At 47.0% G+C, this 130,228-nt stretch overlaps 8 protein-coding genes and 2 pseudogenes across 18 annotated transcripts in view; 6 read left to right on the top strand and 4 right to left on the bottom strand.

Annotated features, from left to right (window-relative positions):
• PYM1 (PYM1 exon junction complex associated factor) overlaps positions 1-90 on the bottom strand; it is an 18,495-nt gene extending 18,405 nt beyond the window's left edge. Inside the window, exon 1 of the mRNA XM_036086629.2 lies at positions 1-90. This exon is cut by the window's left edge and continues 27 nt beyond it. The gene's annotated coding sequence lies outside the window, so the exon portion shown is untranslated.
• An 8,561-nt stretch (positions 91-8,651) lies between these two features.
• On the top strand, positions 8,652-25,883 carry DGKA (diacylglycerol kinase alpha). The gene is made up of 24 exons (XM_036086616.2): positions 8,652-8,804; positions 9,172-9,316; positions 9,724-9,797; positions 10,129-10,258; positions 10,506-10,580; positions 11,023-11,072; positions 11,429-11,503; positions 11,693-11,812; positions 11,926-12,040; positions 12,681-12,769; positions 12,894-13,013; positions 13,210-13,308; positions 13,524-13,607; positions 13,825-13,898; positions 14,060-14,134; positions 14,546-14,631; positions 14,723-14,812; positions 23,505-23,665; positions 23,914-23,978; positions 24,220-24,310; positions 24,593-24,791; positions 24,897-25,017; positions 25,213-25,273; positions 25,547-25,883. The coding sequence occupies exons 1-24, from the start codon at positions 8,664-8,666 to the stop codon at positions 25,628-25,630; spliced, it is 2,424 nt and encodes an 807-aa protein (XP_035942509.2). The 5' UTR covers positions 8,652-8,663; the 3' UTR covers positions 25,631-25,883.
• Positions 25,884-25,981: 98 nt separating this feature from the next.
• Positions 25,982-33,769, bottom strand: PMEL (premelanosome protein). Of its 2 annotated transcripts, none has more exons than XM_036086625.2 (11): positions 33,678-33,769; positions 31,367-31,477; positions 31,073-31,219; positions 30,009-30,143; positions 29,483-29,644; positions 28,505-29,203; positions 27,643-27,759; positions 27,323-27,407; positions 27,008-27,213; positions 26,813-26,900; positions 25,982-26,235 (listed from the first exon to the last, which is right to left on the bottom strand). In XM_036086625.2, the coding sequence occupies exons 1-11, from the start codon at positions 33,751-33,753 to the stop codon at positions 26,091-26,093; spliced, it is 1,971 nt and encodes a 656-aa protein (XP_035942518.1). In that variant the 5' UTR covers positions 33,754-33,769; the 3' UTR covers positions 25,982-26,090. The 2 variants fall into 2 exon arrangements, with proteins under 2 accessions (XP_035942518.1, XP_077932240.1); XM_078076114.1 differs by having other exon boundaries at positions 26,813-26,924.
• A 756-nt stretch (positions 33,770-34,525) lies between these two features.
• CDK2 (cyclin dependent kinase 2) lies at positions 34,526-40,182 on the top strand. Of its 2 annotated transcripts, XM_036086626.2 has the most exons (8): positions 34,526-34,862; positions 35,589-35,666; positions 35,770-35,890; positions 36,579-36,749; positions 37,227-37,328; positions 38,014-38,157; positions 38,461-38,664; positions 38,946-40,182. In XM_036086626.2, the coding sequence occupies exons 1-8, from the start codon at positions 34,747-34,749 to the stop codon at positions 39,048-39,050; spliced, it is 1,041 nt and encodes a 346-aa protein (XP_035942519.1). In that variant the 5' UTR covers positions 34,526-34,746; the 3' UTR covers positions 39,051-40,182. The 2 variants fall into 2 exon arrangements, with proteins under 2 accessions (XP_035942519.1, XP_035942520.1); XM_036086627.2 differs by lacking the exon at positions 38,014-38,157.
• Positions 40,183-41,398: 1,216 nt separating this feature from the next.
• Positions 41,399-60,398, top strand: RAB5B (RAB5B, member RAS oncogene family). Its single transcript, XM_036086614.2, has 6 exons — positions 41,399-41,504; positions 54,860-55,122; positions 56,238-56,389; positions 56,655-56,777; positions 57,324-57,417; positions 57,747-60,398. Exons 2-6 carry the CDS (start codon positions 54,960-54,962, stop codon positions 57,860-57,862), a joined length of 648 nt encoding a protein of 215 aa, XP_035942507.1. The 5' UTR covers positions 41,399-41,504; positions 54,860-54,959; the 3' UTR covers positions 57,863-60,398.
• Positions 60,399-61,183: 785 nt separating this feature from the next.
• On the top strand, positions 61,184-66,591 carry SUOX (sulfite oxidase). 2 transcript variants are annotated; one of them, XM_036086612.2, is made up of 4 exons: positions 61,184-62,469; positions 63,938-63,994; positions 64,262-64,439; positions 64,678-66,591. In XM_036086612.2, the coding sequence occupies exons 1-4, from the start codon at positions 62,228-62,230 to the stop codon at positions 66,085-66,087; spliced, it is 1,887 nt and encodes a 628-aa protein (XP_035942505.1). In that variant the 5' UTR covers positions 61,184-62,227; the 3' UTR covers positions 66,088-66,591. The 2 variants fall into 2 exon arrangements, with proteins under 2 accessions (XP_035942505.1, XP_035942506.1); XM_036086613.2 differs by lacking the exon at positions 61,184-62,469 and adding an exon at positions 62,534-63,183.
• A 648-nt stretch (positions 66,592-67,239) lies between these two features.
• IKZF4 (IKAROS family zinc finger 4) lies at positions 67,240-92,002 on the top strand. 8 transcript variants are annotated; one of them, XM_078076115.1, is made up of 9 exons: positions 67,240-67,464; positions 74,176-74,531; positions 74,688-74,738; positions 81,318-81,422; positions 82,448-82,708; positions 83,392-83,559; positions 86,783-86,932; positions 87,428-87,559; positions 88,171-92,002. In XM_078076115.1, exons 3-9 carry the CDS (start codon positions 74,699-74,701, stop codon positions 88,929-88,931), a joined length of 1,617 nt encoding a protein of 538 aa, XP_077932241.1. In that variant the 5' UTR covers positions 67,240-67,464; positions 74,176-74,531; positions 74,688-74,698; the 3' UTR covers positions 88,932-92,002. The 8 variants fall into 8 exon arrangements, with proteins under 8 accessions (XP_077932241.1, XP_035942502.1, XP_035942501.1 ...); XM_078076117.1 differs by lacking the exons at positions 67,240-67,464; positions 74,176-74,531 and adding exons at positions 75,864-75,958; positions 78,025-78,174 and having other exon boundaries at positions 74,691-74,738; XM_036086609.2 differs by lacking the exon at positions 74,176-74,531.
• A 2,376-nt stretch (positions 92,003-94,378) lies between these two features.
• Positions 94,379-96,827, top strand: RPS26 (ribosomal protein S26). Its single transcript, XM_036086611.2, has 4 exons — positions 94,379-94,528; positions 94,793-94,970; positions 95,923-96,053; positions 96,716-96,827. The coding sequence occupies exons 1-4, from the start codon at positions 94,526-94,528 to the stop codon at positions 96,749-96,751; spliced, it is 348 nt and encodes a 115-aa protein (XP_035942504.1). The 5' UTR covers positions 94,379-94,525; the 3' UTR covers positions 96,752-96,827.
• A 15,098-nt stretch (positions 96,828-111,925) lies between these two features.
• On the bottom strand, positions 111,926-113,064 carry LOC144382438 (28S ribosomal RNA; annotated as a pseudogene).
• Positions 113,065-113,987: 923 nt separating this feature from the next.
• On the bottom strand, positions 113,988-114,548 carry LOC118554941 (INO80 complex subunit C pseudogene; annotated as a pseudogene).
• Positions 114,549-130,228: the final 15,680 nt, after the last annotated feature.

A 130,228-nucleotide genomic window follows, 5' to 3' on the forward strand; every position in this document is an offset into this window, starting at 1 on the left:
ATCGCGTGTCGATTGCCCTCGGCTACCCAGCTCAACCCTCCGGACTGAGATCCGCGAGAGAGGCGTGCAAGGCAGAGGGTGCTGCCGGTCGGTCACCTGTCCCCGCAGCCTCAGGGCGGCTGGCGAATTCCACGACCAAGGAGGCGGCGGGGCGGGTTGGGCGGGCAGCCCTGGCTGGCCCTGCCCCTGGGGCGGCCCCGGGGATTCGGGCGGCGTAGTGAGGACGGCCCAAGTTTGCTGGCCTTCGACCCCGGGAGCCTCCTCAGGCTGGGCCCCAGGGTCAGAGGGCAAGGTGAAGGCTTCTGGGCGGAGCCAGTTAATATTCTAATGAACCTCGTCCAGGTCTGGGCGCTGGGGATCCAAAGCGGGGCAACTCGCCAGTAGTCGAGACTTACACGGTCACTCCCTTTGCAGTCCTGCCCTGCCCCGTGCCTCCCTATTCTTTAGAGGAACCCAAATGTTTTCCCTCCCCCTGTCTTTTCAGCAGCTGTTGTTCCTTAAGGGCTAAGTCCTGCTGAACTCGTTTCCCCTACAGCGTGGGAGTGGCCGGCTTCAGGTTCCTCTCCTCAGGTGTTGGCTCGGCCCTCCCCTACTACATTGTTTTTTCCTTATTGATTGTTTTACCTTCCTCCAAATCCCCCACTTTGGCTTAGGTTAATGTCCAACTGTACCGCTGGAACCCGGAGAGAGGGGCAAGTATTAGTAACTACCTCTAACACTAGGCTGTATGTCCACTTAAAAAATAAAAAAGGTGAGGGCGCCTGGGTGGCTCAGTTGGTTAAGCGACTGCCTTCGGCTCAGGTCATGATCCTGGAGTCCTGGGATCGAGTCCCACATCAGGCTCCCTGCTTGGTAGGGAGTCTGCTTCTCCCTCTGACCCTCTCATGCTCTATCTCATTCTCTCTCTCAAATAAATAAATAAAATCTTTAAAAAAAATAAAAATAAAAATAAAAAAATAAAAAAGGTGAGAGTAATGACTGACGAGGAACTTCCTAAAAGCTTTGACATGAAGCTTTTGAAGTTTTCTCAGGTCACAGCTTGTCTTCCAGACCATGCTCTACCTTCTTGACTTCCACCAGAGGCCCAACTCAGAAGGTCTCAAAAAGACTCATTTAAAAACTGATTTGCGGGGCGTCTGCCTTCGGCTCAGGTCATGGTCCCAGGGTCCTGGGATCGAGCCCCACATCGGGCTCCCTGCTCAGCGGGAAGCCTGCTTTCTCCCTCTCCCACTCCCCCTGATTGTGTTCCCTCTCTCGCTGTGTCTCTGTCAAATAAATAAATAAAATCTTAAAAAGGGGCGCCTGGGTGGCTCAGTTGTTAAGTGTCTGCCTTCGGCTCAGGTCATGATCCCAGGGTCCTGGGATCGAGCCCCGCATCGGGCTCACTGCTCGGCGGGAAGCCTGCTTCTCCCTCTCCCACTCCCCCTGCTTGTGTTCCCTCTCTTGCTGTGTCTGTCTCTGTCAAATAAATAAAATCTTAAAAAAAAAAAAACTTACAAAAAAAACTGATTTGCATTCAATACACAGTTATTGCAAGTGTTCTAGCACTGCCATCCTTCACCCCTGCTCTCTTTCAACAATTGTGCTTCAGCGTCACTGAGTCAGCATCCTGTCCTTAGCCTTGTTACTAATGATTATTACAGGTGAGAGTGTGGGATGAAGCCTTTAACTAGAGGGATGCATTGGACCTTTCTGTAAGAGGGAATCCTAAAGTGGCCCCTGTTGACCACCAACCCTAGGCCCTCCCCACTGTGCCCCCAGACATCTTGCCTCAGCTCTGGGTTTGACAGGAAGAGAAACTCAATTGTCTGCCCAGCAGACTTGCTGGGACCCAGCCCTGGGCCCCGGATGTGCCACCCCGCCCCCCCCCACACACACACCCTGAGAAGGAAGAGGAGAAAGAGGCTGGGGAGACAAGGCTGTTGTTTTTTCCTTTCCCTTTGTTCATTGCGGTTTCTTTCTTTCTGATTTTTACGATGTGGTTGATTAAAGAAATGAGCACCTGGAACAGTAGGCATTATACGCCTCCTCCTTCGATGTTTCTTGGCCTTTCTTCTCCTCCCACCCCCACCAATAACTGACGAGATATGATGGAGCACAGATCCTAAAGAAGACACAAAGAAGCCTAGAGTATGACTGATTTCATCCTATTCCTTAGAGAGATCACCCTGTGCCCCACTTTGAAGTCTCAAAAAAAAAAAAAAGTCTTAACAGGAGCAATTTAACTTCAATTAGAGACATATCCGAGGATGATGGAGTGAAAAACACAGGTCATAGGTAGGGTGGTATCACTGCTAGCATTGTTTGCAAGCAAAGCTGAGTGCCTTAGGCTTAGTATCATTCTAGATGAGAGGTCCAGGGGCAGAAAACTGGAAGAGCTGCTAGGAGACTTGTTCTTTCTTATATTGTATGTTTAGGATGGCTTAGAGTGGGGAGGCTTTACACACACACACACACCAAGCCACTCTTTGGTACAGTCCTTAAGCGGGGCTATGTCTTTGGCTGTCCACAGAACTAAGCACAGGACCTGGTGCATAATGGGCCTTCAAAAGTGCTTATGGTTCCTTATGACTAAAGAGGTTATATAGGAAGGGGAAATAGGGGTGCCTGACTGGCTCAATCAGTGGGTGGAGCATGCGACTCGATCTCATGTTGTGAGTTCAAGTCCCATATTGGGTGTGGAGATTACTTTAAAATTATAATAAATAAAAAAAAAAGGATGGGGAGTAGCAGAGCCCTTGTCTTTTTAAGACCGGGAGACAGGAGCAGAGAGACAGACCTTCTCCAACCCCTGCCTCCCTCAGATCTCCAGTTCAGGTGCAACAATACTCCCAAGCCCTATTACTCAGCAGCTACATTTCTGATAAAAATGGGAGAGTTTGGGGGCACCTGGCTGGCTCAGTCGTTTAGCATCTGCCTTCGGCTCAGGTCATGATCCCAGGGTCCTGGAATCGAGCCCCACATCGGGCTCCCCGCTCTGCAGGAAGCCTGCTTCTCCCTCTCCCACTCCCCCTACTTGTGTTCCCTCTCTTGCGGTGTCTCTCTCTGTCAAATAAATAAATAAAATCTTAAAAAAAAAAAAAAGGGAGAGTTTTTCCAATAAGCCTGTATGGAAACATTCAAGAACTGCTTAGATCCCTCTATTTCCACTAGAGGGCCTCATGTATTCATTCCTTCTCCTCTCCAACCCCCATCAAAAGTATGTATATATTATGTGTGTGAGTATGCATATACACAACATACACACATCACACAGTACTCCCCTCCCCCTCTCTTCTACCACCAGGTATAAGAGGGAAGATTCCAGGAACTCAAGCCCTGTTACTGTGCCCTACTTCAATGAGAGGTAGGAGGGGGTTAGCCTGGGTTGGGGCGGGGCCAGGGAGCAGGATGCCCCAGTCCCCAGTTCCTACCAGTAAGTCCTAGGTCTCTGTCTATCTCCCTTGTACTCACTGCCAGCCTCACCGCCATCCATGCTGCCCCAAGAGCCTTAACAACTTCAGAACAGATTCCAGACAGGAGGAGCTGAAAGGATCTTCTCTCACCCCTACTTTTGGCCAGGGCCTTTTACAGCACCTGCCAAGGCCAGCAGGTAAAGTGGGAGGGTTAGGGCATGGAGAAAGAGTGGACACAGACCAGAGTGCTCTTTGCACCTAAACAACCCCAGAATTAAGGGAAGGCCCCGAGTCTTGAGAGAACGAGGTGTACTTACATTGGGGAAAACAGGTCTGAGCCGTCTGGGGTTTGGGTTTTAGGGAGGTGAGAAACCTAGAGGTAAAGGTGGGCCTCAGATAGTGTTAAGCACTGCGGAGCCCATGGGAGGAGGGAGGCATTTGTATCCCAGGATACAGAGTCTGGGACTCCGGGCTTGCTGCTGTGGAATCTTCTGAGTATGAATTTGGTCAATGGTGGATGGAAAGGAGTTGGGAAGGGAAGTCCCTGGATGGCAGCAATTAGGAGAGGGTTAGACGTTGCCTGGGTGGGCCCCTGCCAAGCTGTGCCACCAGCGGCCCCGCCCTCTATCATGACCTCCCACGGTTGGGATGAGGAGAGAGGCTGTGAGTGATTAGAAAGAAGGGAAGATGGATAGAAACCGAGCTATCCCGAGGCGGGAAGAAGATGAGAAGCGCAGAACGTGGAGAAAGTGGCGCAGACCAGAACCCTGGAGACATTGGGGAGGTTGGGGGCTCAGGCTTGGTGAACTGGAAACAGGGGCCTCTCCAGACTGGAGTTCCCGGAGTCGGGGGCGCGGGCGCTGGGCGCGGGCGGGCAGGCCGGGCCGGGGGGCGGGCAGCTGTGTCGTCAGGAACGGGGCGGCCTCGCGGCGGCCGCGCCTGCCTGGTCCGTCCCCTCCAGGCCAGTTCGGGCTCCAGCTCCCGCGCCGGCGCTTCAGCTCCCACCGCGCGCCCTCCGCAGGCAAGGTAGAGACCCCGCGAGCCCCCCGCCCCCCGCGCCCCCCGCTCTCCACCCCCGGAGCAGGAGGGGGCGGGGGCCACGGGAAGGGCCGCCGCCGGGCTGGGGTAGGGCTGCCGGGCCGAGAAGGAGGAAGCCCGACAGCTGGAGCGGGTAACTTGAAGGGTTTGCGCCAGGACGCGGGGGGCAGCGGGAGAGCTGGGCCAGAACTCCGTAGGCAGCGACTCCCCCTGCCTTCCCCTCCATTGCCCCCTGTCACTCGGAGGGATGGTGAAGCTCGGCTCCTAGGGGCCCGAGTCAAGCAAAGTCCGTTTTGGAACCTCCACCGCGCTGCACGGGTGCAGAAGGTTCTTCTTTGGCCTCCTGGTCCCCAACTTCCCACCCCTACCCTTTCCACACCTGTCACCAGGAAGTTTCTGAAACTACCTGGGTCTGAATCCCACTTTTCACCTCTAAATGGGAGAAATGAGCTTTATTGAGGAAGAAATAGGATTACTACTGGGCATCTCCTCAGCCTCAGATCGTATGAGCCCACATCCCCCAACCATGCCAACGTCGTAACTTCTTCCTGTACTACACTCACTCTCTCTCTCTCTCTCTCTCACACACACACACACACACACACCACACACACCCTTAATCAGGCAACATTACTACCTGCAATGTTTGTGGAGGCTTAGTGAATTTTGAGACTTCAAGGCAAATGATTCCCTCTGTGGGATCGGGGGCCACTGACTAGCAGCAGGCATATGGGCAGGAAAGAATAGACCCTCCCTCAGTCCTGGGAAAGGGGAGGAGGATGCAGGCCCTGCTGTGATTAAGGGATTCAGAAGTCCTGGTAATCAGGCCTGGGCTTGCTTCTTGGGTTTCTTGCTGGGTCAGCCTGAATGTTCTGGGGGCATAGCAGATTCTTGAGTAATGGTAAATTTATATGACTTGGAATGGGAGTGGCGAATGTTGAAGTGAAAAAGGACACTTTAAATGTTTGCACTGGCCTTGGAAATCGTATTTATCTCTTGGTTACCAGCAATTTTAGTATTTATTGTTTAAAATAAGATCTAGAAAACAGAGGCACTACGATTTAATGGAATGGACTAAAGACAGGATGTCTAGAGTCTGGGTGTGATCCTGAGATTGTGGCTCTCTGTCTGGGCCTCGGTTTTCTCCTCTGTAAAGTATGAGAGTTGGTACTTCCCAGCTCTGAGGATGTTCTAGGATTCTCTGCCCCCAAGTCAACTTCTTACTTTCTCACCTCAAGTTGGTAGGGGCGGGCAGGGAAGCCAGAGGAGGGAAAGGAAGGGTGAGTCACAGATAGCTGGCAGGCGGGCAGCAGACCCCACCCTCCCAACCCTGGCATTCGCCTGGACTAGCCCAGGTTATAGCCTCAGGGCTGGGATGGAGCAAGGAGGACAAAATTGGACTTGTTACAGTTCGTTAAGGTCCAGGATCCTAAGAGTTTATATGCCTTTCAGCAACAGGGGCAGCCAGACTTTCGGTGAGACAAGTCAGGAGGACAACTGAAAAGATACCAGGAGCCCTTATGTCCAAGGTCCCAGCCTAGAGGTGTCCTTGGACCTTGACAGTCTAGTTTCTAGCCACCTCCTCACCCTCCCAAAGGCAAAGTGCAGTATCCCAATACTACCTGTCTGTGCCTGAGATGACACAATGGGGGAAAGTGTACGACTGGGCTTCACTGCTGTTGGGAGTTCCTAGAACTGATGCCTTCCTGGCACCGTTTTTCTTCATCTCCAGATGCGTTTCTCTGTGTACCACCCTTGTATAACAGCAACAACAACAATAGCTAACATTTACTGAGTTCTTCCTCTGTGCCTTACAGTTGCTAAGTCTATTGCATGTATTAGCTTACTTAATCTCCATGCTGTGACTGATTTCTCTAGGTACCCATTTTACCAATGAGGAAACAGGTTCAGGAAGATGAAATAACTCACCCAAGAGCTAGGATTCCAATCCATGCCTGTCTAATTCAAAAGCCCATTATCTTAACCTCTACTATAAATTACATGCAAGATCTGGGGGGCTAGGAGGGGTTGTTGTGAAAAGAGAGATGTGTCCTCTTTCCTGTTCATCGTCCCTCCTTTGCTCTTTCCTTGTCACTTTCTCTCTCAGATTTCATTTCCTAGAACCTTGGAGCCATCTAAGAATCCCCAGGGGTAATCAGAGAGGCTAATTAAGCCATACGGGCCCAATTATCCCTAAGGCTATTATGTATTCATTAGATCTGTTGGCAGTAGAAGTTGGATTATAGTCATTGAAAAGAGCCAGATGGGTGGAGTCCTTTCTCCAGAATATCAGTGTCCCAGGATCCCCTTCTTAGTATTCCTAGAGAGCCCCCAGAAGAGGAATGGTATACTACATAGATGTGGACAGCAGAGATGTCCCAAGGGCAGAGGCTGCAAAGAAGATTCTTGCACCATCAGAAAGGAAATTCTTGTAGGCCCTAACTGACTCCGTGAGCCTTACCCAACAAACCCTAAATAAGTGGGCAAAGGGGAGGCAGAAGCCCCAGATGGAGTGCGATAATAAGGGCAGTTTAGCAAAATTCATTCATTCAACAAATATCTATTTAGCACCTCCTGTGTGTGTTCCAAATTGTTTCCTCTTCCCCTGTCAGGACTGATACTATGGCATCCCATTTAACCATATTTGGACTAATATTTTCCAACCTATGGCTCCTCCCTAACTTTGCACAACGATTTGTTTTGTTTTGTTTTTTTTAAAGATTTATTTATTTATTTATTTATTTGAGAGAGACAGAATGAGAGAGAGCAAGCACATGAGAGGGGGGAGGGTCAGAGGGAGAAGCAGACTCCCTGCCGAGCAGGGAGCCCGATGCGGGACTCGATCCAGGGACTCCAGGATCATGACCTGAGCCGAAGGCAGTCGCTTAACCAACTGAGCCACCCAGGCGCCCTGCACAACGATTTGTACAAACAATATGGAGCACCTACGACACACTAGGCACTGTTTTAGGTATTGGGGATATAGTGGTGAGCAATACTGACAAGTTCCTGCCCTTGTGGAACTTACATTTGGGTAGGAGAAGACAAACAGTAAACAAAGAAGCAAATAAATTAGCAAGGTAATTTCCACTCACCGTAAGTTCTATGAAGGAAACGAAGGAGGGTGCTGTGCAAAAAAGGGGGGCTGCTTTAGGAGGGAAGGATCAGGGAAGGTCTCTTGAAGGAACTGACACTTCAGCTGAAGCAAGAAGGCAGCTCTGCGAAGAGTGGGGAAGGGTGTTCTAGGCAGAGAGAACAGTAAGTCTCATGGCCTTGAGCAGGGGAGCACTTGGCTTGAAGAACAGAAAGGAGGGCAGTGAGATTAGAAGGCAGTGTGTGGAGGGGAGAGTGGAACGAGAGGAGGACAGAGCCAGGCAGGGGCCCCATCACATGGTTCTTGGAGTAGAGCTTTGACTCCTCCACTTATCACCTGCCTTGGGAAGTCCCAACCTCTTCGAACTCCAGTTTCTTCATGTGAAGAATGGCTCTACCAGGAATTTCTTATCTCCTAAGTTCTAACTGTAATTGTTAGTACAATAATAACTACCATTTCTTGTAGGCCTTCTACATGCAGGTGTCATACTGGGTATTTTTCATACACGATTTGACTTAATCTTCACAACTGTGGCAGACAGGTATCATTCTTCCCATTTCACAGATGTAATTTGTCCCAGTCACACAGCGCTATCAGGGCTAAGAATGGAACCCATCTATGACTAACTCTAGTTTTGCTGGACTCCTAAACGCTGCTGTACTATACTAATGTGAAATATTACCGCTATTGCTGTTATTGAATCTTCAAGTCAAGTTGCCCTCTGCGACGTGGCCCCAGGGCCAGTGGGCACCATGATCCCCATGATGGCTCCTCCTTGGTCCCTGGGTCCCATAGCTGCAAGTTAGGACTCCCTGAACACGGCTAACCTAGCAGGGTGCAAGGAAAACCCCGCATCTGAGACTCCTGCACTCAGCTCAATCCGCCTACAACTGGGAAGCCAGGCAGATGCTCAGAGCCTTCTTCCCCTACCTCCTCCCAATCTCGCGCGCCTGGGTCCCCGCCCTTCCCCAGTGGAGCTGTGAAGGGCGCAGGCGAGGCGGGGCCGGGGCTGGGGACCTGGCCAGAGCTGGTTCTGTGTCGCGCGTCAGAAGCGCTAGAGGTCGTTGAGGGGCGTGGGTGGTTCGGGAAGTGGGTGGCTGAGCGGGGCTGGGGACCGAGGCTGGAGGCGGAGCAAGATGGGATCGTGGCCGGGGAGGCGTGCCGCAACCGCGGTGAGAACTACCCGAAGGGCCGAAGGGCCAGGACTGCGGGATCCGAGATGGGAGAGAGCGCGGGCTCAGGAGAGACTGCAGAGACTGGAGGTGGCGAGAGAAAAGGTAGAAACAGGCGAGGGACACACCCACAGAGACACATATAGACTTGTAAACCGGGGGGGGGGGGGGGGAGATTCAGAAATGAATCAAGACAGATTGGGGGAGAAATCAGAGAGCTGAAGAAGGATCCAGAAATGGAGGGGAGAGAGTCAGAGATGAGTCAGAGAAACAGAGACAGAGGATAGACTCGGTTAGGGAGAGACAAACATAAGGGAGAGGTACAGGGGGAAAGGAAGAGACTTGGGAGGGACTCAGAGACAAGGAACGAACAGAAATAATAGTGGGAGTGGAGAATTAATGGAGCGGACAGAAGCAAAGACAGGCAGACAGCTGGCTCTTCCTGCCACATACTCTTCTCATCTCCCTCCAGACCTACCCTTGGAAGCATAGATCCAGGCGTGAGAAGTACTACCAAGCTGCCTTTGTGGCCTTCCTTAAGAAAAAAAGAAAGATGGCCAAGGAGAAGGGCCTAATAAGCCCCAATGATTTTGCCCAGCTGCAAAAGTACATGGAATGTGAGTCTTCCTCTCTGTCCTGAAGAATCCCTGCTCCTCATCCCCCCCTTCCCCTAGTTTCCCCAGTGGCCTTAAGCCAGTCAGCTCCTGAGATATGCCTATGGCTGGGAAAGGGAGGAGAGGGAGATGGGAGATGTCTTGTGGTCTCAGCTTTCCCCCTACCTTCTCTGAACCTCAGCTGCCTGCTCCAAGTCTCAGAGAAGAGATGTAAACAGAGGTACCACTCTGGAGCATCTGAAATGTTATTCTCTCGATATTTCTCTCTGCATTTCTGGGTTTCTTCCTGGAATTTCTTCTTCATCTCACTTGAATCTTTTTTCCTGTTGGATGTCTGGGTGGGACTCCGGCAGAGGGCAGGGAGAACCAAACCAGACTAATGCTCTTCCTTCATCCTCTTCATACCCTAGACTCTACCAACAAGGTCAGCGATGTCCTAAAGCTCTTTGAGGATGGTGAAATGGCTGAATATCTCCAAGGAGATGTGAGTGGCAGCTGGGAAATCCTCTCCTTGACCAACTCTTCCCATCTTTGATTTTGCTACTCTGCTGGGATCCCCAACTTCCAGGGATTATTCTGGGCCCACCCCTTTCTGTTCTCCCTCTCGATACCCCAGTGTCCTTTGTTACCACAGCTATTGCTATAGGACAAAGCAAGAGATTGTAATTGAGGACTCAGCCTTGAGAAGAAACCATAGTCTGCCTTGGATGCTTCTTAGCTCTACACTTGTTGTCTCTGTCCTTACTACTCCTAATTCTTCAGTCCCCACCTCCCATCCTGTACACTCCCTAGGGTAATGCTTGCTCTCATCATAGGCCATTGGGTACGAGGGATTCCAGCAATTTTTGAAAATCTATCTGGAAGCAGATAACATTCCCAATCACCTAAGCCTGGCACTGTTTCAATCCTTCAAGATGGGTCACTTAGAAGACACTGTGGAAAATGGTATGGTCATGAAGGTGGGACTGAGCTGGACTTCCGGAAGAAAAGTCAAAGTAGTATGGGTTTTGGGGTGAGAGTTGAATCGAGTCACATGTTGGAGGCAGGGTTGGGGAAGAGAGGTGGAGGATGGCCATGCTGGCCTAGGAGCTGGAGGGAGGAAAGTTAAAGGGAAGAGTTGGAACAAAGGAAAAGAGAAGAGCCAGAGTAGAGAGACCCCCAACCTCAGATCTGCTGTCCTTTCTGTAACCAGATGTGGTGTGTCTCAGTGATGTCTCCTGCTACTTTTCCCTTCTGGAGGGTGGCCGGCCAGAAGACAAGCTAGAATGTGAGTTGCCATCCTGGACTGGGAGAGGGGAGGGAATGTGAGCCTTCCTGCCCTCATTTTTTCAGGATTCCTAAAGGCTGACAGGGCCAGACAAAGGTGGGGCCAGAGAATGGGCCCATTTCCTCTGTTCCCCTAGACTCCTTATACCTAATGCCATTCACCATAGTCACCCCAGTTCCCATGTCCTGTACGTTTTCATGTAGGTGGCCTGGGTTTTTCTTGGGTTGTGGGAGGTGTGTTCTGTCTCCCCTATTAGATTCACCAAGGGTGGAATCCAGGCCTGTTTCCCCTCCCTTTTTGTCTCCTCTCTCAGTCCCAGCACCAGGCTCTGGGCTCTTCATCTAAAAGATGTCTCCCATCTCTTTATTTCCCCTGTATTCTGTTATGAATTTGGGGGGTATCCCTCACAAACTGACACTGGCCCCCCTAAAACACCCCACAGTCACCTTCAAGCTGTACGACACGGACAGAAATGGGATCCTGGACAGCTCAGTGAGTTGGGGGACCTGTATGCTGGCCAAGGGAGTATGTGTCCATTTGTCTGTGCCCTCCTGTCCCAACTCTTCCAGGGTCTTAAGAAGCAGAGGAAGCTAGAGGGAGAAGCCAAGTCCTCCAGGACTAAATTTGGGAGTGGGTCCCCAGCTCTTGGTTCCTAGAAGAGGAGACTAGAGACATGAATTGGGGGCTACCTTGCAAACATACCAACACACATAGACATTCATTTACTTGGCAGAGACACCTGAGAATGAGAGGTGGCTCTCGGGGTGGAACCCAGGATTTCTAGGGAAGAGTTTGAATGGTGGTAGTGAGGTGGGATATGGCTGTGGCTCTTAATTCTTGGTCTCCAGGAAGTGGACAGACTCATCATACAGATGATGCGAGTGGCTGAATACCTGGATTGGGATGTGTCTGAGCTGAGGCCGGTAAGGCAGTCTTTCCTTCATGTCCCTCCTTGTGCCTTCTCCCTGGTGAGTCCTGCATCTACCCTACCCCATTTCTGACAGGCAGCCGCGTTCCCTTGGTGAGGGTGGCTGGGCCAGATGTCCTAGGGGGCAGAGGTGTCAGATGTGAGGGGCCACTCACACCAGAAGTCCCCTCCATTCCCTGCTCAGATTCTTCAGGAGATGATGAAAGAGATTGACTATGACGGCAGCGGTTCTGTCTCCCTCGCCGAGTGGCTCCGGGCTGGGGCCACCACTGTGCCCCTGCTCGTGCTGCTGGGTTTGGAGATGGTGAGTAGGAGAGGCTTGTGGAGATGGGTAAGATAGCTGCCTTGGGTTGTGTGTGCCAGAGGCTGGTGCTCTAAGGGCTTAGGCCCTCCCTAGCATCTGCTGTGTCCTCCCAGACTCTGAAGGACAATGGGCAGCACCTGTGGAGACCCAAGAGGTTCCCCCGACCGGTCTACTGCAACCTGTGCGAGTCGAGCATTGGTCTTGGCAAACAGGGGCTGAGCTGTAACCGTGAGTGGTGGGGCCTGGGAGTGTGGGGGCAGAGGGGCAGCCCAGCTATCTGCAGGAGCATGCTGCTTTGACCTTCGAGAGACCTGGGTTTGAGTCCTGGGCTCTGCCATTGGCTAGTTAGGTGGGAAAGCCACACAGCTTTCTCTTCCTTTCTTTCTTTCTTGAAGCATAGTTGACGCATAATGTTACATTAGTTTCAGGTGTACCACATGGCCACCTAACTTCTTGAAGCCTCAATTTAAAATGAGGTTTCCTCGACTGAAAATGAGGTAACTGTGAGCATCAAATAAGTGGATGCAAGAAAAGTACTTCACATGGTACATGTACATATTATTAAGTCTGCAATAAAAATTAGCTGCTATTATTGTCATTGCTATTGTTAAATCTAGGCCTTTGCATCTTCCAGCTGAGTTCCTGGCATTTAGGAGGAGTGGGGGTAGGCATGTGGTTGGTAGCAATTGCTCTTTCACGGGGAAGAGTGAGCAAAAGGCACAGGTCTTGGAGTTGAGCCCCCACCTCAAACTTTAATTCTCTACCACACTCTCATAGTTTAAGTGAATGATCCCACCTTACACCCAGGTAAGGAGGAGATGGCAGAGGGGCTGTAACTAAGGCTCTGACCCTCTTCCTTCTCGCCCAGTCTGTAAGTACGTCGTTCATGACCAGTGTGCCATGAAGGCCTTGCCTTGTGAAGTCAGCACCTATGCCAAGTCTCGGAAGGACATTGGTGTGAGTGACTGCAGGCCCACCCCAATACCACCCGCATCCTGGCCCTTGGCCCGTTGCTGCCCTCAGCCCTTCCCCTCGTCCCTGCTCAGACCCTCTCAGACTAGGAATTGCCTTTCTCCCCAAGATCCAATCACATGTGTGGGTGAGAGGAGGCTGTGAGTCTGGCCGATGCGACCGCTGTCAGAAGAAGATCCGCATTTACCACAGTCTAGTCGGACTGCATTGTGTGTGGTGCCACCTAGAGGTCAGTTTGGGAGCTCTCCAGCCTCTGCCTTGGGGCTCCTCCCTAAACTGCCCTCTGCACTGGTCTCCCTGACTACATCTCCCTCATAGCCACAGTTGCCCTTGCTCCCAAGGGCTCTCTTTCCAGTACTAGACCCTCAGAGTTGAGAGGTGATGGGTTCCCTCCATGATGTCTGTATGCCCACCTTGTCTTTCAGATTCATGATGACTGCCTGCAAGCCATGGGTCATGAGTGTGACTGTGGGCTGCTCCGGGATCACATCCTGCCTCCATCTTCCATCTATCCCAGTGTCCTGGTAAGACCCTTGGGCAGTGGCTAGGAGGGGACAGGAGGAGTGCTTCCCCTGATGTAAACACACACACACACACACACACACACACACACACACACACACGCCATGTCCCTTTATAGCAGAGAACCTATACTTTTAGGATTCAGGTCAGACCGTTATCTGTTTAGGGATTCACATACAATCCAGTTTTCCTTCCGTTTGCTTCCCTCCCTTTCTAGGCCTCTGGACAGGAGCGTAAAGTTAGCAAAACAAGCCAGAAGACCATGGATGACTTAAATTTGAGCACCTTTGAGGCTCTGCGGGTACATGAAGGGGGTGGGTTTTTCTTGGCTGGAGCCCTCATAGGAGGGAATGAAGTGGGAAACATGGGGAATGATGCTTGTTCTCCAGAAGCCCCACTGTGGTAGGGGAAGGGGAAAGCATCTTTGGGGGCAGGCCAGCCTTCTGTCACTGTCTCCAGGGCCCATCTTAACTGGCAAAATCCTGTTTTCCTTATCCTTGTTTTTTCCCCAAATGCAGATTGACCCTGTTTCTAACACCCACCCACTTCTGGTCTTTGTCAACCCTAAGAGTGGCGGGAAGCAGGGGGAGAGGTAAGAAAAGATATACTGGGTCTCCTAAGATGGAGAAGGAGGACCAATAGAGGTTGGGGAATCTGTGTGTATGGAGGGGACATACCTTGAGGAGGACATCAAGAGGATGGAGTACAGACTGTCCATCTCCTACCATAAACTTTCCTTTTTCCCTCATACAGGGTGCTTTGGAAATTCCAGTATCTACTAAATCCTCGACAGGTATTCAACCTCCTAAAGGATGGTCCTGAGGCAGGGTGAGTATAGGTTGGGGACTGTATCACAGTGTTTGTATGTGTCTGCCTGTGTATGTTGGGGGAGAGCAGAAAAGAATACATGTTGGGAGGACAGGGCTAGGGGACCCCAAGAAAGCAGAATTCAGAATGCTGCTTTTAGTAATGTCGCTGGGTATCCCCATGCCCCTGAGTTCTCTGGTTCATCTTTGTTCTGCTCTCAAAACATAAAGATACCAGTTTCTCCCTAACCACTGAGGAGTGGCTATAACTTTCCCCATTGTATTTTTTCTCTGACCTTAACAAAAACAAGTCTTTTGACAAAGGGAAGGGGGGTCATACGGAATGAGAGATAAGAAGTAATCTGCCTGTCCAGGAGTTGGTAGACTCAATCCTACTGTCCTTCCTCATCTTCTCTCTTCCCTTCTATCTCAGGCTCAGATTCTTCAGGGATGTTCCTGGTTGCCGGATTTTGGTGTGTGGTGGAGATGGCACAGTAGGCTGGATTCTGGAGACCATAGGTCAGTACAGGGAGAGGCTCTGGGAAGGGCACGGGGGCATTGGCCTTCTAGCGCTAACTCCCTCCATCCATCCCCTGACCTGCTTCCCTAGACAAAGCCAACTTGCCTGTTGTCCCTCCTGTTGCTGTGTTGCCCCTGGGCACTGGAAATGATCTGGCTCGGTGCCTAAGATGGGGAGGAGGTAAGTGGTTAGAAATTGTTTTCCTGGGAGACGGGGAGTTGGGTAGGAAGGGAAAGGCACATAGAGAAGGTGTCTAGGCATTGTTATAGAAAGAAGGTTGGGGAAGAAGAGAGGCACGGATAGGTGGTTACCAAAGTGGATTGTCCCCAAGGAAGAAAGCTTGGGATGAAGCAAAGACCACAGTCTGAACCTAGAAGGGTCAGGGTGACAGTCCTCTTCCCTATATACCGAAAAATATCCTTCTATTTCTCCCAACCAATTCTTCGGGCTCAGAGAATCAAGGAATACGGAGGACAATGTGGGAATAAGAAAGGTTGTATAAGAGCTAAACCAGATGTTCAGTGATGGAGCTAGCAGGGAGCTTGACCGTGATTCATTCAACCACTCAGCCAGTTAATCGGGGGTCATTCATTCATTTATAATCATTTCTTCCCAAGTCAGTCGCAACAGTCTCTTTTTTTTTTTTAGATTTTTTTTTTAGATTTTTTTTTTTTTTTTTTTATTTGAGAGAGAGAGAATGAGAGAGAGCAAGCACATGAGAGGGGGGAGGGTCAGAGGGAGAAGCAGACTCCCTGCCGAGCAGGGAGCCCGATGCGGGACTCAATCCAGGGACTCCAGGATCATGACCTGAGCCGAAGGCAGTCGCCCAACCAACTGAGCCACCCAGGCGCCCCTCAGTCGCAACAGTCTCTTAAATGTACTCTGATTTCTAGACTCTTTCTAGTCTCCTTACAAACAGAAAGAGTTCAAGGGATGGTATTGGTAGATAAAGAGGTCAGGGTGGGGCAGGTTGAGTTTGAAGTGTCTTTGTTTGAGGCTGTTGGACTCAGAGTCCAGCTCCGAGATCTTGCAGAAGTTATGGAAGGAGAGTGAAAGGCATTCTAGGTAGAAGTTGTGTAAGGCCAAAGAGCATAGTAGTGCATGCATTAGGGAGAGTGAGTCATTCATTATGACTGGGACATGCAGTGCAAGGTGGGGAATGGGGAGAGGAAGGACTGAGTTGAACCGGGTCCAGATTATGGAGGGTCATGAATGCTGTGCTGAGGAGTTTTTTACTTTATCCTGCCAGAGATTGAAAGCAGACAGCCCACAGAAATGATTTGTATTGTTTTGCATTGTTTGCCTTGCAGTGTTTTAAATTTTTTAAACCTTGCTTATTTCTAAGAAGTGGGTCATATATTCTGCAGTTCACCACAATCTTCTCAGCTCCCTGCTATTCACTCATTCATTTCACCTTTCTAGCCACTGAGGCATTTGAATTTGCAAACCCTGAACCATAGGGAACTCCTGAACTCATGAAAAATGTAATTCAAAGAAAAAATAGGTATATATATATGCCTATTTATATATACTTATATATATAAATTATGTTCTCTCTATATATATATATGTAATAAAAATTGTTGTGTAAATAAAATACTATTCCAGAATGTAGAAATATCTCTGAGTACATATTATAATCTAAATCTTGTATATAGGGCACCTGGGTGTCTCAGTTGGTTAAGCATCTGCCTTTGGCTCAGGTCATGATCCCAGGGTCCTAGGATCCAGCCCCGCTTCAGGCTCCCTGCTCAGCGGGGAGTCTGCTTCTCCCTCTCCCTCTGCCCCTTCCCCCTGCTCGTGCTCTCTCACGCATTCTCTTTCTCAAATAAATAAATAAAATCTTTTAAAAAAAATAAATCTTGTATATAAACATAGGACCATTTTTTTTTTTTTTTTAGATTTATTTAGTTGAGAGAGAGAGCGGGGGAGAGCAAGCAGGGGGAAGGACAGAGGGAGAGGGAGAGAAGCAGACTCCCTGCTGAGCATGGAGCCCGGAGCCCATCTCCAGGCTCGATCTCAGATCCCACGACCCTGAGATCATGACCTGAACCGAAATCAAGAGTCAGACGCTTAACGGACTGAGCCACCCAGGTGCCCCTGGCCAGCTTTTAAATCTTCAACATCGACCTTTGTGTTTACTTAAAATATTAGACACTTTGAAATTATGTATTCACTGTGTGTTCTGCAAATGAGACTCTCATAGCAGTTTCTGCCAATTCAACCTGAATCATGAAATAATCATATAAATACAACACTAAATTTGTGTTTGAAAATTTGTGTTGATATTGAAAAAAATCGTAAGATTTGAAGAAGAAGAAGAGATGAGAGGAGTACCACAATGGGAGCTCTGTGGAGGATGGATTGGAGGAAGGAGACAGGATAGGAAATTACCTGTATGGCAGTAGTCTGGTCAAAAGACACTGAACACCAAACAGAGGCAACAGCAGTGCAGTTCATGAGGTAGAAACCACAATACTTGATAACCAGTGGGTTGTGGAGGAGGAGAGGACAAGTCTAGGACATTTTCTGGTTTGTGGACTGAGCATGTGGGATACCATTTAAGATAGAGCATATGGCAGGAGGACCAGTTTAAGGAAGATCAATTCCGCTTTGGACATGTTAAATTGAGGTGTCAGTGAAGCACCCAGATGGAAATGTGTGGTGAGTAGTTACAAATAGTACTAGGAAGATACACGTTTGAGAGTCATCTGCTCCTGGGAGATAATTGACATCCTGAGAGTAGATGGGTTACCCAGGGAAAGAGGTAAGAAGAGAAGATGGACAAGGATGCAATATCCTAGTAAAACACCCTATTTAACAGTTGGACAGAGGAAAATCCAGTATTAAAGAAGTCTGTGTTCATGTACTATTGTTACTATAAGAAATCACCATAAACAGTGGCTTAACACAAACTTATTGTCTTACAGTTTGGGAGGTCTGAAGTCCAAAATAGGTCCCACTGCGCTAGAATCAAGGTGTTAGCAGGGCTGTGTTTTTACTAGAGCCTCAAGGGGAGAATTCTTTGCCTTGCCTTTTCCAGTTTCTAGAAGCTGCCTGCATTCCTGGGCTCATGGCTCCGCTTCCAACCTGCAACGTTATCACTCCTACCTCTGTTTCCATTGTCACATCACCTTCCATGACTCTTATTTTTTACCTTCCTCTTTCACTTATAAATAAGGACCCCTGTGATTATATTGGGCCTGACCAGATAATCCAGGATAATCTCCACATTTAAAAATCCTTAATGTAGGGGCAGCTGGCTGACTCAGTCAGTAGAGAATGCGACTCTTGGGACACCTGGGTGGTTCAGTCAGTTAAGCGTTTGCCTCCTGCTCAGGTTATGATCCCAGGGTCCTGAGATCCAGTCCCGCATCGGGCTCCCTGCTCAGCGGGGAGCCTGCCTCTCCCTCTGCCTGGTACCCCGCCTGCTTGTGCTCGCTCTCTCTCTGACAAATAAATAAACAAAATCTTTTTTTTTTTTTAAGATTTTATTTATTTGACAGAGAGAGACACAGCAAGAGAGGGAACACAAGCAGGGGGAGTGGGAGAAGGAGAAGCAGGCTTCCCGCCGAGCAGGGAGCCCGATGCGGGGCTCGATCCCAGGACCCTGGGTTCATGACCTGAGCCGAAGGCAGACGCTTAATGACTGAGCCACCCAGGCGCCCCAAAATAAATAAAATCTTAAAAAAAAAAAAAAAAGAATGCAACTGTTGATCTCCAGGTCAGGTCATGAGTTCAAGCCCCATGTTGGGTGTAGGCTTACTTAAAAAAAAAAAATCCTTAATTTAATCACATTAGCAAAGTCTCTTTTGCCATGTAAGGCAACATATTCACAGACTCTGGAGATAAAAATGTGGACATCTTTGGGCACCTGGCTGGCTCAGTCAGTAGAGCATGCAACTCTTGATCTCGGGGTTGTAGTTTCAAGCCTCACACTGAGTGTAGCAATTACTTAAAAATAAAAAAGAACACAGGGGTGCCTGGGTGGCTTAGTTGATTAAGCGTCTGGCTCTTGGTTTCAGCTCAGGTCATGATCTCCAGGTGGGAAGATCTCAGGCTGGGTTCCTAGCTCAGCGGGGAGTCTGCTTCCCCTCTCCCTCTGCCCCTTCCCCTTACTCACTTCCAAAGGCACATGCGTGTGCTCTCTCTAAACTAAATAAATCCTAAAAATAAATAAATAAAAATAAAAATACTGCAGACATCTTTAAGAGGCCACTATTCTGCCTACCACAGACGCTAAGAAGGAACAATCAGAGAGGATCCTCTGTAGCCTAGAGAATGGTATTTTAGAGGCCAAATGAGGAGTTTCATGAGTTAAAATGAGAACTAAAGATATACTGTTGGTTTTGGCAGGAATTATTGTCAATCTTTGCCAGAAGAGTTTCAGCAGGGTGGCATGGTGAAAGGCAAATTACAGTGGGTTGAACCATCAGTGGAATGTGAGGAAGTGGAGACTTACTTTTTTTAAATCTTTTTTTCCCCAATTACAAAAATAATACATTCTTGTGGTAAAAAATAATTCAGGGGCTCCTGGGTGGCTCAGTTGGTTAAGTGTCTGCCTTCGGCTCAAGTCAAGATCCCAGAGTCCTGGGATCAAGCCCTGCATTGGGCTCCCTGCTCAGTGGGAAGCCTGCTTCTCCCTCTCCCACTCCCCCTGATTGTGTTCCTTCTCTCGCTGTGTCTCTCTGTCAAATAAATAAATAAAATCTTAAAAAAAAATAATTCAAACATTTCAGATACACATGCCAAAAAGTTCCCTGTAATCTACTCCCTAAAGTTTTGGAATCTATTCCCCCATGTTTTTCTTTCTAGACACATACTATTATGTACTTAAACAATGAGATCATTCTATTGATGTTTTTCTTCTTTTTTTAAAACTAAACAGTTCATCGTGGTTATCATTATATTTCAGTACAGTCAGATTTACGTCACTCTTTTTACTACTGAATAGCATTCCATTGTGTGAATATGTCATAATTTATTTAGCCAGGCCCCTATTGATAGACATTTGGGTAGTGGTCAGTTTTTCATTACCAACCATGCTGCAGTGAACACCTTGCACATCTATCTCTGCACACAGATGTGAGAATTTCTCTAGGAGATATTTCTAGAATTGCTGGCTCAAGAGTACAAACATTTTATATTTGGCTAGTTATTTTCTTTTTAAAAGTTATACAAATAAAAAAAAGTTACACAAATAATATATCAGTACATTTTCTTTTTTTTAATTTTATTTTATTATGTTATGTTAGTCACCATACAATACATCATTAGTTTTTGATGTGGTGATCCATGATCCATGGTTTTCGTATAACACCCAGTGCTCCATGCAGAACGTGCCCTCCTTAATACCCGTCACCGGGCTAACACATCCCCCCACCCCCAGTACATGTTCACTGTAAAAGACTTTACAAAGTAAAATGTGTAAGTGTTCACGTATAGGTCTCCTCCCCCTACATCCCTTCCCAGAGCTAACCACTGTGTCCTATTTGCATTCATTTTCCTGTTTTTATATGTACACACACACAACTTTTAAACAAACATAAATGGGAACATACTACAGAAATTGTTCTGGGACTTCTTTTTTCATTGAATAATATGTCTTGGAGATCTTTCCATGTTAGTACATATAGATTACATTCTATATTCAGTGGTTGTACATTATTTCTTGGCATGGATTTGCCATAATTTATATAACCTTCCCCTGCTGAAGGGCATTTAGATTGTTTCCAATTTTTTGCTGTTTTAGAGAGTACCTCAGCAAACATCCTTGTACATACATCTCTGTTTACATGTATGTCCATTTTTTTTTTTAAGATTTTATTTGTTTATTTGACAGAGAGAGACACAGCGAGAGAGGGAACACAAGCAGGGGGAGTGGGAGAGGCAGAAGCAGGCTTCCCGCCGAGCAGGGAGCCCAATGCGGGGCTTGATCCCAGGACCCTGGGATCAGGACCTGAGCCGAAGGCAGACGCTAAACGACTGAGCCACCCAGGCGCCCCTGTATGTCCATTTCTGTAGGAGAAATTTCTAAAAGTGGAATTGCTGCATCAAAGTACTTGTTTTGATAAAATTTGATAACATTGTGATAAAAATTGCCAAATTGCCTTCCAAAATGGAATACCAATTTATGCTTCAACTAACAGCACATGAGAGTGTTGGTTTACTCATAATCTCATCAACACTTGGTTTTGTCAATCTCTTTATACTTTGTCAAGACAATAGGCAACAAAAAGTCAACCAATTGTTTTAATTTACAATTGTTTTAATTGTTATTAATACTGAGCATCCTTTTTTTTTTTAAGATTTTATTTATTCATTTGAGAGAGAGAGAAACCACAAGCAGGGGGAGGGGCAAAGGGAGAGGGAGAAGCAGACTCCCCACTGAGCAGGGAGCCTGACATGGGGCTCCATCCCAGGACCCTGAGCAGAAGACAGACCCTTAACTGACTGAGCCACCCAGGTGCCCCAATACTGAGCATCTTTAATCTGCATATTGGTCATTTGTATTTCTTCTTCTGTGATTGGTTTATTTGTGTTATTTGCCTATTTCCTATTGACTTTTTAGATTTAGTGATTTATAAGCATTTTTCGGATGTTGGTGGAGTTAGTCTATTATATGTGCTGCAGATATTTTTTCCCAGTTTGTATTTTTTTAGCTGTGTGTTTATTTATTTAACCAAAGAAGTTTTAAATTTTAGATTTCTTTCTTTCTTTGAGAGAGAGAGAGAGAGCATGGGGGGAAGGGGCAGAGGGAGAGGGAAAGAGAGAATCCCAAGCAGACTCCCCACTGAGCATGGAGCCTGATGTGGGGCTCGACCCCACAACTCTGAGATCATGACCCTAGCCAAAACCAAGAGTCGGACACTCAACCGACTGAGGCACCCAGGTGCTCCAGGAAGTTTTAAATTTTATTTTTTTATTTTTTTATTTTTAAAGATTTTTTATTTATTTATTTGAGAGAGACAGAATGCGAGAGAGCAAGCACATGAGAGGGGGGAGGGTCAGAGGGAGAAGCAGACTCCCTGCCGAGCAGGGAGCCCGATGCGGGACTCGATCCAGGGACTCCAGGATCATGGCCTGAGCCGAAGGCAGTCGCTTAACCAACTGAGCCACCCAGGCGCCCCTGGAAGTTTTAAATTTTAATATAATTGTATTTACCAGGGACACCTGGGTGGCTCAGTCAGTTAGGTGTCTGCCTTCAACTCAGGTCATGATCCCAGGGTCCTGGGATCGAGTCCTACATGAGGCTCCTTGCTCAGTGGGGAGCCTGCTTCTCCCTTTGTCTGCTCCTCTCCCTGCTTGTGCACTCTCTCTCTCTCTCTCTCTCTCTCCCTCTGATGAATAAATAAATAAAATCTTTAAAAAATCTTTATTTATCAGTCTTCTCCTTTTTTGGCTCCCAGTTTTGTATTATGCTCTAGAACAGCCTTTTCCACTCAAAGATTTCAAAAACATGCACTCATGTTTTCTGCTAGTACAAATTCTGCTTCATTTTTTTACATTTAAATTCTTTGACACATCTTGAATTTATTTTGGTATAAAGAGTGACTTCTGGGGCACCTGGGTGGCTCAGTCGTTAAGCGTCTGCCTTCGGCTCAGGTCATGATCCCAGGGTCCTGGGATCGAGCCCCACATCGGGCTCCCTGCTCAGCAGGGAGTCTGCTTCTCCGTCTCCCACTCCCCCTTCTTGTGTTCCTGCTCTCACTGTGTCTCTCTCTGTCAAATAAATAAATAAAATCTTAAAAAAAAAATAATAGTGACTTCCACATCCAGCACCCTTTATTGAATAATCTATCTTTTCCCATGTCTTTGAAATGCCATCATATACTAAATTTCCATGTATATTTGAGGCTATTTGTAGGCACTCTGTTCCTTACTACTGAACTTCTTATTCTATACACTGTGCCGGTGTCAGTGTTTTGATACCACTGCTTCATACTGTGTTCTCTCCGGTAGAATAGGGAAAGAAAGTGTGTGTGTGTGTGAGAGAGAGAGTCCTTATTCATCACTCATCTTTTTCAGCATTTTGTATTTTCCTGGCTGTTTCCTCTAATCTTTCAGATGAACTTTGGTGTTATTGTTAGATGCATACACATACCGGAAACTCACTCTCTATGACAGTGTGGAGAAAAGGGTCAGCAGGGGCTGACCTTAAGATTGTTCCATGGAGTGGCGCCTGGGTGGCTCAGTCATTAAGTGTCTGCCTTCGGCTCAGTTCATTTACCCAGGATCCTGGGATCGAGCCCCACATCGGGCTCCCTGCTCAGCGGGAAGCCTGCTTCTCTCTCTCCCACTCCCTCTGCTTGTGTTCCTTCTCTCCCTGTCTCTCTATCTGTCAAATAAATAAATAAAATCTTAAAAAAAAAAAAGATTGTTCCATGGAAGGGGCACCTGGCTGGCTCAGTCAGTAGAGCATGCGACTCTTGGTCTCAGGGTCGTGATTTTGAGCCCCACGTTGGACATAGAGCTTACATTTAAAGAGAGAAAGATTGGTCCATGGGAGCTAGGACCAAGCACCCTGCCCTGTATTTCTTTTTTTTAAGATTTTATTTATTTGTCAGAAAGAGAGAGACAGCAAGCAGGGGGAGCAGCAGGCAGAGGGAGAAGCACGCTCCCCCCCACTGAGCAGGGAGCCTCATGTGGGGCTGGATCCCAGGACCCTGGGATCATGACCTGAGCTGAAGGCAGATGTTTAACCAACTGAGCCACTGAGGCATCCTGCTCCCCGCTGTTTCACTGGCTAGGGCTAGGACGGTCTGCAGAAGCAGGACAGAGGATCTCTGGGAATTTGTGGGGCTGGGAGCTGAGAAGAGGACCCTCTGAGACCCATGGCTTAGTTCTAACCTGTCTTCTCCCCCATCCTTAGGGTATGAGGGACAGAATTTGGGGAAGATCCTCAAGGATTTAGAGATGAGTAAGGTGGTACATATGGATCGATGGTCCGTGGAGGTGATACCTCAACAAACTGAAGAAAAGAGTGACCCAGTCCCCTTTCAAATCATCAATAACTACTTCTCCATTGGTGTGGTCAGTGAAGTGGGGTATGGGGGCTAGGGAGGAAGTATGGGTTCAGCAGCAAGAAGCTAGAGCTGGTTAGAAAGAGGAGGTAGAGGTTAAGGGAGCTGTGACACAGGGAAATGGCAGGTGGGGTACAGTGGTGTGAGTTGCAAGAAAAGAACATGGGACATACTGCTGCCGAATGGGGGAATTAAAGAGAGTATTCTGTGCCAAGAGAGGAGGCAGGCCTCTGATCCTACATGCCCTGAACTCCCCAGGATGCCTCTATTGCTCACCGATTCCACATCATGCGAGAGAAATATCCTGAGAAGTTCAACAGCAGGTGAGGGAGAGGGGGGTGGGGGTGGCCATACACAGTGGGAGGGACCAGGTTGTGGCCAAGTTTGACTCAGAGCACTTAGATGAACAGTGGCACCTCTGAGAAGCCCCTCAACCAAAGCCATCCTCTTCCCTAAAGGACCAGAGTCAGGAGGTTGATGTCCTTCCCTGTCACTTAGCCCTCCTCTGCCAGCACTGTGTAACTTGTCCCCTCCCTCTTGGGCCTTATGTTGGGGTTGACACAGAATGAAGAACAAGCTATGGTACTTCGAATTCGCCACTTCTGAATCCATCTTCTCAACATGCAAAAAGCTGGAGGAGTCTTTGACAGTTGAGGTGGGTGTGATGAGACCCAACCCTACATGCTTCTCACTTTCTTATATCTTAATCTCTCCCTCCACAGGTGCCCTCAGGAACTTCCCCTATTCTTGAACCTATACTTTGACCTCCCAGCTCTCCATTCCCAATTTCCCGGGTTCTCAATACAATTGGTCCCTATTTCCTGCCATCCTTTGCAAACCCCCAACTCCTGGCCTTCCCAGTTTGTCATCTGGTGGAGGGAGGGGTCGCATCCATGATTATGACAGGAGGTAAGGATTTGTGCTCTCCTCTTCTCAGATCTGTGGGAAACCACTGGATCTGAGCAACCTGTCACTAGAAGGCATCGCAGTGCTGAACATCCCTAGCATGCATGGTGGTTCCAACCTCTGGGGTGATACCAAGAGACCTCATGGAGATACCCATGGGATCAACCAGGCCTTAGGCGCTACGGCTAAAGTCATCACTGACCCGGATATCCTGAAAACCTGTGTACCAGGTGAGCAGCCTTGGGAACTGAGTGGGCAGGACCAAGGGGAAGGTGTGGCTCCCTTTGGAGGCACCCCGCTCCTGCAAAACCTATCTCCTTACTTTCCACCCACAGACCTGAGTGACAAGCGGCTGGAAGTAGTAGGGCTGGAGGGTGCAATTGAGATGGGCCAGATTTATACCAAGCTCAAGAATGCTGGACATCGGCTGGCCAAGTGCTCTGAAATCACCTTCCAGTAAGGAAAACTCTGGCCAGGGCTCTGAGGGAAGGAGTAGGGCCAGGAGAGCAGAAGGGTCACGGGGATGGCAGGGAGGAGCTGTACTAGGAGATCTTCCTCGGTAACAAAGGGTCTCAAAACCAAGCTAAGAAACAGAGTTTTGGTATTCAGTTGGTAAAGAAATCTCCACCAATCTGCCTTGGCCTCCCACAGCACCACAAAAACCCTCCCCATGCAAATTGATGGAGAACCCTGGATGCAGACACCCTGTACGGTGAGTATTGCCTATGCCTGCCCAAAATGGCACCCTCAGGCTTTGTGAATCCTAAACCTCCCTTCCACAGCTTCCTTACTCCATCCCAATGTCTCACGTTCCCCTGTGCACCATTCCTCCCAAGTCATGATTTCTTAGCGCCGGGCTTCCTGCCATGGCCTCTCTAGGACCCTGGCAACTCCCCCTCATCCCACAGATTTTCCCTCAAATCTCTACTGCTCCAGTCCAAAGGGAATGAGGTCCTGCCTCTGAATATGCCCCCTTCCCTTCCAGATCAAGATCACCCACAAGAACCAGATGCCCATGCTTGTGGGCCCACCCCCTCGCTCCTCCAATTTCTTTGGCTTCTTATGCTGAGGGGAACACCTCAGCCTCCAAGCCAGCCTTGAACCCACCTCTTCATCCCTGGACTCTACTCCTAGGCTCTGTACATTGCTGCCACACCCTCCTGCCAGCTCAGGGGAGTGTTCCTCGACCCTCACAGTATTTATTATCCTGTACCACCTCTACTATTTCCCATGCACACGTGCGTGCGTGCGCACACACACACATACACACACACACACATTGAAAGTGCCTCATCTGAATAAAATGACTTTTTTTCTCCCCACTGGGATATCTGTTAAGTAAATGGTACACCTCCTTCCCATATACCTCCCCTCCTTAAATGACACAGATGCTCCCAACAGCAAGAAAAAAAAAACAGCACCAGGTTCTGAGTATTTATTTCAGGTAATGGTAGTCTCCAAGGGAAGACTGGAGGAAAGATAAGCATTGCTGTCCACGCTGGGCAAATCACAGCATCACATGAGGTTACTCAGACCTGCTGCTGCCCACTGAGGAGGGGCCTGTTCTCACCAATGGGGCAAGAGCGGAAGACCCGGGGCAGACGCAGCCACTGGGTGCTACCACGTGGCAGCTGGGGAAGGGGGAGGGCTGAGCCCTGCTTCAGAAGTCTTCGCCTGAAATTGGGAGAAGAAGGGAGAAACTGATTAGCAATGGACAAGGGAAGCCTATCTGTGCTTCTCCAAAAAAAGAGGCCCCAGGTTTACTTGACCATGATCCTAGCTCCCTCCCCTTCTCACCAACAAGATTCATCTTGTCTTGTTTTTATGGTAACCTCTGTCCATTTCCCTCTTACCCTACAAGCTTCCCTGCTTTGAGGACCTTGGCACTCCAGGCCAGAGCATCTGCCCTTCTCACAGGTAGAGGACTCAGGTCACCCAATTTCCTCCACTCTTGATGTTATTATAAACAACAGTCATCAGTATCATCATTTATTGTACTCCTGCTTTAGAACTGGGTGCCCATAGGGCGGATATTAGTTTTCCTACTTATCAGAGGCTCAGGGACGTTAAGCTACTTTCCCAAGGTCCCCCCAGCAAGACTGCAGCCCAGGTCTGTTTAACTTCCAAGTCTGGGTTCTTTCCTGGATACCATGCTTCTTCAAAAGAAGTGGTGGTTCCTTCTCCTCTTGAGGAAGAACGAGTAGTGGTCATAAGGGATAAGGGGGTGTGAGCTAGATGGTGGGGCTCTCACCTGTATACCAGCGATACAAGCACCATAGCCATCAACACCAGCAAGAGGCCCACGAACAGGGGAGCCCGTCCAAGGCCTGCTTCTTGACCTGTGAGCAGAATCCCAGGCACAGCTTCGGTTAGTGTCTGCTCCTGCCAGATGGCCTCTGCCTATTCCCCCCACCCCCTTCACCCTAACTCTCGTCCAAGTACCTACCAGGCATTACAAGCTGGGTGCTGACCATTGCCAGACTGTTGGCATCAGCCAAAGACACATTGAGGCAGTAGGTCCCTGAGCCCCCCTTCAGGACTTGGTGCAAAACCAGCTGGCAGGCTGGGCTGGGCGGCACAGGCTGACATAGCCGCTGGGCAGGGGGCTGGCACCCTGCTGAGGAGATGTCCAGGCAGGCTTCCTTGGGCAGCCTGCAAGAGGTGTCGGCTTAGGTCGGGGCGACTGGGAAGGAACACTAGACACCAGAGGGCAATGCAACAGTCAGCCCAAGAGTTCTCAGGAAACCAGTGGGACACTCACCCTCCTTGGCAGGACACCGTCAGCTCGAACGCATCCCCTTCGCTGGATGGCACAGCCTGCAGGATCTCAGCACTCTCGATCCCCCCTGCAGAGTTGCAAGAGTTTACGTCTGGGATGCCTCTACCAGGCCTCTCCAAAGGCCCGCAGAGAGGAAAACCCTAGGGCTGCTTCCCCAATCCCATCCGTGCCTTCAAAATAAAAACCCTGGGATTTGGGTGTTCTTGTCCCGGTGAGTAACTCCTGCCAAGGTACGCTTCCACCGGCCAGCCTTAGGCAGGACACACCTCCCTCCGCCAGCCCCCAAAGCAGTCAAGACTCACGGACAATGTCCAGGGTGAGAGAAAAGGAGCCATATCGATACAGAACACAATCCAGGGGGGTTTGTCGCTTTGCCAGGATTAAGGTAGCTGCGCCATCCAGCAGGGGGCTCTGGGAACCTGGCAGGAGAGGATCGAAGAGGCTGTCAAGAGACAAATGACTCACTGGAAGTAGAAGCCACACAGGCATTTTTCCAGGTAGAGTCAGACCTGGTGGATCCAAGCTTGGAATCAGACAAGACCTGGAAAACCTCATTTTATAGATAAGGAAACTAGAGCCCAGAAGGAAGAATGAGCACCCCAGAGTCACACAGCTAGGAGTAGAGTTGGAGTTTTAAGAAATCCCAAGTGTTTATCACCCCCCACACCGTGCTGGGTCCTGGGCTAGACATGACACAAGTTACCTCATCCCTGTGCCACCATGTCATGCCTACCTTTTCAGTGTTCCTACCACAATTTCAGGTTGACCTGCTTTGGGATGGGAATCCAGGGGTGGGAAATGGTGCCAGAATCTGAGGCAGAATATTATGCATTTATACTTGCATAGAAAATGAGATACAAATATTATGTAAATGACCACGTGCTGTTCCCGGGCCTTCTCCTTAGGGAATAGCTCTCCTCAGAGACAGAGAAGCAACAAGCTCTCGCTCCATGGCCTAGGGAAAGACCCTGGTTTCCTGAACTCCAGATCTATTCCATGTTATTAAGAGGGACTTGAGGGCTTAAAACTAGTGGGAGCTCTGACGGGACTCCATTGCTAAGCAAAGGATTGGGTGACCTCTGGGGCCTCGGTAAGGCTTTTAGCTCTTCAGAGTAGTGACAAAGGCCCCACGTCAATGAACCGCATTCACACTGGCCCTCTTACCTGTAATACCTTCTGTGGGCACGAATGGGTTGGCATCTGGACCCTCAGGCTCAGGCGTGGGTACCTCTCCAGTTGTGGGCTCCACCGACCCTTTGGTTGTTACCTGCGCAACTGTGGTTCCAGAGGGCTCTGCGGGTGGCCCTTCAGGTGTTGTACCTGCGGTCTCTGCGAGTGTGGTACCTATGCCCCCTGAGGTTGGCACCTGCTCACTTGCAGTACCTGTGCCCTCTGTAGTTGGCACCTGTGCAAGCGTAGTGACCTCCGTGGTTGGCACGTGCACAGCTGTGGTTCCAGAGGGCTCTGCGGTTGGCACGTGACCACGTGTCGTGCTTACAACTTGTGCAGTAGGCTCTTGCCCAGCTGTGGTGCCAGGGGCCCCCGCGGTCGGCGCGTGCCCATCTGTGGTGACTGGAACTGGGGAGGAGCCACAGGAAGGGAGAGGAATGGCGGCCTGCAGCACCACCTGGGCCGTGATTGGGCCAGACTCCAGGTAAGTGTGAGTGACCACAAGTGCCCGAGAGATCAGGGTCCCGGTATGGTCTCCAAAGTCCCAGGTGTAGGAGAGGTCAGCCCCAGACAAATAGCCGCTGGGGTCATGGAGCCGGAGGGCGAAGGTCAGAGGATGATTTCTCAGGAAGTGCTTGTTCCCTCCATCCAAGGCCTGCAGCTGGGACACACTCACGGAGAAGGGCACCTGGTCTGGGATTGGAGCCAGAAAAGGTGAGAACCAGACCTGGGCCACAGCTTTTTTCACAGCCACACCCTCCGACTCCAGCTGACTGGCCCTGCACTGGCTCCAAGCCCCACATTCTTCTGCCCATGTCTTCCTGGCTCTGCCCCTTTAAGGTTACACACCATTTCCCCTTTCCCCATTCCTTTTTCCCCTTTCCCCTCTCCCCTTTCCAGTCAGGCCAAGCCTCCCCATCTTCTACCGCCCTGCACCCTTGTGACTGGCTTTGCCCCTTCCTAAATCCTTACCAGTAATGGTGAAGGCTGAGCAGGAGTGAGCAAGGGGCACGTAGCTCTGGGACTCCCGGCGGTGGTAGACAGTCACTTCCATGGTATGTGTGCCCAGCATTGCCTTGCCTGTCACAATGCTCAGCCCCGACACTGGGCCCCCCAGAACTTGCCAGTATTGGCCTGAGGTTTTTGAAAAGAAAAGCAGGGGTGGGGGAGGTACTGATCAAAGGGAACTGAGGGGAAGGATTAGAGACAGGGCACCAGAGAAGGAAGGTCCAGTAATGTACTGAGTATGGTTATTTCAGAGAGTATTTGGAAGGTGGTCCTGTGGGGGTCAGGAAAGGAATCCTGATAAGGGGGTCCATGGGATAGGACAATAATTGGGGAAGGGCCCCCAGAAACAACTATAGTAGAGAGAGTTGGAGGGGGCTGGGTGCTATCGAAGAGGAAAGAGCCATGGGGGCAATGAAGATTAAGGAAACTCACAGAGCAAAATGAAAGGGGATCAGGTAGGAAGAGGTAAATCCAAGAGTGGATGACTCACCCCAGGTCTTCCAGACATAAACAAAGCTTCTTGTATGAGACCAAGGGCCAGATGGGCAGGCCCTCCCATCAGGGAAGACGCAGGCATCATCAGGTACCTGGGGATACACTGGCTCTCCTCCCCACACCTGGCTCCCTGAAAGGTAGATACAGTCACCCTCGAAACCTGGCATTCCTTTCTATACACCAAAACCCCTATCATGGCTGCCAGAGAGGGGCTGTGGGAACACTCCTTAGCTACATAGGACATTCCCTTTGTTATCACCCATTTGGGGTGGTAACGGAAAGGATGGAAACTGGAATTATAGATTAATATGTACTTAATGACAGACAGAGGAAAGAGATTGGAAGGTCATACAGCAACATGTTTAGAGTGGTTTGCTCTAGCTGGTGGGATAAAAACAGTAAGAGTATCAGCTGACACTTATTGAGCCTCACCTTAGCCTAGGGCAGGCATTATGCTAACTTCTTTATATATTATCGCATTTTAATCCTTACAACAACATTCAAGTTAGTCAGCCCATTGTACAGTTAAGGGAATGGAAGGACAGAACAGTTAAGTTACTTGCCCAGGGTAACATATTATTTACAAATTTAAATCCATGTCTGTCTAAACTCTAGGTCCACTGGGTCTTCTGATCCCAATTTTGCATATTGTATTTTTTTTTTTTGCTTTATCTGTGTTTTTAAAATTTTTTCTACAATGAATATTATAGAATATGTATACAATTTGTTTTAAAAAAAAAAAGTAGGGGCACTAAAAAAAAAAAAAAGGGTGGCTCAGTCCCTAAGCATCTGCCTTTGGCTCAGGTCATGATCCCAGGGTCCTAGGATCGAGCCCCACATCGGGCTCCCTGCTCCGTAGGAAGCCTGCTTCTCCTTCTCCCACTCCCCCTGCTTATGTTCCCTCTCTCGCTCTCTCTGTCAAATAAATAAATAAAATATTTAAAAAACAAACAAACAAATAAATAAAAAGTAGAGGGGAAGGGGCACTCCTTGAGCTCACTGGGGACACCAGGGAATCTGAGCCCTTGGAATAAACGCCTGGAGTAGAGAGGTACTCACCATTCACGATGGTGTTGTTGGCCCAGACGACCTGCCCATCTGGTAGCACCTTTTGGCTTTTGGGGAAGTGCAGGGCAATAGAGAAGGAGGCATTTGCCCCAACCAGCGTAGGCCCATCATTACTGACCTTCAAGGACACTTGGCCACCTGGGAAGGACCAGCTGTGTTAGCCGGGACTCCACGGTTTTTCCTCCCCTTATACCTTTCCCCTTCCTATCTTTCCAAGCTACATTCAGCCCAGATCTTGCTCCTCTCCACACCCCATGCCCTCCCTGGAAATTGCCAAGTTCCCACCTCTCCAGCAGTCAGGATCCTGGATTTCTGTCCACTCTGGATACAGCTGCCTGTTCCAGGCTTTAGTTGTGCGCTGCCTTGGGACACCACGCCAGTCCTGGTCTCTGGGTCCTAAAAAGAAGGTACCATGAAGGCCCTACGATCACCCCTCAATCTCTTGTCAGGGGATAGCCCTGTTCCATGTCACCCCACTCACTCTCACGTTCAAAGTACATTTTAATTTACTGAATAGCCACCATGTACCAGGCACTGTGCTAGGTACAAAGGACTTAAGAAATGAATAAGACATGGCCCTGAAGGGATTCAAGACATGTCCATAAATTACAATAATTCAAGGTACTGTTTAATATGAGCCATAACAGACATGCACAAAGTGCAACAAAATGACTAAAGAGATTAGTTCCACTCCGGTGGATTGGGAAAGACCATTGGAGTGAGGAGTTGGCCTGTGGGATAGAGCACTCTGGGCAGAAGGACCAGCACGAGTGGAGGCATGGAGGCATGGTAGCATGAGGCATGATAGGAACTACCAGTGTGGTTGATGCACACTGTAAGAGATGAGGCCAAGAAGACAAGTGAAGGCTTTGAGTGCCAAGCAAAGGAGTTTGGCCTTTATTCTGTAGGCAAGGCCATGGCAGGAGATTATGTTTGTTTCACTGAGATATAATTCATATACCATAAAATTCACCCTTCAGAAGCTTTTTGAATATGACCAGATCTGGGTTTTAGAAGGATCACTATGGCAAGCAATGTAGAGGATGGATCAGAGGCAGGCAGAGGTTGGGAGTGGGGACCAAGCAGACAAAATTATTATAACTGACCAAAAGAGAGGTCTGAGAAAAAGGGATATGATGGATCTACATATACGCCTCACCCAGGTACAACAACTATCAACATTTTGCCACATTTGCTTTATCTATCCTTTGTTGTTGTTGTTTGTTTGTTGGCTAAAGTATTTAGAAGCAAATCCCAGACGTCTTGTTATTTTAACCGTACAATTTCAATACATATCCGTAAAAAATATGAACATTTTCTTGAATAAGCACAATGTCATTTCACACTGGACAAAATTATCAAACCCAATTCATATAAAATTTCATAAATATCTAAAAATGTCTTCTTGGGGCGCCTGAGTGGCTCAGTCAGTTGAGCGTCTGCCTTCGGCTCAGGTCATGATCTCAGGGTCCTGGGATCGAGCCCCGCATCGGGTTCCCTGCTTGGCGGGAAGCCTGCTTCTCCCTCTCCCACTCCCTCCTGCTTCTGTTCCCTCCCTCACAGTCTCTCTCTCTGTCAATTAAATAAATAAATAAAATCTTTAAAAAAATAAAATAAAAATGTCTTCTTATGATTTAAAAAATCAGTATCCAAAAAGTAAGCACAATCTTTTAAGAGGCTCAGGTGGACAGGCATGAACAGAATGTTTCCAGAATACATTAAGGAAATAGTAAAAGAAAAAGACTTGAAACTGCAGCATAAATGAGGGGAAGTCAGATCAACCAGAACTTCCTAGAAGTCTGTGAGACCAGGGATCCAGAGAGAGAAAGGGGAGACTGGGACATGATATCTGCAATTTTAGCACAGGAGAAACTATCTTCACTCCTGTAATGTGTACTGGAAACCTAGCTGAGTCTGCTGGGGGTGGGGGTGGGGATCTAGAATCATCTCATTGAGCATCCCACCACTAGAGCAAGAGAATCATAAGATACCCCATTCTTTCTTCACTCCCAACCCTCCCTCCTCAAAGCAGCACGGGACATTCCAGACCCTCTCACCGTCCCCACCCCCACCCCTTGCTCCTGTCACGAGGCCCCAATCCCCCAGAGCCCTTTCATGTGATGCTCAGCTGAGACCCCTCTGCCTGTCTCTTCCAGCCCCAGAACAAAAGCCTGAGCTGTGTTCACCCATCCCCATCCCAAAGAGGGGAGATGGTACCTCCTTTCCTTTTCTATCCAATACCACATTCTCTTACTCCTCACTTAAAATACCCTATCCCAAGTGCCTGAGTCATTCCCTAAGTCTTCCACTTATTTCCCTTTTGAAGCCCCTTCTCCAGCTCATTGCCCAGGGAGCCTCGGAGTTAGGGCCACAAAGACCCACTATCCTTTTGCCCTTCCAAGCAGATGGAATTATTTTCAAGCTCAGTCCCAAATCTCCACATAGGGAGGGAGCTCAGATGTCCATGTCCTCGCTAAATCAAATGGGTGAGAGAAGCCTGAAATATTGCCGGTATCTCCCATGAGGAAGGGAAAAACCAGAGTAGGTGTGCAACCCCAAATTCACACTTGTTCATGTCCACACACCCGACGCTCACCTTCTGTGGTCCCCACAGCCAGAAGAGCACCCATCACAGCCACATGGAGAAGGCATTTTCTCAGCACCAGATTCATCTTGTTCTTTCTTCCAGCAACCAAAGGCGCTGGGGGGGGCTGGGAGAAGCCCCTATATAGGAGAGGGGTGCTCATTTGCATAGCCCTTCCTCCTCTCCCTCTAGGAGAGGCTTGGGAGGGGCAGGAGGACCGGAGAAAGGCAGACTGACAAGGGATCCTGGTCCCTGGACATCTCGCTACTCAATGACAGTTTCTGGTTTCACTGGGTCACTCCCTTCTTGACTAGGAAATAATTGATTGAAGGTCAGCTACATAACGTGTACCCGACACATATAATTCATCATAGGCTAGTCAATCAGTCTGTTTTTTGAGTCAAACCAGGAAACCTCTCAAAGAGACAGAGGCCCTGCATCCCAAAACAGAGAGATAGTATAGGATGGGCAGAGGCGGGACGAACATCTTCAAGGCCCAGAAAACCCATACACTGAGATTCCTAGCTTCCTGCTTTTCAAGGGAGACTCTCTGGGCCAGGTGGAATTTCAGGGCGAGACACATTTTCCCTAGGGTTGGTGAAATGGCGAATTAGAGATCAGGAAATCCCTACAGATTCAGGACACAGGTAAGAAACTCGACTTCAAATCCAGGTACTTGGAAAAAGACATTTAGCTTCCCCACCGAGACAGAAACTTGTGTTAAGGACCCTCGGAACTAAACTTGCGAGAGGTGGGGTCATTTGCGGCAGCTAGGGGCGCTGGGCTCGCCCCTCCGCTCTGACGTTGACCAATAGGAAGGGCTGGGGGCGGGGCTAGGGAAACGCGGGAAGGAGGGGCGGGGCCTCCGGTGGCGGTAGGGAACTGGAGGGGAGGCGGCAACATTGTTTCAAGTTGGACAAATTGACAAGAGCGAGAGATACACTCCGTTCCATCCCGACCTGGGGCCGCAGAGCTGGGCCCTGTTTCCCCCTCCTCCACCCCGCGAGAGCCGGGGCCCGCCTTTTGCAGGGTTCCCAGGCCCCCGCTCCAGGGCCGGGCTGACCCGACTCGCTAGCGCTTCATGGAGAACTTCCAAAAAGTGGAAAAGATCGGAGAGGGCACGTACGGAGTTGTGTACAAAGCCAAAAACAAGGTGACGGGAGAAGTGGTGGCGCTTAAAAAAATCCGCCTGGACACGTGAGTGGCCTCTGTACCCGGGACTCCTCTAACTCGGGAGCTCCTTGAGTGTCCCCCCCCGCCCCCACCCCAACAGACGGGTAGCCGTCCAAGGACCGGAAGGTAGCAGGGAGGGACTTCTTTTGAAGTGGAGAGGTGGGTTGGAGGACAGTGAAGGGTTTCCCTGTGGAGAGTATAGGGCACTGTAGAATCTATGGGAAACTTCCTCCCCAAAGCCGAGTGATGCCCCCAAATCTGCAGTCAGGAAGAGTCAGGAAGAGGAAGGAGGCCTCTGAGATGGGGTCCAGGACTCCCCGTGGAGTTGGGTTTTGTGGGAACCGGTGAAGAGCACCTTTCTGAATGAATAGCCCTCCTCACTGCCCCAACCCCACCCTCATCTTAGAATTCTCTACCTCTTTCAAAAGAATGGCAGTTGAACCTCACTGGCCCCTCTAGGGAGGCTGGGTGCTGCTACTCCTATTTTTTCCCTGTTACCTTCTCTCTTCTTCACCTCCACCAGAAGGCTTTACTTACCTACCCCTGGGAAGAGAAGAAATAATGACCTTAATGTATTCAAAAACCACTCCCTGTCCACCCATGAATTAACTCCTACAGCACCCTTTCTCTTTTCTCACTTTCCTAGGGGATGCTGGGGTGGTGTCTCATTGGGAGGAAAAGAATGACGGGCTGGGGGAAAAGGAGTATTTGTAACCACATTCCTATCTCTGCTCTCTCAACCTCTCCAAGTGAGACGGAGGGTGTACCCAGTACTGCTATAAGAGAGATCTCTCTGCTTAAGGAGCTTAACCACCCTAACATTGTCAAGTAAGTATGTATCTGGGAGGTACTCTGACAGTAAAGGAGGATGTGTTCTGTGTAGCCTGGGTATTACTCTTCCTCACCTCCATTCCTGGACCTCCCTTCCCAGGCTGCTGGATGTCATCCACACAGAAAACAAACTCTATCTGGTTTTTGAGTTTCTGCATCAGGATCTGAAGAAATTTATGGATGCCTCTGCTTTGACTGGCATTCCTCTTCCCCTCATCAAGGTAATCCTTCTCAACAACTCCTCCCCAACATGGGCAAGTTTTGGGGGGACTGAAGGCAGGCAATTCAGACTGAGTGATGATTTGTGATCTTGGCTTCCTTCCCAGCCCTCATCCCCCTACACACACACACACACACACACACACACACGTACACACACACACACCTTTGTTTTGTGGCTCTTTCACTGCTCATTATGCTTATTAACCCCTGGGCTGGGCAGGAGAATCAAAGAAGTTGAAACTCTAGTGAGTCAACTTTGTAGCTCAGGTGGAAAGTCAGATGAAACTCAGATAAATGGGACTTGAGGGCACTTGGTAGATTCCTCCAAGAAGCCCTTCCACCTGTTTGGTAGGAGAAATAGCCAGTGAGTCTCTGTTGTCTGTTTTAGGGCTGGGTTCTTTACTCCCCGAGCTACTTTCAATCTACGAACAAACGTTTATTCAGTGCACATTTATTGAGCACTTCAACGTGCTAGGCACAGGATATGGAAAAGAGATGCAAAACTGAATAAGACCTAGTTCTTGTCTTCACTGCAAGGGCCTCTCACTCCAATGGGATATACAGCTTATAAACATGTAATTATAATCTAATATAGTAAAAGGCTTTAGTTGAGCCTTGCAGTCAGAGAGTGGACCCTAATAGCTCACTGTGGTAGAGAAACAAAGTTCTCTCTCTTTCCTTTGTCAGAGCTATCTGTTCCAGCTGCTTCAGGGCCTAGCCTTCTGCCATTCTCATCGGGTTCTGCACCGAGACCTCAAACCTCAGAATCTGCTTATCAACGCAGAGGGGGCCATCAAGCTAGCAGACTTTGGACTAGCCAGAGCCTTTGGAGTCCCTGTTCGTACTTACACCCATGAGGTGAGCCCCTCTCTGCATTTCTTCTCTGAACTTCCTGGGAGGTGTTAACAAGGACATTCACAAAATTACTAAACCTATCTGGTCAGCAGTTTCTCTCTCACTAGATGGAAAGTATGTCTGGCTACCCCAAGAGGTTTTAGAGTATGCACCAAGTTCACATTGTGGGGCTAACTGGGCTTTGATAGATACCAAGCCAGGAGAGCTGGATGGCACACCATTAAAATTATGACCACTTGTCTCAAGTTTTCCAGGATGATTGCAAATTGCAGGTTCAGAAAATATGGTCCTCAGAGTCACGGGCGAGGCTAACTCTGGTCTAAGAAGTTTACTGAGGGGAAGTCAGAAAGATGGGAAAGATGAAGGGAGAGAAGCTGCTTGTTAAGAGGCTGAGAGTTAGCAGAGTAACATTGAGGAGCTGAGATGTGGGAATCACCATGCCCCATGCACCACCCCTCCCCTTCCTGCTCTTGTCCCCAGGTGGTGACTCTGTGGTACCGAGCACCTGAAATCCTTCTGGGCTGCAAGTACTACTCCACAGCTGTAGATATCTGGAGCCTGGGCTGCATCTTTGCTGAAATGGTACGGAGGCAAGCCCGAGTTCCACCCAGCTCACTCCTCCCCACATTCAAGAACAACACAACTGTTTCTTTGCCTAGACCCGTGGCCCTTCTATTATCATAGGTTTTTTTTCTCTAGAGTAGCATCAAGGCAGGTAGGGGGGAAAGGATAGGACTGTTGTCCCTGATGCCAACCACAGTGTTAGTATAGCCTCAAACGGCCTTAGCACTCAAAACACATTTCTTACCCCTGAATTGAGCTAAATCATCTCTGCAGCTGTTTTAGCTTTAGTTTGCATATATTTGGGAGAATGAGTACCTGCTATTCAGTGCCTCTTTCATTTGGCCTATAGACCTTATTGTAGGGTTCCAGGAATATGGTGAAACCAACTGTATTCACCTTATCCATCCATACCTTTTATTTAAACTACAGACTTAAATCATGTCCCCCTCGACTTCTGGCTTTTCAGAATGAAGGATCCCTGAGGCCCAGCCTTTTATGGGAGCTCTCATCCCCTTTAATGTAACAGTGGAGTGGGCTGCATTTTCAAATCAAATCCGCAATTTGTTTTATAGTCCTTTATCTGGGTTGTGACTGGGGGCTTAGAAACCATTAGCCTGTATATAAAATGTGCATTTATCCCCCAGTACATTACCTTACAATTGCCCATATTCCTCTCTCAATTCATCAAAAAATATTTGTTAAGCACCTAGTGTGTACCCAGCACCATGCTAGGTGCTGTGGGGAACACAGAAGAAATGGAAGACACAGTCTCTGCCCGCTGTGCTCCTATCTAGAAGTGGCTGCATCACAAGGAGGGGGGATGACCGCAGTGTCTACCCCACACCCCGTGAGTGGCTTGGGATCCCTTTGCTACATGTCAGTGGCACCCCAGACATTCACCCCCTCCCAGCCCCACCCAGCCTTGGGGATCTGCAAAGGCATGGTTGGGGGAAGGAAGGAGGGGGCGAGGAGACAGATGAAGGGACTTCATTGTCTCAAGCTCTGTGTGACTGACCCCATGAAAGGCCCTGGGGAGGGAGTCATGGGGCCCTGCTGACCTTCCACTGCCTGTGGGAACCTCCATTGCACAGGGAGCAGCTTTGACTGACATCAGTGCGGGTCTTGGCCTTTTCTCTTTCCCCATTTTCAGGTGACCCGCCGGGCCCTATTCCCTGGAGATTCTGAAATTGACCAACTTTTCCGGATCTTTCGGACTCTGGGGACCCCAGATGAAGTGGTTTGGCCAGGAGTTACTTCTATGCCTGATTATAAGCCGAGTTTCCCCAAGTGGGCCCGGCAAGATTTTAGCAAAGTTGTTCCTCCCTTGGATGAAGATGGACGGAGCTTGCTATCGGTGAGAGTTGGGGATGGGCACCCATTTCCTCTTTTACTTCCCCAGGGCAGGTTTTTTTCCAGGATGAAGGAAGGATGAGACCCTGGAATTTGGGTCTTGGCATTTCCCTAGCCCCTGCTTCTCTCTCTCCCTGTTGGCATACCCATTCAAATATAGGGAGGAGGGAATTGGGAACTCTGCCTTGGGTAAAAGGAATTCTGGTTTCCTGATTTCTTGGAACACCTGCTGCCCATTTAGTCCACTGTCACATCACTGAAGTCAGCATACATCTCTCCCTCCAGCAAATGCTGCACTACGACCCCAACAAGCGGATTTCGGCAAAGGCAGCTCTGGCTCACCCTTTCTTCCAGGATGTGACCAAGCCAGTACCACACCTTCGACTCTGATGTCCTTCCCCCAGCCCCTACCCCAAGTCTCATCCTCTCCTCCAGCAGGGGCCTGATTTGGCTTGGCCCTGGGCTATTTGCCCTCTGATCTTGTCTGGCTGCCTTAATACCCACCTCCCCTTCTTAGCCAGCCAACTCTGGGGATATAAGGGGTGGAGGGGAGAAATAGGTGAAAATGAAAGGAAGCTTCAGTATTAGATGCACTTAAGTCCCTCTACCACCCTCTCCTCCTCCTCTTAGTCATTGCTGAGGAGGGCTGGTATTTAAAAAAAAAAAAAGAAAGAAAAAGACTGACTCTTTCTCCCTCCCCCACCCCCATAGGGTTTGCCATCCCAATCTCTGAAAGCCCTGAAATTATTATTTCCTGTGTTTGGGATGACAGACACCCCAAGCCTTCTGCGGCCACTGTGTTTGTAAGGCCAACTGATAGCAGAGGACCTAAGTTGGAACTTTTGAAAACCAAGCAAAACAAAAACATAGGGAGGGGCCTGTTTTAAAGAATTAGGTTAAAAAATAGACCAACCAATTTATACACTAGTTTTAGTGTTTCATCTCACCTAACAGTGTAGGAGACTCAAGACTCCCAGTCTCTGCAGTCCTTATGGGACTGCAGTAGAAATGATTGCCCCTAGAACCCCCTTTCTGTCCCTCCTATGGGCAAGAGGTGTCTGGGAAGCTCTAGGACAGGAATTGTGCTTCACTGTGGCCTTATGAGGCAAGGAAAAGTTGTTTGAATGTTTCTCTTCTTAAGATTCTTAGTTCTTCATGTCCCAGGTCCCATCTTCCTCTAAAGGCCACCCCATAGGAGTGGAAGTTAGGGTTTAGACATTTTGAGAATGCTGACACTTTTAGGGCTGTGACTGAGTGAGGGCATTGGGAAAATTTTTTTCTTTAAAAGAAGGATGAACAATTATATTTATATTTCATTCAGGTTATAGTAGTTTTTTAAGTGGGAATGGGTGGATTTGTTGCCATGCGCACCTTGGGATTTTGTAATGCGAATGTTTAAAAAAAGAGTATTTTTTTCTTTTTATGATTTTGTCTCTCTTCTCCCACCTCTTGTCTTCAAGTGTTCTTGCTATTAACATTATTTGTAATTTAGTTTGTAATTCATTAAAAACAAAAGTTCCTAGTTTTATAGTTCATCTCTTTCCTCCTTTACTTACATATTTACTGAAAGAATGATGTGTGAGAGAGAATATGAATGTGTGTATGTGATAGTTGGTTTCAGAGCGCCCCTTTTCCTAATCTCTCTGTGCAGGGCTACCCACCTCACCCCAATTCGGCCTCTTTTATGCAATTGGGATAGTGCCGAAAGTGGGCAAAATTAGAATTGTTGCCCCCATTTTACTGTTGGGGAAATGGAAACATACTTCACTTTCCCCACAAACCTGAATCATCCCCTGCACACACACACACACACCCCACATACATATACATACAAGGTGGCGGTTCCAGAATTTCAGAGACTTAGGAGGGACTTAGGAACAGCAAAGTGGTTGGACGTGGGTTCCATGGGAATTCGCCTTGACACTGAATTTCCCAGTAAGCTCGTCGTTTTTCCTTTTTGTTGCATATCACGGTTTTCTAAAGATATTTTAATCACATTTACATACGACTCAGAATATATCAGTTGTCTGTATGACAAATTATTATGGAGGGGGTTAAAGTCTCCCCAAGCTACCACTTCTTGGAGTTGCCTCGGTCTCAGCCCCACCAAAAAACATCTCAGACCGCCGGCGCTGGCCACCCCAAAAATTCCTGTCCTCTGGGGCCCCACAAAAAGGAGGCCGCATCGACGAGAGTGCCACTTAAATTCCCAGGCTCCGGTTCCTCAGGTGAGATGCTTCTCTTTACGCCGCCAATTTGTCATAGAGGGCGGGGCCCCAGGGTCAGTCCCCGCCAAATCCGGGGGGAGGGGCGAAGGTCAGCAGCGGCCCTCCTAAGGCTTCTTTCAACCCCGCCTTGCCTGCCATTCAAGTTCCGAATCTTCCCAGTACTGGTTAAAGCTTCACTTTGACCCGCCTCCATCACTCACCTGATTAGATGTTTATGAGTCAAAAGGCGGGGTCATGAGGGTGTCGAGATATTATTGGTTGACATGTACGCCTGTCAGCAGTGCACCGCCCCCCGTCTCAGAAAGCTCGCTCTTTAATGGCTCCTCACCTCGTCCATCTTCAGAGTTTCCCTCTCTATATTGGTCTGGGGCCCCGCCTGTCCAGGCCCTCGCTCGTACTCGTTGGTGATAGCGCCGGAAGAGGCCCGCCTTTCTCCAGAGGATTGGCGGATTAGTGCACACACCGCCCACCCTTGATGTAGGCGGGTAATCGTGCTATTGGCTGGGGCCCCCGCCCCAGGACGAGAGGAGGAGGAGGGGCAGGAGGGTTTGGTTGAGCTGCAGCTGTTTGTCTGTTCGACACAGGCTTGGGCCCGACGGGGGAGACGGAGCCCCAGGTACCGGGCTGATGGAGCCTACAAGGGCAGGGGCGGAGGCGCCCGGGAGAGGAGAACAGTCTGGCCTGAGAGCAGAGGCGGGTCTGGGCCTCAGCGAGGGGTCAGAGTGGCCCACTGGAGAGGGGAGCAGGGGGCCGGGCCCCCGCAGGCCTAATGGGGGCGCTGAGGAGGGGGTCGGGCGGGCTGGGAGCCCGAAGTTGGTGAGGCCGGGAGGCGGCCGGGTTCTGTTGGCGGGCCAGGGGCCGGCGCGGGAGGCCCCGAGCTGTGTGAGGGCAGGGGCAGGCCTCATTGAGCAGCGCTGAAGAGGGAGGAGCTGGGGGAAAGGGCCGGGGCCATGGGTGAGGTAAGCCCATTTGCCGGGAGGTGAGGAGGGGTCAAACCTGACGCCCGGTATGCGAGGGTAACCGGGGCTGGGGGTCTCGAAATGACTAATTGGAAGGGCCTGAGAAGGCTTCCTAGTTGGGTAAGGGCCATTCTCTTCAGGGAAAGTGACTATTATAAAAATAACTAGGGTGCCCCTGACTTGAGTCGAGAGGGATTTGGGTTCATTGAGGGAGAACGGAGGCAAAAGACGAAAGCTTTACTAATCTAGAAGACTAGTTGGCGAAGTGGCCCCAGGGCCTGGTATCAGTTACGGGAGCTTCTGGGAATGCTCAAGGGTGGGCCGGAGGATCTGGGTCTTGGAGGACCCACTCTTTTGTTCCTCTTCGTATCGAGATGTGGTAACCTGAAGTTTTTGGGTACTCCCGGGGTAGCTAATGAAGACAAAAGTTAAAAAAAAAAAAAAAATTCTGTGGCTGTTGGCCGTTCCAAACTCAGCCCCTACACTTTCCCTTGGCCTGAACTGGTTTAGGGTGCAGTATCTGTTTCTTGTTACCAGCCTCAGCTGGGTTAGGGTGCAGTCCTGTGAAAGAGCTAAGAAGTTGGATTTGGGGGGTGTTTGTTTCTTTCTCGCTTAATAATCTGCTGTATGGTGGATACTGTATCTCTGACCTAGAAGCAGGGGATCAGTGATTTTATTATCCGCACTTGAAAGGGGCTTAGAGATCCCCAGCCACCATGAGATCTTCTGACCATAGTTGGTGAAACTTTTGTGGGACTTACACTTGGGTATTTCCCAGGCAGGTAATGGTTAGGTGGAACCAAGCCTGGAAATAAGAGGTTGTATCACTGAGGAACGGATTTGAGGAAGAGTGAGAAATTCCATTCCAGAAGGTTGGCATCACCCCTGTTCTTTGTCTACTTCAGGAGCCCAGGTTTCTGTGCTATTAGAAAGTTGGGTCAAATGCCTCAACAGTGAGGCATTTGAGGAAGGGGGTGAGTAGAGAAAAAGAAGATGGATTACTAAGGCACAGGAGTCTACCCTCCCCCATATATTTTTAATGGTCTGCTGACTTCTTTAGTCCCCCGTAGATTGGAGTTTATTGGATTTTCCCTTATTATACTTCCTCCTTTTACCTTTTTATACAAATGTATTTTATAACTACATTTCCTCTGAATTACAAAAGTGGTATGTACATATTATAAAATATTCAGGATGTACAGAAGTGTACAAAGTGTAAATCTTACCACATATTCCTGTCTCATTTGTCCAGAAAGGTCAGAGACTAGAGACAGCAGATCAGACTAATCTCACTTTGCTTTGGGGATGTGCCACCAAAGGCAATTCTGTTTTCACGTTCTCACCAAACTCTGGTCTCTCATTCTTTCCAGTTTTCCCTTCTGGAATGATACTCTGTTATTTATTGTGCTCCTTTTACTCTCATTTTGTCTTCCTTCTATCAAAATCAGACAAGCAGAGAGGTGTACTCTAGGTTATCCTTAAAACACACAAAGTGCCCCCTGCCCCCAGTTGTGCACCAGGTATCCTAGGAAATGCCCAAATAGGTAGCCAGTACTTTTTTCTCTTTTATGGGCAGCAAAGGAACATTAGGTGAATCATTTGTTTGGGAGAATTATTAGATCTTTGCAGAAGTGAGGAATTTGAGACCTCTATCTTCTGGTTCATGGTCTGTGCATGTTCAGATTATATAACTGTCCTTTCATTAACCTAAAAGATGATGATGGTTCTCCTAAAGGGCCTCTGTATCTGTCTTTCTGTAGTGATAAAAGAAAACTCTCAAGTTTCTCTGGATTTGAAATTGTTTCCTCTAAAACTTCAGTATAGTTGGGACATTTCATTCTACCACCTTATTAATTGAATTTGTCCTTACTGGCTTTAGAAGGCTCTAGTGTGCCCAGCCTTTGTACAGTGCCCCCAGAAACTTTGATTATGTACCCCGAGGAGTTTTTATTTTCCTTCTGCAAAGCCAGTCCTAGAGAAAATTGTGTGTGTGTGTGTGTTAATTGTCTCTATAGGCTTTGCCATTTTCTACATCCTGCTGGTATACCTGTCCCTTTCTTCTATACTTTTTTTTTTGCTTTTCCACCTTCCTTTTTTTTTTTTTTTAATTTTTTTTAAGTAGGCTCCACGCCCAGCAGGGTTGAGCTCACGACCCTGAAATCAAGACTTGAGCTGAGATCAAGAGTCAGATGCTTAACCCACTGAGCCACCTAGGTGTCCCTCGACCTTCCTCTTAATCAAAGTCTACCTTCAAGAAACAATCTGACACAGATCGAGAGTTAAAAACTATTTGGAGAAGAGGGCTTTCCGCTTATTCTTCAAGTCATACTTGATTACAAGTTATACCTTATAACTCTTAGTTTTCCCAGGAGCAAGGATTGCTTTTCTATAGTTTCCTTGTTTTTATGCATTGATACGAATTTGACTTCTGAGGAGGCATAGGGTAGGAGAAGCAAGTGTATAAGCTGCTCCCTAATCCTAAAGCATTTCAGATTGGAAAGTAACCAAAGTGTTAGACAATGAACTTAAAATAAGGAAATGCAACAGCCCTCTAGGAGGAAGGATACCTTAAAACCCTACACAATACACTCCCACTTCCCAAGAGTGTTGTAGGAAAGATTTAGTCATTGAACAGTAACTGAGCTGAGTAAGGAGCCAACCAGGTGAGCAAAGTGTATGCAGATTTCTGGGCCAGATTGTGGCTGTGGTTTAGGGGCAGTGGGTACCTTTTCAGAATGTTCACTAGCTCTGATGGTTTGGGTTTTTTTTTAACTTGTGTTTCTCAAGTTCAGGAATTAATAGAGATAATGTCCCAAAGTTTTTGAACAATTAACATTAACTGAAAACTCAGGGAACTTTAAGCCACAGTTGCTTCAGTGTTAGGGTGGGAGGGCCGCATATTGGATATGATTAGGCCATCTGAGCATAGTAACGGGTGACAGGAAAAGCAGTTAGCCCATGTGAGTTGCAACAGTACTTTGTGGGCTGGGTCCCAAGGGGGCCCTCCATCCAAGGGAGATCACAAAGAGGCCAGGGAGAGAATTGGTTTTCTGAAGACTATTAAAAACATTCCCAAATGGAACTGAGTGAGAAGCTATCCAGATGACACAGAAGGGGAGGAATAGATGAAGGAGGGAAGCAGGACTGCTTTAGCATTAATTAATTTAGGGAGCATTTAATGAACCCCTACTAGGGACCAGGCATTGTGCTGTGCTCTGGAGAGTCAAAATGACAAAAAAAATAGTCACACTTCTTGAGAAGTTCATAGTTCGGCAGAACAGACACACACAATTAACTTATATAATGTAGTAAGTGCTGTGATAGAAATATCATCTTAATACTGCAGGACCCCAGAGGAAGCAGTGATGAATTCTGCTAGGGTGAGAGGGTAATTATGCAATTTTACAGAGAAGGTGACATTTAAGCTTGGCTTTAAAAGATAAATTAGGAGTTTACTAGGCGGACAAAGTGAGGAAGGGCATTCCTGTCTTTTCTAGGTCAATAATAAAGAACTTGTACTACCATGCTGATAAGAGATAAGCATGCTTTTTACCTTTTGGGGAAATATAAGGGAGAGAGTGGGGAGAAGTGGAAGGACTCTCATTTAAGACCATGACTCATTAGTTAAGCTTGGATAAACACAATGAAAGAGCTGAGCCAAGTAGTAGAACTCTCAGTTCAAGATTTTAGTAGTTTTGGGTTGAGACTTGAAGGTATTTACTGGCTTTTGCCCTATCTTCCCTAATCAGTAAATCTCTTAGATTAGTCCCAAGGTCCACAGACGCTTGTAAAAGTTACCACTCTTTCCCTGTCATCTTCCATTAAATTATTTCCATTTCAACCATCCTGGCAGGGTTGGTGAAGACCTTCTGGAGAGGCATAGTAATGAGAGAGTTCTGTTAAAAGACTGTGGAACTGGAATCCAGTTCTCAGGGAAGGCCTGGGTCTAGCTACCTTGTTTTTAGTCCCAAGGAAGTACTTATCTAAACTGAATAGAGGCAGAAACTAATCAGTCTGAACTCTTCTTTCTGTCCTGGCGTCCTCTGCAGAGTTCAATTCAGAGTTAGCATCTCCTGCTTCCTTAAGAGGTATAGTGGTATATTAAATTAGGAGTACTTGCTAAAAGGAGATTTAGCTGTCTGTATGAGAACACCTGGCAAGTTGATTAACATTATTTGTAATAGCTGTCTATATGGTAATACTGGCAAGTTGATTAATATTATATGCCTCAGTTTCCTTACCTGTAAAATACAGACTGGACTAGACCTCTAGACCGCCTCTTAACTGGGAAACTGACCTTATGGGGCTGACATTTGGGTGTGGGCTAGACTCCAGTGGCTATATATCTGGAAGTTAGTCTCTCTTAATAGGTAATAGACTTCTAAAGGCTTCATAATGTGGTTGACATAGAGACTCAAAGATACCATGTAGAGGGGGGCCTGAAGAATAGTCTTGCTCTAGCTGGGATCAGCAAGCTAAGAAACCTTTCCTATTTATACTTTCCTGAGCTGCTAGGGGTGCTGCCCACACTCAAGAACTTGCCCCTTCATCCTCCACCTTTCCCCTCCCCAGTGGGCTGATGCTGTGGTCGACCCTAAGTCCTCCCTAGTTAATGGTCATTTGATAAACCTTTTTTGTGGAGCTGCACATCGAAGGGAGGTCAGATCTGATTTTTTTTCTCTTCCAAACTGAAAGGGTTGAAGGGAAGAATAACTTCCTTGCCCTCCTTTTTTTTTTGCCTCAGGTTTGAAGGTAATCACACCACTTGGCTGGGTGGCTGTGGTTTATTTTTTGTCTTTGAATGGATCGTTGGCTTATTGTCAACTCTTAGCAAAAAAAAAAAAAAATCACCACTAGAAATCATTTGAATTTTTTTTTTTTAAGATTTATTTTTTATTTGACAGAGAGCGAGCACAAGTAGGGGGAGCGGAATGCAGAGGGAGAGGGAGAAACAGGCAGGGAGCCTGATGCAGGACTCAATCCCAGGACCCTGGGATCATGACCTGAGTCGAAGGCAGACGCTTAACCAACTGAGCCACCCAGGTGATTCAAAGAATCATTTGAATCTTATGTATATTTCACTTCTGTACCCCTGATCTTTTGAGAGCCTAGCTATTGCATAAAAAACATGATACCCGGGGCGCCTGGGTGGCTCAGTCGTTAAGCGTCTGCCTTCGGCTCAGGTCATGATTCCAGGTCCTGGGATCGAGCCCCGCATCGGGCTCCCTGCGCCGCGGGAAGCCTGCTTCTCCCTCTCCCACTCCCCTGCTTGTGTTCCCTCTCTCGCTGTGTCTCTCTCTCTGTCAAATAAATAAATAAAATCTTTAAAAAAAAAAACATGATACCCTTATATGCATGTTGAGATTAAAGATCAAGGCACAGTGATGGGCAGCCCATCAATTACTGTGAACAGGGAAGGTAAGACCTATTATTGAGGTGATACATTGGGGTAGGAGGTAGTTTTTTCTTTTTTTTTTTTTTTAAGATTTTATTTATTTATTTGAGAGAGAGACAGCGAGAGAGGGAACACAAGCAGGGGGAGTGGGAGAGGGAGAAGCAGGCTTCCTGCTGAGCAGGGAGCCCGATGAGGGGCTTGATCCCTGGACCCTGGGATCATGACCTGAGCCAAGGCAGACGCTTAATGACTGAGCCACCCAGGCACCCCAGGAGGTAGTTTCTTCTAACCCAGTAGTTCCTAATCTGTGATGATCCAAGGTTGCTTAGTAGTAAGAAAGTTTGCTGATTGTGTCTGGGCTCTGGCTTAATTTATTGTCGGGGGCGGGGGTGTGTGACAGGTTTTGCAACGTGAATGTGTTTGTGACTGTTTCCTATCTCCACATTTCCCCTACTCCCTACTGTTTTCCCAGGCCTAGAGCCATGTGTCTGCCTATGAGAATTCAGTCCATTCTAACTCCCATGTTTTCTTACTGTAAAGTAGTAACATTGAGGCTTAGTGTTCTGCCCCTTGGATCACATCCTTTGAAATAGATGAAAATGTGAGCAGATAATTGGGGTGCCTGGCTGGTTCAGTGGGTAGAGCATGTGAGTCTTGATCTCGGGGTTGTGAGCTCAAGCCCCACCTTGGACGTAGAGCTTACTTTAAAAAAAAAAGAAAAAAGAAAAAAGAAAATGTGAGTGAATAAGTCAAAGAATCTAGTAACTTTTCCTGTTGTGTCTTAAGAGTATAGCATATATATGTCACCTAAAGGAAACTTGATCAGCTTATCATCTGTAGTTTTTTTTTCCTATGGTGTCGTCTGTTTTCTAAAGTGTGTAGCGTTATGATGGCCTATCTTTTGTTATGAAACAATGTATATGTAGTGCCACATAAATATGTTTTAAAAAATAATTCCTCACAGATTCTGAGAAACTCTAAGAGAAAGAAATTTTTTTTTTTTAAAGATTTTATTTATTTTTTGACAGAGAGAGACACAGTGAGAGAGGGAACACAAGCAACGGGAGTGGGAGAGGGAGAAGCAGGCTTCCCGTGGAGCAAGGAGCCCGATGCGGGGCTCGATCCCAGGATCCTGGGAACATGACCTGAGCCAAAGGCAGACGCTTAACGACTGAGCCACCCAGGTGCCCCAAGAGAAAGAAATTTCTTTTTTTTAAATAAAGATTTTATTTATTTATTTGAGAGAGAATGAGATAGAGAGCATGAGAGGGGGGAGGGTCAGAGGGAGAAGCAGACTCCCTGCTGCACAGGGAGCCCGATGCGGGACTCAATCCCGGGACTCCAGGATCATGACCTGAGCCGAAGGCAGTCGCTTAACCAACTGAGCCACCCAGGCGCCCCGAGAAAGAAATTTCTTAAATGTACCCAGAAGTTTGGAATTGAATTCAAATTCTGTTCTTTACTACTTTTTCCTACTCCCCTCCCTCCCCAAAGATCCTTACAGATAAGAAGCTAGGGCTCAGAAAGGCAAAGGGAGTTAAGTAGCCTAAGATCACAGTGGGTTACAACTGGCAAAACAGAATAAAACTCAACCTTGCTTGATTCCAAAGCCCTTACCGACACCACAGGGGACTGCCCCAGTCTAGTTTAGCTTCCCATTTTCATAATTGCGTCATAACTTTAGTAGCAGGGTTGGAGAATCCTCTGACCCCTGAAGAGCTATATTCAGCCCTCAGCTTCATTTCATCTAGAAGTGCTATAATAGTAACCATAGCCTATAGGCTGCCCAGAAACTTGACTTTCTCCCATTCTTATTAACCCATCTTTCATTGTCAGGCCTCTCCAAAGCAGTGTTTTTTAAACTTTTTTTTTTTATCATGACTCATAATAAAACATTTCATATCATAATTCAGTGTGTGTACATAAAGTGAAACATTTTCACAAAATGATTCTTATTATTTGCAATACACTTGTTATTTTTTATTCTATTTCTTTTTTCTTTTTTTTTCCCCAAATATTCTGATCATGATCCACCAAACGATTTCAAGGTCACTGTTGGTTTACAGCTCACAGTTTGAGAATGAAAAGAGCTAAAGAACTGTGACTAATGGTTAAGAACCTAATTAAGGGGCACCTGGGTAGCTCAGTTGGTTAAGCCTCCGACTCAGTTTCAGCTCAGGTCATGATCTTGGGGTCGTGGGATCCTGCCTGTTTTGGGCTCCATGCTCAGCGGGGAGTCTGCTTGAGATTCTCTCTCTCCCCCTGCCTCTCCCCCCTGCTCGCAAGTGCTCTCTCTCTCAAATAAATAATCTAAAAAAAAAAAAAAAGGGCGCCTGGGTGGCTCAGTTGGTTAAGCAACTGCCTTCGGCTCAGGTCATGATCCTGGAGTCCCTGGATCGAGTCCCGCATCGGGCTCCCTGCTCGGCAGGGAGTCTGCTTCTCCCTCTGACCCTCCCCCCTCTCATGTGCTCTCCCTCTCTCATTCTCTCTGTCTCAAATAAATAAATAAAATCTTTAAAAAAAAAAAAAAAAAACCTAATTAACTGATTCTTGCAGTACTGGTTCCCAGAATTTAGGATTTTGTGGACCAACTTATTTATTTATTTTTTAAAGATTTCATTTAGGGCACCTGGGTGGCTCAGTCGGTTGAGTGTCTGCCTTCGGCTCAGGTCGTGATCTCAGGGTCCTGGGATCTGGTCCCACAGTTTGAGAATGAAAAGAGCTAAAGAACTGTGACTAGTGGTTAAGAACCTAATTAAGGGGCACCTGGGTGGCTTAGTTGATTAAGCCTCCCACTCTTGATTTCAGTTCAGGTCATGATCTCGGGGTCGTGGGATCCAGCCTGTGTTGGGCTCCCTGCTCAGTGGGGAGTCTGCTTCTTCCTCTACCCCTCCCCACTCATGCTCACGTTCTCTCTGTCTCTCGCAAAAATAAATAAAATCTTTAAAAAAAAATAAAGATTTTATTCATTTATTTGAGAGATAGTGAGAGAGAACAGGAGCAGTGGGGAGAGGGAGAAGCAAGCTGCTAAGCAGGGAGCCTGATGTGGGGCTCAATCCCAGGACCCCCGGATCATGACCTGAGCTGAAGGCAGATGCTTAACCGACTGAGCCACCCAAGCGTCCCTAATTTATTTTTTTTTTAAGATTTTTTATTTGAGAGAGAGAAAATAGGAGCAGGGGGAGGGGCAGAGGCAGAGGGAGAAGCAGACTCCCCTGCAGAGCAGGGAGCCTGACACGGGGCTCAATCCCAGGACCCTGGGACCACAACCTGAGCCAAAGGCAGACGCTTAACCAGCTGAGCTACCCAGGTACCCCTGGACCAGCTAATTTAAATTTGAGAGTTTTGCTTTCCCATATATGGGTATTTAGAAAGCTTACTACTGCCTATCAACACCATTATTTTTTAAAACATTAAAAATTATTTAGAAAGCTTTTATTTTATTTTTAAGATTTTATTTACTTATTTGACAGAGCACAAGCAGGGGGAGCTGCAGAGGGAGAGGGAGAAGCAGGCTCCCTGCTGAGCAGGGAGCCCGATGCGGGGCTCGATCCCAGGACCCTGGGATCATGAACTGAGATGAAGGCAGACATTCAACTGACTGAGCCACCCAGGCGCCCCTAGAAAGCTTTTAAATGTATGTCCTAAAAAAATTAAAAATTTATATTTCCTGTTTAAAAAAAATTGTGTAGAATGAAAAAAATCTGAGTCCTTCACATACCACCCTCCTCAATCCCACTCTCCTCAGAGGTTGAGTATGTATCCTCCCATACTGTTTTTTCTTTCTTTCTTTCTTTCTTTCTTTCTTTCTTTCTTTCTTTCTTTCTTTCTTTCTTTCTCTTTCTTTCTTTTTCTTTCTTTCTTTCTAAAGGTTTTATTTATTTATTTGACAGAGAGAGACACAGCGAGAGAGGGAACGCAAGCAGATAGAGAGGGAGAGGCAGAGGGACAAGCAGGCTCTCCCCTGAGCAGGGAGCCCGATGGAGGGCTCGATCCCAGGACCCTGGGATCATGACCTGAGCCGAAGGCAGACGCTTAACGACTGAGCCACCCAAGTGCCCCTCCCATACTGTTTTCTATACAGAATTTTGTTTTACAGAAATAGGATTTAACCATGTGTTTTGTTCTACAACTTTTTTTTTTTTTTTTTAAGATTTATTTATTCGAGAGGGTGAGAATCTCAAGCAGGCTACACACTGAGTTGGGAGCCCAACGCAGGGCTCGATCCCACCACCCCAAGATCACAAACCCAGCCGAAATCAAGAGTCAGGCACTTAACCAACTGAGCCACCCAGGTGCCCCTCTACAACTTTTTAAAAATAGGTCTCAGAGGTTTTTTTGTATAATATATATATTTACTTTTGAGAGGAAATTAATACTAAGTAAGAAGTTAGGGACGCTGCTCTCTCTGCCTGATGCTCCCCCTGCTTGTACTGTCTGTCTCTCTGACAAACAAATAAAATCTTAAAAAAAAAAAAAGTAAGAAGTTAGAAATCTTGTTATAAAGAATATTCTTTTAATTGGATAAATTTAGGGGCACCTGGGTGGCTCAGTTGGTTGAGTGTCCAACTCTTGATCTCAGCTCAGGTGTTGATCTTGGGGTCGTGGGTTCAAGCCCCGTGTTGGGCTCCATGCTGGGTGTGGAGCCTAGTTTAAAAAATTTTTTTTCTTGAATAAATTTAGCTTTATGAAAAACTTGCTATATTGTCTCTATTTCTTATCATTTCATCATAAATCACTGAAAACTTCATCACAAAATAGCCTATGTATATCTGGATTCTTAGGACTCACTGGCCTGAGGAATATAAAATACCCAGTAGAATCAGAGTAATTTCTTACATTCCTCTATCTTAATCCAGTCTACTTTGGGACTTTTCTGAGTTCTCACTTCTATCTCATTCCCGTTAACTTCCTCTTTACACTTTTGTTTTTTCTGTTTTTTTTTTCTCTACTTCTTATCAAGTCTGCTTTTTAGGAATATATTAGTTAAAATTAATATTGAGATATACTTTAATATATTAAGTTCATCTTTTCTGCGAATCAGGGCCACTAAATAACAATACTTATTTTTTAACACTATGCTAAACACATCTTTTCCTTAATCTTCATTGCTACTCTATGAGGTAGGCAGTTTTTCCATTTTATAAAGGTGGAAGGCAAGGCTCTGAAATTTTCTTGATGTCATTAGTAATGATTAGTAGCTTAATATTCATTGAGCACTTGTCAAATACTTATATTTAAATTATTTCTGTTACCGGGGCACCTAGGTGGCTCAGTCGTTAAGCGTCTGCCTTCGGCTCAGGTCATGATCCCAGGGTCCTGGGATCAAGCCTCACATCAGGCTCGCTGCTCGGCGGGAAGCCTGCTTCTTCTCCCTCTCCCACTCCCCTTGCTTGTGTTCCCTCTCTCGCTGTGTCTCTCTGTGTCAAATAAATAAAGTCTTTAAAAAAAAATTAATTCTATTATTTAACTCTCACATCAGTTTTATGAAGTAAGTGCTCATAAGGCTATTATCCCATTTTACAGATGAAATGAATGCACAAACAGATTTAGTAACTTGCCCAAAGCTTCACAGCTAGTAAGCAGAACTGTAAAAATAAACCCAGTGAATTGGACAGTCTTTGTTCCTCTGCACTGCCTCCTGTATGATTTTTCTGCTTGTCTGTCTTTACTGTCTTTTCTAGCTTTACTAGAATTACAGATTGTTACTAGAATCAACCTTGAAGAAAGAAAAGATTAATTTGAACAAAGTACAACCCAAGTAATGCTTAGGTTTTGGACAGAGGTTTTGCATGCTCTGATCATGCTAATTCCTTTCAGTCTCATAGTCCCTTTCCCCTCAGAGTCAGAATGATGAAATACATTCAGTTTTGGATGATTAGACTCTCAAGAGTCTCAACCTCTGTCTCTTCCTCCACCACCAACTTTCCAAGCCTCTTGAAAGGTAAAGATAGGTAGTTCAGTTTATTTTCATCAAATGTTTATTGCTTGAAAATTTACCCCTATGGGGCGCCTGGGTGACTCAGTCGGTTAAGCGTGTGAGTCTTGATTTCGGCTCAGGTCATGATTTCAGCGTCCTGGGATCAAGTCCCATGTCCACCTCTGCACTCGGCACAGGGTCTGCTTAGGATTCTCTCTCCCCCTTTCCCTCTGTCCCCCCCCCCCCCCCGCTATCTCTCTAAAATAAAATCTTTAAAAAAGAAAAAACGCCTACATCATCCTCTTGAGACTCCTGCATGTGTTTAGAAGGTACACCCTCTTTCTTTGCCTCTAATATGGAGGGCTACAGCTGTTAGGCCCATTTAGTGTGGAGAGTTATCTAATCCCTAGGCACCTGGAAGACAGCTGCAAGTTGAGAGTAGGTCAGGCCTACTGATTCTTCGATTTGATAGATTCTCAGACTTGGAGAGGTGGCAGGAGCAAAGTGAAAGAGTGGATGCTGAATGTGGTCTGTTGGTTGTCTGTGGTCTATTTTTCTACTCACCTTTGACCAGAAATGAGAAAGGACAGATATTCTGGCAAATAAACCCTGGTTAGGGTTTCAGAAATGTCAAGAAGACTACTGGTTATGTATGAAGGATACGGAACCAGAAGCTACCCCCGCTCTTAGGGAGGGGTGACTCCTCTCATACCCCTAGAGTAAATCTTTCATTTTGAAAGCTAGAAAAAAGATGGCGGTCAGGGGGAAAGACAGCACCAGGATACCAGGGTATTGGGGATCTAGGGCACCTGTGGGTGCATTCGGGTGTTCTTCAGGCCAACTAAAAGTTGATTGGTTTGGGGGTGCCTGGGTGGCTCAGTCGGTTAAGTATCTGACTCTTGATTTCAGCTCAGGTCATGATCTCAGGGTTGGGAAATGGAGCCCTCTGTCAGGCTCCGTCCTAGGCTTGGAGCCTGCTTAAGATTCTCTCTCCTCCTCCCTCTGCCCCTCTCCCCCTCCCCCCTCTAAAAATGGGGGAAAAAATGTCTCAAAAGTTGATCGGTTTGCTGTTTTTTGAAGACCTGGGGTGGGGGGGCCTGGGTTGAGCATCTGGCTCTTGGTTTCAGCTCAGGTCATGATCTCATGGGTTGTGGGATCGAACCCTGTGTCCTGCTCCAGGCTCAGTGGGGAGTCCCTCTGCCCTTCCCACTCACGTTCTTTCTCTTTCAAATAAATAAATCTTAAAAAAAAAAAATTGAAGACCTGGTGGGGAATTAATGGGAAATAAACTTATTTCACACAGTTTTCAGTCTCTCCATTTCAGCTCCCTTGGCAGTTGAGGATTATGTAGTAGGGCAAACTCCACTTCAGATGCAATTCTTTTTTTTTTAATATTTATTTGAGAGAGAGAGAGAGGGCCTGATCCCAGCACCCTGGGATTGTGACCTGAGCCAAAGGCAGATGCTTAACCAACTGAGCCGCCCAGGTGCCCCCAGATGCAATTCTTACTGTTCCCCATTCTTACCACTGAGCGTCAGCTGCCTGGGACCCTGTCAGTGGGATAACCTTTTAATGGTGGATGATTTTAATTCAGTCCTCCTAGGAGCAAAGAAATGAAGAGATTTATCTTTTCTCTAAAATGGATTGCAGCTGCAATGTCCCTGTGTTTAATTTTACCCACTTTTTTTTTCTTGCAGGACTGTTGAAGTCTGAAGTCCCCTCCCCTTCCCCCTTCCCCCCTTTGCCGCTTTGTGGCATCCCCCTCCCTCCACCCTTTCCCATTCTGATAATCTAGCCATGACTAGCAGAAGCACAGCCAGGCCCAATGGGCAGCCCCAGGCCAGCAAAATATGCCAGTTCAAATTGGTCCTGCTGGGTGAATCTGCAGTGGGGAAGTCTAGCCTGGTATTACGTTTTGTCAAAGGGCAGTTCCATGAGTACCAAGAGAGCACTATTGGAGGTGAGTACCTCAGGGAAAGAAGAGGCTCAATGTTTAGTGAGGCTTTTGAAGGGAGATCTAGGTACCTGTCTGTGGTGCTGGCCTTTTTAGCTCCTTGGAATGGAAATCCTTTATAAAACAGAAAAAAAACTGCCATAATGACAAAAAGTAGGTATATGTTTGTCTCCTTGCTTCCTAGAAGAAAATTAGAAAGGTTGACCATTGCACACCAAGAAAATCACTAATTTTTTAAATCTCAGTTTGTCTTCATCCCACTTTTTTCTTAATCCATTTGAGGTTCAGTTGAGTGTCACCTTGAGCAGGGTTGGTTTAGAGCAATGATTCATAATCAAAAATGTATTTCAGAATCACTTGGGAAACATTTTCATCCTGTCATGCTTGGGCCCTATCCTAGATCTACTGAATAGTATTGGAAATAGAGTGAGATTGGTGGAGGTATAGACATGTATGTTGGGAAAAGCTCCTTAGATGATTCTGATGCACATACCTCGTAAAAGAGAGGCTAGAACTAAATACAAAAGATAAAAGGCATCTGCCTTTCCCACCTTTGCTACCTTATACCTTCTGCTACTCCCAAAATAGGACTCTAGTTCAGTAAAAGATCTTTTATGAGAACTCCCATGTTACTCCTTCCCTGCTTTTACTAGTCACCTTGGAAATGTGTTCTTGGACCAGCAGAAGATTATATAAAAAAGTAACAGCCAAATAATATTGATAATGGTGGGATTTGCCATCAGGCTTTAAAGTCTTCTAATTAATTATTGATGTGACCTCTACCTGAAGCTTATTTTCTGTCATCATCTCTTACTCCTCTATTTTGGTTAGAAGAGAGATGACTGGTGTAAGTGTCAGTTCTTCTCCCTAACCCTCATAGTTTATGTGCCCCCATTCCTTAGGTAGAGAAACTTCTGGCAGGAAGGACTTAGCCAAGGGCAGTCTTAATCCTGCTTCTAGGACCTATACATAAGGAGGGGAATGCAAAACCTTTTCCTTAGCTCAATGACCTGGGTGGTGACTGGTCTTAGACAGAAAATGGAAATATTGTGAAGGGGGCTGGGATTTTCCCATTGACCCTCCCACTTACAACTTCTTACCTTCCATTCTCTCATCCGTAGCGGCCTTCCTCACCCAGTCTGTTTGTCTAGATGACACAACAGTCAAGTTTGAGATCTGGGACACAGCTGGGCAGGAACGATACCATAGCTTGGCCCCCATGTACTACAGAGGTGCCCAAGCTGCCATTGTGGTTTATGACATTACTAATCAGGTAAGTGGGCTGAGAAGATTCTCTTGCTTTTATTTAGAGGAATTAAAATAGGTGGGGAAGAGAAAGCTGGTTCTTGAAATAGCAAAATAAGAATATAAATTACACTTTCAAGTGCTGGTAAGACTGAGGTAATGAATTACAAAGACACAAGTGGTTTCAGTGAGGGAAGCCTGCCTGGGACAGGTGAGTTTTGAGACTCGGTTTTGAAGATGATGGACCTGGATTGGCAGTCATTCTGGCCAATTCTTCTCTTATGTTTTCCTAGGAAACCTTCGCCCGAGCAAAGACATGGGTAAAGGAACTACAGCGACAGGCCAGTCCTAGCATCGTTATTGCCCTGGCGGGAAACAAAGCTGACCTGGCCAATAAGCGCATGGTGGAGTATGAAGTAAGATGGCCCAGAGAATCCCTCTGTAACACACTCCCTCTGTGCTTGGGACCTTTTTTTCATAAACCTGCCCTCTCTGAAAACCTCATCTGAGGACATTTATCATCTCATTCCTCAGTTCCACACCAAGTTAAATACAGCAACACTGTGACCCTAATGACAGCCAGGAGATTTTAGAGGAGACAGAAGAAAATTCCAGAGCAGAGGGGTAGGGAAATACCAGCTATGGGGGTACTGATGTGAAAACGGGAAAGAGGGAGCAGTTGAATTTGAGGTAAGGGACTATTCAAGTGTCACAACCTAAAAGCCCCCAACCAACTCACCTTCTTCCTCATAATTAAGATTCCTGACACCTGCTTGTTGGATTAAGCTGTCTAGACCATGAGTTATCCTTGAGGGAGTTGTCACCAAAATATGGGTCCAGGGCCAGGTGGCTCAGAGGGGCAATTAAAGGGAGGGAACCTAGGATATTGCCTAGCTCTGGTGCTACATGGGAGTGGAAAGGCAATACTGCATTCTGAGTACTGGTGCACCCACCCCTTGCAGGAGGCCCAGGCCTATGCAGATGACAACAGCTTATTGTTTATGGAGACTTCAGCCAAGACAGCTATGAACGTGAACGATCTCTTCCTGGCAATAGGTAAGGTCAGAGCAGCCTGGGATCTTCCTGTCTTTTTCCCTTGCCTCTAGACAAGATCACTAACCCAAGTCATAAGGGTAGAGGGGAGTGTCTCCCCTTGTGAAAACTTTAGTTATGGAAATATCTTAACTTTCCATTATGACCTCAATCCTTTGGCTGCGGCTTTAGCCCCCTCATCTTCAATGTAGTTTACAAGTGAACCTTCCCCTCTTCAAAACATTCTTTTAATCTCTCAGATTTCTCCCTTCCCCATCTCTCCCCTACCCATAGTCCTTTGGAGGGATGAGTAAAATCGACCATACTTTTTTCCCTTCTCTTTTTATCTCTAGCTAAGAAGTTGCCAAAGAGTGAACCCCAGAATCTGGGGGGTGCAGCAGGCCGAAGCCGAGGCGTGGATCTCCATGAGCAGTCCCAGCAGAACAAGAGCCAGTGTTGTAGCAACTGAGGGGGTGGCTAGCAGCAAACAAGTATGGAGCTAGCACGAGAGCTAAGAAATAACCTCCACCCCCACCCCTCAGCACACAGCCCCTACGGTAACAGCACACTGAGCCCTGGCTCCCAAGGGCTGCCTCCTGACAGCTCCGTCATGGCACTTTTTAACGCTTCAGCAACCAACACCAGGCAGCTGTTGCCACTGGCCTCCTACCCCTACTCTGGGGCTTGGGGGTCAGATCCCCCAGGACTTAACCTTCCAAAACAAACTTTCTTCACTTTGTATTATAGGTGCAAGACAGTGACCTACTTATCTTTCCTCCTCTTCCTCCTCCTCATTTTTTCAGAAAACATTTTTTGTCTCCTGCCCCTTCCCCTTCTGCTTTTGGTCAATCCCTGTTCTTGATCCCCTTTTCCTCCTCTCCCCAGGATGGAGAAGGTGGTGAACCCAGGAACTGAGGAACGAGGTTTCCAGTTCAGTCACATTAAGGGCCCTGGGGGAGAGTAAGGCTCAGAGCAGGAGGGAGTAAGGAAACAGGTCCTTTTTTTTTTTTTTTTTTTTGGTTGGAGTTTCTCATATTTGAAAACACTGCAGTCTCCATGAGTTGGCCTTGTGGAGGGTGTTTCTACGTAGAGGTGAGAAAGGGAAGGCAAGCTCTCGGGGACTGGGTAGTTGTGTTGTTAGCTAACTGGGCAGAGGTGGAGAAGGTGGAGATGCAGTGTCACCTATGGCTCTGGAACTGTTCCAAGGCCTAATTTCCCCCTCACCCAGCCTCTTAGGTAGCTCCTCCCCCATAGTGGGGGAGACTCTGGACCCCAGAGTCCTCCAAAGAATCTTCACTGGTTGCCTGCATCTTTGGCTCTGCTGTGATCTAATTAGAGGAGGGACCAGTTTCTGATACCCATCCTCTGATTTATACATATGCATTTTCCCCCCCTCTGGCCTTTAGATGGCCTCAGCCCCAGCCACTATATTCCCCTGCAGTTTGCACTTTAATTGGTGGTAGTTCACTTGGGATACTTGTTTTATGGGGGGTTTTGATTGATTTACCTGCCCTCTCACCTTTTTAATTAAATGGAACCCAAGGTAGTATATATATGAGGTTTTGGGAGGGGCTGTAGAGAACAGGACCAGTGGCAGCTACTCAAGCCCAGTCTCCACTGCTTGCTTCCTCCAACTCTGATTCTTAACCTATATTCTTGCTAACCTAGCTCTCGAGTATAGGTTTGCCTTTCCTGGGTAATTAACTGAGCAACTAGAGAGCGGTCTCAGGATAGCCTAGGCCATGGTATGGGAGTGAAGAGGGGTCAGGCAAGAGGGAGGAGTTTTCTGTCCTTTCCTAAGGTTCATGTTCAATGATCCACCCATTACCATGTCTTTTCTACTTCCCTGTAAATAGGTATGATCTTTATTCCCACTGTACAGTCTGTTCTGTCCTCCACCTCCCATCAGGCCCTATATCTTTTCTCCTTTGTTAGTATCTTCAGTTTAGTCCCTCCATCCTTATCCTCATACCCACCCCCAGCCAGTGGTTTAATCCACGTACCACTAGGGGCTAATACCACAGAGGCCTACTTGTGGCCCCCTCACACCATAACACCTGTTCCTGTGGATAGGGGACAACTGGCACTGAAGGTCCATCACAGCTGTCTCACATCACCAGGGGACGTGGGTCCTTTCTAAATCTCTAGCCACTCTTCACATCCTTCATCAGGTATTTTAGGATGTCTTTGGGAAGCCATCAAGGCAAGAGAGAACTCTAAACTCCTTCTTGTTCCAGCCCAGAGTTTTGGGAAAATTGGGGGAAGTAAGATAGGAAAGGTCACAGTGACCTAGGATTGGAACCTTTCTACCCTTTGGTTTACAGACTGCCTTCTGTCCCAGAGCAGCTGAAAAATCCTTGGAGCTGAGACTCTGAAGGACCCAGCTTAGGTTCTTCCACTTAAGACTCATTTCCCTTCCTTTTCCAGGGGCAGCCTTAGTTCCCGTGGCCCTGAAACACACATACATTTTCCCCTTCCTTTCCCAGCACCTACCAGCCTCCCAAAGCACCCAGTGTGTCCTTATAAGTGGAAGAACTAGGATAGCTCTCTTAAATTCCTTAGAAATGAAGTTTTTTTGTTTTTTTTTTTTTCCTCTGTGCATCTTTCCCCATGGAACAGGAGTGAAGTGTTTCATTGCCTTGGGGCTGGGAAACCATTTCTCCAGGCTTCTTCTCCCCTCCCCAGCCCCCTCAGGAACAGGATTGGCCTTAGCTTCTGGGCCTATCTGCTGCCTTCCTTCTATTTCCTACCAGCTCTTCTGCTTTCCTTTGAGCTCTCTTGGGCTTGGGGGTCTTACTTTTTATTTCCCAGCTCTTCATTTTTTTTCTGATCAGTTTTTTTTTGGGGGGGGGTGTCCTTTTTTTCTTCTTCTAAGAAAGCATTTGCCTTTTTCCCCTTTTCTTCCTCTCCCAACATAACAATCGTGGTAACAGAATGCGACTGCTGATTTACCGATGTATTTAATGTAAGTAAAAAAGGAAAAAAAAAAAAAGAAAAGAAAAGTGTATTGGAGTGTTGCTTCTTTTTTTTTTCTTTTTCTTTTTCTTTTTTTTTTTTTTTTTTTGCTATTTTTCTGTCTGATACAAGAAATTTGGAAGAAAGGGCATCCAATGTTTTATTGAATCAGAAACACACCCTCTCCTACATCTTGGTATCTCCTTATTCCCTTTAATCTTTTCTTGAATAATGACATAGCCCAATTTGGAAAATATTCCCTTTATTGCAGTTAAACTCCTATTCCCAGGCCACTAGAGAGCTCATCAAATCCGACCTAGCTTACTTTTTAGGCCTCTTAATGAAATATATATTGGCGGGGGAGAGGGGTGTCTATGGATCTCTGGGCAGACAACGGTTGAGACTGGAGGGAGAGGTGGTATTTGTGAATCCTTTGAAGTATTATGCAAAAGTTTATGTGCATTTCTCCAGCGAAAGGGTGCATTGCCTTGTTAGTATCTCAGAGGGGTCCATGTTAAAGAAGGTTAAAAAAATCATTAAATTTGTGTTTTTAATTGATCATGTGGCTTCTACCCCAACAGGAAAATTTCTCCTAGATCTGCTCTTTTTTTTTTTTTTTCTAGATCTGCTCTTGTTTGCTACTGTACTTGAAGCCCTTCAGTCCATCACAGTCTAAGTGGAGGTGGATGGGGGAGAATGATACAGAGAAAGATTGGGTATTGTTGCAGAAGGACAGGAAGGAGGACTGGTGTCAAACAGAGCTGGCATTGCAGTCCCATCTGCCAACTTACCAACTGTGGCCTTGATCAAGTTACTTAGCTGCTCTCTGCCTCAGTTTCTTCTTCTGTAAAATGAAGAAAAGTTGAGGTTTAAGTGTCAATTATATAAAGTATGTGTGGGGCACACAAGGTGACACTGTTATTAGGGAGAAGTCTTATCCTGTGGCTTCAGACAGTCCCTAACTGATTTCTCTGTATCCTTGGGCTGAGCCTGTTTTTCAAGGCTGGTAGGATAGGTTGGGCATCATACCTCGCCAAAGATTTAATTGAACACAGCTGAGTTGGAAGTCTTTCTATTTCCAAAAACCTCTGGGCCAAAATCACCTTTTACCTGTCAATTCCCTTTTCCATCTCTTAGTACTCCCTCCAAGGTTCCTTGATTCCTGGCAAAAGCTCTAGTTCACTTTAGAGCAGAAAGGGAGGGGAAATGATCTTCCAAAATTAAAGATGAAGACCTTCACTTAAAGGTTGTAGTTCAACCTTTTGAGCTCTAGGGGGCAGTGTGGACACGTTTGCCCCAGGTTCACAGCCAGCCAATAACTAAGTTTTCAGTCCCGCACCAAACGGTAAAGGGTAATTGCAAACGTCTTGGTGCTCTCTACTCTGAGATTGAGAGGGATTATAATCCTATTTTGGGGTGTTAAGATGTTATTGCTTTCGTTATGACCAATGATTTTTTAATTGACTTAACTAAGGAAAAAAAAATGGCTAGCTATATTGTTGGTTCCATAATTTGGGAAGAAAATCAGAAAGTCCAAGGGAACTCAAAGTCTTTGAACCACTATTTAGGCTTCACTCCTGCTCTTGTTGGATATAAGAGAATCGAGCGCTTGACCTTGTTTTCACTAAAAGACAAACAAGGCTGTTGAAGTTGCAACACAAACGTTTGTCAAAAACAGGGTAGAGGCGGAGCTCACCGCCGGGAGAAAGCCTGCTGGATTTCGAGGCCTCTTCAGTGAACGCACCTTGTGTCTCAGCTGTAGGGGCAGGGTGGGGGCATCTCAAAACTTGCCACCTTCAGCCCAACCTTTGGAGTCCTCGTCACCTTACATTGCCCGGTTCCGGACAACAGTGAGGGTCCCATTCCTTGTCGAGTGGGGATGGAAACAAAAAACAGTCTTAGCTCGGAGCTCCCCTCGTGGCGCCCTGCCTGCCTCAGGCTCCAGGAGGCGGGCACAGCAGCTGGGAGGCGGCCAGCGGCCAGCCAATGGCTGGGGGACGAGCTGAGAGGCGAAAGTGGTCCTTCATTCTGGACCAACGTCACGGTGCTGGCCCCGCCCCTTTGCCAGCCGTCGTCTGGAGCCGGGCGGGTAAACCAGCCGCAGAGCGGACGCCGAAGCCGGTAAGGGGGTTGGGGGGCTGGGAGAGGGAAGAGGTGGAGGAAGGGCTGGTAACCTGGGCGACGGCCGGGGCCTTGGGGCCCGGGAGTGCTCCGAACCCCGTGGGTTCGAACAAAAACTGCCGGTACCGCCTCCACTCCTGCTGCCCAGCTGCTACGAGACACTGTTGTGCCAGCAGCTGGGCAGTGGCAGGGGACTGGGTGCTGGTGCTCTGGGGCTGGATATACCCTCCTACCTAAAGTGCCCCTGGGGAGTAAGGGGCCACCACCCGCACAAGGGGTGTGGCATCTGTTTTGGAGCAGAAGGTTGCTTCTCCCAAACCTGGGACCCTGGGCTGACCAAGTTCACCTGTAAGTCAGCCCTACTTGCACCACTCCAGCCTGGTTATTATAAGTAGGCTGCTGGCGGCGAGGTAAGGTGGGAGGGAGAGGGAGGATCTCAAGGCCCAGGGGTAAAATGCAGACTCTGCTCCTGCTCCTATTGCCTTCGCCCTCGCAGTTTCCCTGCCCGCCCCCCTCTTTAGCATTTCACCAGCAATTGGGACTTTTCTCACTCTTCCCTATTTTGGCATTCCTGGGGTCAGTGATCTGCTCAGTGCTCTGAGGAAGGAACTGCTGCAGGGCAGAGTGGAAAAATTACTTCTTCCCTAGCGCATCCCCTGACACTGTGGCCATTACTTCCCAATTTGCTGAGTTCACAGGAATGGCATAGACAAGGTAGGGGTGGGGACCCTGGGTTGGGGTCCACTTCCCAGCTGGGTTCTATTTTCTTTTTCCCTAAGGTTGGTAGAGGAAAGGAGGGGACTGAAAGGCCTTCAAAGACAACATTATTACTTGTTTGCTCCTCACAGCTACTCTGCTAGGTAGATCTCATTTCACAGATGAGACACAGTTTTGAGAGGCTTGGTATCTTGCCCAGGCAATGGGGCTGGTTAATAGCCGGGCCGGTTTCACAAACCCAAAACAGTTCGATTCCAGAATCTGAGCTCGTTCATCCCATTAGGCTACCACTACCTTTTTCACCTTTTTTTCCCTATCTAAGTTAGTCTGCCCCTCAGTTGTCCTCTGCTGACTTTGGAGATAATAAACCAGCAAACTGGACTGTAGATATTTTGGCTTCTGTCCTTTAGGCCCTTGGCCCCAAACATTGTTCTCTGTAGTGGACAAAGTAGAGAATAGAGGGTGGGAGATAGGTGATTCTAGAAGACCAACCCCCTCCCTCCAGCCCCATTCCCTTCCATCCTGTCAGCACAGTCTCTCTGAAGTCCTTTAGGTTTTTCTCTAAGGACCCATTTGGACACACACACACACACACACACACTCCCATCCTTTGGCCTCATTACCACAGAAAAAGTATCCTCATTTGCCAGGGAGTTCCTTGTTTACCTTCTTCCACCGGTTTCCTCAAGTTGCCCTAATATCATCCCCTTCCAGAACTCCCTGTCTTGATCCTGGAATCTTTTTCCCACAGGTCTGCCACAATGCTGCGGCACAGGGCTGTGATCTCACGTCTCCGACAGGCCTGCAGGTAGGCCATCAGATCCTAGAACTCGTCTCCTAGCCCTTACCTCCCACCCCCAGTATCTTTATGTTTTATCTACCAGATAAGATAGTTGAGATGGTGACTACCAGGAAGGAAAGGGAAAGCCATAACTCACCCATTTGCCCCACCCATCCCTGGACAAACAAAGTCCCAACTGAGGGAACAAATGGCCAACCTGGTAAACCCCAGGCCTTCACTGTCTCTCTCATATGATCGGAAGTGTGCTACTAAGAAGACCTCTCTCTCTTCCAGGCTCCAGTCAGTCCCCTCAAGGCTCTGCATTCGGGCCTGTTCTACAAATGATTCACTTCAGCCCCAGTGCCCCAGCCTTGCCTTCTCTGGTGATAACTCCAGCCCTAGGGGATGGAGAGTCATGGGGACTCTGCTAGGCCTTGGTGCAGTGTTGGCCTATCATGACCACCGGTGCAGGGTAAGTGGGGAAGGAAGGGACTTCACTGTCAGAACAGAGGGGCCCTACTAAGCTCCCCAGCCAACCCAGGCTATTAACACAGAGCCCATGGTGATACTGTCTTCCTGCAGAGTAAAGATGGAGTCTGCTACCTCTGTTTCACAGTGGCCATGACTTTATGGGTTGGGTCAGGGTGAACTAGAGTGATTCCTTCTTACTATTTATGTTTCTTTTTGCCTTACCCCTGCCCTGCCTGCAGGCTGCTGAGAAGTCACCACACATATACACGAGAGAGGAAGTGAGATCTCACAGCAGCCCTGAGACTAGGATCTGGGTGACTCTGGGCTGTGAGGTGTTTGATGTTACAGAATTTGTGGACCTACACCCAGGAGGGGCATCAAAGCTGATGCTAGCAGCAGGGGGTCCTCTAGAGCCCTTCTGGGCCCTCTATGCCGTTCATGACCAGCCCCATGTGCGTGAGATACTGGCTCAGTACAAGGTCGGGGAGCTGAGCCCTGAAGACAAGGCACCCTCCACTTTGCAGACCTCTGACCCTTACGCTGATGATCCTATACGTCACCCAGCCCTGAAGGTCAATAGCCAGCGCCCCTTTAATGCAGAGCCCCCCCCTGAACTGCTGACAGAAAACTATATCACACCTAACCCTATCTTCTTCACCCGGAACCATCTGCCTGTACCTAACCTGGACCCAGAAACCTATCGCCTGCATGTAGTAGGGCCACCTGGGTGTCAGTCACTGTTCCTATCCCTGGATGACTTGTACCAGTTCCCTAAGCACGAGATCACAGTCACTCTTCAGTGCGCCGGCAACCGACGCTCTGAGATGACTCGGTTCAAAGAAGTAAAAGGTCTGGCGTGGAATACTGGGGCCATTAGCACTGCATGCTGGGCTGGGGCACGCCTCTGTGATGTGTTAGCCAAGGCTGGTCACCAGCTCTGTGAAACTGAGGCCCACGTGTGCTTTGAGGGACTGGACTCAGACCCCACAGGGACTGCCTACGGAGCATCCATCCCTCTGGCTCGGGCCATGGACCCTGAAGCTGAGGTCCTGTTGGCATATGAGATGAATGGGCAGCCTCTGCCTCGTGACCATGGCTTCCCTGTGCGGGTGGTGGTTCCTGGTGTGGTGGGTGCCCGCCATGTCAAATGGGTGGGCAAGGTGAGTGTGGAACCAGAGGAAAGTTACAGTCACTGGCAGCGGCGGGATTACAAAGGCTTCTCTCCATCTGTGGACTGGGACACAGTAGATTTTGACTCAGCTCCATCTATTCAGGAACTTCCAGTCCAGTCGGCCATCACAGAGCCCAAGGATGGGGAGACGGTACAATCAGGGGAGGTGACTATCAAGGGCTATGCATGGAGTGGTGGTGGGAGGGCTGTGGTCAGGGTGGATGTGTCTCTGGATGGGGGCCTAACCTGGCAGGTGGCTGAGCTGGATGGAGAGGAACAGCGCCCCCGAAAGGCCTGGGCCTGGAGGCTATGGCAGCTGCAAGCCCCTGTGCCAGCTGGGAAAAAGGAATTGAACATTGTTTGTAAGGCTGTAGATGACAGCTACAATGTGCAACCAGACACGGTGGCCCCAATCTGGAACCTGCGAGGTGTGCTCAGCAACGCCTGGCACCGTGTCCACGTCCGTGTCACCCCATGAGAAGGTGAAATGGAATTACCTACTCCCGGAGTCATTTTCTCAACCTCTTTCCATACCCATCCTTTTCCCTCCTTACCACAGAAAAACCTTTCCTTTCATCATCACTTCTTGGATGACAACCCTGTACTGTGCCTTCCTAAACCACACATAGATACACACATTGCACATTTCCAAGCAGGCACCAACTCTCCCGTGACACTATGTTACGTAACTCCTGTTGTGCCAGGAGTTGAGAGCTGCAGGAGCAGGGGGCTAGAAGGGGGGGAAATTCTGTAAACAAGGACTCTTCTCTTCCTACCCCACCTACACTTCTAATGTATATCACCATTTTATTTTGCTTTTCTTCTTGGGAGTCTTCAGAGAATGTGTGTGGATATGTGTAAGAAAAGTGTATGTGCAACTTTCTACTGACTTTCTGGGTTGCCAAGGGTTGCGAGGGGTGAAATCCTGCCCCTTTATAGTTCCACTTTTCTAAATACATCAATAAAGTGTTTAAGTATACAACTCTGAAGAAAGATTATGACTTTTGGGACCTCTTAAGACTGGAGCGTGAGCATGTTGCAGGAGGGAGGTGCGCTGGTACTGGAATACGTAGTGAGATAATCCAAAACAAGGTGGGAGGAGAGAAGGGAAGCTGGTGCAGGGACGTCAAGAAGTGGGACGTCCTTCTCTGAGGTCGGCCGTCATCTGTAGCGTTGCTTAGGTGACTGACCTCAGAATACCTCCAAGAGAGATTTTAAAAATTGACATTATTAAGCTCCTCCCCGCCCCTCCCCATTCCTACACTTGGCAGGAATGGCAAAGAATGCTGAGAGGTTAAAAACAGTATTCTCTTAGTAGGGGCAGGGCAAAACTTGGCACTAGGGGCAGATGTGCCAGGGCACGTGGGGTGTCCAATGTGCGCCTAGTTTGCAAATCAGATGCAGATGAAGGGGCAGTCATTGAGTTACCCTCCGCACGCGACCGCGCCTCTCCGACTTGAATCTTTCGGCGCTCGGCTACTCTCCCCTAGCTCTTCTCCCTTTCCCCCAGCAGTCTCCCCGGCTTGGGGACGCTCGGTGTTCGGCCACGCCGCCTGTCGCCTGGTAGTGGGACCGGAAGTTGTTCGGGGGAGGGGGGACGGCCGTGATGGGGGGGGTTGATGGGGGGGGCCGGTCCCTTCTCAGGTGAAGCCGCTGATGGAGATGGAGCCGCCGCCGCCGCTGAGCGCCCGGGTCCCGGGTCCGGCCCGGTTGCCGCCGCCTTAGTGACCCCACTCCCCCCGCACTGGGCCGCCCGGGCCAGAGTGGGGGACCCCCGCTGCCCCGCCCCCCTCTTCCCCAATACCGTCCCCTCTCCCACACCCCCCTAGCCTGCGCGCGCGCGGAGCTGCCTCAGGTGAGTGAGGGGCGGGGCTTGGGCGAAGCGCTGGGGCGGGGCCTCGGTCGCCGGGGGCGGGGCCTGAGGGGCTTGGGCGTGAAGTGAGGGGAGACGCGGGCGGGGGTCTGGCGGGAAGAGGGCTTAGCCGCCGGGCTGTGGCTCGAGGGGAGAAAGCTGGCCCGGGTGGTGGGGGAGGTTGGCGCGAGGCTTAAGGTTTAGGGGAGGGTAACGGAGAGTCAAGGGGTCCTAAAAAGGCGGGACACGGGTCAGGGCAGAGGACCGAGGACAGCCAGGAGCTGGGTGCGCGAGGCTCCTCGGTGGGGTACGGCTGGGGTAGAACAGAGAGACAGTGGAGAAAGGAGAAGCAGAGGGGTACCTGGGCAAAAAAGCGAGGGATTAGGGGGTTTTGTCGAGAAGGTTAGAGAGGACATAGGCCTAGGTGAGGAGATCTGGGAGGCAATGAGCAGAATAGGAGAAACGTGGTAGAGAGGAAACTTAGAGTGGAAGTGGAAAGTGATGTCTAGGGTACCATGTAGGGGGAGAAGTCTAGGGAACCTGAGAAGCAGGTTCCTGGGAAGGAAGAGATTCCCTGCATATGAGTCCTAAGAAAGAACTGTAACAGAGGAAGCCCTGGGGCTGACAACTCTAGGGAGAGACAGACTTGGGAAGCAGTTATAAGCTAAAATAGGCCTCCATGTACCTCCTCACACAGCCGCATCCCCAGTTATTTTCTTACCCTTTGTCTGCTAGAGTTGTAGATTCTCACTTTGGAAATTTTTGTTTGATGTCTATGCTTTTTAAAAATGTTTTATTTGTGATTGGTCCTGTCTGGAGACAGTTGGGAGTTTAATAGAACACAGATCTTTAGATATGAGATGTTTAAGAAATAAGGTACCCCATTTCTCTCTCCAAGGTAAGAATTTACTAACTCTGCTTCCAGGAAGATCTGATGCATTACCAACCACACTGTGTCAAGTTTTACACACCTTCTTTTGCTTCAGTCCCTTCTCTCATAAGCAAACCTGTCTACTGTTGTGACTCTTATAGATTCCCCCACCGACAGGTTTCATAGCTCCACCTGTGTCCCAGTCTACCCTGCCTGAGCCCTCCAAGCATCATTCGTGAGCTTAGAAATTCCTGACCTGCTCACATGTCAGCTCTAGGCTTTCCATTATCATGGCCAAGCAGAAGACTGTTGAGGCCTTTTGTTTCCCCCTTACTGCTTGCTACTTGTTCACTTTACCTGTGTGAAGGTACATGTTTATATTCTTAGGAAGCATTAAAAAACAGGTATCTGACTACCTACAATATTTCCACTTAAGATAACTCAGATTCTGAGGATAAGGCCAGGACAAGGCCAAATCAAACAATCTTTGAAAATGTAGCTTCTTATTTGGTAGGAGTATGTGAGAATGCCTAGCTGGGAATCCCACATCTCCCCATGGGTCTTTCACTAGGTCAGTGAATCTTGCTTTGTTGTGTGGGGGACTTCAGCCGTCCCTACAACAACCTAAAGCCAGAGAATCCATATAACTCCCTGGGTCATGAGAATAGTCAGAAGAGTGTCTCATGAGATAAAAATAAAGTCTTAAAGGAGAAAATAGTGTTGCCATTGGGAAGCAGGATAGGTCTCACTGGAGCTTCTGGGGTGGGTCCCAGGGTGGTGGAAGTTGCCCTCAATTTGGCAGGTTGAGAATTATGTCTTGCCCTAGTCAACAGATGCTGATGTCTCAAGCATAAAATATAATGTCTTTCTTGCCCACTGAGTGCAGTTAGTTCAATTGTAGCTTCTGGGCAATCCCCTTCCTCTTAGTAGGCTAAGGGTAAAGCACATTTTGGGACTTGGCTCAGAAAGAAGTCCTGAATTTTTTCCAGTGAAAATGCAACTGAACATTTCTTCTTTATTTTCTCTTAGTTTAAATCTGCAGCTTGTACTTCCCAGCGTGGGAGGAACATTATCCCACCTTTTACCTCCTACTAACATCCACAAAGGAATTATTTTCTCCCGAACTGGCCATCTTTCTTCCCTCAACATACACACAAAATAACCAAGGAAAAAATTAAGATAAGTTATTGTTGGGCAGGTATTTCGAGGCTCATTTTACTCTAGCAGAACAAATAAGAGTGTGGAGCCCTGTGGGTGTAGACAATGCTATAAGCAGAGGTCCTCCCTCTTTTTGTTGGTCTCTTGACCCTGCCTGAAGAAGGCTCTGAATTCCAAGCTGTTTGATTTGCCTCCTTTTCTCAGAAGAATTGTGGATTCTGTGTTAGAAACAGGGAGACAGTTTCAAGGTTTATCTGACGGAAGCATCTAAGAAAGGATAGTGCTGATATGAATGGCCTGTCTCCTCCCACCCCACCAGTGGGAATGGCATCAACCTTATAGACTCCCAAATGTTCAGATGCAGACCCCCAAATTGTTCAACACCTGAGAAAGAAGGTAAGCATGGTGACCCCAAACCTTCCCACTGTGGCAAGATTTAACTTTGTACTGTAGTGGAAAGACTGGTTACCTGCTTGGTAACCTGGGTTCTATTTGTCTTAATTCTGTCGCTAACCAGATGGGTGACTCAGCTTAATTTCTTCTTCTGTTAAAAACCAAGAGATTGGAGATCATCTCTCAGCTCCATTCTAGCTCCAAGATTCCCCAGGTCCTACAACATCCCTGCCCCGGGCCCTCCACATGAAGAGAGGCTTACTAAATTGGATTTTCACGGCCAGATTCTTTGTTAGCAGAGGAGCCCAAAAACATCTTTCTGGCCCAAACAACACTGAGCCCTTTTGATGAGCATGCATTAGAGACTTCCGGTCAGGACTGGCACCAAAGGCAGTGGTTCCTGTCTCTTCCACCTTTTTGCTACCCTGCCCCAGGCAGAATAGTTCATTGAGACTTCCGTATAATTTCAGACCTCACTTGATAGAGCTAACTTTGTTTGAGGGCATCTTTGGCTTCAAAACTAATTATTATAAAATTCAAATTGAACTCTGCTGCCCTACTTCCCTCACCCCTGCCTAAACACTGAATAGCAGTGACTTTGTGGGGCCTTTCTGTAAACACAGGGCTCAAATACTCAAGGGTATATCCAAAAAACCCAGAGAGTATTATCTCATGTGCCTCATACCTAGTGATTTAAACTGTTTAGTTTGGCCCTTTCCTTAGTTCCTTAAGTCCTAAGAGGAAACATGGGAGGGGTAGGATTGTTTCTCCTCCCACCCATAAACCTTAGCCCTCTCTCTCTTCCACAGTCTACGTGGGGAGGACAGGAAAGTGCAAAGAACAAGAGAAAAGATGCATCCATCTGAGATCTAAAAGGAGACAATGAGGTGATATTTTCCCACTGTCCAGGTGTTGTGTTTCCAGCTCCTAGCCCTTCTTATTTTAGAGACTGGCCATTCCTAGGATGACCTGAGAATTCATCCCCTCATCACAGCTCCCCAAGCACTTGGATAATGAAGTCGAGCTGTCTTCCTCTGTATTATATGTAGACAGAAGGTCACCATCTTCAGCCTGGTGAAAAAATGAGTCAGATCTTTCTGCTGTAAAGACAGACACATGAGCTGAGAAAAGGTTCGTGGGTTTCCTTCAGAGGGCCCTAGGTTGACCCTAAAGATCATTTCAGAGCTGCAGACTGCTGGACGTCAAGGTCTGTTTCCTGGAAAGGGGCACGTAGTCAGTGGTCAGTCAGGCTGCAGACAATGCCTCATTCCACCTCTGCCCTCAATCATTTACCTCTTTCCCCTCCCCAATTATGCAAAGCCCTGACAGACAGCAGAACCAGCCAAGTGACTTGGGTGCATTTTTGTGTCGATTTCATTCAGTTCACAAAGGTACAGACAAGAGAGGATGATGCTATGGGTTTGGTTAATTGTAGTACCTGAACTGCTCACTCCCAGGCAGGTGGGAAATTCTGTCTTGTTAATAATCACTGCACTCCACTTCAGGTCCCAGGTCCTAGGGGAGACCAGAGAAAAAAATGTCTGCTTCTCCCTGCTGCAGTTCGGGAACAATAACCAAAAGGACGGCACAGGTCCTTGCCACTCTCTCTACCTCTACCTCCACTCTCTTTCCCAACAATATCTTCCTCACTACCTTTCTACCCACTAGACCACATGGAGTGTATTTTAAATTCCAATTTTGGAGTGTCACCGGATCAAACAGGATTCTTTAGAGGATTTGAAGAGCTTTAAATACTTGTGATGTCCATCTTATTTCAGGCTTTCAGAGCCACTACATAGAGAGAACTTGACTTTCTGACATTTTTGTCACCTAATAGTGAAAGCGGTGGGGATGTTTTTGTGGTGATGGGAAGTTGGGGTGGTAGCTGATGCCAGACCTGCCCTTAGAAGTCAGACCTTGGATTGCTCGTGACGTGTTGCTTGTCAGGAAGTGTGGTGGGAAATCTTCTGTCTAGAAGGGATGTCCATTCCTGCCCATTCCTGTTCAAACGCGATATTGTGTAGATGGGAGAAAGCCAGGGCCATAGAGGACTCTTGTTACAGTGCCAAGTGGATTCAAAAGAACAGGGAAGAAAATCTTTGTCTCCGGAGGTTACAATGACCAACCTTTCCTCCCTCCTCACAGTGACACTTCCTTTTGAATTGGGAGACTAGCTATTTCTAGTTGCTTTGTATTCAGTTCACTGAACTGAATTTACAGTACATATGTGCCTACCTCCATCACTGAATGACGCCTAACTTGCTATAAAGCCGGTTTCTTTCCAAGATCTTTGAGCCAAACCTGTCTTGTGTAACTAACTTCTCTCTTTTTATACCTCCTCCCCCTGCGGTACATCTCCAATTGGCAGTGCCTAATTTGACCCAGTTCCTCTAAGGAGACACTAAGATCTGCCTGCCTGGCCAGGGAGGGGAGGAGGTGCTTTGAGGGGCGGGGAGTGGGAAGGTTGGGAGGGATGTGCTGCCTGGAGACTTGAACAAACAGTGAAGTACGTCTACTGATTTGGTCCTGGCTCTCAGAATACCAGGATTGGGAACAGCAGAATCTCCGTCCCTTCTCACTTCCAGGGTTACCAACTTGGCATGTGGACCTGTTAGAGGCAGCCAAACACTGATTTTGCCCAAGATGTGTCATGGAGCACCTGTTAAGAGCAATTAAGAAGCAAAAGAGCTCAGTTTACTGCTAGGAACAAAGTCCAACTCAGAAAACAACTCCTTCAGACCCTTCTGGAAATTGTTTTGGGACCATTTGGGCAGGTGTCCAAGAATGAGATGCACTTCCTGAGCCAGTGCTGGCTGAATGCTATGCTTCAACTGTTCTGCCTACCTAGTGCTTATCTAGCCCCTGGTTCGTTTGTGTCCTCTCTCTCTCTCTCTCTCTCTCTCACACACACACACACACATTACATTACATTAGCATATTTCTCCTCTTAGAGCCTGCTCAACTTGTTCTTCTTTTTAAGTAACAGACCCCACTCCCACGGGGGTCACACCAAAGGAAAAGATGCCTTAATTAATTCCCTGGTTAGAACCAGGGAAAAGCAAGAAGATCCACGACTTTTGAAAGGAAGCAAGATGGTTTAATGGGAAGAGCACAGCTCAGAGTGGCCGGAGACCTGTGTTCCTGTTCCAGTCTCACCATGAACCCTGAGACAAGTCACTTAGCTGCTCTGAGCCTCAGTTTCTCCAAGCAGAAAATGGAGGAAATCTTGCTCATTCTTGCTTCTCCTGCATGGGGTGTGTGTGTGTGTGTGTGTGTGTGTGTGTGTGTGTGTGAAGGGAATTCACATGTGGCATCTTAGCTTTGCAGTTTTGAAAAATCCCAAAGGGCAATTATGGAGCTAATGATTCGGAAATGAAAGGGGCCCCATGAGTACCAGACCGCCCTTCCTCATTCTTTGACTCTCTGCCCACCACAAGTTCTATGGCTAGTTCCAGAGGGTATGAGTTTGCTAACCACTGTGGACTTGGGCTCTTCTAATCATTACCCCTAAGGGAACCTTCAAGGAACCACTCATTATTGTGGCTTGATCTAGCTGTCTGATTCCAAAGCTCAGTCCATCCCAGGGAGGATGTGAAGAAGAGTTGAAAATAAATTTAGATAATTTTTTCTTCCACACCCAGGCTTCCTGGGTAAGACTAGGACTCTCTAATGAAATCTAAGGTACAGCTGCTTTGTGAAGTGAAGGAAAGCCCATGTTTCGCGCTTTCTCTTGACACTTTTCAGAGGAGTATGATGTCTCTCAGCACGCGAATGACCTGAGGGAGTGGGGAGACAGGGTAATAGACACTTTTCCCCTGGGCATCCTCCAGAATCCTCCACCCTTGCCTCTAACAGTATAGTATTACAAGCAAACCAAATTTTCATCCATCTGCCTCAGAGAGATCCTTCGAAGAGACCAGGAATCCTGGTGGCAGCTCAGGCTGTTCCCTTGCCCCACTCTTGTGCCCCCAAATCTGCCCCTGGAGTATTTATTTTTCATTAGATGACTGGTGAAATCAATTTTGGAGGTATGTAAATTTCCACCAAAGATATTTTTTTTTCCTCCTCCCACAGGCTCCTAAGGAGATAATTCATTGGAACAAATTATCACTTTTAATTGTTCTCAGTTCTTGATTTGTTTAATACTCTACTGCCAATTACTGCTCGCTTGTCTTAAATAGACTAACCTGCATTTTAAATTCAGGCTTCCACCTTTTAAAAAAAATAAACATAGCGAAGTAATTGACAAGAAGGTGAGGAGAAGCCACTTAAAGGTTTAATTTGTTTATTAGACCTTCAGGAGAGGACTCCTCGCTGAACCTGAGGTGGGCTGCCCTCCGTCTTCTACTTTCCTGTCCCCCTCCCTCCCCTACAACACCCAGAAGAGAATCCCTTGAGACAGAATCCAGCTTCTTTTTCTTGTTACTACCCCACCTTAAGGTACAGAGCTTCTGTGGGGCTGGTTTCTTTGCCTCCAGAAGGCTGGGCTGTAACCTGTCTCCTTTCCCACAGCATCAGCTCCACCTACAGGAGGAGGGTCTACTCTCAAAACAATACAACCGGGACCACTCTGGAGTAAGACAGTGTTTCCACTCCAGAGACTGGGGAAGCCTGCAGAAGTTGTGGGTTGGAGGAGACCCTGGGGTTTGTAAGTCGGGGTACATTGTCTTTCTCATCGGGACCAAGTAAGAGGTTTTTCTTCTTTAGGATAGGGTTGGAGCAAACTTACTAATTCCAGAATGTTAGAGAGAAGCCTTCTCCCTTCCCAGATCTGGCTTCTAATCGCAGCTATTTTCTCTTTCAGCAGGCTCTAAGATGGACATAGAAGACTGCAATGGCCGCTCCTATATGTCTGGTATGCCCTCTTGTGCATTCTGTTTGTAAGGGGCTGGAAGCAGCCACTCGCCTGTGGAGCAGAGTGGAGTCCAGCCTTCAGCCTAACACAGGATCTCAGGTGCCCCAGTCACAGAGCTGCCACTCATGCTTGGTAGTGCTTGGTAGTGTGCATCTATTTTATCATTTTATATTCCCTAAATAGAGATTCTCTTCCCAGACTTCTTGGGGGTTAAGGGAAGGGGAAGGGAATAAGAGGAGAATACGAGTGGAGACTATTAGAGAGGAATGATTTAAAGCAAAGAGACAGAAGGAAGATGTAGGTCCTTCTCCTATACTCTGAGGTCACCGGCCAAACATGATATTCTGTCCCAGCCAGGTGGAGAGTGGAGCAGGGTTTCAAACCTCAAAGGCCTGTAGGGGCCAGGTGGGTATGTAAATGAGTGAACGGGGTTAGGATAATGCACAGAAGAGAATGTGGGGACTGTCATGTACTAGAGAACACATGTCCTACCTCAAGGAGCAACAGCTCCTCAGTGTCCATCAGTCATTGTCATGCCAGAATGTGTATCCAGTGTGGCCAAAACTTCCAGTTTTTCAAGAGAAGTCAGGAATCCAGATTTTATGTGAAATGTCTCCGTTTTAGAATAATGACTCAATATTTTTAAAAATGTTCCATGGAGCAAGCCAAACTTGTCCATGGGCTAAATTCAGCCAGTGGGCCAACAACATAGAGCCTTTGAAAGAGAGATATAGAGCCCAGTTCTCATTTCCCCCAGTCCTTTTCCACTGTCATAACATGCTGTGGCTTTGCATACCTGCCAAATACTCTTACGGAGGCAGAAGAGATCGTATGAATGGCTTTTAGAGAGATGAAAGTAATCGGGGTCATTTCAGAGTTTAACAAGGTAAAAAGAAATGAGGACCTTTATCTGGCTCCCTCTCTGAGGGTGTAGAGAAGGGCCTAAGACAGTTTGTCTCTAAGACAGAAGGAATCATTTTTTGGACCATTAGAATGTCAGGGCAGGAAATGATTATAAAAGGTAAGGGAAGCCAGAATTGGGTTTTGACATGATGAGGATGCCCATCAGAAAGCCAAGCACCACTGTAGAAATGACCTATAGCTTATTTTTTTTTTACCCTGAAGTGGGACCAATGGAATTATGGGCACGTTCAAAGGATGATAGCAAGATGGGTCAGACACACATATAAGAGTCTTTGGCAACACCTGGGTAATGTAAGGTAAGACACTGACTCTGACCCCTTTCTCATTTAAGGAGGGAAGGAGTTGGAATGGGTAAAGGCATTTGATACCTGCCACATGCTGGTCAGAGTGACAGGGATCAAGTGGACTGATTTAACTGAAAGAGATTTAGTGGAACGAAAGTCATGGCCCTTCTGAGGAACCAGCCAGTCCTTCTCTCTCCTGCTCAGTTAAGCCTACTCAGAAAACCACTACTGAGCAACAGCCACACTCTGGACCCTGTTGTATTGCTGGGGAACACGTAGACGGATAAAAACCAGTCCCTGTCCTAATGTAGGTAAATGAGAAACTGAGAAAGTGGCTGGGGAAATATCCCATGGAGCTCTGTCTCTGGAGAATGTGGATTAGAGGAAAACCTCTTAGGGTGTTTGCTTCATTTGCTATGAATCCAAATTTTCCCTGCTTTCAGCACGTTGACATTTCTGAGATAAGAGAAGCCTCTGCACAGGATGGTATTTTTTGAATGAAAGGGGAAGCCAGAAACCCCTCACCTGTGTTTTGAGAATTCTAGATGCCAGCAACTACCCTAGAGAATGGGAAAAGGGAAAGCCAACATAGGGCTAACATTAGTTCTGAAAAGTAGCCCCTGCAGGGCTGGGCATGGCTGAGACAGTCCATGTGAGGGACATCTGAGAGCCCAGCACTGACCCATCTCTCCTGGGCCAGTATGCAAGCAGTGGGAAAGGCTGTTGCGTGTACCCCTCCTCAAGCACACTGTGGCCCTTCAAGGTCATCACAGCTCTTCTGTTTCCACACCAGGTGGCCTTCCCTCACCTGGTGGCCTTCTGTCACCTGGCCACCTGATGAAGGGGGTATCTCTCCTGTTCTTCAAAGAGATTTTCCCACCTCACAGAACCCAATTCAGAAAACCCATCCTCTCTCCCCTTGTCTCTTTCTAAAGGTGCAGGTCACTCCCTCCTGGGGTCTTGAGAGAGGAAGGAGGAGTCCATTAACTTACCACATGGATTCTCTCCCCACCTCCATTCCTTATCTTTCAGGGGAAACTGAGTTGCTCAACCCCAGCTCATGCAATTAATTGACTGAGCAGTGCTTGTCACAGTTTTCTGTTTAAGGGAACCTTAGAGAGGGATCCAGGGGTAGGCAGCCCAAAGTTTCATGGCCCCTCCCACCCCCAAATTCTTGGAATCAGAAAATCTAGTCTCCAAAGTAGGTCAGCACGTCAGTGAGCAGCTCCTCTGGAAGGGAAGGGAGCAGAGGCCTTGTCTTGATAGAAGGCGGATTCGTCCAGGGCTGTCGGCTGCTGGGCCCCAGGGGCACTGGAAGGGAGGGCGGCGGAGGTGGGGAGACTATACCGGGATTTTGCCCGGGATCTGAGAAGCCTCAGGGCCACAGAGCAACACTAGCCCGAGACCAGACTGCTGGGTCTTCTCACTGCTGGGAAGGAGGGGGCTGTCTGTCCCCAGATCTAGAGAGCGGCCTCCCTCCTGGAGGAGGAGGGAAAGGAGGGAATCTGAGCGCCCGAGTTTCGTGGGGGAGGGGCTTTCTGCCGATCTGAGAGCCTTGAAGCTGCCCCATGTCCTGGGCCCCATGACCTCTGGGGCCTTGGCTTCCCCAGCTGGCAGAGGATTGGGCCTTCCCTGGGGGCCCCCCTTTCTCCCTCCCACCTCGAGGGCCCATCCATCTCTCTCTCTCTCTCTCTCTTACACACACTCTTGCCTCTCTCAGGCATTTGTTGTGCAGTTCCTCTTTGTCTGCTGGGCACGAGGGCAACGGCATCTGCCTCCCCCTCCCTGTGCACACCCCCCACCCCCACCCCTTTCCTGGCTTGGGAAAGGGATGCTGTAGCCTAGCATCCCCCCCCCCACCAGACACACATATACATTCTCTCCAGCCCCCTCCGCAAGCACATCCAAGCGTGTGCGCTCGCTTGCGCTCTCCCTCTCTCCCTCTCTCTCACACACACTCCCTCTCTCTCTCACACACACACACACCCTGGGCTGAGCTCCTCTTGCCGGCTGCAGCCGTGGGCCCCCGCTCACCGAGCCGCTGCCTGCGAAATGACGGCGGTTCCCCTCACTTCCAGGAATCCGCGCTTCCTGGAAGGTGAGTGGCTGGGCTCACCCCTGCCTGCCACCGAGACGCAGACATGCACACACCACCCGCACTCCCTCGCCGTTTCCAAGGCGGCGGCCGCGTTCGCACCCCAGGGGCTCACCGGCAAGGGAAGGATAATGTAAGTTCAGGCAGAAGGGGGCTAGCGGAGGGGGAAGGGGGGTTGCCGGGGCTAGGGAGCCGATTCAGTAACTACTCCCAAGCCTGAGGAGAGGGAGAGGATGGGGGCCGCGCGCGCGCGTGTGTGAGTGTGTGTGAGTGTGAGTGTGAGTGGCGGGGGAGGGGGCGTTCCTCCCTACACTTGCGGAGGATGGGAAGGGTGTTTGGTGTTGCTAAGCAAAGACTGCGACTTGGACAGTGGGAGCTTGTGGTGACATCTTGATTAGGCCTTGGGGACAGATGTAGAGCTGCCCGAGGGGGAAATGCCGAGACAGGCCTGGGTGGGAATGGGTAATAGAATCGAGGTAAAGAGGAACCTTGGCAGCAGATGCCTCACCCTGGAACAGAGATCTGAGGGGCCTCAGCCTCTTCCCCACAATAGAGCTGGGGATGGGCGTCTTTCTTCGCTCCTGTACCCACTGTTTCCTGCTAGCAGGTTAGCATCCTGCCACCCCGGAGCCCATGGTCAAGAAAGGGAAAGCAGTTAGGATGAGAGCAGAGAAGTGTGGAGGTTCTCGGACCTCATGGCTGTTCCCTAGAGGCAGCCACTCTTTGAAGGGATCGAGGAAGGGCAGCAGGAGTGGAGGGCTAGTCTCCTTCAGCATGTGAAACACATTTAGCTTGTGGGACATTGCCCTGTTTCCTCTCTCTCCCTCCTGCTTTTCTGCCCTGGACCCACCTCCTTGTTCCTCTGATGTCAACCTCATGATTTGGCTTTACCCTCTGGGGGTTCAGCCAATCTATGATGACTGTGACCAAGAACATTTCTCTGAGACCTGAGAGTGGCCTTAATTCTTGGCTTTGACAGTCTGGGATTTCTTGGGAGTCCCAGGCATTTGAAGTTCCCTCCCTGGGGTTTCTGGGACCGACAGAGGAACTGCTGAACTTCCTAAATCTGTCTCTAGGCCCCTTCACCCTCCGGCTAGAACTCAAAATCCCTGGGTCCCCATAAAGACTTTCTGGCCCCTGAAACAGATTCATTTTTATGTATTAGCCCCAGAAAAGCAGACTTGAACCTATTTTCCCTAGGGATGGCAATGGCATCAAAGAGCCTCTCGAACTACTAGGCTGGCTCTGGAGGCACCTGCTCTTCCTCCTGTTCCCAGGCCTTCATAAGGAGAGGCACAAGGGATGTTTTCCTCTTAATGCCCCTAAATATCCCTTTAAGCATATTTTCTCCATGTATCAAGCCCCTGGCTCCAAGAGGCAGTCTCAGCCTAGTAGGCTGGGACTAGAGATGGATTTCCAGCAAGTTTACTCATTGTTTTAGGGTCAAGGACTCAGCACCAGGGCCCAGAGTCCAGTTCTTCCCCTATTACTAACATCAAGTGATTTAGGGCAAGTCAGCACTAACGTCTGAAAAGGAACGAAGAGATGCCCCTTTTAGCCCCTTTAACCATAGCAAACCCTACCACTTAGTTAAAGGACGTATTTTAAAACTAGATCTGAGTCTACATATCTCAACCCTCAACTCTGAAATGTTTACTTCATGATATGTATGTGGTTCTGACTTGGGCAACTTTTCTAGATAACCATGGCTCATCTAAAGAGCCCCAGCTGGGACAACTCAGTTTCAAGCTATAAGGCATTTTCTATAGATAGTGAACAAATTTCCTCAGGCTTTGATGGGAAAGAATGGGGGAAATGGGACTTTTAGAAGAGGATATGAATGGGAAATGGTCCCAAAGTCCTGAGTGGTTGTTTTCTTCCCACTGACCAAAGCTGGAGAGGGATCCCTCAGGAGGGTGTGTTCCGGATTACTTGCCTCAGGCCCAAGACTCCAACCATTTTATAATGGAATCTTTATTTTGTGAAAGTAAGTATGTGCATAGCTGGGAAATTGGGTAAAGTACTAATAGGTGGACTTTAGGGATGAATTTTAGGGCTCGTGTCTTTCTTTCTCTCTTCCATATTTAGGCTTGTGTGTACACATCCATGCATGTTCACGTTAGCAGATAATGTAGAAGGCTATGGGTGTGTTTACCCCTATAGGTATGTTCTCTTCATGTGTATCTACATCTGTGATACGTGTCTGTGTCTATGTGTGTGTTTACCTACATGTGTTTTATTTCACCTATAGATTTGTGCACAAGATTGTGGGGAGGAGGGATTTTTTTTTTTAAAGACATGATTCATATCTTCATGTACGTTAACTAATTTTTAAAGATACATATGAAACTCTTAAAACTCATTTTTACAAAGCAATTTGTCAACACGTTAACAACAAACATATTGAGAATAAACTCATTATTTTACTGTCAAGGGAACATCGAGCAATAAATATGTGACTGGAATCATATCAGATAGGAGGCTTTCTGGAGTAGTCAAATTTGTGCTGATTACAGAAGGTCTAATGGGCCCGCTCCCATTAGAGTTCTGCTAAAACAGTGATTCCCCACTGGTTGCAGAGGTGGTGGCTCAGGACATGGGTGCTTACGATTTATGATCGGTCCGGGTTCCACCTCTACCAGCTATGTGACCTTGGACAAGTGCCACAGCCTCTTTTGTGCCGCAGTTTTCTCATCTGCAAAATTAAGATAGTATTGGCACTTGCTTCATAGGGTCGTTGTGAAGGTTAAATGAGATAATTGGTATAAAGTGAATAGAACCAGGCCTGGCACAAAGTGAGCACTCAATACATGTTAGCGGCTATCGTTATGATTACTATTATTATCATTAGATTCAGGGACCATTCCAGCTGCCCTTCCTGCAGATCCCGAACCTGGTGTTGGGGGCTCCGGAAAGGAACAGTAGGGAAGAACGTCTGTCCTGAACCGCCTCCCTCCTGAGGCCCCCATTTTCCTCTCCACCCTGGCCCGCCCAGCCCCAGCCCTGCTTCCTGTGGACGTCAGGCAGTAATGCTCTTCCCCTCAGGCCTAGATAAAGGTAGGGTGGGCAAGATGCAGCCACTGAGCTCGCAGAAGTCCGCACCAGGCACCCAGGCTGACGAGGGCACAAGGTATGGTGCCGAGCACACAACACTGCCTTGTACGTGGCTACAAGATGAATGTTTGTGAGACGTCACAGAATTTTGAAGAGGTGAGGCAACGGACGGTAACAGGCTCCAGCTGCAGCTTCACCTGTCCTCTTGTTCTCTCCTCCAAGGTAGCGGGGACTCATCTCTGGAGAAGGAGTTCCTCGGGGCCCCAGTGGGGCCCTCGGTGAGCACCCCCAACAGCCAGCACTCTTCTCCCAGCCGCTCACTCAGTGGTAAGTGCAACCTCCTGCCCTGCCCTGCCCTGGCACTAGGCGCCCCCATTTGTGTTTGGCCCGCAGTTCACCCTCCATGGGCAGCCATTTTCCCCATCGCTGCCTCCCTCTGGTTTTCTGCTTCGAGCCTCCAAAAGCAGTACGGAGCTCAGCATCTAGGGTCTTCTGACTTCTGAAAGGAGAGTGAACAGTTGCTGCCAGACTAGGGTAGAATTAAAGGAGGCATGGGTGGGATTAAGGTAAAGGCTCCAAAGAGAAATCCTGGAGTTGGAGAAGCAAGTACATAGGAATGGTCACAAGGTAGAGCCAGATAGGAAACAGAGATGAGAGGGATCTCCTCATCACCTGCCCCCTCCCCCTCCCGGCCCTCATTCTCCTGCCTGGATAGGGTCCCCATGACTGCCTCTTCTCGCTGGCCCTAGATCTGTGACATTCTCTAAATGGTTGGAATAGCCAGGAATGTAGGTCAGAGCTAGAGCCAAAGCCTTCTCCTCAGTGGCTCCTCCCTCCTTCATCCCCCTCTCCAGATTTTCATGGAGGGGAAATAGAGGGGCTCAGTCTTATGGGGAGGGAGGATAATGTGAGCCATGTCTGTCTTCCAGTTTTGCTCTCTCTTTAGCCCGCCGTCTCTTTGGTCTTCCTAGGACCATTTTCCCGCCACCGTTACTTGCTGGCTTCCTGCCCAGGGCCAAGCCAGATATCTTTCTTAATGACAAGAGAGTGAAGAAAAAGGCTCCCCTTAGCCTCCTCCTCTCCCCAGTGGAATAGAAGACATCCCATGTACCCCAATTTTTTTTCTCTTGGAGCCTATTTGCCTGGGCGGTGGGATGGGAGGAAAAAGTTGCTTCAGGTCCTGGCAGGACCACCATATCACCACCCAGGAGACTTAGGGTGTTGGCCTCTTTGAAAGCCTGCGTGTCTCAGGGCTGGGAGAAAGCCTTCTGGACCTCAGGAGTACCATTCTGGTTTGCGGGCAGGTTCCCCCTTTTGCCTGTTTCTGTCCTAAACACCATCCCACCCTCCAGCCAACTCCATCAAGGTGGAGATGTACAGCGATGAGGAGTCAAGCAGACTGCTGGGGCCAGATGAGCGGCTCCTAGAAAAGGACGACAGTGTGATCGTGGAGGACTCGTTGTCAGAGCCCCTGGGCTACTGTGATGGAAGTGGGCCGGAGCCTCACTCCCCCGGGGGCATCCGGCTGCCCAACGGCAAGCTCAAGTGTGATGTCTGCGGCATGGTCTGTATCGGACCCAATGTGCTCATGGTGCATAAGCGCAGCCACACCGGTGAGTAAGCCGGGGGTCCAGGAGGGGCTCCGGGGGGGCTAGGAGGCCAGGCCTGCAGTGGGCTGGCCTCAGACCGGGAAGCATCTCTCCCCGCACATTTCCCAGCTGATGAAAAAAAGGAGGGGATGGCATTTGGATTCCCCCAACATTCATACTTCTCTGGCACTTTCCTCAGCTGTCGTTATAAAGAAAAGCTGATACTTTTCTCAGGAGGTGAGGGAGACGATGGTGTAGCCTCAAGAAGGGTCCTAGAGTCCAACAGGGACAGGACTCCAGGGTATTATTTGGGCCCTCCGGTCTCAGATTTAAACACACAAACAAATAAACAAAAACAAAAAAAAAAGGAAAACAAAAGCCTCTTCTCAGCTTTCTCAGGCTTTGGGCTCCCGGGCCAGAGTGGGTCTTACAGGGCTTGGTTTGGGGTTAATGGTCTTCTGGCCCAGAGTTCCAGGCCTGGTGCCCTTTGCTCTGCCATTCGTCTCTGATCCACACCTTCCCAGGGTAAGACTGTTCCCGAGGGATCTTTAGAAAGCAGGAATTTTGTGTGCATGCCTCAGCTCTGCCTCTCAGAAATTGTCTTGAGCACCTTCCCTCAGGCAGGGTGGAGCAGAGGGTGGGAGAAGAGGTTCAACCTTCAGAATTCCTCACACCCAGTCCTCAGCGATCTGTTGTTTCTCTTGCAGGTGAAAGGCCCTTCCACTGCAACCAGTGTGGTGCCTCCTTCACCCAGAAGGGGAACCTGCTGCGCCACATCAAGCTGCACTCTGGGGAGAAGCCTTTCAAATGTCCCTTCTGTAACTATGCTTGCCGCCGGCGTGATGCGCTCACTGGCCACCTCCGTACACACTCGGGTCAGTGACCAGTGTAGTGAGAGAGGAGGAGTGGGACCTCAGTACACCCAGAAATAGAGCTCAGTGTATACGGGGACTTACAGTGTCTGTCACTGAGGAGGGCAGATCACCCACAGAGCGGATAGGGCCCTGCCTCTCTAACCCCTCGTCTGGGCAGCAGGGCCCCCTGGGGAATTTGGGGGACTCTTTGATGAGGTAACGTACATCTGCCACACTCTGTGACTTGGAGCAAAAGGAGCATGGGTGATGTTCTTGGCTCTTAACAGTCACCCGCCCTTTGTTTTTTAAAGTTCATGCTACTGCCAGAACCATCTGTACCCCACCCCCCTCCACACTTCTGAGCACCAGAAAAACCCTTCCTCATACATCCATATGCTCGGGTTCCCACACCCATCACCATCATCACCTCCCTCCATGATACCAGAGGTCCTGGACCACCACCGTCTGTCCTCTTCTCTACTTCCTACTGGTTCCTAAAAATATCCATGGGCCTCCAAACTCCAAAGGAAGAAAGGAGGCCTAGGAAAAGCCTCTGTTCCCCATCCCAAGAGGTTGTCCCCTTCCCAGAGGCAAGAGCAAGTCACAAGAGTGTCCAGAGGTTAGTGTTGGGATCCATGCCAGGGGACTGGACTACCCAGTTTTCATAGCCCCAGCCAACACTGTTGAAGTCAACATATGTCTGAATCAGCTGGGCAGGTAGCATTTTTGAAGCATCTTACTAAGTTTTAAGCTTGGCCTTGCGAAGAGACCAGGAGTCAAGCTGCTGGCGGGAAGGAGGAGCTCAAATTGGGAAAAGGCAGGAAGAAGGGCAGAGGGGAAAAAATTAGTAGGATCTGTCCTTGGCAACTTTCCTTGATATTTTTCTCTTTTCCTAAACTCTCTTGGGCTGGGATTTAAAGGGACAGAGCAATCACCTCAGCACCATTTCTCCAGCCACCTACCTTGTTCTAGGTTCTCTCACCTTGGAGCTGGCTTTATGATCTACAAAGCATTTCGCTTGTCTCCTCATGTGATCCTCATTTTGCTGACAAGGAAACTGAAGCTCTGGGTGGGGGGGGAGAAAGAAAAAAAAAAAAAAGATTTGCTGGCCACAGAGCTATTCTGCAGCCTTCCTGGACCCCCATCAAGGTTCTGTGCCAAAGAATCATACTCCTTTTCCTCAGAAAAGGGGCGGCTCCCTCTGCTGGTTTAGAACAAGGATGGCTTGGTCCCTAGAACTGTTGAACCAACAACAACGAGGCCAGCAGGGTAGATTTTGGATGTTGTTCTATAGAAGATTATTAGGGACAGAATTAGACACAGGTATACCATTGGGTTCCATCTCTGTGAGATGCTTTCTATATAACCCACACTATAATAAAAAAGGGGTTCCTCTCCCAGATGTTAAACCATTTTCCCAAAAGTCTTGGGTGGATAGGGACCATGGCATTCACCTCATCTCCCAAAGACTAGGGTTTACAGAGCAAGGTCAAAATGGCATAGATTGATTAAACCAAGCCCAGAGTAGGTATGTATATATAAGGGGTGGAGGGGGGTAATTACCACCCTCCTGGAGACACCTTATCCTGCCTCCCTGCTCAATAGTAGCAAGATATGTAAAATAAGATGTTTCATTTTTATTTGTCAGAGAGAGAGAGAGCACAAGCGGGGGGAGCGGCAGGCAGAGGGAGAAGCAGACTCCCTGCTGAGCAGAGAGCCCAATGCGGGACTCAATCCCAGGACCCTGGGATCATGACCTGAGCCAAAGGCAGATGCTTAACTGACTGAGCCACCCAGGCGTCCCAAGATACGTAAAATAAGATATACAGTACCTTGTTCTCTCACTTTTCTCTCTCCTCTCACAAATATTATCTCTCAGAAGTTGTCTTTAGCGGCACCTAGGTGGATCAGTTGGTTGAGCATCCAACTCTTGATTTTGGCTCAAGTCATGATCTCAGGGTGGTGAGATCGAGCCCTACATCAGCCTCCATGCTCAGCGAGGAGTCTGCTTCCCCTCTTCCTCTCCCCCACTCTCTCTCTCTCAGATAAATAAATCTTTAAAAAAAAAAAAAAGTTGTCTTTTTTTTTTTTTAAGATTTTATTATTTATTTGTCAGAGAGGGAGGGCACGAGTGGTGGGGAGCGGCAGGCAGAGGGAGAAGCAGGCTCCCCGCTGAGCAAGAAGCCAGACGTGCGGTTCGATCCCGGGACCCTGGGATCATGACCTGAGCCAAAGGCAGACGCTTAACCGACTGAGCCACACAGGTGCCCCTAACTTGTTCTTTATTTAAAAAAAAATTTTTTTTTTTTTAAAGATTTTATTTATTTATTTGACAGAGAGATAGAGAGAGAACACAAGTAGGCAAAGAAGCAGGCAGAGGGAGAGGGAGAAGCAGGCACCCCGCAGAGCAGGGAGCCCGATGCGGGACTCGATCCCAGGACCCTGGGATCATGACCTGAGCCGAAGGCAGCCGCTTAACCGACTGAGCCACCCAGGCGCCCCTTTATTTAAAAAAATTTTAAAAGACCCTCAAAGTTGATGTTCTCTTTCTTTTACTCATCTCCTTTATTTCACCCTCTCTTCTTTTATTCTTTTTCTCTTCTCAGAATTTCTCTATCAGTGATGGTTTTTCTGGGGCTCTCTTGGTATCTCAGTGTAGAGAGACAGAAAGAAAAATAAGCAGTAAAACCAGGCTAGGGGTGGGAGTAGAAGCACAAGTAAAGGTCAGTGAAAACTGCCCCTCCCCACATTGGCAGATCTAAGGGCTCTCATTTCTGTCACCCCAGCCCACCAATTTCCCCCAAACCAAAGCAGATAGGTCGAAAGCAAAAAATCCCCTTGTCTGATAAACAGCACTTGCACCCGCCTGCCACATGGAAAGGTTAAACCACAGTCTGGGCCCCAGAATCTAAGACCCTAGGGTGGGGCCAGCCTGCCTGCCAGGGATGATCCCCTACAAAGTCCCTGGCTCCTCCTTCCTTTGAGCAGCAGTTTGGCCACCGTGAGGCCCAGCTGCCGTCCAAAGCCGTAGGCCCCGGTCCCCTCTCTACTCCCGTGGCTGTGCACTGGTCCCCTTCTCCGTGGTGTGGTTACCTGTCCATGCTTGCCGCTGAAGGTAGGGAAGGAAAGGCGAGCAGAATTCACTTGAGCCGCATCCCTTCCTCCTCATGCCAGTGCATATTTGCTCCCAGATGGCTTTGTAGAGCCAGGGCACAATGCCATGTCTCTCCTGTCTCCTCCACAGTCTCCTCCCCCACAGTGGGCAAGCCGTACAAGTGTAACTACTGTGGCCGCAGCTACAAACAGCAGAGTACCCTGGAGGAGCACAAAGAGCGGTGTCACAACTACCTACAGAGTCTCAGCACTGAAGCCCAAGCTCTGGCCGGCCAACCAGGTGTGGCTGTAGGCAGGCCTGGGGTGGGGGGTGGGAGGGGGAGTCGAGGGCAGGGCCAGAGGGAGTGAGGGCAAGGGTGATCCCAGCGCTACCCCGCCCCCCCCCCCCCCCCCGACAAAGGGATGAGGTCTATGGAGAAGGGACAGTTGCCTCGTAAATCTGCCAAGCACTCCACTTGGTGCAGAGCCCTGTGGTAGGTGCTACAGGAAGGTCCAGGGGGCAGGGAAGTTCTGATCTATGTCCTCAGTCTAATGGGAGAGAGAGAACACAAGGAAGTATGAAACCAAGGGTCACATGTATCTAATGGTCCTCAAATTACCTGAAACGTTGCTAGGATGAGCTCTAGAGAAGGGGAAGTGAGCGGAACTCAATTTTCCAGGTATTGGGGATGATCTTCCTTGGCTACTGACCTGCTGATTTTCTCCAGGCAAAGGCTGCTGAGCCAATGCCACCCCGATTCAGATGCTCGACTTGTCCCCACCTCCTTCCCTCTAGGTGACGAGATACGTGACCTGGAGATGGTGCCAGACTCCATGCTGCACTCATCCTCTGAGCGGCCAACTTTCATTGATCGGCTGGCCAACAGCCTCACCAAACGCAAGCGCTCCACCCCCCAGAAGTTTGTAGGTAAGAGTCCAGTTGGGGAGGAGACATCAGCTTTAAGCCACAGCTCCTCTAAACCTGAGCTCTGGTAGCCATCAGACCAGTTGGGCCTGGAGATTTGATGGGAGGGGAAAAAGTGGTCTGTCTGGTAAGCTCTGGTGCTCAGAATCCATCCCCAGACAGAAGGGGCGTGATGGGGGAGAAGGTACCTCGAGAGGGTGTTGAGGGCTCTTGCGGTGGTTTTAAGAGGAGGGGGGTCAGGGAGCTCAGGTTCTCCCAGTTTTTGAGAACAGCAAGGACTTCCACCTGTGGGATCTGAGAGACGGGCCCTGAGTGTCAGAGGGAGGAAGTATGAGTGTGGGGTCCACCCACCTGGCCTTGAGGTTCCTCTCTAGCTTTATAAAGGGCAATGAAGGAAGTATTAAAGATCAGCCCCAGGCTGGGACTGAGTCCTTCCCTACAATTATAGCCTGGAGTTGGGGAGTGGCCCCACAGAGGTCCTGACCTTGAGGGAAGTGAATGAGGGCTGGTAAATAATGTTACAGCCATCCCCAGGGTAAGCAAACAAAGAAGTCATCCTGGGGAAACTCAGGAATTCCCCAAACCCAGCTCTGCTGAGATCCTCTCCTCCACAGGTGAAAAGCAGATGCGCTTCAGCCTCTCTGACATCCCCTATGATGTGAACTCGGGGGGCTATGAGAAGGATGTGGAGTTGGTGGCACATCACGGCCTGGAGCCTGGCTTCGGAGGCTCTCTGGCCTTTGTGGGGGCAGAACATCTGCGTCCCCTCCGCCTTCCACCTACCAACTGCATCTCAGAACTCACACCCGTCATCAGCTCTGTCTACACCCAGATGCAGCCCCTCCCCGGTCGACTGGAGCTTCCGGGATCCCGAGAAGCAGGTGAGGGACCCGAGGACCTGGCCGATGGAGGCCCCCTCCTCTACCGGGCCCGAGGCCCCCTGACTGACCCCGGGGCATCCCCCAGCAATGGCTGCCAGGACTCCACAGACACAGAGAGCAACCACGAAGATCGGGTTGGGGGGGTGGTATCCCTCCCTCAGGGTCCCCCACCCCAGCCACCTCCCACCATTGTGGTGGGCCGGCCCAGTCCTGCCTACGCCAAAGAGGACCCCAAGCCGCAGGAGGGGTTACTGCGGGGCACCCCGGGCCCCTCCAAGGAAGTGCTCCGGGTGGTGGGCGAGAGCGGTGAGCCCGTGAAGGCCTTCAAGTGTGAGCACTGCCGAATCCTCTTTCTGGACCATGTCATGTTCACCATCCACATGGGCTGCCATGGCTTCAGAGACCCTTTCGAGTGTAACATCTGTGGTTACCACAGCCAGGACCGGTACGAATTCTCTTCCCACATTGTCCGGGGGGAGCACAAGGTGGGCTAGCCACCTACTGCCCTCCCCTCAGTCCACCACTTCACTGCCCTACCTACAGGAGTCTAGCTCTGTCCCCACTTCATCCCAAGGAGTTTTGCTCGGTAGCCTAGACCGCTGGCTACCTGACTTCACACTTGGCCCTGACCCCTCCTCACCTATTCTCCTCTACCCTGACTGACTTAAGCATTGTGATGAAACAGGCCTTTTCGATTGTGTTTCTCCTCTTCCTCTTCTCCTCTCATCCCAGCATATTCAGAGTTATTTATTAATATAATTTGTGGATTTTTCTTTTGCTTTTTTCTCTTAACTTTTCTCAGTCACTTGCCACTCCCCCACCCTCCGGCCCACAGTCCCCTCCCACTTTAGGCCTAATTTTTCTTCCTTTGATCCAGCTTCCTCTAACAGCCCTCGGGGTAGGAAGCTCCTCTTGGTCCTAAGAGTTCTGAGCTTCTTGTGTTAAGTCCTCACCTTTTGCATTATCTTTCTTTTTGATGCTGATAACTCCCTCTGGCCCTACCTGAGCTCTGTGGCATTATATCTCCTCTCTGGGACCCTTCAACCTGGTACTCCATACCTCTTGTGCCCTCTCACGTTAGGCAGCTTGCACTATGCTTGAACAAATGAAGAATTTCCTCATTGGGAAGTAGGAGGGGCTGAAGAAATTCTCCCCAGGCACTGTGGGACTGAGGGTCCTCTTGACGTTCCTCTAGTAATATGAGTTCCTCAAAGCCCACATTTGGGAATCTCCCTCTGGGATGTGATCTATCTCTTCTCTCCTCAAACAACCCCCAACACTGCTACTCTCTTCAACCTGCCAGTCTACTCAGTGGTGGTTTTTCTCTCCTTGGAGTGCCCCAATTTTATATTCTCAGGGGCCAAGGCTAGGTCTGCAGTCCTGTCCCTGACATGTTGGGAGCCACAGGTGCCTAATTGGGAACCAGGGCGTGGGAAGGGGGTGGGTTAAAATTCTTCTTTCTCCTCCACCTCTAATCTTCTTCACTCTAGTGACCTTCCTAGGCTCTCAGGGGCTCCTGCCGTCCCTCTCCTATGAGAAACTAGTGGGTTACTGCCTGATGACAAGGGGTTATCTCAACCCCTCAGTCATGCTGCCTTCTTCTTCTCCCCCCTGCAGGATTCACCCTCATTCCCAGGCTTCTGGGCCCTGTTCTTAGGATCAGTGGCAGGGAGAAAAGGGTGTCTCTTTTCTCCTAATTTTCAGTATAACCAAAAATTATCCCAGGACGAGGAAGGGCATTTGCCCCTCACCTCATTCCATTCTTGTCCCAGCAAGAATGGGATGGGCACAACTGAACTGGGGGTCATCCTCTACTGCCCCCTTCTACACTCAGTTCCCAGATGTAGGGCAGGAGGGGGCATGCTCCTCCTGGCCACAGCAGAGACCCCTGGCTTTTTGGGTAACCTAGTTAGTGAGAAGGGGGCAGGAGGAGATACGGCTCCACTGTGAGTGGAGGTCTCTTTCTACAAGCGTTTTCTGCCCAAGGCCACAGCTATCCCATTCTCTGCTTCCTTGAGATTCAAACCAAAGGCTGTTTTTCTATGTTTAAAGAAAAAAAAAAAAAAAAGAAAGTAAAAACCAAACACAACACCTCACTTGTAACACTTGGTCCTTCTCTCTCTCTCCTTTTCTCTTCCCTTCCATCTTTCTTTCCATATGTCCTTTCCTTATTGGCTCTTTTGCCTCCTACTTTTCTCACTCCCTATCAGGGATAATTTAGGGGGATGGTGAAGGGTTGGCTAAGGAACAGACCCTGGGATTGGGGCTCCTAAGGGCTCTAGGAAGAGTCTACCTTACCCTCTATGGGAAGGGAGACCCTAGAAAAACTTTTCTCCCTTCTTTTTCTCCCCCATTATGTAGTCTCCCTAAGAGAACCAGATTGTCAAGGAGGGGCTTTGTGGGTTGATGGTTCCTCCTTGACAATGTAGCAATAAACAGATGTTGCCAAGGGCAGAGGATGGGGGAGTTAGCTGGAAGGAGAGTGGTCTCTAGAGAAGGGGAGAGTCTTCTCAACAGTACCCCAGGGAACTGGCTCCTTCTTTCAGGATGGCAGCAGAGCTGAGATTACTATCTAGGGTTCTTCTCAACTGTTCTGGTTATTGAGCCCCTTCCTGTTAGACCTACCCCTTACCACCTCTTTTGCGTCTGCTATGTACTTGGTGACACCTCATAAGGACTAGTCCCTTCTAGGGTATCAGAGCCTTAGGTTGCCCCTGTCCCCTCCCCCAGTCAGCTCTGGCACCTGTAACCTCCTGGAACATGAAGGACTATGCTCTGAGGCTATACTCTGAGCCCATGAGAGCAGAGACTGGAAGGGCAAGACCAGGTGCTAAGGAGGGGAGAGAAGGGCACTCTGTCTCTCTCCAGACCATCACTGCACTTTAACCAGGGTCTTAGGTACAAAATCCTACTTTCCAGAGCCTTCCAGGTCTGGAAACTCAAACATCCTCATGCTCTCTCCCAGCTCCTTTTGCATAAAAAAAAAGTAAAGAAAAAGAAAAAAAAAAAAAAAAAACATTGAAACCCACATGGAGAAAAGAGGTGTTTTCCTTTTATATTGATATTCAAGACCAACACCACACGAGAAAATTTCTAAATAGACACTTTTCCAGACCTTTGTTTTTTTGTGTCAGTGTCCAAGCTGCGGATGGGATTTTGTAATACTTTCAGCAGCTTCTTTCCTTGTGTACATAATATATATATATTATATATATTTTTAATCAGAAGTTATGAAGAACAAAAAGAAAAAAAATAAAACACAGAAGCAAGTGCAATACCACCTCTCCTCTCTCTCTCTCCCAGGGTTTCATTTGTAGCCTATGCTTGGTGTCTCCTTGGACCTTACCCTTTCACCTCCCCCTCTTCCTTTGGTTCTCCCTCCCCCTTTTTTTAAAGGGTTTTTCTCCTTTCTCAAGGGGAGTTAAACTAGCTTTTGAGACTTATTGCAAAGCATTTTGTATATGTAATATATTGTAAGTAAATATTTGTGTAACGGAGATCTACTACTGTAAGTTTTGTACTGTACTGGCTGAAGGTCTGTTATAAATAAACATGAGTAATTTAACACCCCTGGTTGTTTTTGCAGATTTTGCTGTAATTTTCTGCTGGGAGGGAGGGGGATCTCCTTGCTGCACACTGTACCAACTACTAAATATTTTGAAGGTGAACAAGCCTAAGATTAAGAGGAAGCCAAACAAGAATGCTCAAGCTGTTGCTACAGAAAGAACAGAATTTTCGACCTACAGTGGAAAGTGGAGATTTTCCTACCAGGAGTGCCTTCAGGATAGAGGAAGCCCAACTTGCCTATCCATCCAAAGCAGAGATTCATCAAACATTTTTTGAGTACCTACTATATGCAAAACACATTATATGCCCAAGGAAATGCAAGTTACAACAACATGAATGATGATAATAATAGGGTCTACCACTTCTTGAGCATAAGTGCAAGGCACTGTGCCAAGTATTCATGTAATTGTAGAAACCACCTAAAAGTGAATGATCCACCATTACTAGTGAAGAAATAAAAGCCCAAGAGAGAATAAACAACGTGTCCAAGACCAATCAACCAATAAATGTCAAAACCCAGATTTGAACCCAGGAGTGTGTTACTCCAAATTCTGTGCCCGTATCTTTATGCCAGGGAATGCCGCCACTGAAACTCCCAGGCTATAAAAATCCAAAAAGCCAAGACAGGAACATTAACTTGGTTCTGTCTTAAATGCTAACTATTTTCTGTCCCCTTCACTTTGAACTTTTTTCCTGTTCTCTCCTATCTCATTGCCAATCCATACACTAATGTCTGCCTTCTGTTTTCCATGAGACTATATTGAAGTGAAAATTGAAGATACTTCCATCTAAAGTCTATCATTTCCCATAACCCATTAACACTAACAAATTCAAACTCGAGAGAGACCATGAATATAGTTGTTCTGAAGCCAAAACAAAAGTTAGAAAATAAACTTCAACCCCAGTAAAGTGGATTAGAGGTGAAAAGAAACCATGATGGGTTTCTTTTGAGGGAAAGTGACTGGTGTTCGGACTCCAGAATGACTCATGAATGAATGGCTGGTCTCCATCTGTCCCACCTTCGCTCTGAATTCTGGGAGGTCCCCTTGACACTCTAGTTTTTTCAACTTTGGAGACAACTGGGTGGTTGCCCACAGATAGCACTCCTGCTCAAAGCTAAAGACTTTCTGAAGGCTCTCCAAAGGTAAATGGAGCTTATATGCAGGAAAGTATGTTTCAATCACAGGCCAGACTCATTGAGTGGTGAAATCACTTTAGTGGGGCTTGATCAACACTTATTAAAATAAAGTAGAAAACAGGGGCACCTGGGTGGCTCAGTCGGTTAAGCGTCTGCCTTCGGCTCAGGTCATGATCTCAGGGTCCTGGGATGGAGCCCCACATCGGGCTCCCTGCTCAGCGGGCAGCCTGCTTCTCCCTCTGCCTGCCTGCCTGTCTGCCTACTTGTGATCTCTCTCTCTGTCAAATAAATAACCAAAAATAAATAAATAAATATTTTAAAAAATAAAATAAAGTAGAAAACAGAACATATCATTGCCCCTTATGTCCTAAGGGCAGGTACTGTTTCATGAAATTTGTATTTCAGTTTTGTACGTCTGTGTATGTATTGAGAACCAAAGTAAAATACATTCCTGCTATGGGTCGGAGTCAAAATCGTTGAAGTTACTGTTCCAGATTATATACCTTCACCCATTTTTTTGTTAGGCGGAAGGCAGCATAGTGTAGTGGAGCCAGGACAGCTCTTACTAACTCTGTAATTTTCAGCAACTTCAGTTTTTCAATCTGTAAAGGGAGGATAATAATAGAACCTACCTTATAGGTTTGTTGAAGGTAAAATGAGTTAATATTTATAAAGCGCTTACAACAGTGTCTGGCGCTATGCTAACATGATCCAGTGATATTTAAAAAAAAAAAAAAGTGATTAAGAAACAGCGCTAACACCCATGTACTTGCCTATGGCCTTTCGTGGGGTTTTGTCCATACTGGAAGGAGGAATTAAAATGTTTTGTTTTCCCCCAGGACTTCCGTTTCTCAATCCTACACCAAGTAACAGTATTGTCAGAGAAATGAGCCGAGAGCGTCCCCCGGTGGCACGGCGCCGCCTTCAGTCAGAGAGCTTCGGGGCCAAGGGCCGGCCAGCTTTCCACTACAACTCCCATGCACCTCCCCGACTCTGACCTCCGATAGGGAGCGCGATTTGTGGTCCTGCGCGGGCAATTTCCGCGCATAGCGTCGCAAAACCGGATAATTACAACGCCCAGGATTACTTCCGGGGTAAGGGATCGTAGTGCTTAGTGGGAAACATATAACCCTAATTTTCTTCCGCCAGCCGGCTAAATAGTCCCATGGTCACTTTCTATCACGGATAACAAAACCCGAGAAACGCCTTTCTACCACTACATTTCAGCGTAAACGCTTAATAATGAAGAAAATCTGAGCGAAGTGGCTTTGCCGTTCTCGCTGTACGTCTCCTAAATAGTCTTCCTGTGTGCGCGTAGGGATCTCGTGCTATATAAGAGAGTCGGGCCCGGCGCTACATTCTCTCTCGGGTCTCGCTACCAAGATGGTGAGTTGTGGCGCGTGGTGAGTGCAGGGGGTCCGCGTGGGGTCCTGAGAGGAACAGATTCTTAGATTGTGGGGACTTGAAAGCCTGGATCATGGCGGAGAGTACATAGGGTGTGTATTTGCTTCGACCTTGGAGGGATGTGCAGAGGCGCTGAAGGTCTGAGTAGAGCCATTCTGGGGGCTGCCGGCGCGGTTGTAGCCGGTAGGGGGCTTAAGGTGGGGGAAGCTGCGCCCCATTGGTAACAGGATCTTCATTTTGATGCAGACCAAGAAAAGAAGGAATAATGGTCGTGCCAAAAAGGGCCGCGGCCACGTGCAGCCTATTCGCTGCACCAACTGCGCCCGTTGTGTGCCCAAGGATAAGGCCATTAAGAAGTTCGTTATTCGGAACATAGTGGAGGCCGCCGCCGTCAGGGACATTTCCGAAGCGAGTGTCTTCGACGGTGAGTGAGCTTCTGGCACAACCCATCCCCACCTGCAGGCTCTGTTCGTGGGCGCGTTCCTGGCGCGTCCCAGGCAATTTCTGCGGGCCTTTAGGATTACTGTTGGTAGAAGAGACCGGTATTTTCGCTTCGTTTGTTTTAATCTTGTCTGGACAGAGTGGGGCCTTGTGTGATAGTGCAGTCTTTGGGTCATGATTTGTGGTTGCCTATTTAGAGGGTGAGATGGCAAAAGCACTTGTAGAGTTTATCATGTAGCAGCATTTGGGGAACACTAGGTATAAACATGAAAAACGTAGCAACCTTTCTGGATTGTTGGAACACTGAGTACCGTTATAAAGATGTACAGACTAAATCTTAAGAATGTTTCAAAAATGAAGGTAGTCTAATTTGGTCAAGGGTGATCTTTGGAGCAGTGTGTTTTCTGTTATTTTGATCATTTCTTTTTTTTTTTTTTTAAGACTTTATTTAGACAGAGACACAGCGAGAGAGGGAACACAAGCAGGGGGAGTGGGAGAGGGAGAAGCAGACTCCCCGCTGAGCAGGGAGCCCGATGTGGGGCTCGATCCCCGCCTCCGGGGATCATGACCCGAGCCAAAGGCAGATGCTTAATGACTGAGCCACCCAGGCGCCCCGATCATTTATTTTTCTTAAGACAAGTTAGTTTTCTTAGGCAAGGAGAAGGGGCCCAGGAACAGGCATTAGGACTGGTGCAACTGCTGAAGGTACTGGATTGTTGGTTTATTGCCAGTAGGCTGTGGATTTGGTACCTGTGGTGACAAGGGTTAGTAGGGGACTATTCATTTGTGAAAATGCACATGTGTTAAGTTATCCAACTGAACGATTGCTTGGAAGTGAAACTTTGTAAGTAGGTTTATTCTTGACTGATAGAATGAGAGAACAAGTGCATTGTGGGTATGTAATACCTACTGTTATGCCTCTTTTTGTTTCTCAGCCTATGTGCTTCCCAAGCTGTATGTGAAACTACATTATTGTGTGAGTTGTGCCATTCACAGCAAGGTAGTCAGGAATCGCTCTCGTGAAGCACGGAAGGACCGAACACCCCCACCCCGATTTAGACCTGCGGTAAGTATCTTTGTTCTTTATTTTTTCAAGATTTTATTTATTTATTGCGGGGGAGCACAAGCAAGGGTAGAGGGAGAAGCAGGCTCACTGCTCAGGGACCCAGGACCCTGGGATCATGACCTGAACTGAAGGCAGATACTTAACCCACTGAACCACCCAGCTGCCCCCGCGGTAAGTATTTTTTAAAAAGAGGTGGAAGCCAGAGGGGTGGTGGACAAGAGACACATGAGGACCCAAGGAGTCTCAAATTAAGGTCTAAATAGGTAAGGTAGGTGGGACTCACATCTAAAACATTTGCTTGGAGACTGTTCTAAAGAAGAGCTGTTAGGGGGCGCCTGGGTGGCTCAGTTGTTAAGCGTTTCCGGTCATGATCCTGGAGTCCCGGGATCGAGTCCCACATCGGGCTCCCTGCTCAGCAGGAAGTCTGCTTCTCCCTCTGACCCTCACCTCACTTGTGCTTTCTCTCAAATAAGTAAAATCTTTTAAAAAAGAAGAGCTGTTAGAATCTGTTTCAGATGGAATAATGTGGATGATCCACATTGACCAGTTTTCCATGCATGTATGACCCAAATGCATTCTTAGTGATGGGAGGGTAGTAGTCAAGTTCTTTGAGGGGGGATTCTTTCGTTGATGTTTTTAAATTTATTGTTCTGTTCTTTCAGGGTGCTGCCCCACGACCTCCACCAAAGCCCATGTAAGGAGCTAAGTCCTTAAGGACTGAAGAAAAGCTGTTCTCCAGAAAAAAAATAAATGGCGATTACACATCATACGGCATGTTGAGTGTGTGTGTTGGCAGCGTGGGAGTTGTATGTGTCACAGGGACTGTAATTATTTTTACATTGAAGTGTGGAGTGCCACATAGTCTTTTCATGGGGGAGAAAGTTTATCCATGTAAGTAAAACCTCAGCTTGGGTTTCTTTTGTATTTGTATTCTTGGCCTCCCCAACTTGCATAGCTGTGAGGGGGGTGGTAAAGTACCCGTGGGTGTTAGATTAATGCCACCTTGCTAGTAGATTGTTGGTGTCTTAAAAATAGGGGTAAGGAATAGGAGGGTTAGGAAGAACTTGAGTGAGGAGCACATCAGGAGATGATTTATGGACTGAGGTCTGCCTGACCCTGGTGGGGGACACAAAGACTTCAATAGGAAGTTCATGACTTAGCTTTTAAAGGGATCTGTATTCGGATCCTTGACTTCATAAAATTCACTTACTTGGAATTGGTCTGCTGCTAAACCTGTTTTTGGCCAATTTGCATCTTTCTATGGTGTGTTTCTCTGTGGAATAAAGATGTCCAGGATACCAAAGGCCTAGAAACTTGTGGTAGTCCCACAAGAGGAAAGAGAATTTCCACACAAAGTATGGAGGAAAACTCTATCTTATTTCATTTGTGTGACAATGGTTTGTTTTTTCTAGAGTTCAGAAATTAGAAAGTTAGTGGGTAGGAATATGGATTGATAATGACTGGCTTTGCTAATGAAGTTACAGGATTACCCCCGCCCCCAAACTAAACTAAGCCCATAGCTTGGATGATTTGATTAAAATATACATTTCAGGGGCACCTTGATGGCTCAGTTTGTCCAACTCTTGGTTTCAGCTCAGCTGTTGGCTCATCGTCTTGGACTTGGAATTGAGCACTGCGTCAATCTGCTCAGCAGGAAGTCTGCTTCCCCTTTCTCCCTCTGCCCCTCCCCTTGTGTGTGCACTCTATCTAAAATCTTTATTTTTTAAGGGGCTCCTCTGTGGCTCATCATTAAGCCCCGCATCAGGCTCCCTGCTTCTCCCTCTCCCACTCCCCCTGCTTGTGTTCCCGCTCCTGTTTTCTGTCAAATAAAACCTTTTCAAAAAAAGATTTTTTATTAGCATGAGCAGGAGGGGAGAGGGAATAGCAGACTCCCTGTTGAGCAGGGAACCCCACATGGGGCTCAATCCCAGGACCCTGAGATCAGGACCTGAGCTGAAGGCAGATGATTAACTGACTGAGCCACCCAGGTGCCCCTCTCTTTAAAATCCTTTAAAAAAAAAAAATAAATAAATTTCAGTGGGAGGGGTCCCAGGGTGGCTCAGTCAGGGTATTGGTTTTGGCTCAGGTCATGATCTCTGGGTCAAGAGATAGAGCTCTGCCCTCAGTGTGGAGTCTGCTTGTCCCTCTCCCTGTGCTCCCCACTCCCCCACACACGTGCTGGCTTGCTTGCTCACTGGCTATCTCAAAATCAAAATAACACATTTCAGTGGGGAAACATTTTTCTAAGTGCCTATTCAAAGGAATATGATAGCAAGGAGTAGAGTATTTCAGAGCCTAGAAGTGGCCCTGTTACTGAACTCTCTAACTGAAAAAAAAATTGCTGACTCCAGCTTGCTCATGGTCAACATACCAGTGCATGTGCTGGAACAGCTGTGGCAAACCCTGAATTTGTGAGAACACATTGTAGGTAAGAGTCCCATCTTCTGGGGAGGCCCACAAGGCTTCTGCTCCTTCATTCCTCTGGTGTAATGACCCTTTTACACCAGGGGCAAACACTGGTTAGAAGAAAGGTCCGAGGTAAAAACGCTAAACCTGGTTCTCTCAAATCCCAGTTTGTTAAAACCAGATTCAGGTAGTAGATCAGGCCATGTAACTATGACAGAATTTTTCTTGAAATATTTATTAGGCTCAGCCTATATTTTTTTTGAGATAGGTTTTTAACTGGCTCTCCCAGGACTGGGAGTTTAAAAGTTGATTTGTGCTTTTTTTAAAAGATTTTATTTTTAAGTAATCTCCACACCCAACATGGGACTTGAACCCACAACCCCCCAAGATCAAAAGTCACATGCTCTCCTGATTTGTGCTCTTTTTTTTTTTTAAGATTTTTATTTGACACCGAGAGAAGGAACACAAGCAGGGGGAGTGGTAGAGGGAGAAGCAGACTCCCCACTCAGCAAGGAGCCCCACATGGGGCTCCATCCCAGGACCGCAGGATCATGACCCGAGCTGAAGGCAAATGCTTAATGACTGAGCCACCCAGGCGCCCCTGATATGTGCACTTTTTTTGAGAGAGCACTAGTGGAGTGGCAGAGGGAGGGACAAGGAGACTCCCTCCTGAGCAGCTCTATTCCAGGACCTTGAGGTCATGACCTGAGCCAAATCAGATGATTAACTGACTGAGCCACCCAGGCGCCCCAGGTTTGTGCATTCTTAAAGTGTGACCCGGGGGGGGCCTGGCTGACTCAGTTGGAGTGTGCAAGTCTTGGTCTTGGGGTTGTAAGTTCAAGGCCCCCATTGGGTGTAGAGATTACTTAAAATCTTAAAAATAAAAAATGTGATCCTATCTCCAGGGAGCATACATTCCAGAGCCTAACACAACTAAGAATTGGTTGAGCAATTTTTCTACTTGCAGATAATCCCAAATTCATTGAGATTTTGGAGTGCCAGAGATGACAAAGATTTTCATGGGCTTCAGGCAGTAAAGTAGCCCCATTCCACCTCCCAACCCAACACCCATTGCAAGTAACTCAAACCTTGCCTTGTCTGATGGGCAGCCAGGACATCGTTTTCATGTCATGCCATTGGAAGTGCCCCACAAGTCAGCTTGAGGTTCTCTAGATGGTTGGGCAGTAAAATGAACAGCCTGCTCTGCTAAACTATTGTGGACTAAAGTTCTTCTAGCTGGTCACCAAAAAGATGGTGTAGACATCTGAGTCCCTATCTCCCACTCCCACCTACTTTGAGTGGACTTTATTAGGTGTGGAAAAGTTAGTTGCAATCTCAGCACCTCCCTAACTTTCTGAAGTATCCTCCAATCTCAATGTATAAAGTATTCAAGCCAGGTGCAAGTCTCTGGGCTATTCCAGTCTCTGGTCTGCCTTTGAGGTAATTGGATTTGAAGTCAATTCCCTGTGGTAGTCAGGATTCATTCATGTCCTGGGCCACTCTTTGCCTCAACCCCAGATCCTGTACTTCGTTTTGTTTTTGCCTACGTTACCATAACTTATCATGTAGGAGGACAAAATTATTCATTGTCTGTCACACTAGGTTAATATCCTGCTTCTTTAGTTTATACATTTAGTTTATTTTAGTAACTATTAGGTATAGAGGGGTGTTCACATCATATGCATTAATAAGCTAATAGGTTTGTCGAAGGAAGCTGAGCCAGTAGATGAAAGAACAGGCTAGAATCTAGATTCATTCATTTATTCAATAAGTATCACTTGCCACTGTGCTTGGCACTTAGTTTCTCAGTCCAGTCTCCCATTAAACAGAGCTGTCGGGTTAAGAACCTAAGAGAGTAGACTCTTAGATGTAAATCTCCCCTCTGATAATTCTAGCTATGTGACCCTGGGTGAGATTATCTAACCTCTCCAACCAACTTTTTCGTTTTATTTTTTTAAATCTTTTTTTTAAGGAGGCTCCATGCCTAATGTTAGGCTTGAACTCAAAACCCTGAGATCAAGAGTCCTATGCTCTACTGACTGGCACCCCTCTCTTCAATTTTCTAATCTTTAGGTGATCATTCCTATTTCACAGTATTTTTGTGAGGTTTAAGTGGTATAAAACAATCACTTATTCAAGAAATATTTATTGAATACCTACAATGTGCCAGCCATTTCTAAATACTGAAGATATTAGCAGTGGCCAAGATAAAAAATACATAGAGCTTACATTTTACTGGGGGAGCAGTGTGAGAGGGTGATCGGGTGTGAAGAAGGGCTGTAGTTTTCATGTAAGTTTTATATAAAATGCCCTTATGTCTGTAAGTTTGATAGATAACATTTGATCAGAAAACTAAAGAAAGATCAAGCTGTTTGGATAAATGGGGAAAGAGCTTCCTAGCAGAGGGAGCTGTGCAAATGCAAGTGCAAATGTCTGCAGGAAAGAGTATGCCTGGCATGTCACAGAAAAAGCAAGGCAGTCTGGCTAAATTCAAGTGAGCTAGGGGAAAGTGGTTCAGATCTACAATCCTTTATATGAAATCCTTGAGACCTTACTTGCTTTTGAATTTATTTTTACTTTAGAACAGTAATACAGAGCATATACTATTTAACATGTAACATCCTCAAAGGGATCTGGAGCAGTACCCAGGATCAAAACATTTCTATTTCTGCAGCAAAATACAAGAATAGTCATGTAAATTACCCAACATGAATTTCATATCAGGTTTTGTTGCCATATGAGTTCCAAAAATCCTGGGTTTTAGAGCTGTTTTGATTTGTCAACTGCTGATAAGAGATTGTCTACCTACCTGTGGTACACAAAGTTAGATCATGTGGAGCCTTGTAGGCCCTGGCCAGCTCTAGACTTCACTCAAAATGTGATGGTAAACAATGAGATGCCACTTCATACCCTCTAGGATGGCTTTACTATGAAAGACAGGTTCTGGACAATGTGTGACAAAGTTGGAACCCTTGTACACTGCTGGTGGGAATGTGAAATGGTGCACTTTTGGAACACAGTCCTCAAAACGTTAGAGTTAACGTATGACCCAGCCATTCTAGCAGCATTATTCATACTAGTCAAGAAGTAGAAACAACCAAAATGTTCCTTACCTGGTGAATGGATAAATAAAATGTATATCCATACAAAGGAATATTATTTGGCCATGAAAAGAAATGGAGTGCTGCTATGTGCTACATTGATGAACCCTGAAAACATACTAAGTGAAAGAAGCTAGACATAAAAGACCACATGTATGATTCTATTTACATTTGTAGGAAAACGCAATTTTGAAAGCTCACTCAGAGTCAAACTAGCCATACATTCTGGGTCAGAAAATTAGCCAAATCACTGAAGGTATAAACTCAGGTCACAAATGCCTGGGTTCAAATCCTAAATTTTACTGTCTGTATTATATTGAGCAAGTTATTTAAACTTCGGGTGACCTAGTGTCCTAATCTGTAAAATGTGAGTAATACTAGTAAATTCCTTATGGTGTTTTGAAGATTAAATGAGGTAATATGAGGGCGCATGGCTGGCTCAGTCAGTAGAGCATGCGATTCTTAATCTCGGGGTCATGAGTTCAAGCCCCACATTGGGCCTAGAGCTTACTTTAAAAAAAAAATTAAATGAGGGGTGCCTAGGTGGCTCAGTGGTTAAGCGTCTGCCTTCCGCTCAGGTCATGATCCCAGGGTCCTGGGATCGAGCCCCGCATCGGGCTCCCTGCTCCGTGGGAAGCCTGCTTCTCCCTCTCCCACTCCCCCTGCTTGTGTTCCCTCTCTCACTGTGTCTCTCTCTGTCAAATAAATAAATAAAATCTTTAAAAAACAAAAAAAATTCCCTTTATTTTTTTAATTTTTTTTTCAAATATTCCCTTTAATGTATAGCCTCTCCTTTACACTAAACACAATCTACCAGCTTACCTCCCACTGAAGCTAAAGACTCACTACTCTTTCACTATATATCTATTGATTTTCCATCACTAGATCAGAGATTTTATTTTTCTGTTTTCCACTATTCTTTTTTTTTCCAATATTTTATTTATTTGAGAGAGAGAGAGCACGAGCAGGGGGAGGGGCACAAGGGAGAGGGACAAGCAGACTTGGCCAGCAGGCCAATCCCAGGACCCCAAGATCACGACCCGAGCTGAAGTCAGATGCTCAACCAATCGAGCCAGCCAGGTGCCCCTGTTTTCTACTACCCTTATAAAATATAATAAAATTGCAAAATACAATGAAACTATGGTTTTCCATTTTTTAAGTGGGCAGAATCTTTTCTTCAAGTGAACGTCTCTCAGAAGCTTAATATTGTAACTGGTTAAAGTTTGCTTTTGCTGAAGCAGTATGTATATGTGTCTATGAGGTGCTCACACCCTTCTCCACTTCTCTTCCTACCCTTCAAAAACCCTGAAACACGGGGCGTCTGGGTGGCTCAGTGGTTAAGCATCTGCCTTCGGCTCAGGTCGTAATCCCAGGGTCCTGGGATCGAGCCCCACATCGGGCTCCCTGCTCAGTGGGAAGCCTGCTTCTCCCTCTCCCACTCCACCTGCTTGTGTTCCCTCTGTTGCTGTGTCTCTCTCTGCCAAATAAATAAATAAAATCTTTAAAAAAACAAAACCCCGAAACACCTCCAGGGTTTCAGGAGCACAGTTAGAAAAATACTGGGGGAAAAAAAAAGAAGAGGAAAGGAAGGAAGGAAGGAAGCAAGGAAAGAAGGAAGGAAGGAAGAACGAAAAACACTTAAATGCTATAATTGCATAACAGCTCCAAATGCAAAAAACAAAACAAAACAAAACAAAAAAAACCAAACATCTCCAAAAGCAAAGAAGGTAACACTGCAGAAAGCAAACTGTTGGCTATTTTAGGAAGCATCTTCATATAACTATATGATGGTAATAATTCCTCTGCTGATGTTAGAAAGGAGGTTGAGGTGCAAATAAATAATGTGCAAAAGCACTGGTGTGAAGAGCTGAGCATAGAAAAGCTGAGGACCCCTATGTTATCCATCAGAAAGCCCCTGGGGTCAGAGGCTTAGAATTCTGCTGCCCAGGTCCTCTGAGGACTTTCCTTCCTGGCCCCTCTGTTCCATTGGCACGCCACGCTCAGTACCTTTATGTTCCAACTCTTGCCTAGTCCAAATGTACCCCGCCTTCTGTATGAAGGTCATGGTTTTCTGGTCACTTATGCTCCCCCATTTCCATATCTTTAAACACAACTAAGTTGCAAAGCACAGATTTGTAGCTAATTCCAAATTTTGTCTTCTTCATTCTTTGCCTAGCTGCCTTCTAAAGCCAAGATGCCAATCTCTGTATTTCTTTCTTTTTTTTTTTAAGATTTATTTATTTATTATTTGAGAGAGAGAGAGAGAACAAAAGAACGTGAGCACAGAATGGGGGGGGGGGGGACAGGGCAGAGGGGCAGAGGGAGAGGGAAAGAGAATCTCAAGCAGACTCCCTGCTGAGTAAGCACGGAATCTGATGTGGGGCTCCATCTCCCAACCCTGAGATCATGACCTGAGCTGAAACCAAGAGCTCCACGCTCAATCAACTGAGCCACCCATGCATCCCTAATCTGCGTATTTCTAGTGGCACCTATCTCTAGCTAAACAATTAATACCAGTCACTTCCTTGGGACAGTTCTCCCTGCCAGGTAAGTTAACTCAGGAGACCAAACTATAAAACTAAGGATTGTTTTCAGCACAGGATTAGGACTGAAGTAGTAAATTGCCCGTTTCTACTCTAGGGACAATTTTGTCTAGGAAAGATCATTTCTGTATAAATACAACATACCCTCTTATGACTCTGTAAGTAGGCTACACTCCTACCAACCCTTCTCAAACCTCATTAAAATTTTTTAAAAATGCATTTACTGTGTTTGTACATGGAACATTTCTAGAAGGATCTCCAAGATTACAGTGGTTAAGGAGATAACAGTGGTCGCCTCCAGGGGGGAGAACTGGGTGACTGGAGGACAGGGGGAGGAAGATTTCTTTTTCAGTGCTGTTGCACTAGTTCAAGCCACTGTTTCCTCTCACTTAGATTACAGCAGTGACCTCATAACTGGTCTTCTTGCCCCTACTATTACCCATCACTGTTCATTCACGGCATAGCAACATTTATTTTATTAAAAAAATAAATCCAAAAAATAAATAAATAAATAAATAAATAAATAAATAAATCCAATCTGTCACTTCCCCACTTAAATCCTTCTGCAATTAAAATAAAATCCCAGCTCCTTACTGTGGATACAAGCCTCTGCCTGATCTGGCTCTTGCCTTCTTCCCTGACCTCCTCCCCATTATTCTTTCTGCTCCAGCCACATGGGTCTCCTTTCTGTTCCTTAGGCACTCCAAGCTCATTCCTTTCTCAAGGGCTCAGATCAACACACAACTGGTTCCTTCTCATTCAAGGCTTGGTGCAAACATCACCTCAGAGAATCTTCCTCTGACCATTCTGCCTAAAGGAGCCCCTCCCCCCACACACCAATGATCTCTTCCCAGTACCTTGTTTTGTTTTCATCATGCCGTTTACTACTGAAGTTATTTCTTGAATTATCTGTTGAATGTCTACTCTTCCTAGAATGTAGGCTCCTTGAGGGTAAAGGCCTTGTCTCTCATTTTACCGCTGTTTTCTCAGCATTTAGAACAGTGCATGGTACTGAATGAAGGAATGTGTGTATGAGGTCACATAGGAAGGTCTCAGGTGGTGGACGGGTTGTATTACTGACTGTGGTTGCTGTAACAAATTACCACAGACTCAGTGGCTTAACACAACCCAGGTTTATTATCGTATAGTTCTAGACATCAGAAGTCTGAAATGGATCCTACAGGGCCAAAATCAAGATACCAGCAGAGGTGAGTTCTTTCTGGAGGTTCTAGGAGAGAATGCATTTCCTTCTCTTTTCCAGTTTCTAGAGGCTGTCTGCATTCCCTGGCTTGGGGCCTCTTCCTTCATCTTCAAAGTCAGCAGCATAACATCAAATTTCCCTGACACTCATGCCTCCATTTTATAAGGACCCTTGTCATTTCATTGGGCCAACCCAGATAATGCAGGAAAATTTCCCCATCTCAAGATTCTTAACTTAATTGCATCTACAAAGTTCCTTTTGCCATTTAACATAGCCACACGTTCATGGATTAGGATTCGGACATCTTTAGGAGCCATTAATCTACCTACAACAGCCATAAACCTCTGCCCTGGAATCTATCCTGGTTATCTTAACTCAAGCACTACATCCACCCTGAAATCTTGGCAGACTCTGTCCCCTGCAGAAGTCGATAGCCAGTCCTCTGTGCCTGCATGGTACTATCTGAAACAGCACTTACCGTACTTCAGAGAGGTTAATGAATCTACTTACCCGCCGGCCCCTCCATTAGGGCTGTGAGCTTTTAGAGCAGAATCTACTGTTATTCACCTTTGCGTCTTCAACACCTAAAATGCTGATGGATTCATTCAAAAAATATTTACTGAAGGCCCACTATGCTCAAGGTACTGAGACTATAGTGCTAAACAAACATAGACATAGACGTGGTCTCTGCCCTCAAAGAGCTTGCAGTCTATCTGGAAGGAGAGATAATTAAACTATCAATAACCATAAAAGGAGACCAATGATAGGGTAGGTGCAGTGGGAGAGCACAGAAGGAGCATCTACTCTTATGTGGAGGTGCCAGAGAAGGCTTCTAAGTAATATCCTGGTTGATGCCCCAAATGAGAAGGAATTAGCCACAAGTGAGATGTGAGGGAGGAGGTGCAGCCCCCATGACCTCGACTAAGGCAGCACCCCTACCAGCATCAGGCCCCCATACCATATGGTCACCCCAGTGGGCAGGTGCCCACAGAGCAGCCGTACTCAAGTGATGCATTAGAAATGAGTGTTACTGGGGCGCCTGCCTGGCTCGGTTAGTGGAGCATGCGACTCTTGATTTCGAGGTTGTGAGTTCAAGCCCCACGTTGGGTGTGGAGATTGCTTAAAAATAAAATTTAAAAGAAAGAGAGAGAGAGAAAGAAGGGAAGGAAGGAAGGAAGGAAGGAAGGAAGGAAGGAAGGAAGGAAGGAAGGAGTGCTCATGTTCATATCTTGATTGTGTTCATTATGTTCATTATCTTGATTGTGATGATGGTTTCAAATGCATATGTCAGAGCTTAACGACTTATACACTTGCAATTTACTGTATGTCAGTTATACCTCAGTAGGGCTGTTAAAAATAGTAATGAACTGGGGCACCTGGGTGACTCAGTCGGTTAAGCGTCTGCCTTCGGCTCAGATCATGATCCTGGGGTCCTGGGATCGAGTCCTGCATTGGGCTCCCTGCTTGGCGGGGGGCCTGTTTCTCCCTCTGCCTGCCGCTCTACTTATGCTCTCTCTCTGACGAACAAATAAATAAATCTTTTTAAAAAATTAAAATAAATCGTTATTAATGATAAATAAATAAGGACGCCTGGGTGGCTCAGTCAGTTAAGCGTCTGCCTTCAGTTCAGGTCATGATCCTACAGTCCTGGGATCAAGCCCCACATCGGGCTCCTTGCTCAGCCAGAAGCATGCTCTCCCTCTCCCTCTGCCCTCCCTCTGCTTGTGCTCTCTCTCTCTCTCAAATAAATAAATAAAATCTTAAAAAATAAATAAATAAAAGTTAAAAAAAATAAATCATTATCAAGTAGAGTTTATCCCAGAAATGCAAGAATGATTCAGTAACAGAAAATCTAAAAATGTAATTTATCACATTAATAGATTCAATGAGAAAATCATAGGATTATCAAGGAGTGACCCCTCCACCCCCCAAAAAAAGCTTTTGGTAAAGTTCAATGTTATTTATAATAATTCTGTATTTTTTTCTTTTTTTAGAGAGGGAGAAAGAAAGAGAGAGTGTGTGCGCACCCACACACAAGCCGAGAAGTGGGGTGGCGGAGGGGGAGGGACAGAGGAAGAGAGAATCTGAAGCAGGCTCCACGCCCATTGCCAAGCCCAATGCCAAGCATGATCTCAAGACACTGAGATCATGACCTGAGCCGAAATCAAGAGTCGAATGCTTAACCAACTGAACCACCCAGGTGCTCCTGACCTTTCGATTTCTTAACCACCTTGGCCTCCATGATCTTTCCTCACTCCACCAATTGTAACTTAAATCTTGACTTCACCAAAAAACTTTTGATGGTTAAGCGTCTGCCTTCAGCTCAGGTCATGACCCCAGAGTCCTGGTATCGAGTCCCGCATCGGGCTCCCTGCTAGGCGGGGAGCCTGCTTCTCTCTCTGCCTCTGCCTCTCTCTCTCTCTCTCTGACTCTCATGAATAAATAAATAAAACATTAAGAAAAAAAACTTTCATCTTAGAAATCTCAAACCCTGGGGCACCTGGGTGGCTCAGTCTGTTAAGTGTTTGCCTTCAGCTCGGGTCATGATCCCAGGGTCCTGGGATAGAGCCCCAGGTGGGGCTCCCTGCTCAGCTAGGAGCCTGTTTCTCCCTATCCCTCTGTCCTTCCCCCCTGCTCGTGCTGTCTCTCTCTCTCTCTCTCAAATGAATAAATAAAATCTTAAAAAAAAAAAAAGCGGGACGTCTGGGTGGCTCACTCATTAAGCGTCTGCCTTCAGCTCAGGTCATGATCCCAGGTCCTGGGATCGAGCCCCTCATCGGGCTCCCTGCTCGGCGGGAAGCTTGCTTCTCCCTCACCCATTCCCCCTGCTTGTGTTCGCTCTCTCACTGTGTCTCTGTCAAATAAATAAATAAAATCTTTTAAAAAAAAAAGAAATCTCAAACCCAGTTCTCCAATGAACATCTTACCTTCCAGTTTACTTGCTCAGTCAGGCCCACCTCAATAGTTTGTCTCCCTTACAGTCATCTCCAATCCGTGGGGTCCTACAATTTCCCCAACATCCAACAGTCTCCACCACTTCTCCAAGAATCACAGTTGTTTTAATGAGAAACGGTAATTAAAGAGTGCCTTGCCCTAGGAACATTTATTACTGTTGTGTTGGTCCCTGTTCCTAGGTCTTTCCAGTGGACAAAACTATGTATATATAGTGTTCATACTGATACTTCTTTTTTTTTTTTAAGATTTTATTTATTTATTTGACAGAGACATAGCGAGAGAGGGAACACAAGCAGGGGGAGTGGGAGAGGGAGAAGCAGGCTTCCCACCAAGCAGGGAGCCCAGTGCGGGGCTCGATCCCAGGACCCTGGGATCATGCCTCGAGCCGAAGGCAACTGATTTCTGTGCATTGATTTTATATCCTGCCACTTTGCTAAATTCCTGTATGAGTTCTAACAATTTTGGGGTGGAGTCTTTTGGGTTTTCTGCATAGACTATCATGTCATCTGCAAAAAGTGGGAGTTTGACTTCTTCTTTGCTGATTCAGATGCCTTTTATTTCCTTTTGTTGTCTGATTGCTGAGGTTAGGACTTCTAGTACTATGTTGAATGGCAGTGGTGATAGTGGACATCCCTGCCGTGTTCCTGACCTTAGGGGGAAAGCTCTCAGTTTTTCCCCATTGAGAATGATATTCACTGTGGGCTTTTCGTATATGGCTTTTATGATATTGAGATATGTTCCCTCTATCCCTACACTGTGAAGAGTTTTCATCAAGAAAGGATGCTGTAGGGATGCCTGGGCGGCTCATTCAGTTAAGCAGCTGCCTTTGGCTCAGGTTATGATCCCAGGGTCCCAGGTTATGATCCCAGGGTCCCAGGATCGAGTCCCACATCTGGCTCCTTGCTCAGCAGGTAGCCTGCTTCTCCCGATGCCTCTGTCTGCTGCTCCCCCTGCTTGTGCTCTCTCTCTCTCTGTCTCTCTGACAAATAAATAAATAAAATCTTTAAAAAAAAAAGTATGCTGTATTGCGTCAAATGCTTTTCCTGCATGTATTGAGAGGATCATATGGTTCTTGTCCTTTCTTTATTTATGTAGTGTAGCACATTGATTGATTTGTAGATGTTGAACCACCCTTACAGCCCAGGAATAAATCCCACCTGGTCATTATGAATAATCCTTTTAATGTACTGTTGGATCCTATTGACTAGTATTTTGGTGAAAATTTTTGCATCCATGTTCATCAGGGATATTGGTCTGTAATTCTCCTTTTTGGTGAGGTCTTTGTCTGGTTTTAGGATCAAGGTAATGCTGGCCTCATAGAAAGAGTTTGGAAGTTTTCCTTCCATTTCTATTTTTGGAAACAATTTCAGAAGAATAGGTATTAATTCTTCTTTAAATGTTTGGTAGAATTCCCCTGGGAAGCCATCCAGCCTTGGGCTCTTGTTTGTTGGGAGATTTTCTTTCTTTTTTTTTTTTAAGATTTTATTTATTTATTTGTCAGAGAGAGAGAGAGCACAAGCAGGGGAAGCGGCGGGCAAAGGGAGAAGCAGGCTCCCTTTTGAGCAAGGAGCCTGATGTGGGACTCGATCCCAGGACCCTGGGATCATGACCTGAGCTGAAGGCAGATGCTTAACATACTGAGCCACCCAGGCATCCCTGTTGGGAGATTTTTGATTAATGTGTCAATTTCCTTGCTGATTATGGATCTGTTCAGGTTTTCTATTTCTTCTTGTTTCAGTTTTGGTAGTTTATACGTCTCTAGGAATGTGTCCATTTCTTCCAGATTGCCTAATTTGTTTGCATATAGTTGCTCATAATATGTTCTTATAATTGTTTGTATTTCTTCAGTGTTGGTTGTGATCTCTCCTCTTTGATTTATGATTTTATTTATTTGGGTCCTTTCTCTTTTCTTTTTGATAAGTCTGGCCAAGGGTTTATCAATCTTATTAATTCTTTCAAAGAACCAGCTCCTAGTTTCATGATCTGTTCTACTGTTCTTTTGGTTTCTATTTCATTGATTTCTGCTCTAATCTTTATTATTTCTCTTTTCCTGGCACTCTTTCTCTCTCTAAAATAAATAAATTAATTAAATCTTTCAAAAGAAATTAAAATAAATTTAAAAAGTAAAAAAAATCATGGTTCCCAAGGGCACAGAAATGAGAGAATTAGAATATTTCATAGTTACTCATTTGCCTTATCCCACATTACACATTAAATAGTCTCAGAATAACTAGTAATACTACCTCCACCAATTACAGAAACAGATACATTGTGGGGGTTTTTTTTGCAAATACTATCCTCATTCTTGTCCCATTTTTTTGTGGTTGTATCTACATTGTCAGGGCGCCTGGGTGGCTCAGTCGTTAAGCGTCTGCCTTCGGCTCAGGTCATGATCCCAGGGTCCTGGGATCGAGCCCGCACTGGGCTCCCTGCTTGGCAGGAAGCCTGCTTCTCCCTCTCCCACTCCCCCTGCTTGTGTTCCCTCTCTCGCTGTCTCTCTCTCTCTCTGTCAAATTAAAAAATATATATATATATCTACACTGTCAGATCATATGGCCATTACATAATATACTTTCTTTTTCAAACTTCATTTAGTCTCAGTTCTATAATATTAATTATAATATTACAATGTTTACTCAGAGCCCTTATGTTGATGTCTCTCTAGACAGTTGGTTGTCTGAATTGCATTCTCCAGTGGATTTCCTAGGAAGGGCTAATGGAAACAATATTCCCTGAGTTCCTGCATATTTTGTTTAAAGATTTTATTTATTTATTCATGAGAGACAGAGAGAGAGAGAGAGAAGCAGGCCCCCAAGGAGCAGGGAGCCCGATGCGGGACTCAATCCCAGGACCCTGGGATCATGACCTGAGCTGAAGGCAGATGTTTAACCATCTGAGCCACCCAGGCACTGTGAGTTCCTGCATATTGATAACAATTTGTCTCTGTCCATTATAGTTGAAGGTTAGTTTGCTTTGGCTCACATGTCCTTTTCTTAAGTATTTAAAATACATTAACTTCATTTTCTTCTTGCATAAAGCATTGCTGTCAGACAAGTCTGACAAGTAACTAATTTGTCCCTTATGAGTCTATGCTCTTTTTTTTTTTTTAAGATTTTATTTATTTGTCAGAGAGAGAGAAAGCACAAGCAGGGGGAGCGGCAGGGCAGAGGGAAAAGCAGGTTCCCCACCGAGCAAGGAGCCAGATGTAGGACTTGATCCCAGGACCCCGAGATCATGACCTGAGCTGAAGGCAGATGCTTAACCGACTGAGCCACCCAGGCGCCCCAAGTCTATGCTTTTTGTCTGGCTAAAGGATTTTTTTCTTTAAAGTCTAGGGGCGCCTGGGTGGCTCCGTCAGTTAAGCAACTGACTGATTTTGGCTCAGGTCATGATCTTGGGTCCGGAGATCCAGCCCCGCGTTGGGCTCTGTGCTGGGTGTGGAGCCTACTCAAGATTCTCTCTCTCTCTCCCTCTGCCCACCCCGCACTGTGCCTGCTCTCCCAGAAAAAAAAAAAAAAGTCTAATAAATTTATTAGAATATGTCTTGGTCTTGGTCATTGTAGGTCAATATTTTAGGCACCTTCCATATTCTTTTTTTTCTTGTCAAACAATTTTACTTGCGGCAACAACTGAAGTAGAATTTTCTTTTCTTTTTTTTTTTTTTTCAAACCCTTGTGTCGAGGGCTGGCTTTCAATAGATCGCAGCGAGGGAGCTGCTCTGCTACGCACGAAACCCGACCCAGAAGCAGGTCATGTATGAATGGTTTAGCACCAGGTTCCCCACGAACGTGCGTTGCGTGTAGGGCGAGGGGCGGCCCCCTTTCCCGCCGCGCCCCGTTTCCCAGGGCGAGGGGCTCTCCATACCGGATCCCGGTCCCCACCGGCGGCGGGGCATCCCACGCCACCCGGGGAGCCCGCAATAGCCCGCCGGCGGGGACGGCAGGGGACCGGCCATCCGAGGCCCACGGAGGCTCCAGGGCGCGGCCGCATCGCTCCGCCTGGGCAGGATTCTGACTTAGAGGCGCTCAGTCATAATCCCACGGATGTAGCTTCGCCCCATTGGCTCCTCAGCCAAGCACATACACCGAACGTCCGAACCTGCGGTTGCTCTGTACTGAGCAGGATTCCCATGGCAACAGCACATCATCAGTAGGGGAAAACTAACCTGTCTCAGGACGGTCTAAACCCAGCTCGCGTTCCCTACTAGTGGGTGAACAGTCCAAGCTTGGTGAGTTCTGCTTCACAATGATGGGAAGAGCCGACATGGAAGGATCACAAAGCGACGTCGCTATGAACGCTTGGCCACCACAAGCCAGTTATCCCTGTGGTAACTTTCCTGACACCTCCTGCTTAAAACCCAAAAGGTCAGAAGGATCGTGAGGCCCCGCTTTCACGGTCTGTGTTCGTACTGAAAATCAAGATCAAGCGAGCTGTTGCCCTTCTTTCTGCTCCACTGGAGGTTTCTGTCCTCCCTGAGCTCGCCTTAGGACACCTGCCTTACCCTTTGACAGGTGTACCGCCCCAGTCAAACTCCCCACCTGGCACTGTCCCTGGAGCGGGTCGCGCCGGCAGGCGGGGCCGGGCGCTTGGCGCCAGAAGGAGAGCCCCTGGGGGCTCGCCCTCCCGCCCCCCGCCTCACCGGGTCAGTGAAAAAACGATAAGAGTAGTGGTATTTGACCGGTGGCCCGCCCCCTCGCGGGGACGGAGGGGCGCCGGGGGCCTCCCACTTATTCTACACCTCTCATGTCTCTTCACCGTGCCAGACTAGAGTCAAGCTCAACAGGGTCTTCTTTCCCCGCTGACTCCGCCAAGCCCGTTCGCTTGGCTGTGGTTTCGCTGGATAGTAGGTAGGGACAGTGGGACTCTCGTTCATTATAATTTTTTTTTTAGAGAGAGAGCGCGCAATCGTGGGAGTGTGAGTGGGGGTGGGGAGGGGCAGAGGGAAAGGGAGAGAGAATCTTTTTTGTTTTTTTTTGTTTTTTTGTTTTTTTTAAAGCTTTGTTTATTTATTTTTTTTTTAAAGATTTTATTTATTTATTTGAGAGAGAGAATGAGAGACAGAGAGCACGAGAGGGAAGAGGGCAGAGGGAGAAGCAGACCCCCTGCTGAGCAGGGAGCCCGATGTGGGACTCGATCCCAGGACTCCAGGATCATGACCTGAGCCGAAGGCAGTCACTTAACCAACTGAGCCACCCAGGCGCCCCTCTTTTTTGTTTTTTTTAAGATTTTATTTATTTGAGAGAGAGAGAGAATGAAACAGAGAGAGAGGGAGCATGAGAGGGGGGAGGGTCAGAGGGAGAAGCAGGGAGCCTGATAAGGGACTTGATCCCGGGACTCCAGGATCATGACCTGAGCCGAAGGCAGTCACTTAACCAACTGAGCCACCCAGGCACCGAGGGAGAGAGAATCTTAAGCAGGCTCCGCACCCAGTGTGGAGCCCCACAGAGAGCTGGATCTCAGAACCCTGAGATCATGACCTGAATTGAAATCAAGAGTCCGACACTTAACCAACTGAGCCACGCAGGTGCCCCCAACTGAAGTATAATTTAATTCAACAGGAAATATCACACTTGGAGGGAAAACCCTTAAATTAAAGCCAAACCTTTTTTCCAAGGCACAGCACTGACATTTCCAGATAGACCGAATAAGTTTGTTTCCATAAAAGAAAATCATGAGTCCAAAGTTTACCTTTGAAACAGTTTTCCACTTGTTCTCCTTTTCTCAAGGCTCAGAGGATGATGCTTGCGGCCTCCCTCAGGGCCACGTAGCCAGTGATGACATTGAATGGCAGCCTCTGAATACAGGAAAACTTTTCAATGGTGCTGACCTACAGCTTGCTTTGGGGGTCTGTGTAGTTGGCAAGAAGGCCTGAAACATCACAAGACTTCTTAGCTGGTTTAAAGGATGGGGGACCATCAGTACTGAAGTTGCCACGGCAGTGCCCTTTGAGAAGTGAGAATTTGTTTCAGGTTCTTCCAGGTTCTGTTCTTCTTGCCAGCTACCGCGCCACCATGGCCAGAGTGCACAAAGTTTGGGCCCTTAAATGGCAATGGCTTGGCAGCTTTTTCCATAGGTCTTGTGCTGAAATCAGAGGGCACGATTTTATTCTCACTCATGGCTTCCATGCTGATACCCTGCCTCAAGTTGGTGACGGACACTTTTTTCTTCTCCCTGGCGCTGTAACCCCCAGCACTCCTGCCCTTGTGGGAAGGACTGGCTGGCCTCTTCTTGCTGTTCTGGGCTATTCTGGAGCGGAAGTAGTGGCCACAATTGGAATTTGAGCCACCATTCCTACCCTCTCTATATTCTTTTAATATGTAGTTTGAAATTTTTAATTTCAGGAGAATCTTCTTAATTTTTTTTTTTAAGATTTTATTTATTTATTTGACAGAGAGAGACACAGCGAGAGAGGGAACACAAGCAGGGGGAGTGGGAGAGGGAGAAGCAGGCTTCTGCCGAGCAGGGAGCCCGATGCGGGGCTCGATCCCAGGACCCTGGGACCATGACCTGAGCCGAAGGCAGACGCTTAACGACTGAGCCACCCAGGCGCCCCTTGAGTAATTTTTTTATTTGTTTGTTTGTTGTTTTGGTATTTTTTTTCTGTTCCTTTGCTTTAGTTTTCTTTTTCAGAGATTTCTATTAACCTGTTAGTGGAGTCCTTGAAGATGCTCAAAGGAAGTTGCCTAAGGGAAAAATAATGTGAGCCAAGGATTTTGTATCTTCCTTGTCTGTCTTTACTATTTGTCACTTTCTCTTGAAACCTCTTATTTCATTTTTTTTACTTTAAAATTTTTCCTCTTTAATTTTTTTATTTGATTTTTTAAAAATTTATTTAATTTATTTTTAAAAGAGTTTATTTATTTATTTATTTATTCATTCATTCATTTATTTTGAGAGAGAGAGAAGGTGGAGGAGAAGAGGGGGAGGTAGAAGAAAGGGGAAAGAATCCCAAGCAGACTCCACGCTGAGCAGGACCTGGGGCTCCATCTCACGACCCTGAGATCATGACCTGAGCTGAAACAGAGTCAGACACTCTTTGACTGAGTGTCTTGACGCTTGTGTTCCCTCTCTCACTGTGTCTCTCTCTGTCAAATAAATAAAGAAAATCTTTTAAAAAAAAAATTTATATTCTGCCTTTAGGCAGAAAAGGAGGGTAGAGAGCTTTTTTTTTTTTTGAAGATTTTATTTATTTATTTATTTGAGAGAGAGAATGAGAGAGCGCGCGCACATGAGAGGGGGGAGGGTCAGAGGGAGAGGCAGACTCCCTGCCGAGCAGGGAGCCCGATGTGGGACTTGATCCCGGGACTCCAGGATCATGACCTGAGCTGAAGGCAGTCGCTTAACCAACTGAGCCACCCAGGAGCCCCAAGAGAGAGCTTTTTATGTGTTTGCTGCTTCTTAGTTGCCTTTAGTTCAAAATAATTTCATGTCAAAGGAGCATATTTTGGGGTGACATTCTGGTTTTCTTCACTGTCTTTTGGCTATTATGAATAATGCTGCTATAAACATTCATGTACAGGCTTTTTTGGAGATATATGTTTTCATTTCTCTTCGGTATATAATCAGGAACAGAATTGCTGAGTCATTTTATTTACTCTTTATTTCCATTAATGGACATAGTCTTCAGGATGTGCTAAGTGGTAGTCCCACCTGTAATCTGATATTCAATCCTGGGCTACACACATTGACAACTGGGCCATGTACAGCTAAAAAAGGCCAGTGCAATAGAGACTTGAAGTCACTTGAAGAATAAGGGGAAGAATAAGGGGAGGATGTGGAGACATTTAGCTGGAGAAAGGAAAACTAAAGGGGAAAAGAGACATATTCAAAGATCTGAAGGGTTGTTATATAGAAGGGGGATCAATCAGAGGGTAGAACTAAGCATACTTGGTAGAAGTTTCAGAGAAACATAATTGGTCTGAAGATTTTCCTTCCTTCCTTCTTTCCTTCCTTCCTTCCTTCCTTCCTTCCCTCCTTCCTCTCTCCCTCCCTCCTTCCTTCCTTCCAGTTATTTTATGTTTTGACTACATAAAACATGAATAAAACATAAAAAGTACAAAATATGTACAGTGATATCTTGCATTCAGTTCCCCTTCATATAGGCAGTTTCTTACATATCCTTTGAGATATATAAACAGATTTTTAAATTTTTTTAAGGATTTTACTTTTAAGTAATCTCTACACACGATGTAGGGCTGGAACTCATATCCCCAGGATCAAGAGTCACACGCTATTCCATCTGAGCCAGCCAGGCACCCCAGATTTTTTAATTTTACAAGAAGAAATTTAGTATGCATTAAAAGAGAGTAAAAACATTTCTAACTAAAAAAAAAAAAAAATTATCTTACAGTGGCCCAATCCTATAATGACTGTCTCAGGCATTCCCTATCCTGGAGATATTCAGGAGAAATACACAAATGATCATCTATTAATCTTATGGGGTATTTTCCCCTTGCAATTTATTTGTTGAAGAAACTAGATTGTTATCCTAGAGAATTTCCCACATTCTGGATTTTGCTGATAGAATTTTCTGCATTCTGGATTTTGCTGTGTGGTGTCTTTCCTTTGTTTTATGAATTTCTTGCAAATTAGTATTGGATTGAGAGGCTAAGATTCAGATTTTTTTTTTTAAAGATTCTATTTATTTATTTGACAGAGAGAGATATAGCGAGAGAGGGAACACAAGCAGGGGGAGTGGGAGAGGGAGAAACAGGCTTCCCGCGGAGCAGGGAGCCCAATGCGGGACTCAGTCCCAGGACCCTGGGATCATGACCTGAGCCGAAGGCAGACGCCTAACAACTGAGCCACCCAGGCGCCCCTAAGATTCAGATTTGATTATTTTAGTTAGCCTACGTCATAGATGGTGATGAGTTTCTTACATCAGGAGCCATATAATGTCTGATTATCTCTTTTTGTGATGTTAGCAACTATTGTTGCTCAAAGTGCTGGTATTCTCATTGTATTATTCCTTCTTCATTTATTAGCTGCCATACTTTTTTTAAAAAGATTAATTAATTTATTTATTTGAGAGAGTGGGGAGGGGAGGGGCAAAAGGAGAGAATTGTCAAGCAGACTTCCTGCAGACTGCAGAGCCTGATGCAGGGCTCAATCTCACAGTCTATGAGATCATGACCTGAGCAAAAACTAAGAGTTGGACGCTTAACTGACTGAGCCACCGAGGCGCCCCAGCTGTCATACTTTTTTTTTTTTTTTTAAAGATTTTATGTATTTGACAGAGAGAGACACAGCGAGAGAGGGAACACAAGCAGGAGGAGTGGGAGAGGGAGAAGCAGGCTTCCCGCCGAGCAGAGAGCCCGATGTGGGGCTCAATCCCAGGACCCTGGGATCATGACCTGAGCTGAAGGCAGACACTTAACGACTGAGCCACCCAGGCGCCCCCAGCTGTCATACTTTTATAATGAAGAACTTCCCCTCAAAGTAGTAGTTGGCAAGGCAAGATAAATTTTTGTTACTTTATCCAGAGTTTTCAAAATAGTGGGTTGGTTCCCTATCATCTTACAATGACTAACTAGTAATTTTTTTTTTTTTAAAGATTTTATTTATTTATTTGAGACAGAGAGAATGAGAGAGAGAGCACATGAGAAGGGGGAGGGTCAGAGGGAGAAGCAGGCTCCCCACAGAGCAGGGAGCCCGATGCGGGACTCGATCCAGGGACTCCAGGATCATGACCTGAGCCGAAGGCAGTCGCTTAACTAACTGAGCCACCCAGGCGCCCTAACTAGTAATTTTTTTAAAGTAACATTATGAATTCATGGATTTAAATCTATTTAATGTGTTCCATTGTGGTTATTATCCCTGTTAAATTGGGATGGTTACATTGGGAGCCTCTTCAGTTTGGCTCTTGAGTTCTTTTGATAAAACCTTAGTAGTCTTCAATAGTTTCTCCCATTCTCTCTTCAACCCACTATGAATCAAGTGTAATCCCCACCATGTGAGAGAAATTTGTCTTGTTAAGGTCATCAAAAACCTCCTTATGTGATCAAATCCCTGGTCAATTCTCAATCTTCATCTTTCTTGCCCTCCCAGCAGTATTTGTGCCTGTTTATTAAGTCTTTCTTTGCTTGTCTTCTGAGACACTCTTCTTTTCTGGTTTTCCTCCTACTTCACTGAACATGGGCTCTCTGTCCTCTTTGCTGGATCTTCCCCTCTTCCTAACTTAGGGAGTGAGAGTAGATACTAAAAGAGTTCAAGGACCAAACTCTAGAATCCTCCACCATTTACAGGTTAAAAAGAAGAAGATATAGCAAAGGAAGAGCAAACTAAACCAAAAGCTAGCAGAAGTAAGGAAATAATAAATATTAGAGCAGAGATAGAGAATAGAAAAATCATAAAGAGAATAAATGAAACCTGAAGTTGGTTCTCTGAAAACAACAAAACTAACAAACCTTAGCTAGTCTAAGAAAAAGAGAGACACAAATAACTAAAATCAGAAGTAAAAGTGGAGACATTACTACCAAACTTACAGAAATAAAAAGGACTGTGAGAGAATACTATGAACAAGTGTACACCAACAAATTAGATTATCTACATGAAATGGGCAAATCCCTAGAAACACAGGAATTACTAAAACCGAGTCAAGCAGAAATAAAAAATCTGAACAGACCTATAACAAGCAAAGATAATGAATCAGTAACCAGAACCTCCCAACAACAACAAAAAAATGTCCAGGACCAGATGGCTTCACTGGTGAATTCTACCAAACATATATTTTTAAAGATTTTATTTATTTATTTGAGAGAGAGAGAGCACAAGCAAGGGGAGTGGCAGAGAGAGAAGGAGAAGCAGGCTCCCCACTGAGCAGGGAGCCAGATGTGGGGCTCAATCCCTGGACTCTGGGATCATGACCTGAGCCGAAGGCACACACTTAACCAACTGAGCCACCCAGGTAAACCTGAATTCTACCAAACATTTAAAGAATTAATACCAATCCTTTCAAACTCTTAAAAAAGAAAATAAAGGAGGAGGAGGAATGTGCTAACTCATTCCATGAGACCAACATTACCCTGACACAAAAGTCAGAAAAAGACATCACAAGAAAAAATAATTATAATTCAGTGTCATTCAGTTCATTTATAATACTACGCAACCATCACCTCTAGCTAGTTCTTTTTTTTTTTTTTAAGATTTTATTTATTTGATAGAGACACAGCGAGAGAGAACACAAGCAAGGGGAGTGGGAGAGGAGGAGCAGAGGGAGAGGGAGAAGCAGGAGTGGGAGAGGAGGAGCAGAGGGAGAGGGAGAAGCAGGCCTCCCGCAGAGCAGGGAGCCCGATGTGGGACTCGATCCCAGGACCCTGGGATCATGACCTGAGCCGAAGGCAGACGCTTAACGACTGAGCCACCCACGCGCCCCCTTCTATCTAGTTCTAAATCATTGTCATCACCCCATAATAAAACCCCATATGCATTAAGCAATCACTCCCTTTATCCCCCTATCTCCAACCCCTGGCCACCACCAATCTTTCATTTTTATGGATTTACCTATTCTGGATAATTTATACAAATGGAATCATACAATATGTGATCATGTGTGTCTGGCTTTCTTTCACTTAATATAATGTTTTCAAGGTTTATTCACATTGTAGGTTGTAACAATTGTTTATTTTCTAAGACAGGAGAAAACTTTCAATATTTTACCATTAGATGTGTATGATATTTGCTGTAGGTTTTTGGTAGACCCTCTATCAAAAATTTTTAAAGTCTTACCTATCTCTAGTTTGCTAATAAGTTTTTTAGTCATCAGTGGGTGTTGAATTTTATCAAATACTTTTTCTGCAACTATAGAGAGGATTACTTGGTTTTTCTCTTTTATTCTGTTAATGTGGTAAATTACATTGTTTGGTTTTCCAATGTTAAACCACACTGGAATTACTAAAATAAAGTCAAGCTGATTTTAATGTTTCTTAATGTCTTTTAACACATTGATAGATTCTATTTGCTATTTTGTGTGGGATTTTCACATCAAAGTTAATGAGAGAGGAGCCTGTACTTGTCCTACTTTATAATTTAAATTTATAATTTAAATATAATTATATATAATTTAAATAAATAAATAAATTACATATAATTTAAATTTTTTTCAGGTTATATTGTCTCAAAATGAATTGGAAATTTTCTTTTTCTCTATTATCTAGAAAAATTTTTGTAAGATTGGTGTTATTTCTTCCCTAAATGTTTGGAATAATTCACTAATACATCCGTCTAGGTTTACAATTTTCTTGGTGGGAAAGCTTTTAAATTACATATTCAGTTTACTTAATAGATATAGGACCACTCAGAGTTTCCTATTACTTCTTTGATCAGTTTAAATAAGTTTTGTTTTCCTAAGAAGGTATCTGTTTCAAGTAAATTTTAAATTTTTTTTAATTTTTTTAAAGATTTTATTTTTAAGTAGGGGCACCTGGCTGGTTCAGTCGGTAGAGCATGCGACTCTTGATCTCAGCGTTGTGAATTCGAGCTCCGCCTTGGGTGTAGAGATTACTTAAAATCTTTTTTTTTAAGTTTTTATTTTTAGAAAATAAACCTTCTAGAAAACATGGAGTTGTTCCTTTGGCCACACATGTGAATCTAAAAGAAATATGATACTGTAGACATCAAGGAAATGGGCACTATTCAAAAAGGAATGCCCCAAGGGGTGCCTGGGTGGCTCAGTCAGTTGAACGTCTGCCTTTCGGCTCAGGTCATGATCCCAGCGTCCTGGGATTGATTCCCACAGCGGGCTCCCTGCTCAGTGGGGAGTCTGCTTCTCCCTCTCCCTCTGCTCCTCCTCTCCCCCCCCCCCCGCATGTTCTCTCTCTCTCTCTGTGTCAAATAAATAAATAAAATCTTTTTTTTTTTTTAAGATTTTATTTATTTATTTGACAGAGAGAGAGATAGCGAGAGCAGGAACACAAGCAGGGGGAGTGGGAGAGGGAGAAGCAGGCTTCCCGCTGAGCAGGGAGCCCGATATGGGGCTCGATTCCAGGACCCTGGGATCATGACCTGAGCCGAAGGCAGACGCTTAACGACTGAGCCACCCAGGCGCCCCAAATAAATAAAATCTTAAAAAAAAAAAACTGGAGGAGTCTATAATGTTACCCAGCATGCTCCGCATTGTTATAAACAAACAAATTTAGGACAAGATTCTTGTCCAGATCAAGAGAATTAATATACATATTGAGCATAATAAGCACTCTAAGAGCTGAGACAGTTTCTTGAAATGTGTGAAGGAAAATGATCAAGAAAGAAGCCAATGAGAAAGGTACTTGGGAAGCACCAGCCTGTTCTACCCAGAGAAGCATACTGTGTGAGAACCAGTGGAAAGGAGACTGAGCTGCTGGAACCCATTCCTTATGAATTCATGACAGGTGTAAAAAGAATAAAAGTCTACTGGACCGTGAAAAAAACAAAAAAAAGAATGCCAAAGTAGTAGTCCCCATCATTTCTTCATTTAATTCACCAATCTGGTCCCTGCAAAAACCAGATAGTGGAGGATGTGTGTGAACTACTATAAATGCAGCCAAGTAGTAGCCCTGACCGCTGCTGCTTTAACAGGGGCCCCAGTACGTGGTATGCAACCCTTGATCTGGCAAATGCATTCTTCCCCATCCCTATCAGAAAGAAGAAAAGACACAGTTCACATTCACTTGTAAAAGGCAACAATGTACATTTATAGCCTTACCCCAGGGCTATGTTTACTCTTCTGCTCTCTGTCATTAAATGATCTGAAGAAAGCTACCCAGCTAGACCTCCCTCAGAGAATCCCAAATCGATCTGCTGTATTGATAACATCATGCAACACGGACTGGTTGAGCAGGAAGTGCCAAGTGTGTCACATGCCTTGGGAAAACACTTGCTCTACAGAGGGTGAGATCGTCACCTTTTTTCAGAGTTCCCTTCAGAATTAGTTGAAGCCTTGTGACTGCTCAGCAATCCACTTCTTCTGTCCAATCTTGCTTCCTTTCTTTAAGTGTCGATCCCAAGAGCACTCACTAATAAACTGCCTGTACTCTGTTCTCCATCTTAGAAATGGCTTCCCTAGAAACTCAGTCTGTGATCAAGGGAAAAGCTTTGCCAGGCAAAAACAAATAAATAAACCAAAAGTAAATTGGGGTTTTAATATGTGATAAAATTCTAAAAAAAAAAAAAAATTTTTTTTTAATTAAAAAAAAAAAGGGTGGTGCCTGGCTGGCTCAGTCGGTGGGGCACGCAACTATTGATCTCAGGGTCATGATGAGTTCAAGACCCATGTTGGGCTGGAGCCTACTTAAAATAAAAAATTTTTTTAATGTAATATGTGATAAAATTCAAGGCAAAAAATTATGGGGCTGCGGCACCTGGGTGGCACAGTTGGTTGAGCATCAGACTCTTGGTTTCGGCTCAGGTCGTGATCTCGGGGTCCTGAGATGGAGGCCCACATTGGCTCCATGCTCATCGGGGAGTCTGCTTAAGATTCTCTCTCCCTCTACCCCTCCCCCCCAAATAAATAAATAAGTCTTTTTTTTTTTTTTTAAAGATTTTATTTATTCATCAGAGACAGAGAGAGAGGCAGAGGGAGAAGCAGGCTCCCCACTGAGCAGGGAGCCCAATGCAGGGCTCGATCCCAGGACCCTGGGATCATGACCTGAGCCGAAGGCAGACGCTTAACCATCTGAGCCACCCAGGCGCCCTAAATAAGTCTTTAAAAAATATATGGGGCCAAGGGCGCCTGGGTGGCTCAGTTGGTTAAGCCACTGCCTTCAGCTCAGGTCATGATCCTGGAGTCCCAGGATCGAGTCCCACATCGGACTCCCTGCACAGCAGGGAGTCTGCTTCTCCCTCTGACCCTCCCCCTCTCATGTGCTCTCTCTCTCATTCTCTCTCTCAAATAAATAAATAAAATCTTTAAAAATATATATATATATGGGGCCAAGGAGAGAGTATTACATAATGATAAACAAAGAAAAGAAGAAAATATAACCAACATAAATGTGCTTGGCAATATAGGCTCAAAATACCTAAATAGTGGGGCGCCTGGGTGGCTCAGTCAGTAGAGCATGTGACTCTTGATCTTGGGGTTGTAAGTTTGAGCCCCATATTGTGTATAGAGAGTACTTAAAAATAAATTTTTTAGGGGTGATTCAGTCACCCTTACCAACTCTTGATTTTGGCTCAGGTCCTGATCTCAGGGTTGTGGGATCAGCCCCGAGTCAGGCTCTAAGCTGGGCATGGAGTTTGTTTAGGATTCTCTCTCTCTCCCTGTCCCTCTGTCGTCCCCACCCTCTCCCTTTTGAAGAAGAAGAAGGAGGAGGAGGAGAAGAAGGAGGAGGAGGAGGGGGAGGGGGAGGGAAAGAGGAGGAGGAGGAGGAGGAGGAAGAAGAAGAATTTAAAAATAAATAAATAAATAAAATCTTTAGTCCTGCCCCACTCCCACCCTCAGTAGCCAAAGACCTTGTGCAGCACTGGGAGGCCCAAGGGGTAGCAGCGCCAGGAGCCCAAGTCTGGCTTTTGCTCTTCTAAGTCCTGGGCAGCCTTGGAAGCTGGGGGAGGCAGCCCTCTGTCAGGAGGGCCTAGTCACAGAAGTTACATAGGTGGATGTCGGTGATCACCAGTTTCTTCAAAGCAGCTCCATCCAGGTACTTTTAGCAGGTTGAGATACAAGTTCTAGGACCTTGCTACTCAAAGAAAGAGCCATTGACCAGAAGCATCCACATCTCTGGATGCTTGCTAGAAATGCCGAGTCACGTGAAATGCAGGGCCTCACCCAGACATCCTGACAAGCAGAAGCAGAATCTGCTTTTCAGTGAGATCTGCAACGGGATGCAGGTTAAACTTGATGAATTAAAAATAAAACAAACAAACAAATAGTAATAGTTAACTTCATCGAGCACCTTCTATGTGCCAGTCATACTCTATAGGCTTTACATGTGTTAATTCATACACGTCATTACAATCATATGAGAAAGTACCATTATTCTCCCCTTTTACACTTATAAAACAACAATCGATAAATTTAGGAACAAAAATAAATCAAATATTGGAACTGGAAATATTTACATAGCTCTCTTAGAAACAGAAGGATAAAGGGGCACCTGGGTGGCTCAATCGGTTAAGCAGCTGACTTCGGCTTAGGTCATGATCTTGGGATTCTGGGGTCAAGCCCTGTGCTGAGCCCTGACTTGGGCTCCCTGCTCAGCGGGGAGTCTGCTTCTGTCTCCCTCTGCCCCTCCCCCACTCATGCTCTCTCTCTCTCTCTCTCTCTCTCTCTCTCTCTCTCAAATAAATAAATAAAATCTTTAAAGACTATGTACTAAATTACAAAGGAAGTCTTAATACTACAATTTAACTTTTAAAATTTATTTATTTATATTTATTTATTATTTTACTTATTTATTTATTTATTTATTTATTTGACAGAAAGAGACACAGCGAGAGAGGGAACACAAGCAGGGGGAGTGGGAGAGGGAGAAGCAGGCTTCCTGCTGAGCAGGGAGCCTGATGCAGGGCTCAATCCCAGGACGCTGGGATCATGACCCGAGCCAAAGGAAGACGCTTAACGACTGAGCCGCCCAGGAGTCCCAGCCAATGCTACATTTTAAAGAATCAATATTACACAGCCTATGTTCTATGACTGTAATGCAATAACATGAGAAATAACTAATCAAAGGATAACTTATTAAATCCCCAAATGTCTGGAATCTAAGAACATACTATTAGTAAACCTTGGATTAAAAAAGAGTAAGAGAGGGGTGCCTGGGTGGCTTAGTTGGTTAAGCCTCTGACTCTTGATTTCAGCTCAGATGGTGATCTCAGGGTAATAAGGGTGAGCCCCGCACTGGGCTCCAAGTTCAGTGGGGAGTCTGCTTGAGATTCTCTCTCTCCCTCCGCCCCCTGCCGTGCGAGTGAGCATGCGCACTCTCTCAAATAAATAAATCTTAAAAAAAGGAGTAAGAGAAATTATGAAATACTTTAAACTAAATAAAAGTTTGTCAAATTTTCTAAGATACAATTAAAGCTTTAATTAGAGATATAGAATGTTAAATACATTTGAAAGAAACAAAAAACGTTTGGAGACAAATGAGAAAGAATGAATTAGTTATGGGGCGCCTGGGTGGCTCAGTCATGGGGCTTGAACTCACAACTCACAACCCTGAGATCAAGAGTCACATGCTCTCCTGCCTAAGCCAGCCAGGTACCCCCAGATAATTATTTTTTAATACACTGATTAAGTTAACTGGTATTTTACTTAGAATATTTGTACGTACATTCATAAGTGAGATGAGCCAAGAACATTCATTTCATGCATTTTTCATTATTCAGTTTTATTTATTTATTTATTTTTAAGATTTTTATCTATTTATTTGAGACAGAGAGAGAGAGAGAGCACACAAACAGGGGGAGAGGCAGAGTAAGAGAGAGAAGCAGACTCCCCACTGAGCAGGGAGCCCCATGGGGGCTCCATCCCCAGACCCTGGGATTATGATCTGAGCCGAAGGTAGACATTTAACTGACTGAGCCACCCAGGTGCCCCTCATTATTCAGTTTTAGAACCAAATAACTGGGTGGCTCAGTCAGTTGGGCATCTGCCTTGGGCTCAGGTCATGATCTCTGGGTCCTGGGATCAAGCCCTGAGTGGGGCTCCCTGCTCATCGGGGAGCCTGCTTCTTCCTCTCCCTCTGCCCCTCCTCCCACTCATTCTTTCTCACTCTCTTTCAGATAAATGAATGGAATCTTAAAAAAAAAAAAAAAAGAAAGAAAGAACCAAGATAAATACTATTGATTGGGTAATATTGTGGTTTGTACTCAGAAATCTTTTTTTGGGGGGCGCCTGGGTGGCTCAGTTGGTTAAGCGACTGCCTTCAGCTCAGGTTATGATCCTGGAGTCCCAGGATCGAGTCCCGCATCGCGCTCCCTGCTCAGCAGGGAGTCTGCTTCTCCCTCTGACCCTCCCCCCTCTCATGCTCTCTCTCTCTCATTCTCTCTCTCAAATAAATAAATAAAATCTTTAAAAAAAAAGAAATCTTTTTTTTTAAAGAAATATGTTTATTTATTTATGTGACAGAGAGAGAGAGGGAGAGCACAAACAGGGGGAATGGCAGGCAGAAGGAGAAATAGCGTCCCCGCTGAGCAAGAAGCCCAGTGTGGGACTCAATCCCAGGACCCAGGATCATGACCTGAGCCAAAGGCAGATGCTTAACCAACTGAACCACCCAAACGTCCCTCAGAAATCTTTTGTTTAATGTTCTTATTAGTTCTAATTGTGTAAATGTTTTCGTTCATTTTTTGCATTAGTCACTCGCAAGGGTTTTATGTTACATGAAACTTACTATACCTTTTACTTCTTCTATGTATTTATTTGACAAGATCCATTTCAAATGATTCTGTGTGTAAAATACCTCCTTTTATGGTCATTTTTACTATGTAGTATGAGTATTTTTCTAGTATTACAAATCTACTACTATCAACAAATAAAATAGTCCTTGGACAACTGAATATACACACGCTGTGATAAGGCAGGGTGAGACTAATAGGGATTAGGAAGGAGGGATTACAGGGCAAGTGGGAAAATTTGAAACTTGAATAATGTTAAGGGTTGGCGAGGAAATTGAGATATAGAAATCCCACCATTGATGGTGTGACATTCCAGAGAGCGTGGAGCTCAAAATGCACAAGAAATTATCACAGAACTAAAGCAGAAATGTCCACATGCAGCATCACTTGCGGTAGTAGGAAGCTGAAGGTACTTACTGGAGTAGTGAACAAATAAAGCATAGGGATCCACATAATAGAATATCTTGCAGCAGTTAGGAGCAAAGGACTAGAAAGCCATGAGGTCAAAGAAAGTTTTATTTATTATTTATTTATTTATTTATTTTTACTTTTTGAAGATTTATTTATTTATTTGTCAGAGAGAAAGAGAGAGAGTGCATGAAGGGGGAACAGCAGGCAGAGGGAGAAGCAGGCTCCCCGCTGAGCAAGGAGGAGCCCGATGTGGGACTCGATCCCAGGACTCTGGGATCATGACCTGAGCCAAAGGCAGATGCTTAACCGACTGAGCCACCCAGGGGTCCCAGAAGTTTGTTTTATTTTTAAGGTGACAGATATAGAAACTGCATATTTGTATGCTAATGGGAATGATCTAGTAGAAAATTTGATAATATAGGAGAAAGCGAATAATACAGGAGAAAGGGAAGAAGGAACAGACTGAGGTATAGAATTGGAAGGTGGGGGTGGGGGTGAGGGATGGAAATGGGAGGGGACAGTTGGCTTAAATAGCAGCAAGAATGATTTCATCTTAACAAGATGGAAGTCCGAGTATGTAATGGAGGATGGAGGTAAACTGGCCAGATTGGTGGTAGAAAGATAACTATGTTTTCTTTTGATTACTTTTATTTTCACAGTAAAATAAGAATCACTCATCAGCTAAGAGTAAGGAAAGATAAGGGATACTAGATAACTGCAGAGAACTTTTGTAAATAGGGGCACCTGGGTGGCTCAGTCGTTAAGCGTCTGCCTTCGGCTCAGGTCATGATCTCAGGGTCCTGGGATCGAGGCCCCGCATCGGGCTCCCTGCTCAGCGGGAAGCCTGCTTCTCCCTCTCCCACTCCCCCTGCTTGTGTTCCCTCTCTCGCTGTGTCTCTGTCAAATAAATAAATAAAATCTTTAAAAAAAAAAAGAAGTATACCAGCAAACACACCTTGGGATCTAGTTGGAGAGGGGAAAAGTGGGGTTGTTGATAATAAGAATAAATACAGCTAGGGGCGCCTGGGTGGCTCAGGTGGTTAAGCGACTGCCTTCAGCTCAGGTCATGATCCTGGAGTCCCTGGATAGAGTCCCGCATCGGGCTCCCTGCTCACCAAGGAGCCTGCTTCTCCCTCTAACCCTCCCCCCTCTCATGTACTCTCTCTCTCTCTCATTCTCGCTCTCTCAGATAAATAAATAAATCTTAAAAAAAAAAAAGAATAAATACAGCTAGCATTCATTGAATGCTTTTTTTTTAAGATTTTATTTATTGGGGTGCCTGAGTGGCTCAGTTGGTTAATCGTCTGCCTTCCTCTCGGGTCATGATCTCAGGGTCCTGGGATTGAGCCCCAGGTCCAGCTCCCTGCTCAGCAGGGAGCCTGCTTCTCCCTCTGCCCCCCGCCTGGTGCCGGCTCTCTCTCTCTCAAATAAATAAATAAAATCTTTTAAAAATATATGTTATTTATTTATTTGAGAGAGGGAGGAGGAGGAACAGAGTGGGAGGGAGAAAGAATCTGAAGCAGACTCTACACTGAGCCAGACCCCGGCTCGATCCCACCACCAGGATCATGACCAGAGAGGAAACCAAGAGTTAGTGGCTTAACTGACTGAACCACTCAGGGGCCCCTCATTGAATGCTTCTTTTTTTTTTTTTTTTTTTTTATTGTTATGTTAATCCCCGTACATTACATCATTAGTTTTAGATATAGTGTTCCATGATTCATTGTTTGTGCATAACACCCAGTGCTCCATGCAGAACGTGCCCTCCTCACTACCCATCACCAGGCTGACCCATCCTCCCAACCCCCTCCCCTCTAGAACCCTCAGTTTGTTTTTCAGAGTCCATCGTCTCTCATGGTTCTTCTCCCCCTCCGATTTCCCCCCCTTCATTCTTCCCCTCATTGAATGCTTCTTAAAGGACCAGCATGACACTGTAATTAAGAGCTCTACTAGCCTTTTACTGCATTCTAACAACAACCTTATAGACTGATACAACTGTTTTACAGAGAAACTAAGGGGGGTTTCCTCTTTCATAACCAGAGCCTTGAACATTGGTGGGTGCTTAATAAAAGGAAAGGCCTCTTAAAATGCCCTTAGCTCATTGTAGAGTGGAGGGGAGTGGGAGGATGGGTTAGCCTGGTGATGGGTATTAAAGAGGGCACGTTCTGCATGGAGCACTGGGTGTTATGCACAAACAATGAATCATGGAACACTACATCAAAAACTAATGATGTAATGTATGGTGATTAACATAACAATAAATTTTTTTTTAAAAAGCCCTTAGCTCAGTTAGCTGATGAGAACTTGATTCTGAGCAGATGAAGCTCCAGTCTCTCTGACAGAAGAAATCTACGCAGATGAAGCTCCAGTCTCTCTGACAGAAGAAATCTACGCAAAACCCCGCGCTCCCTCTCCTGATACACTTGATCCACTGCTACCAAGTGCGTGACCTTAGAAGATTCACACATTTCCAGTTCTGTAAAACGGAGTGATGTTGCCTACCTCACATGTTTATGTTAAGTTAAACATTATCTAAGTTTGAGGAAACGTTTGCAAATGAAGTGATATATGTATGTATATGTTAATGTTTTCCCTGTTGCTATTACTATTATGACTGTTCTGCAGGTGTCCAGGGCAAGGCCAACGCCTGAGGGCAAAGGTAAGGCTCCAGTAGAGAATAGGGGCCCCGCGTGCATATCAATACAGAGCAAGTTTATGAAGAATTTTAGCCGGCAGTCTTGGCTCAGTAAGGGGCAAAATTTTTCTTCATCAAGGTTCTGGGTCTTAGGCTCGAAACCTGGGAAAATAATTAGGCTCTCTGGACGAGATCCGGAATGCCAATCTTAGGGATTTGAAATGTGACGCTGGGTGGGGCCTCACTGCCGCGCGTTGGGCACCAGGGGGCGCCCATCGGATCCGTCCGGAGGCTGGCAGCGTTTGGGGCAGCCCCTCGCGGTGCGCCGGACCGCCTACGGCCGGGATCTGGGAGCTGGTGCTGAAGGTGCCAGGGGTCCGTGCCGTTCGTGGACGCAGTCTCTAGTGCCCTCTTTGCGTCCCCCTTTCCAGCGCGAGCCCGGGCTTGGAAGGCGCCCGAGAAGGTGCGAGCGCCTGTAGTGGGGACCGGGTTGCCGGTGTGGGTCCGCAGTAAACCGGCGGGAACTCCGGCCGCCCCGACGGCGCGGTGACTCCAGTGTGGAAGGGGAGGCAGCTGTTCTCCCAGGCGGCCGTGGGGGGCAGCAGAGGGGACCG

The sequence above is a fragment of the Halichoerus grypus genome, chromosome 6, assembly GCF_964656455.1.
Source record: "Halichoerus grypus chromosome 6, mHalGry1.hap1.1, whole genome shotgun sequence".
NCBI classification, from domain to species: domain Eukaryota; kingdom Metazoa; phylum Chordata; class Mammalia; order Carnivora; family Phocidae; genus Halichoerus; species Halichoerus grypus.

Coding starts and splice junctions, on each gene's coding strand:
- PMEL (XM_078076114.1), bottom strand. CDS start 33,753: ATGAATCTGGTGCTGAGAAAATGCCTTCTCCATGTGGCTGTGATGGGT. Junction 27,760..28,504: donor GCCCACAGAAGGTATTACAG/GTAAGAGGGCCA, acceptor CTCTCCTGCCAG/GTTCCCAGAGCCCCCTGCTG. Junction 27,408..27,642: donor TCTCACCCTGGACATTGTCC/GTGAGTCTTGAC, acceptor GCAACTCTGCAG/GGGGGATCGAGAGTGCTGAG.
- IKZF4 (XM_078076115.1), top strand. CDS start 74,699: ATGGACATAGAAGACTGCAATGGCCGCTCCTATATGTCTG. Junction 74,739..81,317: donor TGGCCGCTCCTATATGTCTG/GTATGCCCTCTT, acceptor CTCTCCTCCAAG/GTAGCGGGGACTCATCTCTG. Junction 82,709..83,391: donor GCATAAGCGCAGCCACACCG/GTGAGTAAGCCG, acceptor TTTCTCTTGCAG/GTGAAAGGCCCTTCCACTGC.
- RPS26 (XM_036086611.2), top strand. Junction 94,971..95,922: donor CGAAGCGAGTGTCTTCGACG/GTGAGTGAGCTT, acceptor TTTGTTTCTCAG/CCTATGTGCTTCCCAAGCTG. Junction 96,054..96,715: donor CACCCCGATTTAGACCTGCG/GTAAGTATCTTT, acceptor CTGTTCTTTCAG/GGTGCTGCCCCACGACCTCC.
- RAB5B (XM_036086614.2), top strand. CDS start 54,960: ATGACTAGCAGAAGCACAGCCAGGCCCAATGGGCAGCCCCAGGCCAGC. Junction 55,123..56,237: donor CCAAGAGAGCACTATTGGAG/GTGAGTACCTCA, acceptor TCTCATCCGTAG/CGGCCTTCCTCACCCAGTCT. Junction 56,390..56,654: donor TTTATGACATTACTAATCAG/GTAAGTGGGCTG, acceptor ATGTTTTCCTAG/GAAACCTTCGCCCGAGCAAA.
- SUOX (XM_036086612.2), top strand. CDS start 62,228: ATGGAAACAAAAAACAGTCTTAGCTCGGAGCTCCCCTCGTGGCGCCCT. Junction 63,995..64,261: donor CGTCTCCGACAGGCCTGCAG/GTAGGCCATCAG, acceptor TCTCTCTTCCAG/GCTCCAGTCAGTCCCCTCAA. Junction 64,440..64,677: donor ATCATGACCACCGGTGCAGG/GTAAGTGGGGAA, acceptor CCCTGCCTGCAG/GCTGCTGAGAAGTCACCACA.
- DGKA (XM_036086616.2), top strand. CDS start 8,664: ATGGGATCGTGGCCGGGGAGGCGTGCCGCAACCGCGGTGAGAACTACC. Junction 11,504..11,692: donor ATGTGTCTGAGCTGAGGCCG/GTAAGGCAGTCT, acceptor TTCCCTGCTCAG/ATTCTTCAGGAGATGATGAA. Junction 24,311..24,592: donor AGGAGTCTTTGACAGTTGAG/GTGGGTGTGATG, acceptor TCCTCTTCTCAG/ATCTGTGGGAAACCACTGGA.
- CDK2 (XM_036086626.2), top strand. CDS start 34,747: ATGGAGAACTTCCAAAAAGTGGAAAAGATCGGAGAGGGCACGTACGGA. Junction 38,158..38,460: donor CAGTGTCTACCCCACACCCC/GTGAGTGGCTTG, acceptor CCCCATTTTCAG/GTGACCCGCCGGGCCCTATT. Junction 38,665..38,945: donor ATGGACGGAGCTTGCTATCG/GTGAGAGTTGGG, acceptor CTCTCCCTCCAG/CAAATGCTGCACTACGACCC.